Source organism: Apteryx rowi, unplaced genomic scaffold (assembly GCF_003343035.1).
Source record: "Apteryx rowi isolate R43461 unplaced genomic scaffold, aptRow1 scaffold_139, whole genome shotgun sequence".
Taxonomy (NCBI): Eukaryota; Metazoa; Chordata; class Aves; order Apterygiformes; family Apterygidae; genus Apteryx; species Apteryx rowi.
Genome location: NW_020447630.1, coordinates 1367443 through 1511621, shown reverse-complemented (window position 1 = coordinate 1511621; position 144179 = coordinate 1367443). Strand labels below are relative to the sequence as shown.

General features: G+C 36.2%; 2 protein-coding genes across 12 annotated transcripts in view; both read left to right on the top strand.

The window, feature by feature from the left end:
• TNPO1 (transportin 1) overlaps positions 1 to 32658 on the top strand; it is a 67037-nt gene extending 34379 nt beyond the window's left edge. For 2 of the 3 annotated variants that reach the window (XM_026057354.1, XM_026057353.1), the window contains 16 exons: positions 918 to 978; positions 1643 to 1811; positions 4546 to 4698; positions 7076 to 7301; positions 9865 to 10036; positions 11892 to 11978; positions 12734 to 12841; positions 13050 to 13208; positions 13293 to 13380; positions 14416 to 14514; positions 14742 to 14837; positions 17810 to 17885; positions 18693 to 18792; positions 20276 to 20350; positions 25519 to 25661; positions 27253 to 32658. In XM_026057354.1, the coding sequence (XP_025913139.1) occupies positions 918 to 978; positions 1643 to 1811; positions 4546 to 4698; positions 7076 to 7301; positions 9865 to 10036; positions 11892 to 11978; positions 12734 to 12841; positions 13050 to 13208; positions 13293 to 13380; positions 14416 to 14514; positions 14742 to 14837; positions 17810 to 17885; positions 18693 to 18792; positions 20276 to 20350; positions 25519 to 25626 (1777 nt within the window). In that variant the 3' untranslated portion in view covers positions 25627 to 25661; positions 27253 to 32658. Of the gene's footprint in view, positions 1 to 917; positions 979 to 1642; positions 1812 to 4545; positions 4699 to 7075; positions 7302 to 9864; positions 10037 to 11891; positions 11979 to 12733; positions 12842 to 13049; positions 13209 to 13292; positions 13381 to 14415; positions 14515 to 14741; positions 14838 to 17000; positions 17272 to 17809; positions 17886 to 18692; positions 18793 to 20275; positions 20351 to 25518; positions 25662 to 27252 lie in introns of those variants that run through there. The other variant, XR_003252123.1, reaches the window with a different exon arrangement.
• A 10067-nt stretch (positions 32659 to 42725) lies between these two features.
• On the top strand, positions 42726 to 128805 carry FCHO2 (FCH domain only 2). Of its 9 annotated transcripts, none has more exons than XM_026057337.1 (27): positions 42736 to 42880; positions 53960 to 54051; positions 55874 to 55948; positions 57312 to 57453; positions 57542 to 57694; positions 61207 to 61311; positions 67560 to 67658; positions 69130 to 69226; positions 87023 to 87067; positions 88920 to 88992; positions 92638 to 92662; positions 99727 to 99781; positions 102415 to 102593; positions 103172 to 103183; positions 104246 to 104270; positions 105100 to 105142; positions 105837 to 105931; positions 109466 to 109975; positions 111596 to 111699; positions 112845 to 112974; positions 117699 to 117810; positions 118442 to 118597; positions 120850 to 120982; positions 122252 to 122451; positions 123502 to 123566; positions 126094 to 126258; positions 126496 to 128805. In XM_026057337.1, exons 1-27 carry the CDS (start codon positions 42848 to 42850, stop codon positions 126516 to 126518), a joined length of 2946 nt encoding a protein of 981 aa, XP_025913122.1. In that variant the 5' UTR covers positions 42736 to 42847; the 3' UTR covers positions 126519 to 128805. The 9 variants fall into 9 exon arrangements, 8 of the variants coding, with proteins under 8 accessions (XP_025913125.1, XP_025913126.1, XP_025913122.1 ...); XM_026057336.1 differs by having other exon boundaries at positions 103169 to 103183; XM_026057338.1 differs by lacking the exon at positions 109466 to 109975 and having other exon boundaries at positions 42742 to 42880; positions 103169 to 103183.
• Positions 128806 to 144179: the final 15374 nt, after the last annotated feature.

Sequence of the window (144179 nt, the reverse complement as noted above, 5' to 3'; positions counted from 1 at the left end):
AAGTCCRTCAATACTTGATGATGCTCTTAATTTTTATAATAAATTAAAGATGGGACAAGATTTTCTAAAAACCTATTTGTAGGGTGTATAACATCTTGTTCTTGTTTATTTTACAAGAAAGCCTGTAGGCCTTCTTGTAAAATAAATAGCTCCTGCATACTTTATGCTGGAGAAATGCTAATTAACTGGTGTTAATTTGAGTACTACTTTTTCCTTTATTAGAAGTTATGCTGGTAACATGCCATTGGGATGCGTGAATATTGTTGCTGACTTGAGTGCTTTCAGAAAGTCTTCTCTTCAGTTGCAGAACATGCAGGGATTGACACCAGTTTAATAACTAGATGAAGTTCTAGGATAGATTAGTCAAGATCTTTTCCATGTTGGGGACTTAACTAGTAACCACAAAAGATGAAGGGGGCTTAATGTAGTGAGACTTTCATCTTTAAGAGTAGTGAGGTAGGGTTCTCGGCCACAAGTAAATAAAGTGACAAGTGCTACCGGTGAGAGCCAACTAAGGATGGCTGGGACAGGTTTACTCCTCAGTACTTATTTATCAAGTATATTGTGGGAGTTTGAATTCTTATTCAAAAGCTTTAGACTTAATTTTCAAAAGGTGCTTCTGGATAAACTTTATCATATTGAAGAATATTCCTTTTTTTAAAGTGTAAAACTTGGTTCTGCCATCTGGCTAGCTCTAGTTAGAAAGTTTGTAATTTGAAATTAATGCTTTTTTAGATTACAAAATATTGATACACCTCATAAATGGAGTTTGGTTTAGGTACTAGTTTTTGTGAGCAAGCTAAAGTTTTCTTGGTTTGGGGTTTTTGTGTGGCAACCAAAATTATGGCCCAGGTAACTGAAAATTGGCTTGCTTTATTTATGTGTTATTTTTGACATGTATCATTATTTCTTTGTAGGCTGATACCTGTGCTGGTAAATGGTATGAAATACTCAGAGATAGATATTATTCTGTTGAAGGTGAGCACCAATTTCTTCTACCCTGTAAGAATATCTGGGCAGCTTGTGACCTGTAACTCGGAATGGTTCAGCTGGTAGTACAGATCTGGTCCACCACCTGTTCCATGGAGAATTAGCTTTTGGGGGCACCCTATGTTGTTCCAAAATCTAAATGCTACTGTTACCATGTCTGTTGTAAAATAGTTGGATCTGTGGACTTTCTTGGTTCTCACCCCCACCCAACTCAAACTTACCCATGAACTACTGCAACAGTGCAGCCTAAAAAGAATGTTCAGAATTAGTCCTAATGACTTTCTGGACTGAATGACCTGGCTTTTTTTATAACAACATTTTGGAATATAGCCTCCTACCAGAATTTCTCTAAAACTTTTTTCTCCTAACTTTCTCCTAATTCATTCTCATCAAGAATTATTTCTTAACAAGAAAGATACTTTGTACTTTTGTGTGAACTTACTTCTCTTCCTTCTATTTCCCCTTAATTTTTCTGGGAAATACTATAGCAAAATGCAGGAAAAATGGCATTTTTAGTTAGCTGGGCAGCACAAGTGGCATGTGAATCTTTAATACTCTTATAAAGTTTTGAACTAAATTTTACACTGTATTCTTAATTTCTTTGAGCAATATAGTTGCACTAGTTTATCTGATTAAAACATTTTGATGACAGGGGGATGTTGAAGAAGATGAAGCAATTCCAGATAGTGAACAGGACATAAGACCTCGTTTTCATCGTTCACGAACGGTGGCACAGCAGCATGAAGAAGATGGTATTGAAGATGATGAAGATGATGATGATGAACTTGATGATGATGATACTATTTCTGACTGGAATTTAAGTATGTCAGAATAATGTATTAAATGTTTAAAAATATAGGTGCTTGTGTAATATGATGACCACAGTAAAAAGAGAACTTTTTTGTGTAGCAGTACTGAGGCTTTGGTTTTGAACAGAAACAGAACTATCTCCTGATATAATTGGTGTTTTTTCCGGAACTCTTTCAGATGTGTAACACATTTTGCCTATGTAACTGGACTGACAAAAACTAGCCAGCTGTAAGCTTATTTCTTATGTTGAATATGGCAGATGGAGCTGCAAATATTCACTGGATGCAATTTAACAGAGGCTTTGGGCTTAGAATTTTAATTCTATAAGCTAATATAAACCATGCTTACTTCAAAAAAAAAAAMCACAAAACTTTGTTCTTAGCTTGAGGAAGCTTACTAATGCTTTCTTGTACTTTGGTCTTCCCTGTAAAACTGTTCTGTGGGTGTGTGGTTTTTGTTTTTTGTTTTTTTTCCCCATTTGAACATACTCCTACTACTACCAGCAGTTATCAGTAGTTCTTTTTATATGCAAGAAATTTGCTTTTGAGCAGAATGTAGAACTTCAGCTATGAAGAGAGGAGATAACTGAGGTAAAAGCACAGTTCTGATGATCTGTATGTATCATAGGATCTTTAGGTCAATAGGTCATGTGGCAAGGAAAGAAAATGCCACTAATTGATTTTTAAGCTTGGTGATAAAAGATTGTGAGTGGAATTCTGATAAATCTGACATAAATATACTTTGCAGTCAAGCAGCCTCATTCTAGAGCAGTCAAGGATTTATGTTTTGACTGTCTGTTTCTATGTGAGATAGACCTGCAACTGCCACTTTGTCTTTTTGTTGAGTCTGCTGCTAACCATCTGAAAAGGTAGAGCAAGTTCTCAAGTAGGTTATTGTCAATCCAAGAGCTGACTTCTCAGTTATGATTTGCAAAACTTTGATAACAAAGTGAGAAAGTCTGGCATCTTGGGAGTGTTGGAAACTTATGTGTTGATGTGGATTAATTTGATAAAATATATATTCTTTTTGAACCTAGAGAGTCTACAGTTAGGTTTTTTCATATAAGTAGGAAATCACAATTTATAGATTTTGTGTCAACAACTTCATACATTATTTTGAACTACTTCATTGAGCTCTTAAGATGTAGAAATGAAACACCTAATCTTGGTGACTGTCTCAACTTTCATTCAAAAGCTTCTCAACCCATTTGCTTTGTTTTGTTCTTGTACTGTTTGTCCTTTTCACTGTATGGTGGAAAGGTCTTACAGAAAAGTTTGTTCCTGAAAGACCTTCTTTTCAGTTTGGAAGTTCAAACACGTCCACATAAAATTGTCTTTTCCAGAGTCCTGAGATTTTTGTGACAGATGAACATAGCTTGAAACTTATGCATCAGTCAATTTTGAATTGTTTCTGGATTTTTTATTATTGTTGTTTTAGAAGAAAATATGAGCAAAAATTTGTTCCTTTTTGTAAAATCTCTTATTTAGAAAGCAGTATAGTTATAGATCCACAATGCTGTTCTTGTCACTGTTGTTTGTAGACATAGCAGAACTAAATATAATTTTTTTTGAAAAAGATAGTTGAAATTGGGAAAGAGTGCCCTCTTGTCCAGAGTTTTGGTGAGGAAGCTAAAGTTGACCAGGAATGATGGCCTGAAGGGGAAAGAGCAGGAGGAAGGTAGGGGAAAGTCTGTATTGACATATGTCATCTGGGCTTGAGAGAATTTAGGTTATCTGAGACTGGGAACTGAATGTGCCCTATTTCTGGGAGCAGAGTAGAAAAGTTTTGTATTTATTATTTGTTCTAGTAGTTGCTACCTTCTAGGTGAAACTTTCCTGTGCCTTTATTTGGGCTTACTAGCAGTTTGAGTAGAGTTAGGATTTTTGTGTATTATCTCTGATGCCTGTCTTGTATATACTTTTGTTCCAGTTGGATCCTTTTTGACAGATTAAGAAGGAAGTGAGATCCTAAGCACATAAGCACAGTTTAAATTCTCTAATATAGGCAATCTTTGTAAAACAAGCTTAGTATTACTTTTCTAAACGTGACAATGCCACAGCAGAGAACCAGAGTTAAGGATTTTTGAATCATGTTTTGAAGTTGTTGCTGATGATTTTTTTTCTTTTATGAACTTTTATTTGCTAAAAGTAGAGGATTAAAGACTTGTAAAGAAATTTTCATGTGTGATCTCTTCCTCCTTATATTGGTGTATCAGGAAATAGGAGTAAGATATAAGAACTTAGTGCAGAGGCCGGTAAATTCCTTGCAGTCTCTAGAGCTTTATGATTTTGCTTCTTTTGCTTTGAGACATGGATTGCTCTTGAACTTTTCTTTTTTAATCCAGTGCTAATGTTTTTATGCTATATCCCTTTCCCCTTAGTTTCTTTAGTTAGTATATTACGTTCACGTCACAGACCTTCCTTCTTCCTTAGTGTTACTCCATCCTGAAATTATGTAATGTATGTAATGTTGCAGTGTAATGTTGGGGCTCCTGTCTTTGTGTTTTAATATCCCTAGTGTATAAATCTTTTTAGTGGCTATGTAAGTGCTGCAAAACTGACTTTAAGAGTCATAGCTTTGTATCAGAGCACAGTGGATCACTGCGTCTTGTATTAACTTAGAAGTATTCTTCCTCCTCATGCCCAGAGACTCCATGGGCAGCTGAAGGTTAAAATGAGGATTATATTGTCTGACTACAACTGGTTGCATACTATGCAGAGATTAACACTCCATTATTCCCCTCAGGGAAGTGTTCTGCTGCTGCTCTAGATGTCCTGGCCAATGTATTTCGTGATGAACTTCTGCCACACATCTTGCCCCTTTTGAAGGAATTGCTCTTCCATCCAGAATGGGTAGTCAAAGAATCTGGTATMCTTGTTCTTGGAGCAATTGCTGAAGGTAAGGTAACATTGCGTATCAGGCTGCTGAATTTCTTGGTTGGTTCTAAAGCAGCTTCATAATTCCTTCTAGGTGAATTTACTCATGCAAACAAGTGGAAGTGCTTAGCTGATATGGTTTCAGTGTGTTGATTAATCTCTACATCTGCTACTTGGTGACTGCAGTTATTGCTTTAATTTTTCATTTTCAAAGCTATGTATGTTTGGGAGGCTAAATAGCTTAGATCRTTTCCTTTATTCCTTCGCTGTCGTAGCTCTGCAGTATATATTTATCGGTCAGTCCTAAAGTACTATTTTGGCTTGACATAAAATGGACACTAAATAAATTTAAGTCTTAATTTCATTTAATGCTTTCAGAAGTGGAAAAGACAGTAGTCACAGAATCACAGAATGGTTGAGGTTGGAAGCGACCTCTGGAGATCATCTAGTCCAACCCCCCTGCTCAAGCAGGGTCACGCAGGGTCACCTAGAGCACGTTGCACAGGATCATGTCCCGGCGGGTTTTGAATATCTCCAGAGAAGGAGACTCCACAACCTCTCTGGACAACCTGTTCCAGTGCTCTGTCACCCTCACAGTGAAAAAGTTTTTCCTCATGTTCAGATGGAAGTGTCTGTGTTTCAGTTTGTGCCTGTTGCCTCGCGTCCTGTAACTGGGCACCACTGAAAAGAGTCTGGTCTCATCCTCTCGACACCCTCCCTTCAGATACTTGTACACGTTGATAAGATCTCCTCTCAGCCTTCTCTTCTCTAGGCTAAACAGGTCCAGCTCTCTCAGCCTTTCCTCCTAAGAGAGATGCTCCAGTTCCCTAATCATCTTTGTAGCCCTTCGCTGGACTTGCTCCAGTAGTGCCACATCCCTCTTGTACTGGGGAGCCCAGAACTGGACGCAGTACTCCAGATGTGGCCTCCCCAGGGCTGAGTAGAGGGGGAGGATCACCTCCCTTGACCTGCTGGCAACACTCTTCCTGATGCACCCCAGCATCCTTCGTCACCAGGGCACCCACCCCATTCAGCAAAGGGCCCACATTTTCCCTAGTCTTCCTCTTGCTGCTGATGTATTTGAAGAAGCCCTTCTTGCTGTCCTTGACATGCCTTGCCAGATTTAATTCCAAACGGGCCTTAGCCTTCCTCGTCACATCCCTGCATACTCTGACAACGTTCCTATATTCCTCCAAGTGGCCTGTCCCCCTTTCCACTTTCTGTAGACTTCCTTCTTCTGGTTGAGTTTTGCCAGGAGCTCCTTGCTCATCCATGCAGGTCTCCTGCCCCCTTGGCTTGACTTCCTACTCATAGGGATGCATTGATCTTGAGCCTGGAGGAAGTGATGTTTGAATATTAACCAGCACTCTTGGACCCCCCTTCCTTCTAAAGCCCTAACCCATGGGATTCCTCCAAGTAGGTCCCTGAAGAGGCCAAAGTTTGCTCTCCTGAAGTCCAGGGTTGCGATCCTACTTRGTGCCCTGCYKYCTCCTCGCAGGATCCTGAACTCCACGATCTCATGGTCACTGCAGCCAAGGCAGCCCCCAACCTTCGCATCTTCCACCAGTCCTTCTTTGTTTGTTAGTACGAGGTCCAGCAGCACACCTAGTCTTATGACTTGAGTGTACTGAACTGCTCTTTGTGGATGGTTCTCTTGTTTAAATGTGGTGACTTCCATTTCTTTGTACTTACTAAAACGCTTGGGGGGGGAGGGGTTGCCAGTATTTCCAGCATATCTCTGCATTTTGGAAACCAAAGGAGTATGTTGGGGGCTATGCCGGGATTATCTTGGTTTTTCCACAGTGCCTACTGAACATACATTTTCTTTTTGCTAGAGAGCTTTTTTGTTGGTTTTGACTTCCAGTCAAGCAAAGTAAAAGTTAGCACTTTTGGCAAATCTTAGTTTTTTATTGCTGCCCTTGCTGATCATAAAGGTGTAGGTTTTTTTTGCTGGTCAATGTTTGCATGAAATTAGGAGAAAAGAAGAAGAAAATTAAATTTCCTAAAGAATCCTTTTTAATGAAGTGACTGTTTGCTTTCAAGGCTGAATCTTTTCCGTATGTTTTTTTTGGCCACTCTGAGTGTACTGATGTTTTTGGTAGGATTTCCAGGCTGTAGAAATGTATTTAGTTGGATGTACTTGCTGTACTCCAGATAATAAAGCAGAACTTTTGGAGTTTGGAGAAGCACTGAAGTAGAAATATAATTGAGATGTATATAAAATTGATTGTGGATTTTAAGTATTGCTTATGGTAAGGAGCTAACATAAATTAGGTAGATTATGTGTAAAGGTATTACTGCATGATAGAGAATGAGAGTACGTCCCTTCTAGAAAACAGAGAACTTAATAGAGGACTTCTTTTGTGGCTCTGCAATAGCTGTGGTGTTTTTCCTTACAGGCTGCATGCAGGGTATGATTCCATATCTTCCTGAGCTGATCCCTCACCTTATTCAGTGCCTCTCTGACAAAAAGGCTCTTGTGCGCTCCATTACATGCTGGACTCTTAGTCGCTATGCACACTGGGTAGTTAGTCAACCCCCAGACACATACTTGAAGCCATTAATGACTGAGTTGCTAAAGCGTATCCTGGATAGCAACAAGAGAGTACAAGAAGCTGCCTGCAGGTGAGTCAAAGCTTGAACAAAAAGCACTAATTGCGGCACTGCATTTTCATGGGACACTGTTTTAATGCCTTTTTTGATGAAGGCATGACTCCATTTTTAGCATTGATTTTTTTTTTTTCTTTTAAATAGGGGTAAGTTCAACTTCTTGTGGAGTTGTCACCAATTCTTCTGAGTTCTGATAAAGTGAAAAAGTTAATTTGCATTTCTCTTGTCCATTTTGATTTCATAGTATGTTAATCACTGAACTAAAATAATATATTGCAGTAAAAGAAAGTTACCTGTATGTGACACCCATTTTTTCAATATTTGAAGTTACTTGTTTCATTGACATCACTGACACCATTCATCTGGCTTTTATATGTGTATGTACAGAGTCAATACCAGTCACAGTGGAAACCTATCCTATCATTGAGTAACTGATGTTGCTTATATCTGGCTCAGGATCACCAAAACATTTGTGTTATAATTCTTTGCAAGGGAGACTCCTCTTCTCTTGAAAGGAATATCCTGGGAGATAAGATTCACTCTCCCACTTGTCTACTGATACTTCAAAAAACAAATATTAAATGGCCTCACTGTGATGCTGAGCTTTTTGCACAAGAGGTGCATACAAGTTTTGCATGCTAATTTGTGTGGGGCAGGACTCTACACAGCAGATTTGCCAAGAAGGTTTCTTCATAAAGCAGTATTAGATCTGCACCTGACTGTGTACTTAAAATACTCTTTTTTAGTTTCAGTAGTGCATAAGGAGGAAGCTGAGATCAGAGTTCTTGTACTAGGCACAAACTGGTAGATGTATCCTTGCCTGAGAATGGGTACAATGAGTTTAATGAAATTTATTAAGCAAGATTTGTGTATTAAACAGTTTTTCCCTTTTTATCTCTAAACCTTGTCAAACATTTGGCTAGCAAATTTGTTCTGGTTTAACTCCAGCCCCTTCCTACCTGTCTTCTCAAAGTGATAATCTCCTGTTCCTTCCAGAATGAACAGGAACATGGTGATACAAGAATATTCGCTTCACACTTTTTAATCCAAGGAGTCAGAGTTCAGTATAACTTTTACTTATTAAAAAAAAAAAAAAGCTTTGGTCCACACTTCTCTCTTACAGAACATGGTTAAAATGTACGTGTAGTTAAAAACAGCTATGTTGCAATTGTTGAATACCCTCATGCAGCGCTTACAAAGGATACGCAATAGGCAGTGGAAATTGCTAAAGTAAGAGGAAGGAGAAACAAGGGAAATACTAAAATAATAATCCAACTGATTTTTATTTTTTTTTAATTCAGCCAGTACTAGATTTATAGCATACATTAAAGTGCTTTCTTCAGAGTAGAGTTTCATTAAAATTACTGCTGCAGCAAGAAAATAAACAGTCTGGGGAATTCCGCTTTGAGGAAAATGTGGAGCTGTTATAAGTCAAGACATACTTGCTAGCTTTATAAATTGTAAGGACATGTTATGATCATTCTTGGATAGGAGCAAAAAAAAAATGCATCCCTACAGTGAATAGCTACACAGATCTTTAATTTCTGCTATATTGAAAATTGAGTATAGAGTATTACGTATTTACATCACTGACTTCTGTATCATCTCAGATATCTAACTGTAATTTCCTTGCTATTGAGAAACTACTCCTTTAATTGGGGATACCCTAAAAGCTCTTTGACTTATGTATGTTCTCCTGCTCACATTCTATGTCTTTCTGAAAAAGCAAAATAAGAGATGACACTGATATTAGCCATTTAAAGCATTCACAGTTGTATTGTGCTAAGAAAAAGGCATTTCTGTATTTAGTAGCACACTAACAAGGGGTTGTTCACCTCATAGGGTGATGCATAAATTTTTAGCGCTAGGATAGGCTAATAATAGTCTTGTTGACACAAGCCAGGTGAATAAATCTTTAATAGCTCATGGTTTTTTCATTTTAATATTTCTCTGAAGTGGTATATGTGTTATTTGGGTGTGGGGGGGGTTGTTTTGGTTTTGGTTGGGTTTTTTTTTTTTTTTGGTGCCATCGTTCATAAACATTTAACAGACAATCTGATAAGGTTCTGTGATGTGTGCTTTGACCAAGGCTGGACGTAATTGTTCATGCACTGCCTTTGCTTTCTGTTTTCTGTATCTTTATCTGTTTTTCTGTGCAGTGAAGTCCAAAGGGTACAGGCTATCTGATGTTGACATGGTATCTGGCACAGTGGTACTGGGGCTTCTAGGTGCGGCTAGAGCACACGTTAAATGTAACAGCTTGTGTTATGGTTCCTAATGTTTCAGTTAATGTATTGTAACTTCCTATACAGTAACTCTTCTAGGGATTTTTCCTGTGTATGCATGGCTTTACAAAAATATTTTTGAATTTTATTTGTCGCAGTATAAGTGAGTCCTTAATGTGTTCCATCAAAATCTGCATTATCCCAGTAATACCATTTTGAAAATGTATCTCAGATGAGTCTGAGGACTGAGTACAATTAGTATTGAATGGAAACGTGTTGTGTTGGGATGTTGTTGAGTTTTTTTGTTTTGTATTGTTTTCAAGGTACTGACTGACCTGTTTTTTGTCCCTCAGTGCCTTTGCTACTCTAGAAGAGGAGGCTTGTACAGAGCTTGTTCCTTATCTTGCTTATATACTTGACACTTTGGTCTTCGCATTTAGTAAATACCAGCATAAAAACCTGCTCATTCTTTATGATGCTATAGGAACTCTGGCAGATTCTGTAGGACATCATCTAAACAAACCAGTGAGTATCCCTTATATTCTGTAGAAGTGCTCATTATATGTTGAGAAATGGATTCAGTGTGCTTTATATGTTAGAAAATGGAAATCCTGATCTTTCTATGTAGTTTTTGATCATATTAAATATTTACATGTAAAACACTTACATAGACTGCTTGTAACTTGTCCACTACACAAACAATCCCTGTTTTGAATAAACCACTGTGTTTGTAGTGGCTTTTGAATTGTGCTTTGAATTTGATTATTTTTTTCCAGTCTCAACATTTTTCAGGTCAAAGGAGATACCTGTATCAGTATAGATACTAAAAAGAACTTAAGAGAAGTAGGTGGAATGTGTTTGCRAATTTCTAATGACCAATCTCTTTTGAGGAACGTCTTTCAGTACAACTAAGCTGCTCTCTGTGTGTCTCTTTCTAATGTATTGGAGCACATTGTTGCCTGAAACTACTTTATCAGAGGATGGGACAGACATACATTTTATATATAAAAACGCAAAATCCTTTGGATAAAGCACAGATAACACACAGGCACATAATGTGTTTTTTGTAGCATGTGTGCTTATTAATAGAATATATGTACATGTCATATGTTACATGCATCTTATGCTGGCTGTTAGAATTTGTTTTGTCTCTCTGTAATGTTTCGCATGACAGACACACTAAAATAAAACTACTTGGTTTGTTGCCATGGCATTTCACTTCCCATCCGAGGCCCCATGCAATCAGAAGACCTCTTCTTCAGTCTCCCTCTGGCGTTGGTCAACTTGACGGTTGACAGCACCATAAAGGAAGATAAATGGGAGCTCCTGCTGGCAGTGGGAATTTCTTCAGACCTTTAGAACGCTATCTTTGGGCACAGCATTAGTTGGCAGCATTTGCTGGATCTTTGGGTACCTTCTGGGAGCAACAGGCACTATAGGGATGCCCTGCTCAGTGTTCTTGTGACTGAGCAGTGGCAGARAAGATACCCATTCTCTATCAAGCTGTTGCATCCTGGTGGAAATGGGTCCTTCTGGAAGGATGGGAAATGACTGCCTTCATGGATGGTTAGTTGCTCAAGGAAGAATTTTCATGAACATGGATGGGATTGTAGCATGAGGGCAATAGGGCATTGCTGAGAAAAGCAGGTGACAGATGCACAGCCAGAGTGCATTGCTAGTAAAAAGACTTTTCTGTATACCCTGAGGTGATCGTGTGGATTTACAAATCAGGGAGCAGTTGAAAGTTGCTAGACTGAAACCGAACCTGGAGGAAAAGGTTCACTCTGCAAAAGGTTGTGTGCCTCTACCAAGAAAACAAAAACAAAAAAACTTGTTGAACTGAATGGAATATTGTCTTTCCCTCTTTACTGTGTTTAGAAATTATTACATGAGTATTGCTTCACAAAAATAATTCCCACATRCAGAACAGACGTGATGTATTTCTGGATACAATTAAATAAACACTTGTGGTGGCAGAACCAATCTTCAAATTTTTTTTATACGGTACAGCTCACCAATAGCGTGAGGAAATTAAGACTTACAAAGTTACCTTTATGTGAAAGTTTTTAGCTGAATTATGTCAGTCACTGCTTCTTACTACCTCAACTATAATACTAGAAACACAAATTTGATTGATATTGGTGTTTTGTTGAAAATCTTAAGACCTAATTGTAAACACTAAGATTAAACTTTTATCAATAGACAGAAGAGCCATCAATTTTTAAACATTTTACAATGGTTGAATTATGGTACATCAGTTTTGTCTTTTGTCAAAAGAAAAGTATAAGTGGTTTTTCATTCCACACTTAGTTTATTTTGAGGCTAGAAAACCAATATATTGAAATTGTTTCAGCAGCTGATGCATTTTCATCCTAAACAGGAATATATTCAGATGCTAATGCCTCCATTAATCCAGAAATGGAACATGCTGAAGGATGAAGATAAAGATCTCTTCCCTTTATTAGAGGTAAATGTTAAAAATTGAATATCCTTAATCAATTTCTTTTAGGAATTACACTTGCATTACTGAAGAAACTCCTACTAGGAAGCGTGACTATAAAAGTTGACAGTGTTAGGCATTTTTCATAAAGGAGAAAATCTGATTCTAGTGAGAAAATCTTGTGCCTAAAGAAGTATCATTAGGTTTAGTGGAAAGTTTAGATTTTTTTCTGCTGTTTTTGAGTATTTTCTTTGGGATTCTTTTTAAAGAAAAAAATAGTGTTCCTTTTCCCCTTTTTTTACCTCTTTTTCCCCCTCTCCTTTCACTCCTCTATTAAAGCTTCTGTCAAACAAGCCAAAGATGTGAACTAGACCATGTAAACTGTTTTGCTATACTTTCCAAATCTGAAGCAAGAAAACTCTTGTAGAAAAAGTAGTTTCATAACCTAACTTTAATGCTAAGTCTTTTATGTGAGCTTGTATATAAGTGTTGGCTGAATATTGTAGTAGCTGTATTCATATGCGCTTTGTCAGCCGCATCTAAGAAGATACTGCTTCTGAGAAGTTTTCTTAACTGGCGTATTTAGGAGAGAGTCACAGTTAGCTGACAGTTGGCTTGGCTCAGCTAGTAAGTACTGATTTTCTAGGTTGTGTTTATTTAATCAGGTATATATGACTGTACTTACAATGCTGACACTGCCCACCCCTCCCCTCATCCCTCCAGTAAAAGACACTGGGGGCACAAAGAAAATTTGTGACTTTTTCATTACTTATTTATTCCAGTGCCTGTCGTCAGTTGCTACTGCCTTGCAATCTGGCTTCCTTCCATACTGTGAACCTGTGTACCAGCGTTGTGTAAATCTGGTGCAGAAGACCCTTGCACAAGCCATGGTATTTTTCTATTGCTATTCCTAGGATTTCAGAATATCTCCTTCAATCAATGTATTAAGTATGTAATATTATGGCTATGTAAAGGGATTTATAGTATAACTATTGAACGTCTAAATGAAGCTGCAGTTGTGAAACTGTTTTTTTTCTTTCATGCATGCTTCTGAGACAATCTAATACTCGTTTTGAAAATGTGTGCTTGTTGTTGCAGTTGCACAATGCTCAGCCAGACCAATATGAAGCTCCAGATAAAGACTTCATGATTGTGGCTCTTGATTTACTTAGTGGTTTAGCTGAAGGACTTGGAGGCAACATTGAACAGCTAGTGGCTCGCAGCAATATCCTGACACTAATGTACCAATGCATGCAGGTGAGATGAACCTGTTTAATCCCAGAATTTTCTTTCTTATGAGAATCAAAACCACTACTAGAATTATCTTTTTTTTTTCTTTAGGATAAAATGCCCGAGGTACGGCAGAGTTCTTTTGCATTGTTAGGTGATCTGACAAAGGCGTGTTTCCAGCATGTTAAGCCTTGCATCGGTATGTTTCTTTTTATATATTAAACAATTGGCTTGTTTTACAAATTGGTAAGAAGCTGGCTTAAATATTATTAAGCCAGCTTCTGTGGCTGGCCTTGTTATGGTGGTGTTAGTTTTCATTACCCTTTATCAGCAGGAGTTATAGTCTTGTCTACTTCAAACTGTGTGTTTAAAAATACGCATTTTTCCTTTTATAGACAGTGAAGAAGTTCATTTTGTCACTTGATTTTTATAATGCAATGAGCTGCCTGTTTTGCTGGAATAAAGCAATACAGATAGACTTTAATTAGAACAGTTGCTTTCTTTGATTAAATTCTTCAGTTTGTAACTTCTACTGTTCTACTATAATTTAGTGTTATACAATTACATATATATTAAAATTAGGAAACTTAGAGAGAAATTTTCCTTTTCAGTAGGGAAGTAGCATCAGTTACAGACTTCCAAAATATTTGTTGTCTCATCCCTCAAATACCCTAGAGGTGCCTTCAGCTTGCCAAATGAGTGTTTGGATAGGCTGGGAATTGAAAATTTATTTTGGCAAATGTCATAATCTTATCTTTGTGATTCATAATATTTTCTTAAACTACATTTAATCAAGGAGGTGATTGACTTCTAGGCTTTATTTTCAAGCATAGCTGAATACGTAGCTCTCCGCATGCTTTGAGGGTTGTTCAACTATCTTATAAAAACTAGAAGTATTTGTATTTGATTTTTCCCCCCCCCTACACCCCCCACCCCTCTCCCCCTCACTTCCCATCCCCAAGAAACAGGCAGAAAAATTTGTAGGTTTACATAAAGGTAAAGTCTTATTAGAAACCTTTCAAAATCATAGTTTGAAAAGACTTGTATTGATCTGTTTAGATTCTAAAATCCAGGTTAATCCACTATGTAGCAGAAATATAGCTCTTGTTAATTCATGCATAACACGTTCCGCTTATGTGGTTTAAAAAAAAAAAAAACTTTTGTTGTGAGCTTACAGTATTAGGGCAAGATGGTTGTATTGTGTGATGAGACTTTAAAATGTTGTTCTTTCTAGCTGATTTCATGCCCATTTTGGGAACCAACTTAAACCCTGAATTCATTTCTGTGTGCAACAATGCCACCTGGGCAATCGGAGAAATCTCCATCCAGATGGGTAAGACTTTTTTTTCTTTTGAGAGACTTTCTTGAATGTTTTCGCTTTTGGCATGTTTTCTTTGTTTTTTGTTGTTGTTTTTTTTTTCTCAGAGTGATACTTTCACATTAAAATTTAAATTAATTTTGAGATTCTTGTCCTGATATGAAGTTCAGTGTACTGGATCTATAGAGATTATGTATATTAATGGTCATTTTCTTCTGAATCTTTGTTTTTGGCTATTTTAGGTATAGAGATGCAGCCTTATATTCCAATGGTGTTGCACCAGCTTGTAGAAATAATTAACAGACCCAACACGCCAAAGACGTTGTTAGAGAACACAGGTACCCAAAAACTGAACCATTCATGGTGAAGGGAATTAGGTTTTTTTGTTTGTTTGTTTTGGCTTTAAAAAATACGTAGGCAAAACACACCAGAACTGGTATCTGGCTTTTCTAAACAAAAGTAATCTGTTTTGCAGAAGTTCTTACAAGTCTCAGTCTTGCAGCAAAGCATCTATCATATATCTAGATTCTTTAAAATGTTGCTTTCTCACCTTGTAACATTTATTATATTTATTTATCATTATCTGAAGTTCAAGTATTTTCTTACAATTTTATTTGTTTATTTGACATGACAAATGTATGCAGTAACACTTTTAAGACTTAGTGGCCTTACTTTACACTGATTTTAATATATGCATGTACTTACATATAATGTGTACTGTATATATATGTCTAATGTTTGAAGCAAATGTAATTGGCATATAAAAACAAAAAATGAACTCCTTTAACTTACAAAAAAGACTAGATTTTTTTAAAAGAAATTTATAATATCATGCATAAAATCTAGATCTGTGATGGCAATATTACCATGATGTARCTAAAATTATGTGCAATATCTATTACCTGATCACTTGATTACAAATTTCTGAAAAGAAGGCTAACRATGGCACGCGTGTTTGTGTCCAGCCAACAACTTTGACTTTCAAATTGGGAGCAGTCCATAAATACCTTATTAAATCCAAATTTCTGAGGCTTGTTTCTTTTGCATTTTTAGAGGGAATGTTCTGGTATGAAGAGCACCTTCCATACTACAGGAAAACTCTATTAATGATTTGACAGGTTTTTGTTTTATTATTTTATTAATAGAGAATCTTTCCAATTTTTTTTTTGTTTGATAACTAATTATCATGTGAGAAAACGGTAGTTTAGTCATTATAACCTGACATGATTGAAAATGATGCAAGTTCAATGCTACAGTTGCATTTTTATGAGATAAGCGTGAGTTAAATTGGAGAGAGATTTTCAGTGCATATTTTCCTCCAGTATTTTGTGAACTTAAAAGCTCCAGTGTCCCTACCCCCTTCTCTTCTTTCCTCTACTTCCCTAATCTAGTATGGAAGGTGAACTTGAAGAAAAATTAGCTAGTTGTTTGGCATATTATAGGTATTGCTTTTTAAAAGGATAATTTTGGAGTAAATACCTATTCATTATGAAGTAAACTATAGAGTAGTATAGCAATATAAAAAWATATATATWTTTTTTTATTATTATTTACACCCTTCCTCGTTTTTCCCCCCACTGATGGRTGTGTAGTACCTATAACTGACAGGCATCCAGTACTTAAATGCTTGCTTCCATCACTATTAGAGAATTTTTGGAAGCATCCAAATACTGACGTTTTGTTTATTCTCTTAATAGTTACTTTAAATGTGGATGCATAACTGCAAATAAATGTTGTGTGGTGTACTTATTATAAGTTTGTTGTGGGATATTGTGCTGCATGCTACTGGTATGTGCTAGAATATTGTTGTTTTCTACTTTAGCCTACTATGTAATAAGCTATTAAGCCACTTCTCTTTATGGAAACATGAGACAACATTAGCAAAAATTGCATAGAAAATGTGTACATGCCAAAAATTTCACCTCCTTTTACAGACTGTAGCTGTGAGGACTTAGTGATGAAACCTACAAGTGTATCTTCTTTTAGAAGTAGTACTTCAATTGCAAATAACTTGTTTATTATTAACATAATGCTTGAATTGCATACTTAAAACCAATCTCACAGAAAAGACAGTTTCACAAGTTAGATCTGCTGAAAACTTTAGATGCTGAATACTGAAATTGAGTAGTATCAGAGAAAAAATAGTACAATACCAGTGTGCTGCGGCTTTCACGGAATGAGCACGCTTCAAGCTGCTAGTATATCCTACACCAAACTTTTTTTGGAGAAAGCATCATCTGCTTTACTGCATGTTTCATGAAACTGTTCACAAATGCCTGTTTAATTAGAGTGTTGCATAGTATGTCCCTTGAACATAGGTTTCCTTTCTCTGCTTCATATAAATCTGCTGGATTTTAGTATTATTCATGTATTTTGCTTCAAGTAATCCTGATACATTATTCCCCACCCTCTCCTTTTTCTAAAGATTAATCTTTTGTGAGTTGAGCAAACACCATTAAAACACATTTGTATGATGGTATTTCCTTCTGTCTGTCCCTCAGAACAAAGGCCCAAACTATCTAACCATCCAGAGAAGCAGTTCTGCTATTCAGGTGTCCTGCTGCCTTTGTATCAGAAGTCAGATTCTTCTGTGACTTCTATGAAGAAGCCTTTTGTGAACAATAGAAATATTGGGATTAACAAACAAATTTATGATATGCAATTAGTTGCTGTGAGATAGCAACCGCTTTAAAATAAAAACTCTGCAAGATCGTGAAGCAAATAAGTATTTAGTGCTTACTGAGAAGGGCATCATTTACTTAGTATTTTTAGGTAGGCCACAGTATATTCAGTGTAAACATGTTTCTAAATGTAGTTGTTTTGATAGTTAGTAAACCAATTAAAATCTTGAAATCCAAATTTTTTTTTAAAAAAATTTATAATACTTAATATTATGACTGAAAATGCTTAATTCCTTTTTATCAAGAGTATCCAGAATAGCACGTTTGAATAAAAACTTAGAAGTGTATGGTAGATACATTTAATGTAAGAGCTGACTGTAAAGAGGGCAGAATGACTACTTGTATCAAAAAGCCTTTGGATTTTAAATTGTGTTTTTGGTGTTCTCTCATTTACTTCTTCAATTTTTCTTTTTACCCTGGAGAGTATACCATATATGTTGCTGCCTCTTATTTAGGGGGTGGTAATAAACAGCACTGGTGAAATCTTATGTTTATTATCATACACAGATTCTGTTGGTTTCTGTTTCTGAGTTATTTGTTGTTTTTTCTTTATTTTTTCTCCTTCCCCCTCATTTGCTCATGTCTTGGTTGGCGTTTGGTGGTGTATAACCGTGATTGCGTTACCTTAGCAATAACAATTGGTCGTCTTGGTTACGTTTGTCCTCAAGAGGTGGCCCCCATGCTACAGCAGTTTATAAGACCCTGGTGTGTATTATTCAATCTTTTTTTTTTTAATTCATTTTTCTTCACTCTCTTTCTTTCTTCTCTCTATCTCACTTTTAGATATATTTTCAGTTGGTTACAAAATCTCAATCCTTAATCATTGCCAACCATGTGACTAATCTTGTCCTATCAGGTTTGTGAGTTTTTAGTAGCACCGTCATGTATTCTTTATGTTGTGGCTAACGACTAATTTATGCATGGGATAAGATTGTCACATGCTTGCTGTGTTAAAAAGCTTGACTATGAAAGAGCATTTTAAAATCCACCAGAATGATAATACAATGCATGCAAATACCGTAAAAGTTAAACGGTGCATTACTTTACTTAAAATTCAGTCTGAGGCTTGAATTGCTGTTAGGAATTTATGTTTATAGACTTGTTATGTATAAAATAGTTTGCTTGCTGCTGTAAGAGTTAAATAACTGTTCCATAAGTGGTATCTGACATAATTCATACTGTGGTAGTAGTATATGTTCTGCTTCTAATAATGATAATTTCTATAAATATTTCAGATACATGTTTCTTTTGTATTTAATGGAATGCAGGTCACACTTTGTAACTGTATTTAGTACAACAGGAGAGCAAGATTCTGCAGATCATGCCTAATGTAAATATTATTAGTAAATACAGTACGCGACAAGTATTTTTCTATCTTCTAAGCGTTCAGAATAGTGTTTCATATCATCTTATCAGTGTGACTTATTCCATCAAATACTGTTATCTAGTTCTGACTTAGCTGATTCTATTACTTTGTCATTCAATTAACAGCTTTGCTCTCCAACTTATTAGGTGCACTTCTCTGCGAAACATAAGGGACAATGAGGAAAAGGATTCAGCCTTCCGGGGGATATGTACCATGATATCAGTCAACCCCAGTGGAGTAGTCCAAGTAAGATACTTGAATAGATCTTTCTTTTTCTCTCTTTATTCATGTGAAATTTAGTGAAAGCTGTAAACAGAGTATTTAAAAAATTCACCTTGATGTTGATGCCCTTCAATACATGATGTAGCTTTATTTTTGAGGTTAAGGAGACCAGAGTGTTTATATTGCTAGTGATACATATAGCAATACCTCAGGATTTCTATTTCAGTAATTATCATCTATGGAAGGGAAAAGAGTAGAAGAGAAGTAGTCTTCCATTCAAATTATGTGTCTTTTAACTGAAAGAAAAGTGTAAATAATGAGCTTTGATTAAAATAACTTTTTTGGGATTTCTGTTAGTTTCTTTATTTTTTGTGTTGAGGATCTGTAAGGAAAACATAAGGCAAAATTTTATGTATGAAATTCTACTTTTCAGATACAATATTGACTTTTTTAAAAAAGAAACAGAACAAAAAAATAACCATTTAATTCTTAAAGTTTGGATAGGGACCTTGGACATACTGCTTAAAGAATCAATGGGACAAGGAAGATGCATCTCTTGAAAATAAATACTACATGTCTGGAATAGACTATGGCTTGCTCTTTAGTCTCCACAACTCCAAAGTAAAGCTATACCAATGTAGTATGTTGTAAGAGAAAAAAGAAGGTGGATTCCTCTTAGAAATCTTGAGGATTTCATAAAGAGACTATGATGCAAGTTGCTGATTGTCTTAAACACACAGGTCTTCCCTCCTTCCCCTGCTTGGAATCTTTCTCCCTGAAATGCATGAGTTGAGCCTTTACCTTGTTTTGATATTTTTCAGTTCATTTTACTAATGCCTAATTCTGTACTTAACATTGCCTTCTTCTGCTGTCCACTTGTTCTTTCACACAACTTAAGGGGGAGGAGGAGGAGGAACTTAAGGGCTTTTTCATTATCCCATCTCTCCTTCCTTGTAGTTATCCTCAGTTCCTATCCAAAAATATATATTATCAACTTAATGATTAAAGACTTGTTTTAACAGTGTACTAGGAGGTAATGCATGACAGCCAATGAACTTAGTGAAGGATTTGGGGGTGCCTTTGTTTGTGAATTTGAATGTTAAAGATTGTGTGTCCCAGAAACTTCTGGCTCTCCTTGAAGAAATACAGTTTTTTCCAACTGGAAATATGTGAGAAAGAGTTGCTAATGTAGTTTTGAGTTTGCTGCTTGTTATAAGATGTTTAGTTCTTGAACTTGGTTGTTGTACTAAGAATTAGACAAGTGTGTTCTGGAAGAGGAGAGGTTTTTTGTAACTTCTTGTTTTATTTAATCAAAAACTTAAAACACTATTTCTTACACCTATGCATACAGTAATTTGCCATCATTACCTGAACTGACTGGAAAGTAAATAAAAGCAGTTGTGAATTGAGATCAAAGACCCTGTGTAGTTCATAGAAAGAACATCAAGCATTGCATTCAGAACTATAAATTGAGTTTTCTAACCTGTATGATTGTTTAATCTTATAGGACTTTATTTTTTTTTGTGATGCTGTTGCATCGTGGATTAGCCCAAAAGATGATCTTCGAGACATGTTCTGTAAGGTAATGTTTCTAGTATAACAGTGTATCATAACTGTGGCTCTGCTGGATCTTCTGTTTCTTTCTTGCTTTCCACTGTTACCACTTAATGTATTTGTGTTTGTAGAGGCTTCTTTGCAAAGTCTTGAACTTTCAGATAAAACAACATAAAAATCTAAAGTTGTTTTTACCTTTATATTTTGTTATATGCACTGAGGTTATTCCAAACTTCTTTTTACCAATACTGGAAAGCGTGGGATCTTATTCGAAAGGGTAATTGCCCTCTCAAGGAACTTCTCGTAATGTCCAGCCTACTATTTTTTGACTGCATTTGAAAGAACTGGGTTTTTTTATACTACATATAAGACACTTTTAAATGATTTTTTTAAAATTAATTAATTATTTATTTAATAGAAAATGAGGTCTCTCTGGTTATAGGTGGGTTTTGTTGGTTTGTTTGTTGCCACAAAAATAACTATTTTGGGAAAATAATTACAGGCATACCTCATTTTATTGCTCTTCGCTTTATTGCGCTTTGCAGATACTGCGTTTTTTTTACAAATTGAAGGTTTGTGGCAACCCTGTGTCAAGCAAGCCTATCGACACCATTTTTCCAACAGCATGTTCTCACTTCGTGTCTCTGTGTCACATTTTGGTAATTCTCGCAATATTTCAGACTTTTTCATTATTATTATATCTGTTATGGTGATCTGTGTTCAGTGGTCTTTGATGTTAATATTGTAATTGTTTTGGGGTGCCACGAGCCGTGCCCATACAAGATAGTAAAATTAATCGATAAATGTTGTGTTCTGACTGCTCCACCGACCGGCCATTCCCCCGTCTCTCTCCCTCTCCTTGGGCCTCCCTATTCCCTGAGACACAGCAATATTGAAATTAGGGCAGTTAATAACCCTACAATGGTCTCTAAGTGYTCAAGTGAAAGGAAGAGTYGCACGTCTCTCACTTGAAATTGCAAGCAAGAAATGATGAAGCCTAGTGAGGAAGGCATGTCGAGAGCCGAGACAGGCTGAAGGCGAGGCCTCTTGCGCCAAACAGTTAGCCAAGTTGTGAATGCAAAGGAAAAAGTCTTGAAGGAAATTCAAAGTGCTACTCCAGTGAATACACGAATGATAAGAAAGCGAAACAGCCTTCTGGCTGATATGGAGAAAGTTTTAGTGGTCTGGATAGAAGATCAAACCAGCCACAACATTCCCTTAAGTCAAAGCCTAATCCAGAGCAAGGCCCGAACTCTCTTCAATTCTGTGAAGGCTGAGAGAGGTGAGGAAGCTGCAGAAGAAAAGTTGGAAGCTAGCAGAGGTTGGTTCATGAGGTTTAAGGCAAGAAGCCATCTCCATACCATCAAAGTGCAAGGTGAAGCAGCAAGTGCTGATGTAGAAGCTACAGCAAGTTATCCAGAAGATCTAGCTAACAGAATTGATGAAGGTAGCTACACTAAACAACAGATTTTCAATGTAGACGAAATAGCCTTATATTGGAAGAAGATGCCATCTAGGACTTTTGTAGCTAGAGAGGAGAATTCAATGCCTGACTTCAAAGGACAGGCTGACTCTCTTGGTGACTTTAAGTTGAAGTCAGTGCTCATTTACCATTCCGAAAATCCTGGGGCCCTTAAGAATTATGCTCAATCTACTCTGCCTGTGCTCTATAAATGGAACAACCAAGCCTGGATGACAGCACATCTGTTTACAACATGGTTTACTGAGTATTTTAAGCCCACTGTTGAGACCTACTGCTCAGAAAAATTCCTTTCAAAGTATTACTGCTCATTGACAATGCACCTGGTCACCCAAGAGCTCTGATGGAGATGTACAACAAGATTAATGTTGTTTTCATGCCTGCTAAYRCAACAKCCVTTCTGCAGCCCATGGATCAAGGAGTAATTTCGACTTTCAAGTCTTATTATTTAAGAAATACATTTCATAAGGCTATAGCTGTCATAGATAGTGATTCCTCTGATGGATCTGGGCAGAGTAAATCGAAAACCTGCTGGAAAGGATTCACCATTCACGAATGTTCTTAATGACATCTAGATTCTTGGGAGGAGGTCAAAATATCAACATTAACAGGAGTTTGGAAAAAGTTGATTCCAACCCTCATGGATAACTTTGAGGGATTCAAGACTTCAGTGGAGAAGGTACCTGCAAGTGTGGTAGAAATAGCAGGAGAACTAGAATTAGAAGTGGAACCTGAAGATATGACTGAATTGCTGCAATCTCATGATAAAACTTTAATGGATGAGGATTTGCTTCTTATGGATGAATATAGAAAGTGATTTCTTGAGATGGACTCTACCACTGGTGAAGATGCTGTGAACATTGTTGAAATGACAGCAAAGGATTTAGAATATGACATAAACTTAGTTGATAAAGCAACAGCAGGGTTTGAGAGGATTGACTCCAATTTTGAAAGAAGTTCTGTTGTGGGTAAAATGCTATCAAATGGCATYGCATGCTGCAGAGAAATCCTTTGTGAAAGGAAGAGTCAGTCGATGCRGCAAACTTCATTGAAGAAATTGCCACAGCCACCCCAGCCTGCAGCAGCCGCCACCCTGACCTGATCAGTCAGCAGACATCGAGGCAAGACCCTCCATCAGCAAAAAGATTACGACTCGCTGAAGGCTCAGATGATAAACAGTAAATAAATAAGCAATAAAGTATTTTTTAATTAGGGTATGTACATTGTTTTTTTAGACATAATGCTCTTGTACACTTAATAGACTGCAGTATAGTGTAAACATAACTTTATCTGCACTGGGAAATCAAAAAAATGCGTGTGACTCCCTTTATTGTGATATTTGCTTTATTACGGTGGTCTGGAACCAAACCCACAGTATCTCCGAGGTATGCCTGTAGAGTTGCGACTGGAAAGTATTTAGTGCTGTCCTGATCTATTTATCTTGCTTCTGCTGAAAAATAAGCTTTTGGAATTGCTTAATCCTCTGCAGAATCCTTCTCAGATGAGTATTGAATATAACAAGGCTTAAAGAAAAATGACACCAAGACCAAGAATACGTTTCTAGACAAACCGTCAATAGAGTTTAGGCAAAAGATCAATTTGCCTTGTGTGAAAACAAACAAACAAAAGCAATCCACCCAGAAACTGATATATTGTGTCTTTGTGTTAGTCTTGGAGGGGGAAAAAAAAAAGGCCAATTTTCATAGAGAGATGCTGCTACTGTTCAGTAGTGTGGCTCCCCTTGTGTGTAAAGTGGAATGTTTTTGAGGTATGTATCTCAGCATTTAATGATAGTCCCCTTAGCTAAAACAGAGCATGTTTCTAATCACTGGGATCATGGGTCAGTATTACATTTTCAAATGATTCAAATGACGCTGAGTGTGAAGATCAGAATAGAAACTAGAAATTTTGAATGCCATGCTGAGGAGCAAAGACAGAAATCTCACTGTCTTAGGAGACAGTTATCTGAGATGCTTCTAAGAAACACCAACATGGGAAGTGCACAACTCTGAGTATCAGTAGAAGAAAACAACAAATACTTAMAGTCTTAAAGTCCAAGGCATTCTCTATGTTGATTGCTCCAAACAGTTTCAGTGCATGTTTCTGCACTGATTCTTCAATGTGGAAGAAAAGGAGCTTAACTTACTGAAGCAAGTAGTCATTCACATTCTTTTCAGGATAGCCATGTGGGATCTAATGCTTTCAAGCTAAACACAGAGGGCTTTGGTCTCCTGGCATGAAAGGATGTATTTGCTTTTGACGGTATATTTCTTTTTGCTTGATTTTGTTTTACTATGCAAGAAAGGAGCTGGACCTTTCTTCAGGTGATGGCATGTGACTTAATCACCTGAGTGGGTGTTGATGCTGTCTGAATACATGATTACTGTATTCCAGTTACAAGTTTTTTCAAGCCCTTCCAACAGTAGTATGCATTTTAGGAACAATGGGGAAAAAAAAACTTTTTTGGAGTCCTTGAAATCTTTCTCTTGCTAGCGAATGGCCCAATGTTTTATTTGGGAGTACTAAAGCTGAGAGAGAGAAAAGCCTTCTGCTGCCGATGTTAAGATCTGATACACACTATAATTTTATTATCACCCTTTATAAAAGCAAAGGATCTTAAGACCGTAGCTGAAGCTCATCTGTTAAAACTGTACCAAAAGATTATTAAAATAGTCTGTTGCTTTTTGTGGTACCTGAGTGTTCTTGGCTTTTGTTAATTGCTAAGTAGCTGGCTAATGCGACTCTTCCGGCTGGGGGAGAGAGGTGGGTCCGCCTCTGGCAAGCAGGTGACCCTGTCGTGGCATTATTTCTTCTTGAAAAGCAGTTGTGCTCAAGAACATTGTGTTGAGGGTGAACTGGATACCATAAGCTTTAACTTTGACATTACCTCATCCTCTTTGAGGATGTTTTCGTGACAGGCTGTTCCTCAATTCAGTATCCTTGAGCTTAAAAAAGAAAAAACACAACTTAGGCCTCTGTGCATTATTTTCTATGAAGAGGAGCCATTTAATCTGCTCTTGTTCTTTCTTATATTTACCTTCTAAACAGCTTTTTCAGAGCAAAAAATAATACCTTTTTGATAGTATCCTTTAACTTTGGTGGTTTAGGTAATTTGTTACATTGGAGGGTTCAGACTGAAACTTGTAGGATGTGGGGTGTGGGTTTTTTTGTTTTGTTTTGTTTTTTTGTTACACTGGCTTTTGACTGCTGTGGATCCCCATTCTTTCAGTGTATAGAAGACTTTTGACTTCCTTTTTGGTGACAGTTTGAGTACATGCTCCATGGAAAAAAACACAGCTACCCATAGGATGCTTTTGTATTTGTGACAGTATGAATGCCTGCCAAATTCCAGCAAATACTGGCTATGGTTCTGCCTTACTTTCCTTCCTGACCTTTAGAAAGACATGTGGATACAATAATCTTAACATATAAACTGTGTCAGTTGACAAAATGTTTAGCATTCTTAAATAGCCTAACTCTAGACTGTAAGTGACTGGATGCAATAAAAATATTTGTTTTTCTGTTAATTTTTTTGGGTAGCTATATTCTAGATGCTGTCATGCTTAACACAAGTGAATTTTTCTTTTAAGTAAGACTTTACTAAATTTATTTTGTTTCTTAGTACTGTTTAAATATTAAATTTGAGAACTTAAATGGACAGATGTACAATCCAGCAATTAGTGATTGTCTTAACTTTCCTCCCCCCTCATTTGTAGATTCTTCATGGATTTAAAAATCAAGTTGGGGATGAAAACTGGAGGCGTTTCTCTGACCAGTTTCCTCTTCCCTTAAAAGAGCGCCTTGCAGCTTACTATGGAGTTTAACCTCATGCACTGTAGCTGCAGTCCCATAATTAGAGGTAAGCACTCAAAACACCTTTACTAAACAGAGTTGTAAAACAGGCTTCCTCTCTATTTGCATTATATGAAACATGATTAATTATTGACTAGGTTAAATTTTTTTCAGATACACTGGATCAGATATCTTTTCTTCCTATAAGAAGAAAAAAGGATGATAGCGTACCTGATTGGTGGTAGCTGTAGCAATAGCAGTTGTCAGGCTGTGGGTGTTTTTTTGGGAGCGTGGGAGAGAGAACTATATGCACAGTAATATATCAAGATACAGTTAGAAGTATAGCTGTAACAAAGTGCCTGTTTGGGCTTAATAAGCAAAATGATGAATGTGATCCTCAAACCATCATATTGAAGACACGGGACTTTGAAAGACATGCTCACGCTGTGTCTTATGAATGGTAGATGATAGATGTGGTCTATGCCAGAATGCTTCTCTGGGATAGGGAAAGCAAGTTTGTTAAGACACTGGCTATGAGAAGTCCTCGGCACGTACTAGGTGATCTTTGCACTGAATAAAGGATACTTTGCTAACCCTTAATTTTACTGACTCTAGAGCCTGATGTTTTGGGGAGGTTGATGAGTTTATTATTGCAATGTCCCACTTTATACACCAATTTGGAACTTTTACAGTTGTGTCATGGAGAATGACAGCTTCAGCCTCAGCAAAGAATGGTAGATATGCATTCTGAAATAATACATTATACCTTCTTGCTTTTTATGCTGTCCCTACACACTGTATAAAGAAGTTTCCGCATATGAAGTAGTGTAATGCTGTGAAAGATTATTACACTAATAATCTTTAGTAGTAATAATACTAAAAATAAGGGTGGATTAAGTTTATTCATTTGTCKTTATTAATTTGATATTTGCTCTAGAATTTTTATACTGAAATCATGGAATTGAATCGTGCAATTCTGTTTTATTGTTGAATGGACAACTATTTACAAGTCAGCCTAAGATTATTTACAGTCAGTGATATAAAATACCCTGTTTGAATTATATGTTTGATCTGAACATCGGATATAAAAATAAACTTACTTCAAACATTTACGTATTTATGAATGAGGGTATTTAGTTCTGATATAAGGGKTTTTTTGGGGTGTTTCTTTTTCCTCCTAATGAGGAGGAACCTCATCACTGTCCAGTTTGTATTGAGGGGTTACTATCACTATCTTGTTTAATCGGTCTGAAAGTAAAATTGTTAGGTCAGAAAAGCATACATATAATAATCTGTTCTTGATATCTTAACCATCTCTCAATTTTGGACAAAAAGGGTTAGAATATACAGAACTTGTTAAAATACATAGAACTGCTTTTGTCTTAAATCTAAGCCTAGCCACAACAGTGGAACTGTTAGTGTAGCTTTGAAGCATGCATCATTGTTTCATGAATAATAATTTTACTTTGTATAAATGTGATCTTTTTTAAACAAATTTAAAAGGACAAATCTGGGCACAAATTTATTTTTAACTTGAAGATTGGCCCCTATTACTTAAGCAAAGAACGCTTTTGTGGTGGTGGTGTTTTTTATGCACAGCTCTGTCAGTTAAGTTTCAAAGTAAGGTTTAACTATACCTTTATCTCTTCATTTTACAGGTCCTTCAGTCTGGGAGACTATGAGGGAGCCTCTGCACCCAGGGAAAATGTTACCCTTTACTGGGGGGAAGGGTAAACCAGTAGGGAATACAGTACAATCCCAACCCTACTGGGAGGGGCGGGAGGGAGGTGTTGCCGTCACTGTATTAAGTCGATGTTGGGAAATGTTTTAACATCTGGAGCCTTTGTGGGTGGAAATCTGTCTCCTATTACAACTCTGCACTGGATGTGAAGAAGCAAAAAAAAAAAAAAAAAAAAATCTATTCACAAAACAGCACATTCTGGAATACTGTGGGGAATTGTACCAAAATAAGAACCATATAATTGAACCATAGGGATACGTAAAGAGGAAAACTATTTTGCGCACAATAAAGGAAACCTAAGAATGGGGGTCACAAACAGTAAAAGGCTTTCTTTTTTTCTTTTTTTTTTTTTAAGTAAGGGTTTTCTACATTATTTCATCCTGCTTGATGGGATTCCTAGGTATTTGCATGTTAATGAAGAACTACACAAATGAAGTTAGTACAGTTAAAATGCAGCTTGTGTCTGTATTAGGAGCAGGCACTTGCAGTGTACGATACAGAAACCCCATCATAAATTAATAAAGGCTACCTTTAACAAAATGAAGAAACCTGCAAGCTGCCAAATGAGTCACTCCTTTCATTTTGGGGGTAAGGGGAGGGACACTTCAAAGGAAAGATTGACATCTTAATTTTTACATTTAAAAAATTTAAAGTAGTGGGTATGATTTGATTATTGTACTTCATTAGATTTAATTTCTAGAGTAAGGCATTATTCTTAACGTGCAGTTTAAGGTTCAGGCATGCATTCTGGCTCATAGTGTTCAGAAGTAATTTAAATTAGTGGGAAAGTAGCATGCTTGCATCACATAGAGTGAAATTGGTATACATTTACCTATGTTGCGCCAGTTTTGTGTTGCAGTTTACCAATTCAATATAGCCCTGCATTTAAATTTCCTTTTCTAAGATTCTGTGGATTTTATTTTTATTAAGGATATAGATATAAAGTACTGTAGTTTACAATTAGGCCTTGAAATACCTTTTTAGGATCTGTTAAGAATAAGATTGATATTGTATTGTGTGTAACCTGCACAATGTGGAAAGCTGATATAGCTGTGCAAAATATTTGCCTCTGTGCTGTCAGTGTGATGTGCTTTCTGCATGGTTATATACTAGTGATTTTATCAGAACCTCTAAAAATGAGTTACATGGTAAGACCCGTTAAAGGCTGCATAAATGTTAGTTGGCACGTAAGACAATTGTAGAAGTTGATGACATGATTGCTATATTTGTGTTTATTCCCACTCAACATATTACCTTCTATGCTTTCTTTTTGTTCAAAGCATGATCTTAAAGAGATGTTTAAGTTAATGGATGTAATGCAGGGTATCTACACTGTATCGGCGCATGTTGGTGGCCCTTTGTGATGTAGTTAAATGCACAAGGGTGCAAGTTTAAAGCTACGGAGTGAAAGTTGGTTTGGATCCTCTTCATTTCATTTGTTTAGCTTTCTGTTGTGTTTTTTTTCTCTACTTACATGTATTCCTGTGAATAAATCCTTGTTAAGTTAACCCTTTACTTTTCCTTCCATGTGTATTTTCTTATGTACTGTGAATGTGAAATCCTAACTGGTACACTTGATCTTGTGTCCATCTAAAAGTGGCAAGTCTTTATTAATTTAGATTGCCTAGAGAGTATCCCATGATGATAAAGGAAAATGGAGAGATTTTTAACTCTGCTGGTCAGAGGTGAAGCCACACCTTTCCATTTTTCAAGTGCTGCATAATTAATCTGCAAAACAAAATTAAGCCATAACCGCCTTTTTATAGTTTTAGTTTCTCACCTTTGCATTGCAGAATGGATACTGGATAACAGTTTTTTGTTTGTTTTTATTTTTTTGTTTTGTTTTAAGAACTTACTCTTCTTTGCATGGTTCTCTTCTTTGAGTGTTGAATGATTTAGCCATTGCACTGAAGTTTGAGCTGTGTGAGTGTGAATTTATAAATGCTGTGTTAGGAGTTTGGGGTTTTTTTTAYGCATGATAGCATGCACATGTTTTACATGTTTCTCCCACCACCACCACCTTTTTTTTGGCTTTGCAAATTTGAATGACTATGCCTGAAAATAGTTTGGATGTGTACTATATGAAGTACATTCAGTAATGCTAGTACATAATATTAATTCAATTTGGTCAAAATTGCATGTGATAACTTACTCTCAAATTATATTGCTTCAGTATCAAATATAAAATTCCTTCTTAACTAATGATTCTGAAGTAAATAATAGTTTTAGTCACTAAAACCACTTTAAACCCAAATTCTGAAAGAAAAAAAAAACTTTAAAATTTAGCGAGGTAGGATATTATCTTAGACCTGAACTTATTTTAATTTTGAGTTTGTTTAAGCATTAGGGAAGAGTTTCAGAAGGAAGTGACATTAAAGTTTCATAAAATAGAAAACCTACCTAAATAATACTGTAGCATTACAGATAGAATCTGAGTTTAGTTAAACTCTTTAAAGTTTCAGAAAGTCCCTTTAACCAAAAAGAATAAAAACCACTCCACCTCATCTTAGATTAGCTTACGATGCCACTTTTGTACATACATATTTTTAATAGGTGTTTGTGAACTGATCTGGTATAACAGCAAGGAAAGTGATTAAGGCAGAAATAAACAGTACTGACAGAATAATCTTTTATATCAATAAGTTCTTTCATGGTATATTTTAAAGCTAATAAACCATATTCTTAATGCATAAAATAGTGCAGAGATTTGCAGAAGCCATTTAGGATATAACATGAGGTAAGAAAAGTTCTGAATCAGCATTAACAGTTATGATTCAAATTGTTGCATCATGGGATATATAAAAAGCATCCTAGTTCTTGTGGTGTAGTCTTGACAGTTCTTGAATGTTGACTGAATGTTTATACTGGTAGAATTGTGAGTTTGTCTTTGTTACATTCCAGTGTTTCTGCCTCTTGGCATGCTAAAAGCACGGCTTACTTCATTTGCTTACACACTGAATAAAGTGCTGTTAGTGTGCTAAACTACAGAAATAGCCGCTGCTAAGTAATGGTGTAGATTTTCTACTTGAATATTTTTGTTGTAGGAACCTCAGGAGGTCAGTGTTTACTGTTTTTTATATATGCCTTTTTTCCTGTTTTGAGTTTCCCTTTTTGAAGGATTCTGAGAGTGAACAAAAGCTGCTGATCAACCTAAGTTGGTAACAGAAAGTGTATTTAAAATCCTAATAAATGCATCTTTTCGGCAGTTCTAAATTGCAGTTAAATTAGTCTTAAGTGACGTTCAGTTCTACAGTTTCTTTCATTACACATTCAGGAAACAGCTCTTTTCATTTAGGGAAAAAAAAGTTAGAATAGTTCATTATTTTAACCAGTGCAAGTAAAAATAATAAATTTTGTAAGTTTTTTCCAAAGCTTGATTATTTTCTAAATCAGTGAATGTGTATATATTAAAATTGTAATAAGCTAATTCTTATGCTTTAGTTTATTGCTACTTAAAGGTTGTACTCGAGATCACTTTTAGAAGAATGGGTTTAAAATTTATAACCATTATGATTTTTAGAAGTTATGAAGTAGCATAAATTTTGTAACTAACAATATTGATACTCACTGTGATTTTTCTTTTTTTTTCTTTTTGGTTAGGACTTTTATGTTAGCATCAATCTTAACTACTTAAACTGCATATATTGTATAATAGTAAAATGTATATTTTAGAACTTCAAGTGGCTTTCCTCAAACGAAACTCATTGCTACTTAGATAAAAAAAAAATATTCAAATACTAGCTTTATCTCAGGTGAATACTCTTGTACCCTTTTTGTTCAGAATACATGCTTATGAAAATGTGTCTTAATTATATCAGTTTATGTATTTCATATTAGGCAGCTCCTCTGTCTTAAACTTACTCTAAATTACCTTCTACTGTGGGACAATAATGACTTTTGCTTCACCTATTTTATTCATATTGAATGTATTAATAGATACAGGTGCAAAATCATTCTTCCCTTGAGGAGAATGCATCCATAGTCAAAAACAACTGAAATACTTTAAAAAAAAAATGCTTTAAATGCAATGTTGTTTTGAAAATCTTTTGTTTCAGATTTTATCAAGGAAAGAAGTTGCAACTTAACACTAATTGCTTCAATACTGTTTCTTTCATGAGGGTGATAGATGCATAAAACTTCTATGCAGGGTCTAAAGAGTAACTTTTTATCTTAGATAAAGGTTAGGCTCTACAGTGAAATGACTGCTGTAAATTACAAAACATCTTGCAGTTATCTCAGATAGACACTGATAGAGTTTGCATACGTATTTGTTACATATTGCGTATTTCCAGTAACCTCATTTTGAGTAAATAAAGCTTGATCAGTAGCTATTTCACTCACCTATGCATTCTCCAGGGTGACTTGCATCCATCAGTCTCCTAGGTATTCTTCTCCAATAGAAACCTTTTTTTCTGCCACTGATGCTTGCTCTTTGCACTTAATTGTTGGAGCAAGCCAGTTTTAGGTTATTTTAAATGGGAAACTCTGAGGTGGGTACTCTCTTTGCTTGCCTTACAGAGTATATTCTGCTAAAATAATAAGGATACTTACTCACTTGAATGTATTTATGTGAGGGAAATTAATATGACTCTATGAAAGATGAATCCCTGTGTGATGTTACAGTATACTTCTTCAATAAGCCAAATTCACATCTCAATTCAGCGCTTATAGTATAGTATCATTTTCCTGTAGGCTGGTTCTATTCTGCTACTTTGCTTTGGGTGAGCAACAAAACTGAGAAGGCCTGGGTGATTTACGTGGGGACAGTGATTGGGGAAAAAAGATTGGTGTAACCAGGTTTTTTTGGCTGTTGAATTCTCCAATGTAATACTATCTTTTTTTCATGGGAAGAAATAGGTAGATTCATTGTACATTTGTCTGACTTACTGAACACTTCTAAAATTTTAAATTGGATGCGGTGTAAAAAAATTTAAAATGAGAAATGACTGGATCTTTCTGCTGACAACTTAGGTTGTATGAGTTTTGCTTGAAAGCTTTAAATCTGATGTTTCTGTATCTGCCACAATGTTGGAATGTTTCCTTCAAACATATCCTCCTGCAACCTCTCAAACTGTWCTAAATTGAGTGATATTTCTTGAAGTCTGCCTATGTGCTAACAGAACTTCATTTTAAATAGAATATGGTTTTAATTTTTGATAAGCTGCTGAATTTTAAAGAGTTTTTGGGGCCACCAAATATTTTGGATCATGCAGAGAATATATATTGTACTGTAGTAATTTTGTATTTACATTTGTATGATGTGACATAATAGATGTGAATGTTAATCACTGCTTGACTATGTTAATAAAGTTGTTTAAATATAGATGTTGCACTCCAGTTTTTAATGAAAGGTGGGAGCTTCGTGTTTAGTTTATCTGTTTTGACTGACTCAGTAGTGCACTCTTCTGGTTCATATATGTAAGTTCTGGAGCCTGCTTAGAATTTTTAAGCAAGGACTTTCATTTTACCTGAAAGAAAATGATCTTTGGATAAGTTAATGTTAACTCATGCTGCTTGGGAACATTTACAGATCTGTGTAGACATAAGAGGTTTACCTGAATTGAAACTAAGTCTGTGGGTGATGCTGGTACCTTTTTTGCTTTATTACCAAGAAAAAATAGTGTGTTGACTGTAATTTTGTTTGAAACAGCTGATGCTTGCTGTGTGACCAAATGGTGGGGGAAAAAAATCCTTCTCAGTACTTGTATTACCAATACTCTGAATAAAAATAGGAGTAAATTAAAAATAAAGGAAAACTAATCAAGGCTTGGAACCAAATCTTGCGGTGTTCTTAATCTAATTTATATAGCTTTTATAGAACTGTGCTAATACAAGCTATTTAAAGATTTATTTTTCCACTTACTTAACTTGCTGCTATAGGGTTCTGTGATGTGAAATCATAAAACTAGCAGTGGCAGCTCTCTGGACAAAATACACATAGCTGATTTGAACATTTTGTGTTCACTTTCAATATTTAACAGTTGGTCAATTACATTTAGACAATTGCGTATGTGTAGTAGAGATTGCTTGTTTAGTGTAGCGATTAAATGTAGCAACATGCATCATCATGCTTTTGTATGATTGCTAACTAAATAAAATTTATAGTAGAAATTAATAGCTGCATATTCAGCTGAAAGTCTGCTTAAATAACTTAGGTTTCTGGCTCTAAAAAGAGGAGAAAGCCATGGAATAGCTGTTAATAGCAGGGGGGATCTGTAGGGACCAGGTTGATTATAGAGATGGGTTCCTGTTGGCTGTAAGACACGAGTGCCTGGGTGCCTGGGTGGGGGTGCGTGGTGGTGGTTTTGTTTTTGTTCAGATAGCCCTGCCCACACCGCCCTGTTGTGGGAACAAGATTGGTGATGGAGCATCCTGCTGTCCGTAGGAGACTTGTAGAGAATATCTAACCCTATAGACGCAGAGCCTCAGCTTTAGCTGTGGCCTCTAATGTTGAGTCTGGGGTCAATTACTGCATGTATGCACAAACAAGAGATGAGTAGAGTGAGGACTATCATCTTGAATAAGTGGAGTGAATTTTATTACTAGGTTTGAGGTCAGATTGCAGCAGTGGAAAGGATTGTCCTTACTTTCAACATATGTCATGCTGTTCCTTTAGAAAAGTCTCTTTCACATCCAATTTAAAGATATGCACTCAATTGAGAATTAAAGGATTTCAACAGGAATATTGTGTGCATGAAAAACAGTTAAGTATGTTAAAATCTCAGAATTGATGTTGATAGGTTTTGTTATCACAGAATGACTCATAATGAAATGTACTTATGTAAAGTGCATTTGTTTCAGAGGTATTTTCTCATGTTTTATATAAAATGAGCAATATATACCAATGGAAACATCCCAAAAGACAGCCAAATAATAATTGAGTACTAGCAGACTTAAAATCAAGTTTTTCCTCACATCAGTCTACTTCTAAGAAATGCAAAGATGCAATTACGCTGCACATTTACTAAGACATRTATGTATAAATGATATCATATAAGGAGTTCTTTCTTAAATAATACAGATTTTTCATTTCCTTTTTTCTTTGCAATATCAAATGTTTTTGGCCAGACTTTCATTTGAATCACAGAAGTGAAAACTGAGGTATCATTCTATTTCGTACCTTCAGGTATAAATCACTTTTGTCAAATCTTAATTTTTATTTAAAATATGGAAATAAAAAGGGGCAAAGTGTTTTGCTGATAGTTGTCTTACTCATTCTTTTTTTCTGTTGCCCTTTAGCAAAATGGGTGGTCATAGATTTTTCACAACTGAACATACAGGGGAACTTAATGTCTTCCCCTGTGTTTACAATATCCAGATTAATTTGGATGCTTAACTATTGCAGTATTACTATCACTGGAGCAATTTATTTTTTTCGTTACTTCTTCCCCCTCTCCCCCAGCATTTAATGCAAATGCCAAACAGAACTTCCTTTCTCTGATTGATAAAAGTACTGTACGCAATGAGGAATAATGTAATCTGCCAGTTGCCTTGCCTTGAAATGAGTGTCAAGGAATGCCCTAAATGTACAAACTACTTAATCAGCAGTTTTCTCAAACTGTTTCTTCGATTTACATTCGTGCTGACTTGTTTGGCGGATTCTAGAGCTTGCAGATTCAGGAGAGCTCTTTTGATTGTGGTGTGGAAAGTACTGCTTTAAAACTGGAGTGTTCCAGAGTTTAAAAACTCAAAACGTAGTGAAATGACACAGTAAAGAACTGAAAAAGAAACTTACTTAAAAAGAAAAAAAAMCAGAAATGTTAAAACTGAATTTGGAGGTGGTATTTTTCTTCTCAGAATTGCATCTTGGCACAAGCCATGTTTTGTTTCCTCTCTTTAAATGGATTAAGAAAATTTCAATCATCTTGCCTATTTTTCTTGAAAGCACACTGGTCATTTTGTTGCATATTCATCTTTTTATTCTGAAAGGTATTCATTCAAATAAACATTTTGGAGCCATGTGCAAATAATCCCAGGCCTGCAAAAGCATGCATCTTTTCCTTCTAGTGTTGGAAATAATTTTGGAAGAACCGATGAATCTCATGACAGAGTAAGAATTCAAGTGGCCATTTTCTCTTAATTCTTTACATACCTTAGCATAAGAAAGAGCAAGATAAGTGAGATCACTCATTTCCTCCAGTAATCTTCCATAGGGAGATGTAGCTAATTTAGTTTTGCTTATCCCCCTCCTCCTTATCGAAGGCTTTGCACACCCAAACTGTCGTCTGTCTTGGACCAAAACCAGATGGAGGGTAGCTGGAAGCTTGGACCACAGGTCTGAGTTGTGGCAAACGCTCAGCTGCGCAACTTTCTCGGTTCATAGAATGACAGTGTTTAAAAGGAGGGTTGTGGAGAACTGCAGGAGAGAGAAGCAAATAACTGCTTACTGGAACAGCTAAGGGCTTTATTTGCTTAATTAGGAACTGCTTTTATTCCTAAAAAAATGGGAACAATGATTATCTTCAAGATGGCAGAAATAACAGCATGTTACTCTGTGTGTGTGTGGGGGGGGGGGGGGGGKGTGGAGAGGAGAGGAGGCCCTCTAAATCATTACCAGTACAAGTGTCTGCTCATCTTCATCAGCACTTAGTCTAAGATTTTTATCAAAGTGATAAGGGCACTATCAAGTTCACATCTTTCTTCTAACTCTTCAGGTTAGAAATTGGTTTTCAGCTGCTCTCGGTGCTGACACAGCAAGCCAGGGTATGTGTATCTATGGATGTTGTGATGAATCAAAGGTCAGAATTATTTTTACACAGCATGACTTCCACCCAAATGCAGCCCACTCACTGCTTATGCTGTCCATCCTATTGCTCAGATTTCTAACTTTTACTTCAATATCTGTATAGCCATGCTGTGTCCAAATCTTACATCTCTTACAGCATTTCCAGTGTGTTTTTGTTTATGTATTTTTATTTTTTAACCTAGACAGCTAAAAACTTTGTCCAGGCTAATCTCTTTCATTTTTGGTTACTTCATTACCATCTGCTTGTAAAACTCATTTCTGAACCTTCATACCTGCTCTCTGTTGACACAGTAATAAAATAAACTGTATTTGGTTTTATTAAAAACACAAGCACTACTCATTCCACTATACTGAATTAAGAATACTTGCCTGAGATGCCGTGTAATCTTACTAGTGTAGCTCCAGACTTTTCTACCATTAGCTACCATTTCTGTTATGTATTATGTCCAGGCTGGATTAGAAGATCTATGGGATTGAGTCATCACATCTTACTTGTGTGCTGGGTATTATGGAGTACTTGAATACTAAGTGAAGTTATACAATCAGAGCTTGATCCTCTAAACACTTGAGGTCTGTTTCTTACTCTTCATTTAATTGAAATCCTTTAAACACTTAAATCTTTTTTTCATTTGAGTTTTTTTTTTATTGAGTGCAAATAGCAGACTGGTTCGGGCTCATGGATGTATTTTCAGATAAGTATCTAAAATGTTACATACTCAATATCAAACATTTTAATATGTCAGTAATGTAAACTTAGCTAACCACTGAATCTATACTTGACAGCATTGCAGCATAATAGTTCATCATGTTATTGCCCCACCTTACATAGCATATGAGAAATTGAGCACATCTGTAGTGATGTATTTCCTAAATATATTAGAAATCATCCAGGATTCTTCATGCAGGGCTAAAGTGTGACTGGAAAGATTCAAAATTAAATTTACACCTGTTAAACTACTGCAGTTTTTAGTTACTAAATGTTAACTGACACTTTCTAATGCTTCCATGTGGTTTGGTTTTAAAGTTGATTTAATGAAATATGCTTTTGGCAGCAACAGAGCAGAAGAGTAATGAAGGTGGAGTATCAGCACCAAGTGACTCACTCCAAAACAATGCTGTTGGGTTCATAATTTAAGTAATTCAAGTAATGAGCAGGTTGTGATTAAGTTTGGTGACTAGATCAACAGAAGTGTGCATTTAGGTATACAGTGAATGAGCTGATGCAACCTAATGGAATACATCAGTCCAGGGACATTGAAAACAATGCAGTTAAAACTCACAAGTAAATGCTTCAACAGATTGTACTGAATTATTGGCAGTTTCAAAAGAACTTAGGTAAGGTATTACACAAGGTTAAAAAAAAATTCAGCTGTTATCTTACTGTGATAAATGTGGCTATGTATAACTGTGTGCACATACACAAATATTTCTGCTTGCTTGGTTGCTTTTCCTTTTTTCTTTTTTCTCCCTTAACACATTTCTTTTCATCTTAAATTCAGACTGTTAGAAATATCCATCCTACCCATGTAGGTCATAGTCTTGTCAGTGATCTCTCATCAGTCCATAATTCCAACTTGAATGTATCTTTAAGAAAAGGCCTAGCCTGTCCTAAAAGAACCTGAAAAGGGCCCAGTATGCTTTGAATATATTACTTCAAGTTAGCTGTATTCACTAACTTTTTAATCTCTTACTCCTGGACTGATCTTCCCTGCCCCACCACCCCCTTCTTCTATCTGTAATTTTTGTCCATGGGATTTCATTACACTTTTTCTAGAAAGAACAGTCTGCAATAAATCTCTAGTCATGAAAGCATGTTGGTCATCTGCARGTGAATTATTAAACTTCTGGGGTCTGCAGGTACAATTGCTTGCCTAGAACATCCTGATGTTTTTGAAATCATTCTATAACATAATTGGATAGTACTTACCAAAGTTAAAAGCTCTTGAAAGAGACGTACCTGGTAATCCACTGCCCCTTTTCCACTTCCCCACGTTTTGTCCTTGCCACAGCAGTAAGCACAAGCTCTGGCTTTTTATATCTCACTCTGGTGCTTGTCATCTTATGGAATACCTGAATTAGCAGTATAAGTTCCTGTTTACCTATCAAGACTTTTTGTGTAGTATTTTATTTATTTATTTTAAGCAAGGACAGTAAAGAAAATGCAATTTGAAGGGCATATCCTCAACCTGATATATATTTGAGAAGGATAAAATAGCTCCAACTTCATCTGTTTCTTCAGGCTCCCTTAAAAAATAAACTATAGTGTTAGATTGTGCATTTTATCTTAATCAGGTTTTTTTAGCCATTCTTAATGTATAAAGAGCTTTAACTGTCTACTGGCTAGTTGACAGTTCTTTATGATACTAAATACAGTAATTACCAAATATAATTCAGATTATTTGGATTCTTTTTTATCTTTATTCTTTTTCATTATCTTAAAATGTTAGTATGTTCAATTGTAGATTCATGTGTCAAGCTGTAGATTCATGTGTTGCAATTTTATGCAATTATTTTACCTAAAGGCCATAATCCATTTTTAAATGGAATGGCTTTAGGCATAGGGCAAATTAACTTAGTTTCCATAGGTAAAGGACAATCTATGATCTTTATTTTTTTCAATCATATTAATGTCTGTAGTCTATATACACTGTACCTTTAGTTTCCTGTTCAACAAGTTCTCTTAACTAACAGTTCAGGGTATATAACTCCATATCTCAGATAATCTGCACCCTTTAAAAGGACTGATTGTTGAAAATAAGTTAGTGTTAACTAATCTGTACAAAATTAGAAGCTGGAAATGGTGGGGGGTGGAGGAGAGTAACCTGAGATGGGGAGAGCAAACTGCAGAATCAGGGATGCTTTTCAGAGAGGGGAACTCTGAGCTAAACACCCCCTTTCACGTGCATATGACCTACATTAATGCCAGATAGCATTTTTCAAAAATGTGAATTGCATTCATGAAATGTAACTATTCTTGACTAGAAGTCTCTTCAGTTTTCATACACTTACTATGAGGTGTATCGTCTTGGTTCTTTAATCTTATACTCATGTAGATGGCAAAAATGGGAGAGGAATTGTCTTTTAATTCTCTACTAGAAGGGTTAGTAATCCAGAAAATTACTTGGTTCTTGCATGAAAGTTGCTATTAATATGCAATGGGAATGTTTGTTGATTATACAGGACTCACTGTGTAGTTGTGGCTGTCAAAATAACATTCCTCTCTGTCCACCCCATTACACTATAAGGAAAAAAAGAACAATAGTGCTGAGACAAACCAAGAGTCTACCTAACCCGGGAGCCTGTCCTTGGCAACTGTCAAAGGAAGAGGACAAGAACAGATGAAAGTACTGTCAATTATATGTTTGCAGAGTATTCTCACACATTTCACTAATTTGCAGATTAGGGTCTTCCAGAATAAGTGATGTTGCCTTTGTATTTAATAACACATTATGGATTTCTCTATCTATAGAAACCTAGAAAATATGTCTCGTTTTCCCCTCCAGCTTGACTGAATTCCCTGCTTGTGCTTTTATTAAGATTTATGTATAATTTACCTTCTCTATTCCTACTCATGAGATCTCTTTATAGAGTATTGTATTCTTTTACAGTCATCTCTTTTATAGCCTGAAGAATTATAGTCTATTTGGTGATTCTTTGTATGGGAGCTGTCCCATATCTTGGATTATTTTTCTTCCTTTTTATCTGAATCTTTTTTATTTTTTTTTGGAAGAGGAAGATAAGGGGATACCAATAATGTGCACAGTATTCACAGTACAGGTGCACACAGGTTTTACATGCTGGATTAATTAGTTTCTTTGTTCCTTTCCTAATATTTCTAACAATTTGTGTATGAAATGTTACTGAACATCAATCACTGCCTTTATTGTATTTAGCTGGTCACTATTATAAACTCAAGATCTCATGTGGGTGTCAGCTCACATGAGCTGTGTCTGCTATCTTATAGAAGGACCTTCATAAACTTACTGCATGTTACCATGGCACATAGAATCCCTCCTCAGTATGTGCTTCTTTATGTTGAATTTTAACTTCAAATGCAAGATAGTGAGCTCTGATACCTGCTAGTATCTGCTATTAAGTAAGGAGCATAACTAAAAAAACTGTAGGAGAACCTTTACTAAACTGACTGGATATTGACATGGCACTGCCATAGCATGTGGACTAATTTTTCAGTCATACTCATTACATAATATCCAGCAGCATATAAAGCAAGGTAATGAGTAAACCAGGGTTTTGTTACCTAGTCCAGTCTCCAAAGGAGAAGTGTGTATAATGGGACTGTCCTCAGTTGGGATTTTTTCATATGTACTCTTTTAAGTTGAGATAAATGACAAGATCTGACTTGAATGTCTTGCTGTATGCCTTACATAATATCTTAATGCTGATGTCCTTTGGCCTTCATGCTCTCAGGCAGGAGGTGCGGGGGGGGGGGGAGATTTTCACATCAGAATTGGTAGGGTTTCTCTGAGGGCAAAGGGAGAACCTTGACCACCAGGCATCAATTATCAGCTGCTTACTCTGTACCTTGGATAAAGCTTTATGCTGACAAGATCATAGGTATAGAAGTTTGGATAAAGCATTTACCACTTGTTTGCATAGAACTGCCAGAGCTGTAGCCCCTCACATCATTGCTGAGATCTGGTTTTCTGTCTGTAGTCAATACTGAAAACCTAACTCCTGTTTTGGACAATGAATCTTCTCATTAAGGTAGAATCAAACTCTTCTGAGTCCCAGATACCGGTGGTGCTGAGTCTGGCCTGAAGAATCTTAAAATACTCTTACTGAAAAGCAGCACTCCAGGCATAGACTGAGAGCTGAAGATTTGGTGAATTGCTACTGTACTCTGGTTCAAAAATCAACAGTCTCTCTACTGGCTAATAATGTCGAGGAAGGAGAAGAAGGGGCTGGAAACTCAGCTATTATTGAATAAAATGAAGGCTTGAAATAGTTTCTCTAGACTCTTGGTAAGAACATATTATGGATGAAACAAAACTTTTTAGGAGCCTGTCACTGAAACGGTCAAATCCTGTGAAAGTAAGTACTTGGGATGGTGATCTACACTGAGATGCCTAGTGGTTTAGAACAAACCTAGGCATCAAATGCACTAATGGATCTTCTGCTGCTTTGCTGGAAAGACGCTTGCTACTGTTGCGGTTACTTCAAAAGAGCATAAATCTGTTCTATGTGACAAACAAAAATTGTATGTATTCTAGAATTCAGTATATTCAGTCTTCAGTGATTTACTGAATTCTTTAGAGGAGATTTTACTCAAGATTTTTGAGTCTGCCTGTTCCTATCCTAATAGTGAAATAGTGATGAACTATTGATGCCAACCATATTTAAGGTAGTCATTTTTATTAAATAGAAGTTATTTATTTTTCTGCAAATGTGCAATAGTCCAATGTTGCGGGGAGAAGCCTATTCCAGATATGTTGGCTCTTGAGCAAGCTTTCTGTTTGACTGCAGATAGTCTGGCTAGTTATATCTGTGACAAAGGAGTGTAAGGATATAGGCTCTGCTACAGGACTCTGAATAGTTTCAGTAGAAATGCCTAATGAACATTGGTAGGTAGTAAGCATGTGGACATTCTCATTGCTTTAGGCCTTTCTGCCAGATTTGAGTTGCTGGACTAGGAGGCAAGATAGGTAGGCAAGGTGAATTGCCTGAAGACCTTTAGGTCCATGTGGATCTAGAGGACTTAAGTAGCCCAACAATATTAAATTTTAGCATTCCTAAGCTGTTAGGTGTTTGGGGTTTCTTTTCCCTTCCCCTTTGCAACAACTGTGTGAGGCAGTGAAATGSTATTTCCTATTTTACTGACAGGACTGGAGAACTGGGAGAACAGTTCAACAGAAAAACATTCCTCTTTTGTACAGGTTAATTGTTTTCTCCTAAAGCTGTCTTCTGTAAGTATATTTCTGTTTTTATAGATTAGGGTTTATTCACTTCTGAGAAGTGAAGTCATTGTGGACTGCAATTACCAGCTTGTGTGTGCGCTTTTGGAGAAGTGTTTTACCCCCACCCCCCCGCACACACACACCATACGCTGGCTGCTCCTTTCACAACTCGGAGCCCTTTGGCAAAAGGGAGAACAGAGGACATTCGGAAGAGGAGGTTTCTCTAGATATGATGAAGCCACAGTAGTTATTCTTTTAATACCTAGAAACTACACATAGGCCTTATGTATTGAGTGTACAGAAACTATAGGATCCAGTTGTCTCACAAGCRTCCTTGTGCTGTGGAGTTGCAACCTTGGGCAAATATCCAAGCTGCGCTTCAGTCTTCTGTTCGTGTCTGTTCTCGAGCTCGGGATGCCGGCACGGCGGACCTGAATTCGTGTCTCCCCGTTGCACCTAACAAACCGCAGTGGTTTCGGCGCTGCGGAGCGGCACCAACGGCTCCGGCGCGGGGCCCGCAACCGCCCCCCCCCCCCGCCAGGTGAGCGGCCCAACGGCCGCGCCACGGCCGCGCGCCAGGTGTGGCGCCGGCACCGCGCGCTGCGGGCATGCGCGCGCTGCGGGCATGCGCGCGCCGCTCCTCCGCCCGGGCGGGGGAGGAATGCGAGGCGCCTGCGCAGGAGCGGCGGCGCATGCGCGCTGGCGCGGGGGCCGGGGGCGGCGAAGCCGTGTGGAAGGGGGCGGCCGCAGCGTAACGGGAAGGGCGGTACGGCGCGGCGGCGCCTGTTTCCTCCGGCGGCTGAGGCGGTCGGGGCCGGGCCGCGCTCAGCGGGGGCCGGGGCGGCGGCGGGATGATGATGGCGTACTTCGTGGAGAGCTTCTGGGTAGGGACGGGGTGGCACGGGGCGGGGGCGGGACGGGGCAGAGCAGGACACGGGGCAGCCGGGGTCTCTCCGGAGAAACCGCCTCGGCCCTTCCGCCACCCCGGCGACTGGTCTGGGGCCTTGCGGCGGCGCGGCTGGCGGCGGCGGCGGCGGGCCGGGGAGACGCGGGGTGCCTGCGCGCGCCGCCGCTGCGCGCTCCCGGGGGGCGGCGGCGGCGCCAGCGGAGCGGCCGCTCGGCCGGCAGCGGCGCAGCCTGCGGCGGGGCGCGGGGACTGTCGCGCCGTGCCCCCGCCTCGCCCGGCGCCGCTGTGCGGGGGTCCGCGGGGGGTGGCTGGACGCCGGTGTCGAGGGACGTGCCGGCCACGAACCGGCGACCCTTGGCTGGGGGGTCTTGTTCAGCGTGGCTTCGGCTGAAGTCTGGCCTCTTTCCCTTAAGCTTCCCAAACAATGCAGCTTTTTGGGGGAAGCAGCACTGCCTGTGCTGTTCTGCGTTCGCAGCATGCACGCGCAAAACTGCGCTTCCGAGCTTGATCCCTCTGTACCGAAAACTCATTGCTGTCTGCGTGTCAGAAGGTACAGCCTGAGCAGCAGCCAGCYAGAGAAACAACAGATCTTCCAGCCTGCTTTAGAAACATAGTTTGTCAGTCGTCTTTGTAGATAGGCATTTTTTAAATGAGTAGATACATTTCTATGGAGAAAAGCTTAAAATACGAATTTGAATTCTTATTCAGCCTCACATGAATTAAAACTTGTGTTCATTGCAGATGCCTCTGGACTGAAACATTAAAATAAGTGTTCTTGTAATCATCAGGCAGTTTACAGCTCTGCTGCTTTACTGTATGGTTAGTTTTTAATATGCGTCTCTACCAACTAGCAAGGAAAATGTAAATGTAAATATTTGACAATACAGAAATAGGAAGAGGAGAAAATACTTTAGATCTGTCTGCTTTTTCTACATAAACAGCACATTTTCAGTGTTTAGAGGAAACTAATTTCACAAATACAATATATTATTCTTAAAAATAAAGCGTAGCACAAGCCTGGTTTTGTCCTTTGTTGGAAGCCTTACATTTAACTTTGACTTTTTATTCTAACTCTTCTTTTAGACAGAATATTAAAATTCAATGAAACAAAATATTAGATTTGCTATCTCATATGAATCTGTTTAGTTTGAAGCTTCTCTGTTGGAGAGGGTTATTAAACTAGCATGAATATTTTCTTTATCTGTTATAAGACAATAAATTATTTTAATATAAAAATTCACACTTTCATTCTAAAAATTAATATTTTCTACTAGGAATAAAGTAGTAGTTTTTATTCAGCTATCTCAAGTGAAATCAAACATTTTTCAATTTAAATGTGTTGTTTAACAAAATTTTGGTATGTTCTTTTAGCTGTTTGTGGGGTCAACTGTGTTTTATGCTGGTAGTAAGTCAGTAATACTGTTAGATCAGTAAAGGTAGTGGGCCATTCCCACACATTCTGTTGCCCTGTCTGTGTCTTCATAAATGCTACCAGCAAATATGAGATAGTAGACATGTACTCAACCCCCCCTCCCATTCTCCCTTACTGGTCTACAAACCTGCCTTATAGCTAGGTTGGCAAGACTCCTAGTGTGGGTTCAGCAATGAGTGCCAAGAGAAGGAGGTTTTCTTCTGTTAGCACAGTTCATCTACCTCCAAAAATGTCTTAAAGTAGGAAGACAAGCATACTCTTCTTGCTTGCCTTGCAGTTATGACAAAGACACTAGACAAGCTCTGAAACTTGAAAATTTGACAAAGAAGCATCTGCAATACCATGGACAGGGTTTTCTTTTGTTTAGAAGTAAAATAAAAAGTAAAGGATTGCTGCTTCCCTGTTGATGTGGGTAAATATCTTCTAAGAATAACTGTGGTGTCTAAATATGATGGGTTTTATGTCTGAAAGTAATGAGTTTTTACAGGTCCTGGGAACCAGACATAAATACAGATTTGTGCATTTTGAGTCATTAGGTTTGTCCATTTTGGTCAACTTTTCAGAATGGTTTATTGTTCAGAACTGTTACTGTAGTACTTTGTAAGATACGGAATACAAGCCCTTTATATGCTTTGAAATATGGTGACAGAATTAAGGTGAAACTTAGAAGTTTGCTGTGGAAATACACTGAATGTGTAATGACTAGAAAATAAAAGAAATCAATATTTCATTGCAGTATTGCATAGAACTTCAGAAGAATTGTGTCCTGTTTCTCGCTTTTGCCTTGGCCTTCTGGGTAGCACTGGGCAAAACCTTCTGCTTTCTTATATCAGTTCCCTCATCTATGAAATGGGGTACTTATGCTCTATGAAGTATTGACATGAAAATGAATCTACACAGTATAATTAATGTTTAATTATACATGTACATGCTGTCATTAATTTTCCCCTGAAATTGTGCATTGGAAATTGAACTCTGGACCTTCTGCTTTAGAAGGTCCTTTACTGATTCGATAACTTTCTGTAATTGGTAGGAAAAGAGATCAGAAACTTGAGGGGCTTATCTGACTTCTTGAGAAGAGCAGAGTGACATATACATGAATGTATATCTGTTTCTTACGCACTGTTCTCTTTTAAGAACTTCCTGAAAAATACTCTCATGTAAACAAAACAAATCTTAGTTTCTTTATAGTAATAGTCTTGTAGTTTATCATTACAGATTTTCACATTGTATTGCTTTTACAGGTTATTTGAGTAGTTGCAGTTATTTTTGTAGGGATTGTAAGAAAAACGTGCTTTTTCCAAGATGGTTTTGGACCTGTCAACTGCTTCTAAGAGGTCATTGAAAGATAAACAAAGCTATTTTCAGGACATGTAAAGCTGAAGTACACAGGCTTTTCTGCAACTTGAAAAATATAGGGGTCTGCAAATACACAATATAGTTCAGTACTTTAGAGCAGCGGTTTTCAAAGTCAGTAGGACTTTTTTTGTGGTATCAAAAATTATGAACAAATAGTACAGACTATAAATGGCTTTGATTCTTTGGCTTTGATTCTTATGACTGAGTTTCAGGCATTCAAGTCACATGACCAAACATTCCCAACTCCTAAWTAGGTTGTTGTCATAAAACATTGGGTGCTTGCTGCTATGTATGTGCTATATCAAAGCAATGATGTAATTTAAAGGGATGACTTTCATAAGTTATTTCCATTATACATAATTAGGTTTTGTCACTTTGAGTACACTGATACCAGTACAGTAGAATAAAAAGCATTTATTATCATTGGCTTACTGCTTTCTTAGCACTACTTGGGAAGTATTGCACAAGCTTTGACGTAAGTTTGATTTTGAATTGATTGGTTGAACGGTGCAGGTGATACTCTTGTTATTGAAAATCTATTAAACTGTATTAAGTTAACCAAAATAAGTCACTTCTAAGCCAATATATATTTCCTATTTTTTTAAATTAATTTGATAAAATTGTTAGAAGTTCTATGTGTAGCTGAAAACTGGTCTCTTCCTAATGCTGTGTATGTCAGCTCTGGAAATTTTGTGATCTAAAAATGTGTGTTTAAATTAGCTTTGACTTATTCCCCTTATTTGTTAATTACTTAATGTTACCTGTAGCTTTTGAGAATATGGTTGTGAGGAAGATTCCTTTCTTTCCAGGAGCTTTTGTAACATGTAAGAACTGGCCATATCCAGAGTTAATTGTCCAACAACTTTGTGAAGAGACTTATTCTAATAAATATAAGACACATTCTCTTATGCGCTTATGTAATATGCTTGACATGGAGACTTGTCATGCTTCCATTTGGATTTTCATTCATATGTTTATGAATGGCTACTCATCTGTTTGGCATTTAGTTGGATGCTCAATTTCAGGAGAGCTGTTGTACAATATTTGTTGAGTTTTCTCCCTCTGTGTTTGTGCATTTCACATGGCTGGAAACTTTCCCTCTTTTTCATGTAAATATTTTTAATTATCTACATATTCAGAAAAAATATATATGTCCTCCTCCAAATGCATAGAGCTTCTCTGGAACTGACCTTTAATTTATTGAAACTGGAAGAAAGAAATTGAAATTGTCAGATCCCTTTTGTTTTTAGACTTGCTCAAAACTTTTCAAACTGAAGATGATGTTTGTGTTGCCTGGGTCATCAGGCAACTACTTTTTTATACTTTTAGATGCTGATGAGCATCTATCAAACTATCAAACCTTCATAGCGTGACAGATGCTCTCAATTTTTATAGGTCTTTCAGAGACAGTGTAATTGAAAATTAACTACTGATAGCTAACTTTGAAAAACATAACACTGTAATATTTATCAGAAGAATATTTTCACGTATACAGTGTCCATGGTAAATTAAATAAACTCATTTCAAACAGTAGGAAGCAGTAATAGTTTAAACAACATGACAGCAGTGTTTATCAGAGCATCTAAAATGAGTTTATTTTAAGTTTACTTGGGGTTAGGTGAAGTTCCATTGCTTTATTTCATTAAAGTCTTACTCCTTTAGGAGTGAATGAAAACAAGTCAACAGTATGAATGAATAAACCATAATGAATAGTATATGTCTTCCAAAGCGTGTAGGTAAAGAGGATTTTTATTGTTATTATTTGTAACTTTCATTTTAGAGGTACAGGAATGAACTCCCAATCTATCATTCTGTTACACTAATATTTGTAAATTAATAGTTAAACAGGGTATGAACATACAGTCTATTGTTCTGTTACATTAATATTTGTAAATTAATAGTCAAATAAGGTATTTTGTAAGCTGTGTTAATCAAATCTTACAGTTGTTGAAAAGCTGCATATAGTTTCAGAAAATACCTAATTTGAACTTTTTTAGTTTTGAATGCAATTCTTGTGGTCGTTTTTTTCTCAGGAAGGTTATTTAGTCACAGATATCCTCTATTCCTCTCATATTTTATGTCACGAAGAATACAATGCTGTTAAATGTTGTTTTGCAATACAACCGGGTATTGCATGGCTGTTTTAACTTTCAGAATCTCCTGATTTTGTTGTGGAGTGTTTAATCTTGTGCCTTGCTAATAAAAGGGGGTTGTGCTCCTCCCCCCCCCCCCCCCCCCAACGGATTGGTTGTCTGCAGTTATTAGTTGGCATATTGGTTCAGCTCTGGAACTTTCTTGAAACAGACAACGTTTTGCGATTGAAAGGACTTTTATGCTAGAAGAATTATCTTTATTTGGATTCTTGCATGCATAGTATGTTGATTAGGGGTGTGGGTTTTTTCATACCCCAACTGACATTGTAGTGTGGGTGGTACTTTTAAGTGTAAAACTAGCTGTAGGACAGCCTCTCAGGAACTGAGCAAAACAAGAGGCAAAAGATAGACATTTTTCTTGAAGCAAGTAACTTTATTGCCCATATTCATTCTCTTCTAGGCTTTTCCTTTTTGTATACATGTAAAGTTTAGCATTCATCAAACGAGGGGCTCTTTTTTGGTCATATTTCACTAATATATCATGTTTGCCATATGCAGTTGTAAGGTTGAAAACATGAATAACAGAGGCTAAATATGATTTGTTTAACTCAAGTGACAGCATTTAATATTTTGGGTTCAGCAATTTTACTCAGCTTGAAAAGATTTTCAAAATTACCTGTGGGTTTTTAGTATGACCAATAGCTATCTGTGGCCTAAAACCTAGCAAGAAGTTTAAGAATTAGTTTGTGCTTAACAAACCATTAGATGCTGTGTATTCATTCATTCTGGTGGAATATAGGGAAATATGGATGAGTAATTTGGGTGCTAGGCTCCTTTTTGGATAAAAAGGTTACTTTATAGTTGTGCTTTCAACACAAGTGTAGAAAGCCATTTTAGGACAGCCTGGCTGGGGTTCTCCTGATCTGTATGGGATTGTTGTTTTTAATAAATGGAGTAATGACCAAAACCGTAAGAACAAGAATTCATTAAAGTATGCATACCTCCTAGAAGATTATTTTTGTTTTGCTTACTACTTCAATTTTTTTTATTARCCTCCTGTTCAGTAAGGCTATAATGGTACATCAAAACTAGGATTTGAATATTAAATTTTGGAGATTAATTTACTTCAAATGCTCATAAAATGAGATCTAGATAGATCAACACTTTTTATGGTTGAAAAAAAATCTTTGTAATTAAGTTGAAACAACATTTCTGAATGTTGCAGCTCAAGTGCTTGCTTGCCCATTCCTAGAGAATAATTTGTGGGCTTGAGAGGCTATTTTAAAAAAGGATTAAAGGCTATGACTTAAGTGATTTATAATAAAAAGTATAGTTTTCTCATTCTGTTCTGTTCCTTCAATGCAATGTGGTAATGTGATCATGTTTGGAAGGCTGAATAGTGGTGAAGGATGATCATGCATACTGAGCCACTACTAACATAGGTTATAAAAGCATGGGTTAAAATGATGGCAATTCACCTATTGTTGAATGTTTCTTACTTTGCTGAACTTGGTTAGGAAAAAACTATCTTTATCTGAACTTCTCTGGTCAGTCTTCTGAAGTTTGACCAAAATCAAAAGGTGTTTAAGTACACGTGCCTTTTAATGTCTCACCTGCTAAGTTTTGCTGTCAAAACAGTGTTTGCAGCTGTCCTCTTCTTTCTTCTCCCACTGACTAAATGAGTAATAAATATCTGACCGGTCATGGAGACTTTAGAATAACCTTAATAATTGAGAAACATTTGTTTACATTAGGTAAAAAGAGCATGCTAGATAGAGAATATTAGCTTTTTGCACTAATATGCATTACTGTTGAAAGGTTTTAGTCCAAAGCAGAGAGAGCCTGTACATATACAACTTGATCAGAAACAGGAAATAAATACTGCTACAGATTCACCCAAACTTCTGTTTACTATACCAAATGTAGGTTTTAAATTCAGAATTATCTTTATATGTAGAAACAAAAATGTATTCTTAAAAAATTTTAAAGTCTAATAAAAATAGTTTAGCAAAACAGGGAGTTCCTGTAATCTGTTTCCTGTTATGCACAAGTCATGGAAATACTGAATTCTGACTTGACAGTTGCTGACAGGGTTACTTTCATTTCCATGAGAAAATCATAGCAGTTAGTTTTTGATGAAGGGAAATGGAAGGACTCTCTGCCCTCTCYTTCTGTGATTCTAATTTATTTTGTATATAAAGTGGTCAGTAGTGTCTTATTGTAGGCTTATTTAAATGAGGTGTTTACTTATATTAGAAGTCTTTCCTCCTATGGCTTGCTGTCAGGAGGCATATATGTTACATCTACTCTTTTACGGCATTGCCAAATGGTAAACCTCAAAAAGAACACCAGCTTCTGAAAGGAATTTTGTTAGTTCTAGGGAAAAAGGAGAAAACTGCTAATAAAATTCTAAATAATTAAACAGAGACTACATGGAGAGAGGACCACTTAAATTGTACATTCTCATACACAGTTTTACAGTTGTTTTTGCAAAGTTATGACAGCGTCATCCTCAACAGATGACATTTTACCCCCCAAATGATATTCACAGAGTGGTCTGTCAAACTGATCTGGAAGTACGTTGCATATAACCGCATAGGGTATTATCCATGATGAAAGAGGCTCTCCTTTCTCCAAGATCTAGGCAACTGCTAGAGAAATCTGCATCTGACTTCACTGGCTTTCTGTCATAGCAGTCAATGGTAATTGCTTCTGAATGGGAGTGGAAGGTCTCCGTTCCCTCAGTGGTCTGCTGCATTTATTTATTTTTAAGTAGGCTAGTACTGGACTTTCAGTGACCCCAGCTATTGCTGTTGGTGTCAGGAGTTAGGGGATAAAAACACTTAATGAAGAAAAATTAGCTTGACATACAGCTTCCATCTACAGAATTTTGCACAACATATTGGGGGCATGCTGAGGAAAAACAACCAAAAAAAGGCTTGTTGCCATATGTATGCATACACAGTATATGTATTTGTTTTTCTTAAATTCAGCCACCTTTTTTCTGCTTAGTCACAGCATATATCTCTGTCTTTATCCTAAATACAAAATCTTAATTCTGATCAGTATATGAATATTTGAGTCAGTCTTCATAAAAATAACTACTAAATAAAGTAGTTGTGGATGGACTGTATAGCTTTTCCTATGCAAAAAAAGTCTGCTCTCTGCAGTGAGATATCATACCATATTTGACATAGTTAGGTATATGTCTCCAGAGATGAGTGGAAAATGCATAATTTATAGAATTGTTATCAGGTTAATTATCAGAACTCTTGATCATGTAATCTGTAAATAATTGAACAGTTAATGTGCAGTTTTGAAGTCTAGACGTGTGTGTTTGTAGGCAGAGCCTGATATTGGTAAGGTAGTCTGACACTTGGCATTGTATTAGTAAGTGAAAACAGGTTTTAGAGCTGTGCCAAATTTAAACCACATAGTCTCTCAGTTCTGGGAGTCTTGCTGCTTTGTTTAAACCTTAATGTATCTTTCACGTAATTTCTTGGATTAATAACTATTGATAACATAGAAAAGATGTGGCTTTCAGGGGATTTTTTTAATTTGGAAAATATCTGTTCTGTTTCTCTGCTGTGCTTTCTGTTGTTGACATCAGGTCAAGAACAAGTAGGACTGACAAGAAAACTTCACTTAAGTGGAAAAGTTAGTTTCTTTGCAGTAAATTTCACTTACAGTTAGGGAACAAGAAGATGATGGGATTTGGTTGTTCTGAATCGTGCCATTTTGTAAAGCTATGCAAAGTTACTTTTGTGATAGATTATCAGTCCTCAGGAAGACTGCAGCCAGATGCTGGGTCATGGCTACGCTACCCTTCCTGTATTTCTAAACAGGCAGGAAATTTATGGAGCTCCAGTATAGAGGAGATTAAAAGCTACCTCATTATGAAAAGACACTTTAAAAGTTTATAAGCAGTCTGTGTTCAGCACATTGTGTGCAATGTATTGGCTTATGTAGAAGAAACGCATTAAAGCCAGGGAAAGAGAGAACAGTTCGTAAGGGAGCATTTTATTAATTTTTCTGGAAGAAGTGCTTAACTTACGGGTAAATGTTTTTCTCTGGATTTGGATGCAATAATAACTTCAGAGTGGTTAAAGAAGAATTTAGTTGTATATCATAATTGAAAATATCAGTGAGGTCTTATAGAGTCATTCTGGCATTTCAGTAATGTGATAGCGTTCATCAGGCTTTATATAGAGTAAATACAGAAAGTTAATAAGGTACCTATAGCTGCACCAGTAATGAAAATTATTCTGTGCCTCAAACTGTGAGGAAAGGTGGTTAGATATCACAGAAAGGGTGTTGAAACTGTTTTATTTTTGCAGAGATCTTACTTGTAATAAAATTAGATCTGGCTTCCTCAAACATAATTTGTTAGTTATTAGTTCTTAGTTGTATTCCCCACATGCGGAGTATTTAAAAACTTGTTTGTAGAGCACTGTATTTGGTATCATTAATTGCTCCAAACAGCTTATTGAACTTTTACAGTTAGACTAGTACTTGAAATAGTAAGACATCACAAAAATAAAAGCACAATTTACATATTTCCTACTAAGTTGTGTTCTTATCCTTTTTTGTCAAACTTGTAAAATCCATATTCTGTAGATAGTTCTCTTTGCTATATTTTAGTATATTCAGTTTAGCTCTGCTAGTAGTTTTCACAGACCTTTCTGTAATTGCAGTTATGCTGAACTGATCTGCATTTTGATTAACTTTTTCAGGTTACAACTTACTGCAACCTTAGGAACATTCATTTTATATTTTTTAAATGCTTGAAACAAAGCTAATAATTCTGGATAGCAGTCTGAATCCAATTGCCTTCATTCATCTGTTACTTGTGAATTTATTTGTGTATATGTGTGGTATCCTCTAAGTGAGCTTCTTATGTTAATGATAAGACTGCTGTATTACCTAATATTCTTCACATTTAACATGTGGGGCTACTCCTGTGGCTGCTGCAAAGTTCTTCATTCACCTGTAGCTGCTTCCACTTACTTAGGTTGGCAAATCGCTGCCTGCCCCAAGCTTTCTGCTCCCACTTCTTCTGCTGTAGCAGTGCAGCTGTTTGTGTCCTCATAGTGATCTGGATCACTGAACTTTATTTGCCAGCTTTATTTTTCAGCTGTATAAGTTCCCTGATCCTATGTACCTTGTGGGTGCCCAAACAAGTTGTTTCAGAACAAAAGAGACAGAAATGATTGGCGGGATGTATGACCATATCCTCAGGCTCCTCTCGCTGGAAATGTAGAGCTGCCATTGTGAGAAGTCCACGATCCTACTTCCCATCTTTCCTTCCGTTCCACTCTGAACATACGTGCAGCTTTCCTGAGGGCAGTACTACTGTGTCATTTGTAACAGTGGCATTACGGATCTGAAGATCCTTTTGTAAGGGAGGAGGGGAATGGATAGATGGACAGCAGCAGTGCTGTTATGCCATGCCTTGCCTTGCCTTCCTTTAATCCCCATTGTTGCTTTCTCCTTTCTGGGGGAAGTTCAACATGGTGCCAAAGTGATAAGCTGGCTGAGCTTATTAACTAGTGTTTAGGACAGTGTTCCAGTTTTAATGGTGAGATTTGCCTAACTGGTTGGAAAGTATTTTAAGTTTTAAAACCAAATTTAAGAACAAGCAAAGTTACCTGTAGAAAGGAAGAGATTAGTGGTTTTACCAATTTTATAAAAAATAGAAGAAGGTCTGTGAAGTGTGAAGACTTGGGGAGGTAGGATATCAGATGATTCTGAAATTTGAATTTCACTTTATTGGGAATAATGAAAGATATGAGCGAATGGAAGGGGAAGGCAATATTAAATGTTTTCAGTAAGATAGGGAGTAAAAGAATACGAGAGCTGAAGAAGTCCGGAAAAGAAATGGCTTTGAATATAGCCTAGAAATATATAACAGAAGAGTTGCCATTAGGTTTGGCAAAGAGGGTAGTACTGGCTACTGAGGTAATTTTTGGTTCCAGTGTTTTTATGTAAGGGATTGTAGGGACTAATGGAGCTATTGGGGGTGCAGGAAAGGTTGAGGAATTAGAAATAACCATTCTGTTCATGAAGCATGAAACTTGATCAGTTGTTAAAAGGCATACATTTTATACTTTGTTCTGTAATTGCTTTAACATGTTGCGTTTGATGGTTCTACTTTCTTTTTATTAATCTTTAGGGGGAAAGGAACAATGGCTTTGACGTCCTGTATCACAACATGAAACATGGACATTTGTCAACAAAAGAATTAGCAGACTTTATTAGAGAAAGGTAAGTATTTATCTTTGTTAATCCTGGCTCTAACATACTATTTGTGGTTTCTATTTAAAAGTTTATTGTTATGTGTTGTAGTAACATGCAATATATATATATTAAAAAGAGCAGTATAAAGTATCTCATATCCTACAAGAATATCTAGGCTTGTTCCATTCACTTATAACTGAATAGTGACTGTTAACCATCAATTAATAACCAACTTCTAATTTGAAGGTTGATTTAAACAATAAAAGTAGAAAGCTAGAAATGTCAGATTAAGTGTTGAGCTGTTTATTTAAATTGATCCCAGTTTTTCTTCATGTTTGGAAGAAAAGGAATAATTTCTTAAGTAGTAAAAATTATATCAGTCTTTCAATGTTTTTGACCAGAGATATAGAATTAGAGTATTAACAACTGCTAGTAAAATCTTTAAAAATGATACCTTTGGGTTAAGAAGGGAGAAAGTTATTTGCACATGGTGAAGAATTTTATAAATTGTTTGTGAGATTTAAAATGTAATTAAGTTATTGTATTATACAGCTTTCTTTGGTAAACATTTAAAAGTAACATGCTTAATCCCCTTCTCCAAAAGCTGACTGTCCTGTTATGTTGGAAGTTCAGTAGATTTAGATATGTGCTCCTCTGTCAAAGTTTCAGGTGACAACTGCGACTTTGTTTCCTGTTTCGAAAGGAAATTCTTTGTGCTTGAGAAGTGTTACTGTGAAAAGGAGAAATAATGACATATACCTCAACAATAAGTGATTATAGGCATGGTAAATTGAGAGAAAAGTAAATTCTTAATCTTCCTTTTTTTTTTTTTTCTCCCCTACTATCCACAAATAAAGGTATTACAGGTAGGAAAATTACTTCAAGCTTTTGCAATTTCAAGAAGAGGCAATTACAGTATTTCCTGAAATCCAGGATGATTCCAAATCTAGGCTGACACTACATATTGAGTATTGATTTAGGGCAGAAAGTTAAAATAGCATCTATCGTTAGCTTAGTAAAAGGAGGGGAAGAAGATGCATCTCATTTATGGTGGAGGAAGGACTTGCAGGGAGTCACTGGTCTGATACATTGTGTTTGTTATTCCATGGCAGTTGCCCCAGCACAGGCTCTAATAAGGAAATCTATGGTGACCCTTGGATTTTGACTCTCCAAAAGACAAGTAAACATGTGGTTTTGAATTCAGGAAAGTGTAATTAAACTTTATTTAGGGAAAAGGACATCCAAGAGAAATTGGTATGTGCAGAGAGAACCTTCTTTAGAAATAAATACAAACAACAGAACACTGTACTGTAGTGTTTTCCAAACTCAAACAGCAGAGTTAAAAAAATACAATACTAACCCCCCCAACCTAGATCTACAAAAAGTGAAGACAAAATCCCATTTTATTTGATGTGGACAAATGTGCTTGCTTAGTAAGTGTTCAGCTTTTTGTTTCAATGTTTTTGCTACAAATATATTTGATGATGTTGCTTTCTAAATCTGTAGTATTTAGACAATGTTATGCAGGTGATCGTTATGTCACTTTGTCCTGATTGTTGCTAAGGACTGTTAAAGATAGAGGGAAAACAACAGGGAAGAGAGGAATCATCTTATGCAAATCTTGAGCTCTTGGATTTTATTTATTTATATTTCCAAGCAATATTCTGCCGTAGTGTTCTCAGTCAGATTTTTAACATACTTATGTGCTTTTGCATATACCTTTTGAGGATTCATTAATATGTAGCTGTTTTCAGCTAAAGTAAAAGTCCTGTGCTCTGCACTTTTAGAATGCATATTCATCCGTCTTCAAAACTCCATTGATTATGCTTTTGATTGCTTTTGTTGACAGAGCTACAATAGAGGAGGCGTATTCAAGGTCAATGACAAAACTAGCCAAATCAGCAAGCAATTACACACAACTTGGGTAAGTAAGTGTGTATAAAAGTGAAATAATTAATTACATAAGTGTTAGGAATCAAGTTTGATTCTGACTGTTTTATTCATGATGTTGAAGGATCAGTGGCTGCTGTAACTTTGCCACTTTAAAAGCATTGGTTCTTAAGCTACCATGCAACTATGACCAGAAAAAAAAAAAAGAAGGGACAGTACAGCTCTAACAGTACTCCTGGTTAAAAAAAACACGGACGAACTGTACGTTCCACCGTGGTTAAAGTTGAGTTCATTTCAGACGTGATAAAGAACATGATTTGCTATTCTGTGTGCCCAAGCCTGTGAGGAGAGAACATATGGTCTGCAAATGTGACAGTAAATTTATTTCCATTATTTCTATTTTTTCAAGTGTTAATGCAATCCTCAGAGGTGTTAAGAATGAGACTTTTCAATAATAGGCCTATTCCATAGTTTAATTAAAATTTTATACACAGGGTATGAATTTAAAAGTTAGAATGATTAATGGATGTTTTTTCATTAGAAAGATAATGCCAGCAGCTCAAACTTCTTAGATGATGCTAAAGATTTTTTTTTAAAATTTGTGATAATCCCAGCTGGAAATTTGGAGAGCTTTCATCAGTGGATAGTTTGATACCAGTTGTTGCTTCTCTTCAGAAGTTCATTATCCGCATGTAACCTTGAACATCAGTGATCTAAAGGCTGTCTATGGTATTGATTTTTCAGCAGCACTGATCAAGAAACTGTGGTAGGAGCATATCTGTAGAATAGCTGAAGTAGTCCATTCAGTATAGAAATTCGGATTTGAGGCATGACCTGACCCCACTGTCCTTTACCATATGGTTAATCTCTGTTGATAAGTAAATCACTTCTAGACACAGACCATCTTTGCCAATATATTTTTCTGCATCTTACTGCTGTGATGATTTAAAACAACTGGAAAATCAACTAGCCAAATAATTTTTTTTTCTTTGTGCTATTCAAGTATATACATAGAAATATTTTTCCATGTTAAAAGTTTTTTAGATTTTTCTTTTTGAGCTGATCTTGCATCATCTTTAGGAATAGCACTTATCATTCATGTGTATTGAAGACAGGGAAGATTGAGTGAACTTCCACGTTTCACTTGTATTGACCCTGCATGACTAATGAGTGAAAAACAGCACACTGAAAATTTAGTAGATACTATTCCAAGTACAGTTGGAACGTATTTAATAATGTAATTTATAGCAGTTTGGAGCTATTTTGTTTGTTTCAGTTTTAGGAACAGAGCTGAACTTTTGTAAATGTATTGCTGATACTGTAGCACTATAAAAAATTGTAGCTGATCAAAGGGAGAAAATCCAGATCAGCATTAAATATATATTTTTTTCCTCTAGGACATTTGCACCTGTTTGGGATGTTTTCAAAACCTCAACAGAAAAACTAGCAAGCTGTCACTTGGATCTTGTACGAAGATTACAAGAGCTAATAAAAGAAGTTCACAAGTATGGAGATGAACAAATCAAAGCTTATAAAAAGGTTATTAATTCTTCATATGCATGTTCAGTCACTTGTTAACATTAAAATTAAAATGGTTTGTTTTTGACAACTGTGTGATATTTGACAGACTAAAGAAGAAGTTTCAGGAACATTGGAAGCAGTGCAAAATATTCAAAGTATCACTCAGGCCTTACAGAAGTCAAAGGAAAACTACAACACGAAGTGTGTCGAACAAGAACGACTGAAAAAGGAAGGCGCAACACAGAGAGAAGTTGATAAGGTAGTTTTGTTTGTTTTGTTTAGATTACAAGGAAGTTTTTGTTTTGTTTTTGTTTAAGATAGGAGTTTTTTTGTGATCATCTGCTCATGCAGTAATTCCGTTTGATGGCTTTTACAGATATTGTCTATAATTGTTTCAGCATCTATTATGTTTTTGGAAAAAAATTTTGTAGGTAAATATGCAAACATTCAATGCCCTTGTTTTTGAATTAAGGAGTAGAAAGTTCTGTCCCTTCAGCTGAAACAAAGTAGCTAATTAGAGTATTTGAAGTCTGTTCCATTGAGAAGAAAAACGAGTTAATGTTACTTTCTGTGCTAATTTAAGAGGTTCCAAGTATATGCACCAAAATCCCAAAGGATGAGTATCCTGATGTTGTATTTAGTATTGTTCTTGGTTCATTGGGCAAGTTTGATCCGTTCAAGAAACATAGGTAGTAGAGGAAAGTGGCCATGTTTCCTTGTCTCTGACTATGACTTATCGTTTTAAAACTTGATGCCTCTGCCTATTTTTGTTTGATTTGTCTGATCTGTCTGGGACTCTGCCCTTGTTAGAATGGTTTAGTGCCTTTTTTACTGCCATGTTGGATAAGTGGATGGGAGAGTTGATTATCATCTTTTCACTCATACCAAAGTGACCCTTCTGAGCTTGTTCTAATTGTTTTGTCTTTAATGTAAACCTAGCTTTTTTCCTACCTTCTGTCTCAACTGACAGGCAGTGTTGGGTTCTAGGAATGAATCAGAAATGTGTAGGATGACAGGTTATTTCCCGGTAGACTATTCAAAATGTAATTTTTCAGAATTCTTGTAAAAAGATTAAAACTTTTCAGTAGGAAAGGTTGAATTTATGGAAGGCTTGCTTTTAAGAAACAATATTGTAATCCCTTGTCCAGCAGAAAACAAAAACTGTTCAATCTAGACTGTCTACCTACTGAAGGAAGAAAGAGGAAGCACCATAGGATGACATACATGAAGGCTTTCATCTACTATTTTGTGCATAYTCCCTCAATACTTTTGTCAGAACAATTAGGCCATAGTTGAATGCTCAGCTAATACTTCAAAAATAATGTTTCCAACGAAGGCTGTTGACTGTGGCCATCACATTCTTTCCAGTTATGTCTTTATTCAAATTCACGCTTATCATTTCAGAAAGCCGGTAGCAAAGGTTGTTTGGCAGAGAATAGGTTTATTACTTTCAGCAGAACATGAAAAATGTTTGTATCAAAATCACAAGACAGCTACTTTATCACAAAGCATGAAATAACATGATAAAGAAGCAAATGTCTGCTAAGAGCTTATTGTAAGGCCAAATATTTGGAGAAATGCTTTATTGAAGAATCTGAGGAGGAATCTTATGGTGAGATATGTAATTTCATTAAACTGACTGAAGCCGAAAGTTAGTGTTAACTTGCGTAATAATTTCCTGTTGTTCCCTGGCATGTCAACTTCTCTATTTATAATGACTTGCCAAAAAAGTGTTGACTGATCCTCATGCTTTCAGTTACTGTAAGTCTGCTAAATAGAGTTCTAGCAATCGCTACACCTGAGAATACACACATCCTGTTTTCAGAAGAGATTATTGGTTAATCCTGTAGCGTTCACATTTAACCATTTTGTCTATCTTGCTGAATAATCACTTTCCATAAATGCTCTTCAACACATACACTGCTGATTCTGCTCATACTTAGACATGGTTACAAGAGGCAGAGAATGTTTCAGTTTTGTGTCAAAATCCCATGCATACATGGTTTCAGTTACATAATGCTTCACAAAAAAATATGATTTTAAAAGTCTTGTAACTTTGCATTTCCTTTCTTTTCAATGATTAAATTTGGAATCATCTGCAAATCAACCTTAACTGTTTTTGAAACTGAGTGTTTATAAAGCACTTTGTACTTTTGGTATAGTAAGTGGCATTTGGGAAACACTGTTTTCTTCCTGGGAATTCCCCTATGTGGAGCTGCAAGAGTGAGAATAATGAAGTAAAGTTCGGGGGAAGTAATTGATGTTTGATACATCCTGTCATGCCATCCTTAATGCCTAAAGGATCCATATACACATTCTTTATATAGTATAGTATTTTCAAGTTGCCTCTGTTGTGCTGCATTTAGAGGACTATGTGAGCAAAATCTGCTTAAGTTGTCTCTGTAACTGGAAAAATGCTTGTGGAACTGCAGCTTCAAATTTTCTTCCTTTGAAATACTGGTTGCTGTTTTCCTAGCCAAATGTGTGTTAACACTGTACTATTATTCATGATTTTCAGTTATTTTTCTCTTTAAAACCCAAAATAAAACTTCCTCTTTCCAGAGGGCATCTTTATTTTCATTTCTTTGAAAGTCATAGATAGTGTTCAGCTTTCCAAGTAATAATTTACTCATTGCAAATGAGAAGTAGTTGCCATTTTTACTGTGGGACTGATGGCATTCATTTGAAAGAAGGGAGGAGAGCTATTTAGAAGCAGAACAAATAGAAAATATATATTATACAACTATCTTTAGTGATGTCTTTAACAATTCAGAAATATTTTTCAATTTTAACTGATGGGAAATTTGAAGGAGATAAACTTGGCATGTTGAGCAAAGAAGCCATAAAACGTTGATGTTCAAGAGAAATAAAATATATTTTAATTGATTTTTAAATTTGAAGATGAGATAGCAATATTATCAGAGATTCCAAAAACTTCATGTCCTATGTGTCATGCTATAAACTTTGAAAATAATTTTCTCTACTAAAAATAATCACTTAAATCAGTTTTGCTTTTGATGTAATTTTGGGATTCTCCTGTATTTCTTTTTGTCTTTTAAGAATGTTAAGCCCACAAAAAGATAATTTTGGTTAATGGGAACAAATAATGAAACAGATTAATAAATTATAAAGCCAAAAAGGACCATTGTAAACAAATCTGAGCTGCATAAATCTGCCCATCAGTGTGGTCTTCATAACTCTTTGTTTCAAATATCTCCTCTTAGTTTCCATTGATGTACGGCCTGTGCTTTTCCCTTGAATGTCTTTTTCCTTATTTTTCTTCTTTCTGTTCTAAAGAAAAAAAAAAGTGCCTCTTTTTTTACTGTTGACTCTTTCCAAATTGTACTAATTCTCTGTTTGCACTGTATCCCAGCCCTGCTTTCTTCCTGTTTTTTCTGCATCTTTGACAAAAGAGCTATTTGGTTAACTTCAGCGCTAAAAATGTTAAAATGTTGATATCAAAAGTAGTACTTTATAAATTAGTCATTGCTGAAAAACAACAGGGATTTAAATGGGATAACTACTTATTATGCATCACTTTGTTATCTTTTGAAATGGTTATATGGTTTATGTACAACTTCGAATAGACATCTCTAAAGGCTTGAATCTGAATTATTTGGTTGTGAAATTTTGTTATGACATTTCACTGTTTTGATATGCACCTGAATTTTTTTTATATAAGTCATCATAGGCTTATTACTACTAATGACTTTAAAAGCATTGGAACAGACTGGGTGTGTAACATTTGACAGCTTTTTTTAATTTCTATAGGCAGCAGTTAAATTGAAAAAAGCTACAGATACCTATAAACTCTATGTGGAGAAATATGCTGCGGTTAAATCTGATTTTGAACAGAAAATGACAGAAACTGCACAGGTAAGTGTTACATTAATTCAGTTAGCTTTTAAAATAGATCAGTAGATTTCATTGTCTCTCATTCAGATTTGATCTGAAATCAAAGCTTTTGGAAAATCAGTTCAAGATAGAATGTCCTTTGAAAACTGACGTGAACTACAGTGTCAAAAGTAGTAGGGGCCTGAAAGGCAAACATTGACTGACCATGTATATTGTAATGATGGTGTCACTATATAATCCATTTAAGTATTAGCACTCTGGAAAGTCTTCTTGAAAAAATTTTTAGGAAGAAAGCAAAATGAACTTCTGGAAGTATTGTAGATGTGTTGTGATAATGTGGGAAATCCTGTGGATTGCCGGTGGGGCAGAATTCAGATAGGAGTTTTAGTATTGGGATCCGTTGTGCTTTTTCATTATTATTCCAGCAAAACACTTCAGTAACAGCTTGTTAAAGTGCCTTCCCAAGGTTTATTTGAGGTGGTCAAAAGCCCTTATATCTGTTCAGATTTCTGTGTATTTTTTTCCTTACTTTAAAAAGATGTTTTAATCTGTATTCCAGAGGATATCARGTTCTCTGTATGATTTTTATATGCTGCTTCATTGTATATTTTAAAGCTTTTTTTTTTTTCCAAATCTGTTAATAGCAAGCTTTTTTTCACTTTCAAGATTTAAAAAAGTAAAACACACCTTTTTTTTTAGCGGTAATGGTTTAGTTGAGGACTGCTTGGCATATTTCTTTGTATCTATTTCTTTGTAATAAAGCTTTTACAAGGTGAGAATTTTCTTTTGGTTGAAAGTTCTTTGTGCTTTTCCTTAGTTTCAAAGGATTATTTTTAGGTATGGAAAAATTATTAGGGAGATTTAGTCATATTTGTATTACTAAAGTAGAAGTGGAAAAGTGTTACAGTTTTTCATAACTCTGTGGGAATGAAGATTTTACAGCATGGGGATTGTGTAGACTGACATGTGAAAAGCCACCCTGTTGTAAACTGTAAACTGCTTTCCTACTTCCAAAATCTCACTAGAACTAAATCTAGTTCATCTCTGAATAGACTTTGAACACAGCTGTTACAGAAAGGATACCAAATGTATTACATACCAACCCCCCACCCCAGGCATTTGTGCTGAAAAAGAGTTCAAGCATACTGCTGCAAAATTCTTCCTTTACATGACTTATATTAGGAGTCTTGTAAACCCTTTAATGTAAAGGTGTCAATAGGCATCTTTTTTCCAGTATTCTCACTAGGTTCTGTTTGGAAGAGTTATACCCCCTATGCTTCCATTTTCCATTTGAGTTAAATTCGGTTAAGTACATTATTTTTCTCTCATTTTAAAAATATTTGTCATTTTAAATGCTCTGTGTGTGTGTGTGTGTGTGTAGTATGTAGCTGTGCCTTCTTTGGGTAAGACAGTGTTGATTGCAGTTCTTCACTGGTATAGAAAGGCTTTATAGAGAAAAATTCACCAAGAAAAATTCATAGTTACCATGGTGGGCTAGGTTATATGGTTTGTTGTACTTCTCTCTCTCATCTCTAATGTGTGAGACTGTTTTTTTTCCAATATATATTTTAAGTTAGTATTACTGTCAAAAGCAGCAGTTGACCTCCTGCCATGCCTCTGTCTTTGTCAAGTATGAGGAGCTGCACTGGAGAACTAATCCAGATAAACCTAATGTAGTAAGAAGAGTTGGTTTTAACCCAGAACAGTTCCCAGATCCAGTTTATTAAGAGGTCACACAAGCATTTATGGTGACACAAAGGAGGCAGCAATGTGGAGCCAAGGGTGGGGACTTGCATCTTTAAGCATTAGTGCTGGCTTAAAGTGTGTGACGTTGTGTCCTGTACTCACCTGAATAGGTGTCAACACTATATATTTACATCTGTTGCTTTAGGATTGTGTGTGTAAGGTGAAATATTTGTGGATCAGTTGTGCTAGCCAATTTGATAGGGGTTGGCGTTGGCATGTGTGGTTGTGATCATTTGAGAATTTTGAGACTAGACTGCATTTTTAAATAACTAAAAATACTTGAATGTATTTTAAAATCTTAATTGTTGGAAACAAGCATAATATTATGTTGACAAAAGAATCTCTACCGCTGAAGTGTAACATTCCTCCTGGAAAGTTTCCTCAATAAGAATAGGTGGAAGCGCGCTGACATGTGAACACATACTGCTGTTATCCAGAATGGGAACTTTTTTGTAGTGTTCCTGATAGCGTAACTATTGTAATTGCTCAATAAACATTCCAGTACCTCACCACTGTGTAGTATGTATAAATTACAGTGCAGCCTGACTTTTGCTGTAGGCCCCCCTTTTAATACTAAGAAATAAAGTAGAACCAGAAAAATACTGAACTGTTTTGATGTTTTTTTCAGATCATATGCAGCTGTGCTCTTATGGATTGAGCTAGAATAATTTAAGTTCTTGCCCTGTTTGTTATTTTGCTTGTTCTGGAAGTTACCAAATCCCCATTGAAATAGATCCTGTAAAGGCTTCTGATCCATTTCAGTGCAAGTTCAGTCAGGTTGCTCTAATCTTTTAGTCTCACAAAAGCTGTCTGCTGTCCGCTGCCTGCATTGCAAGAAAGAGACTCTCTTTGTAGCAGTTAATTTATTGCTCTCTGAAACAATAAGAAAATGTTTAACTAATACAACTTTAATAAACTGGCCTTGCTAAACTGCACTGTAAACTTGTCTCCAGTGAGGGAGAAAGCTGTGAGTAATGTGTAAAGGAGTTCTTGTTTAGAACGGGTGTAAGATAAACATGAAGAGTGTTTGAAATGGGTTTCATTGTCAATGAATTACTGAAGGAAAATACAGGGGCTTTCAGCAAGCAAACTAGCTGGGCTTTTCATTGCATGCTAAAAAAAATCCATTTGAACAATCCACTACCACAAAAGAATGAGAAGTGATTCAGCTTGTTTTGTACTTAGAGACCGAATATGAAGATACTTTTTGCTCAGTTTTCTTATTTGTGTTATTAGGTAGGTATTAGATATTAGGTATATAAACCTGACTGAGATGTAGAGAGAAAGATGGTATCTTTTTACTATACCAAATGTGTTAAGGCTGGGAAAACCTGACCATGCTTTTAGGCTTTTTTTTTTTTTTTTTTTTTACAGAAACAGTACAAAATTACCTCTCATTGCAAACCACATTTGTCTTATGTGCTTAGTTCCTTATCTGCAACAACCTTTTTACTCTAAATTTAAAATATCCACTTAAGTTAATGGACAACTGGAGACTTTATCTTCCACAGCTACTCATATTGGAAAATAAAATTAGAATTATGCCAGTGAAAGTCCTACCTATGGGACTTGTTTGCAGTATCAGGGTGTAGCTGCATTTACAGTTTGCTGGAAGGATTGCCACTTTATGTCATAGGAAAAATAGCAAAACTCCTGAAAATGTGGAAGTCCCCTCTCCCCTCCCCTTTTAAAATCAAACATACTGTAGATTGTCTTAATTTAGGGTATATTTCACTTGAAATTAGTAGCTCTGAAAACAAAATAAATGAATGTGAGCATTCTTAGGTGTTTCAGTGCAAACTCAGTTGGCTGAACTTAAATCTCTCTTAGCTGTTCGGATAAAATTGTTCTGAGGACACTAACATCTTGAGCTGCTGTGGCTATATTCTGAGTAAACATGTAGTAATGTCCTCGCTTAGCTGTCCTCTTTTCTTAGTTTAACTCTTCAGCTCCTCTGCATTACTTTTGCTTATTTTTTTTTCTTTTTTTGTCATTAACTATCTTGCTTGCAGTTATCAAAAGGGAAATGACTTGTGATACGTGAACTTGAGAAGTTGAATTGTGAAGCATGATCTTGCTAATCTTGAGTTGCAAAAATCATAGGTTATGCTGCAATAAACATGAGATGTTTCAGTTTGATAAAGTGTAAAAGCATAGTTCATTTTCTGTTGTTCAGAAATTGATGTGACATTCTTCATGTTGAAAAATTTTGTGAGAAAAGCTATAGTTCTTCTATGCAGTGGTTATATAATTGTTAAGAAAATATAACATCTCATTATGCCAGTTATCCCACCTGGCTAGAAGCTTTTTTTTTTTTTTTTTTAATCACATACAGTCAGTCACTGGAAAGGATCAAATAGTTGAAAGTGTTAAAATATCCTTTGAAAGTCTTCTGTGTTAACTGGAACTGAGGAGAGTTGACTGGAATTCTTTGCTGTTGAGCAGTCTGCATATAAATAAAGGTTCAAGAAAGTAAGAACTCTTTACAGTATGCATTTTAAAACTTACAGGAAAATGTGTTTAAAAAAATAGCATGCTTGCTTTAATTGTGTGTGCTGAGTTGGACAGCTAAGGATACTGTTGATGACAATTTTTTCATTTTTATTGTAGCTTAAAATGCTAAGAAGTGACTTGCATTTGTGTTGGGTCATTAATACCAAGATTCATTTCAGTACATCTTTTCAACATGGACTGATCTTTCAAAAATTTAATCTCAAATATGTTGTTCATATGTTCAAATAAACAATTCATTTAATGGATTATATCTATGGTATGAATAATGTTAGTATTATAGTTCCTAGATAGCCTTAGTCTTTGATCAGAACCCTTTTGTGTTATGCACTGTACGAGGCCAGATGGCTTCTATTTCAAAGACTTTGAATATTAAGCATAAAACAAGAAATAAGAAAATAATGGGGTAGCGGGGGTGGTAATATCCACTGACATATTAGACAAAATCTCTGAATGGACAGCCACTTAGCCGTTTTGATATGCATTATAGAGAAGAGCTTGAAGGAGGATGGTGCATCAGTTTTGCAGGCTTTTACAGGGAGCTTGAACCAAACATAAAGGAAGCAGCATTGGCATAATCTCAAAAGTTCACTCTGAGTTTAAAAATTAGGTAATGCAAACAATCTGGAAGGTCACTTGCATACAGGTGTTGACACATTGATAGTGAATGAGAGAAGATTTTATAGAGATGGCCCATAGATAGCTTTGAAAGCAAAATAATGTAGTTTATATAATCAGGCAGCTAGTAAAAGCAGGAAGGTCAAAGAAGAGGCTACAAAATTATGAGGATGATCATAAGCTCTGTAATCAAGAAAAGGCTTCTGGAGAAGAATTTTGATCTACTTGATTGATGACTAGAGAGGCATATAAGTAGGGCAAGGAAAAAGAAACTGAGTTTAGGAGATAGGCATGAGATAGAGGCATTTGACTTGTTTGTCTGGAGTTGTTCTTGTGTTTGTGGATCAGAGTACCAGGAGGTGAGAAATGTAGAGAGAAGATCCTCAGAGAACCCTATAAAAATGGAAGAGAGGATTAAGCGGTGTTCTGAAGGACACACTTGAAGGGCATTTACTCAAGTAGGAAGAAAACTAGGAGAGGGCAGGAATAAATATAGAGCAAGATTTCAAGAAGATTATGGTTGACTGTTAAGGAGGGTGAGGAGAGTATGATCTTTGTCTAGGAAGGGATCATCAGAGACTGGAATCGATTTTTACAACAGGTGTCAAATGGAAGCCTGGGAAAGATGGAGCTGGAGGACAAATTCCAGACAGTAACTGCAAAGACAGTTTACAGCAAGTTTAAAGATCAAACAGATGAATCATATTTAAAGATGCAAATGATGTAGATTACTAGAAAAAGAGAGAGCATGTGTGCATTGTGAGTGGGAGGAGGAAGTGTTAAGGAGGAGGTGCAAAGGAGATCTAGAAATAGGATTTGGGGGATTAGATGAGAAAAGGAGATGAAAATCTTCAGTAATGGGGAAAGGAGTTTTTTAAACACCCTTCATCCCTATTTTCTCTTGGAAGAAACAGGTGAGATTATGTATAAGGAGAAAAAACAAGATAGGTAAAAGTTTAAAGAATAAGTCAAGTGGTAAAAATACAGCTATGATTGTTTACAGTATCCTCTGCTACATGCAAGCAGAAACACTTTTCCTTGGAAATAAAATGTTCTATAACACAATGTTGTATATGTGAGGCATTAGAAATCCTTGTTTTTAATAGTGTTGAATTAGCTATTTGCTGATATTTATGATTTTTAAGCACAACAGAATTTGAATTATTCTTTAAAACCCCAATAGTTGAATAGTTCTAAATGGATGTTATGTTTCTAAGTACCTTATTTAGTAACTTTGTGAATCCAAACCTTCCTTTCTTAAACACTACTTACCATGACCAAGATCTGAAAAAGTAATTGCCTTTTTTGCTTAGTATATTTCATAATTAAAATTTAAGAGTTAGTATTTCAAGGATTGTTTTCATTATGAATAATTACTTGTATCTGGTTTACAGAAATTTCAAGACATTGAAGAAACACACCTTCTTCATATGAAAGAGATTATAGAATCATTGTCAAATACCATAAAAGAAATTCATTTACACATAGGAGAGGTAATTTTTATATGAATATTTATTTGGATTATAATATGCATTTTTCTGAACTATTTAATGGAACATTTCTTACTGTCTTGGTGATAATTACAAGATCACATCTTTCAAATGGTAGTAACTTTTTAAACCAGAGGGAGTAGGAGGAGATAAAGAGAAATGGTTCAGGGATTCAAGCAAGATTTTCAAGCTGGTTTGGGTCTTTTCACCACAAATATCAAACATTATATGAGTACTGAACTTGTTTATAAGATATTTGAAGGAGCTTTCAATATCTGCTAAACTTCCATTTTAATCTTTTATTTAAATAGCATATTAACAATGATGCTTGTATGTGTATTAATTCTCTTTCACTATTCAAACCAGTTTCTGAAAATTCTTATTAAATGGATCATCATCTTATATTGTTCATTGTAGTGGAAATTTTTTTCAATATCTAAATTCAACGTGAGCTGAAATTTTTACTGCTTCCTGTTACATTTATAAGTTTAATATCACAAATTTTACTGAATAAGTAAGGTTGAGTAATTATTAAACTTAGTGTTAAACAGAAAATAATATTTTGACAGTTTAAAGAATTTTTAGTTTATTTGAAAATCTGTTCTCTAGGTATTAAATTAGCACTCATTTCGCACACAACTGGGATGCTTGTGCTTTTCTTTAACCAAAACTTAAAATCACATCAATCTGAAAAGTTTCAGAACTTCAGATACATTTTGTTTTTTGTGAGGAAAAGGTCTTCAGTAACAGTATTAAAAAAAGCTTTGTATTGTTTCTTTTGATGCAGCGGTTTGGGTTTTTTTAAGTAATGATCCTTATAAATAGTCCTTAATTTTTTGATGTGTTAAAATGTAGTTTTATTTGTGAACACTTCGAATTTGAGTCACTCTGCTCCTCACTTAGTTTTGAGGTTTTCTGCTAGTGTGTGATGATCACAAGAGTCCTGCTGTTTATTTCTAAAGCATATCTATACCACACTGTTGGAAAGACTTTTTAGTAATAGCATGTGTTTTCTTCTTTGCCAGATCAAAACATTACAACAGTAATGCTTTTACTCAAGCAGGTGGGACCTGTGATAATGCAGTGGTAAATGTTCACACCCTTACTGGTGCTTGCTTAAGAGACTGCCTGTCTTTCTAACATTGTAGTGGGACATGCTACTATCAGAAATTCAGAAAACTATATATACAAAAGTGGTTTAGACAGAAGAAATGGAAGTAAATCCTAGACCAGCCATCAAGATATATTGTTTCATTCCTCATTTGTATATGTTCTGGTACACACACTTATTAACGTTAAAGTAATGAAGGGATTTTCTTGATAAAATGCCTGTTGATTTCTGTAAGCCCTTTAATATGTTTTAGAGGGCAATACTTTGAAGATTAACCCTAGAGAAAACCACTTTTTAAAGCTAATCACATTCTTTCAAATGCTGGGTTTTACCTTCCTTTGTTTTTTGGGTTTTTTTTTGAAGGTGCATGAAGAGTTTATTAATAACATGACAAATACTACAGTTGAGAGTTTAATACAGAAATTTGTTGAGTCAAAAGGAACTGGCAAGGAACGACCTGGTAAGAGATTAACATAAAAGAACAGGAAATGTTAATTTTAAAACTGTGTCAGTTTCCACTCCTAATACAAGGTCAAACCCCATTTGTTCGTGTGTGTTACGTTTGCAATGTATTTGCTAGCTGGAGTTCCCATAATTTGTTAGCTTTGATATTAAATGATTCATAAAAATTTAACACATAATTTACTGTATATGTGTAGTWTGTGTGTTTGTTAAGCATAGTAGTTTATAGAGCTGAGTCCCTGTATATAGACCTTCAGAGAAACTCTTAAACTGTAGTGTTGCTTAGTTCATCAGTGAAATTTGTCAGTGAACTTAAGTTCCTTTCACAGGCTTACTCTGCTATGTGCTTATGCATAAAACTTATCTCCAAATTTTATTTAAGAAGTTTATGGATATATTCAGAACCAGATGACTATAAAGCTGCTTACAGAACTGTTGTAACAGTTGCATCAGTTTATTTGGTTAATATACAAAATCATGCATTTTAATAGATTATTTGTAGGTTATTTGTTTTCTCTTTACTAAGAAGTAAACTTATAGTACTTTCTGAAAGCACTGCTTGTTGGTATGCTGTATAAGACTTCCCTGGATTGGCATAAGAAGAGAATCTAATAGTATGTGTATCTATCATTACAGAAAAATTACATGATTTGCTTTAATATTTGGACATGACTATATGGTCACTTAGATATGCGATTACAGGAATTAGGGAGTACCGCTTTTCTTTTAAAGCTGGGAGTCCTGGCTAGCATCTCTGCTGTTTAAATACAGAAGCTCATAGTTTTTTCAGAGCAAGGTTAACATAATAAGATGGATCTTGAGCATTAATACTGAATTGTTAAATAAGGTTAGTGGGTATCTTATTATGCCTCTGTTAGGTTCTTTAATCTGGCATTGCTTTTATTCTCTGATCTGATAATGCCAATGCACGAGTAGGCTGAGGTAAGATTGTATATGGAACTATTTTTTAATGTTTCCTGTAAATTTTGCAATTTTTCAGTGAAGAGTAAGAAGGAAACAGCATGAGGTTCAGGGATTCAAGCTCAGTTGGACCAAAGACAGGACAGATGTGAAAATTCAATATTCACACCTTTTTGACTAGCTGTTACCAAGATGTCATGGCTGTGTACTTGTTTGCTTCTTCACAGAGTTTATCAAATCCCATTTGTATTCTCTGGGGTCAGATTAAGCTTTGCTCATACCAAATTTAATTTCTTCAATCCTGCAACTATTTTGACTGCAAAGAATTTTAAGGAAAGATTGCATTTTTAGTGTGGAAATGTATACACTTTGAATTTTTTTCTGTAAAGTGTCATTATTGTATTTATATAAACATTGTCAAGTAGCCATGGTACAGAGGGAAAATATGGGCAAATTCTGCAGCAAAAGAATATGAATTAACAAGAAGTTGTGAAGGTTCAGAGATAGGAGGTAGAAACACTGTGATGTTAATTTTGGTTACCACTTCTATTGTGTTCACTTTATTAACTTAAAATCAGATCTACAGCTTTGACAATTACAAAGAATTAGAAGGCAAAGTGAGATACTGGTTCTCTAAGAATGAAACAGAAACATGCAGTGTTGGAGAGACTGCCTTTTTTTGATTCAAAAAATACTATTTTGCAATCAACAACTGTTCTTAATAGCAAGTTATTCTAACTCATGAAGCAAACACACTAGAATACTTTCTGGGATGTGAATTAACTCACTAGGGTGGAGAAGGAAGAGGCTTCTCAGTTAAATCTTAAAGTATTCAGTGTAAAAATGAAAAGTATAGCTGATTTGCTATAGGGGAAAAAAAAGTAGAAAAAATATCTCATGGCTGTCACAGTTACTTAAAATTCCAGTCTTGAATCTTTTGGAAGGAAATACTTTAAAAATCCCCAGGACTATACAGGCTTTCTTCCTTCAGTTCCTAGACCCTTTTTTTCCTACCATATTATTTGTGAGCTAAAATACTAAATCAGTTGGTGAGTGGTATTCTGAAATACTGAATTTGGAGAACAAATTAATAAACTAAAAGAATAATGCACAACAAAGTATATTTTAGTTTGTTTGAATACATTTTAGCTGTATTTATAATATTTTAAACCAGAGTTCATTTACTTTTATTTACATCTGTAAAAATAAGAATGAATCTGAGAGAAAGCACTGTAGGAGGGCTGTTTTACTGTGTGGATTATGAACAATTAACAGCAAAGCTTTCTGAATATAGGCAGCTCTCATCTCTTAAGCTCTCATCTGCATATTTGAAACTTCCCTGTCTATCTCTATGCTTTCTATTCTTTGCTCTTTATACAATATTATATGGGCTCCCTCTGGTGGCTAATTTGTTACCTTAAGACTCCTAACAAACAGGGACTTTCAGAGTTTAGTACACTATTTTTCTAGTACAAATAAAGTTCTTTCAACTACTAATGCTTTGCAGGTTTTAAAAATTCATTTATGGACTTCTTTCCAATGGCTCTTTTCTAACTGCTACCTAAATTACTTATCTAGTTAGCTTTACCAGCTAATTCCTACTAAATTTACTTTATACATTCTTTAAATTTTTTCATATTAATACAGTATTTGAAGAAGTTGTATTCACTTATTTTCTCAATTATATTCAGCGTAAAGAATAGCAACATAAATGCAGTTGCAAATCTTTTAACTATAAAAAAATCACTTACAAGTGTGAAACAGTGTATTTGAAAAATGGAAAGAGAAGTGGCAAGGCCTGAATAATTATTGGAAGAGTAATACCTTTACCTTTAATCTATTAGTGTGTTACACCTTCAAGTCAGGCATTGGATCAGAATTTAATATGTTCTCTGGATGGTTTGTAAAGATCAAATGTTCCTGCTTTTTGGTCTACTAGCAGGTTTGATGCCATCAGTTGGAAGATGTTTTTATCACTGATAGGGTGCTACCAAGTTGCCAGCAAACAATTAGCCGTGTATATATATTGACCTATTACAGATTAATCAGTTTTCTGTTTGTGTTGAGTTACTGCTCCATGCTCCTCAGAACATTCACCAATAGTTTGGTGCAAAATGTCTATTTCTTGCACCCAGCGTGTATGTTATATCAATGGCAGAGATGCTGAATGTTCCAGATTAGTGACATACTGATGTCTTCTAGCCTTATTTACTTAATCTTCTAATCATCCATGAAGAATTTGGTTTCCCCTTTGTTCCAGTATGAAAAGTTGATTCTGCATTAAACAGAAACTGCTAGGAAGTGTAATCTCATGTTCTTCCAAGGTCTTCTGTCTGAAGTAGGCAGGATATTATATCATGCATTTAGCGGTATTCTCAAATACACGTATAGCTGTGGTATAGTCATGAATGATTTTCCATTTTTAGCTACTGGGTTACTGTGCTCTATTCTCTCATGTGTGAATCAGCTGTGCTTGTTTGTCCCTATCTTAGTTTTTGCCCACCACAGTTTACCCAGAAGCTAGCTTTGAAGGCCAAATGAGATGCCTCAGCTGTGCTGCATTATTTCTGTTGTCTAACCAAAAAAAAAAAAAAGAACAAAAGCCAAATCTACAGGATTTGTTTTCATGAATTTGTTCTGATGTCATTGTTAGTGGTTGTTGGTAATTTATTAAATTGTTGATATTATTTTTGCTTTTTTTCTTGAAAAATTAATGAAGACGGGGAAAACAAAAACTTTATTGTAATACAGACAACAATGGAAAGCCAGATTCCTTGGTGGCTCCTTAAGTTTCCAATAAAACAATTATCTGCAGATGTCAATTATTACATGTGCTGTGCCATTATTCAGTGTAAGAGAGGCACTGGGTCATCTTTTCACTATACATATATATATATATATAATTCTTTTTCATTGGTTTTGTGCTGTCTGGATCCATCTTTCACAGTCAGAATCATCCAGAGCATGTTTTGCTCTGCAACTCTGCCTTTTTCATCATATAAGTAGGCAGTGAAAATCTGGCAAAGAAGAATGAGTTGCATGCAAGTTCTCTTCTAGCTGTGCCAGTACATGCATTTAGAATTGGGACTGTGGCTAGAATCCAGAGAGTCCTGAAGGAGAAAACAAAGACATTATTCAAGATGGGAGAGTAAGATGCAAGCCTGTGAAAGTACTACTTGTCTCTTTTTGCTCTTCATCCAATAAACTTGAACTTTATGAAGGAGCAAGAAGTTGTTTGGGTTTGTTAAAGCATTGTAAAATTAATGCCTGCAAACCCATCAGCTCTTTGGATTAAACGATAATAGAAGTAGTTGAYAGTGTTTGTCATTTATGATTGCTGTTGATCAGCCAGCACTGGCTCTTGCATGTAGTAAAACATTTTGTCCCCCTTGTCCTTTCAGATGCTAGAAATAACAGTATAAGTCCTTTCAATCAAATGGTGCCAGGATGCTTGTATCCTTCCACAGATAATAGGCAGGATTCAGAACAGGACAGATTTATTGTCTCTACTCCTTTTCCACCCTCTGCCAAAGCCAGTAATTGGTAATTTGAGCAGTAATTGACCATCAGTGCTGGTAAATAAATGTTTTGTCTGTGGCTTTTTGGAACTGCTGAAACCTCTTTGCGTCATTTGCCCATGCAGAAAAATTGGCTCAAAGCTCCTGTAACTCCAGTCATGGGAAAGTTTAAGGTCATGGGTGTCAAATGGAGATACTGACTCAAAAAAAAATTTTTTTTTTTAATCATTCTGAAATTCTTCTCTTGGGAAGACTATTTAGTATTCTAGGGTTGAGAAATTAATCTGTGACTTAGGACAGCTAATGTCAAGATCTTCAGTGCCTCACAAGAGAGGTCATATCAGAAAAATACATCCTGGCATCTTTGTCACTGTGCTAGAGATCCTTGTTTGTTCTGAGGGAACACATTTGGGAGCTCTGTTTCTGGAGTCTTAGCCCAATTCATATTTTTAGGTCTTACCAAATAGTGGTTAATTTAGTCATGGCATTCATGCTGAAAGCAATGTCCAGTTTTCACAAGCCTCAAAACTGTTGATAAACCATTATGTTTACCATTTGGATGGCAATCAAAACGATCTAATCTAGATTAATTTACAAGTTTGTTAATGCTGCCAGCATTGCCTGTAGCCAAAGTCATAAAGTAGTAAGCGTTTAAAAAACAAATTCTATCTAGGCTTTAATGCAACTGATTTCTTCATTCATTTAATTCAACTGAATTATTGTTTATTTCATTAGGATAATGTTTTATGTGCTCGTCTGTTGTAGGGGGTGTTAGTGCAAAGTTCAGGTGTGAACTTATGGCATGCTATCAGGCATTCTCAAGCTGTTTACATGAGCATTTTAGTCTGTCCTGAATGCCTGTGGAGGACTGCTTATGTATTTTTCCAGAGTGAATGCAAGAGCACTGAAGTGAGCTGCACCACTGTTGGGAAGCTAGAGCAAAGTACCTGGCATGCAGTAAATTCACAGTTGTGCTTACTCCGGGTTCCTGTCCCTATTTAAATTAGTATATTGGGTTAAACAGTGCATCTTCTGTCTGATGAAGAAACTTACAAGGTGASTTGAACAGGATAAAAGAAACAAAAAGGGTTAAGAACCATTGTGTTACTCATAAGGAATTTTAGAAGCAAGTTTGTCCTTTTCCCAGGGCTTGAGAAACAAAATAAGGGCCATAGAATATTGCAACTTGCTTTGATTAAAGCTGCTAGCTTTTTATGTACTTGAATAATAAACTGTGCTTTGAGAGAAAGACTTGAAACAGAGCTGGGCGGGGCATTTTTTTCCATGGGTTAGTTTGATAACATGCTAGTTTATAGGGTTTATGAAAATGCTTTTCTAAGAAGCTAAACAGCAACAAAGTAGTTGGAAATAAACACTGAAAACAGTTAGTACTAATTTTTGAACAGCTCTGCATGACATCTTTGAGCTTCTTTTCCTCAAGGAAGTATAACAAAGCAAGTATTTTATGTTCTTATAAATAATTTTCTTTATATTTTCTATAAATATTTTGAATATTTTAATGCTGCCATCATTTATGAATAGGTGCTTAAATAGCCAGAAGTGTCTCAGTTTCTCAAGGCCCATTTCCACACTTAATGAACAGTCTATGTGGAAGGCCAGCCGAGGAAGGATGTTTAGTTCATCAACACTGGCAGTGCCCAAGGGATTCAGAGAAATTGTCTCTATAGTAGTCCATCCGTAAAGATGTGGAAACTTATTTTTTAAGCATGTGTACTGTAGTTCTTTGTTAGTAGACTTACATTGTTGGAGTCAGAGTAGAGCAGCAGGTTGAATCTTTTAACATGAAAGCTTTTTAAGAAAAATGTTGTTTTAAACTAGAGAACTTAAACTCCAAACCCTATATCTTGTTGTATGTTCTCCCTTTCTAATAAAATTGAAATAAATTCTAAACTGTGCATATAGTATTCTTACACTTGTCAATAAGTTGTACTGCACTGAGTTGCACTTCTAATTAACTCATAATTTCGTTGACTGTAACACTGCAATATGGTAGTACTTTATACCAGGACAAACTACCATTAGACAATTTCTGCAGTGAATTGAGCACTGGGTAAAACCAGATCTGCATGTCATTCTCTTTGTTGTTATTGTTTGGTTTTCTCCCCTTCTCTTGAACAAGAATATCTACTCTGGCATTTGAAAATGAATTCTCACTGGACTTAATTTGTCTTTGTGCATCCGTGGTGGTTCTCAAAGTGCAGACTCTCATCAGCTTTCTCTTCAGTATCTTTTTGTTGTCTTCGTAATTGTCACAGATCAGCTGGGTGGCCTTCTGCATACAGTGGCCTTCTGCATCAGTAATTCCATTTTAAATGATGGATATTGATTTTTCAGCCTTTTGGCAAGTGAAGGTGCAGTGGGGTACCCCTTGACCTAATGCCTGAGTTGTATGAGGGCAGGAAAAGAAGGAAATGTCTAAGCARTAGCATAATGAGCTAGCTGCATGGACATTTTCCCTCTTCTTTTGCTATCAAGCTAATTTATGTGAGAAATTAAGTGTTAAATATTACAGAAATGCCTGGAATGAAAATTTCTTGATGCTTTCTTACAGGTCTATGTGTTTAACACGAGTACTCTCCCATCTGGAGTTTGACTTAAATGATTTTTAGACTTACATTCTTTGTCCCTAAGCCCATGTTCAAACATAATAATGAAATTTCAAATTATTATCTTTTATTAATAGATTTGTCATTTAAATTTTTTATTTAGTGTTAAAATGGGATTTGTTTTGAAGAATTTTTTTCTATTTTTTTTGCCTTTGGGAGAGAGAGGTTTTTAGCATAAGAGTATAATAAATTTTTGAATATTGAAAGACTTTACATCCTCCTGCATTTCAAGAATTCCTTTGGTTTTAAACTGTAAATACTCTTTGGGAAAACTTGTTACATTTTAAACCAAAATTTTTCCAAGTTTAATCTGAAGTTTTATTGAATTTAGGTGCATTGAACATAGTGAGTTCAAGTGCCTTGTGTATGAGAACACAGTGATGGTGGCTCTACATGTTCTTGAAATAGTTGTTACTAGCATTAAACTTCTTCCTAAGCCTTGGGAGTTTAGTTTCAGGATGCCTCTCTGTTTTCGTGTCCTAGCTGGTACAATCCTTCAGAGGACTGTGTAGTTAAACTCTGTATCATTTTTGATAGCCTTTGTTTGGTTCAGGAAGATTAGACAAAATGGAAAATCTGGATCTTGTCCCATATACTTATCCCTTTTACAGCTACTGACACATTTCCCTGGTACTGTTTAGACATTTCAAAGTCCAATGCAAGGTTCAAAAAAACTAATATTATGTGTGTTTTGTGTAAGTCTTTAAATGGCAGGACTTATTTCAAGATCAAATCTATATTGCCTTGGATTCTAAGTAGCTCTTTGGTCATAAATGGAGGAGGAGAGGGAGGCTTTGTAGAACTCCAGAATACACATTTTACTCATTGTTATTCCTGTGCATTCAGCTTTTTTGTCAAAGAAGCTTCCCATGTACTCCATGCTGCAGAAAAAAAGTACAGCAAAAAGCTGCAGTAGTGGTACACCAGGAAGAATTTCCCTTTGACTTTTTTTTGCTTATTGGTGATGCATGTTTGAAAACTGTCATATGCTAAGCAATACTTGCTGTTTTGTAGTTGGGGTGAAGAGGTAGTTAACCATGTATTCTTCTCTTCCTTTCCCCACATGTGAACTCTTCTGTACAGGTAAATAGGAAAGCACTTTTAAATTTTCCTGCTTTGTAGCATTTTAAAATTCCCCTAAAGAGGACTTTGTGTCTATCAGAAAAAAAGTATTAAGCCTTCTTTTTTTTGGGGGGGGGGGGTGAGGGCAGGAGGGAGGGATCCCATCATGGTTTTAACCTCCTAAGATTTCCTGGGTTTTATTCAAGACTTCAGTAAGAGGGTTCAGAAAGAAAGACTTCTTTCTCGGTTTACAGTGGCAATGTGTGATTGTTGCAAGGATGTGTTTCCAAACAGGGATATAATTTAATGTATTTATAATGTAGTTTTCCAAAAACTTAACTGAGTATTCTTTGAGAAGAAAAGTACCTGAATGTCTCTGTGTATTTCTTTCCTCACTACATTTCTTGCATGTTCTGCCTTCAGCAGGTGAGTCACACGTCATGCAGTCAGGCAGAACTGTTACAGATACTTTTATTTATAGACTAGGTTTACGCTGTCCTGCCATTTCTCAGTGTTTCCCTTCCCCCACCTTCCCAGACAGATTTCACATGAATTGTCCAYTTGCAACCCAATTTGATGCAGAAGTAAAGGTTGCAAAGATTTTTATAAAAAATGAGAAAGGTAGAGATGAGGGACACAAATTACTCCTGCCATTTAAGGGAAAGGCAGCTGCGAGTTTTCAGAGTCAGCAGACAGCTGAGTCTGTGTATGTGCGTGTGTATTTGGCCAGCCCCTCAGCCTGTGGATGGTTTAAAATCAGCAATGTCTCCCATGCTGTTGTGTATCCAGCCACAAAGGAAACAGAGGATGAAGTTTAAGTGTAAGGCAGGAGAAGAAGAGACAGGAATGAGGAACACTGAAAGAGAGTGGGAGTGCTGTGGAGAGAGGGACTTGGGAGCATAGTGTTCTGCAGACTGCCCTAGTTTACATTAATTTTGTTGTTCACAGACCTTGTGCTTTCATAAATTACTGCTGAAGCTTCCACCGTTTGCTGTATAATCTTGTGTTGCAGGATAGTTGGATCTCTGTCTTTTAAACTTTGCCTTGTGTATGTGTTAAAGGTTTTGTTGAAGATTTTCTTATCTGAGCGATAAAAATGATTTTCATTGTAACTGAAGATGCTTGTCACCTTTTCCTTTTAGTTTAGAGAAATGAATCTGCTGCCTCCTTGCTGCTGATAAGCATCCTAATAGATCATAATTAATTAAATCTTCAGATTCAAACTATTCAGGTTATGATTCTTTCCTGCTTTGTTGGGGCTCTGCAAGCCGTAGGGAAGTGCTGCCCCTAGAGAGCAGTGTGCTTACTGCATTCATGGCACTTGGATCTACAGTGTGTTTCCCTTTACCTGCTCAGCTAAGTGCAGGACTGGAAGCTTAGTAAGAAAAACAGAGTTAGATTTTATGACTTCTTTAGTGAATGCAGGCAAAGTACAATCTCCATGTATGTTAATTTTTTCATCCAAAAAAGACTTCTCTCTGAAGTGCTGCATGTTGCTACTGATGATTGTCATTATTTATGCTGCCATTATCACCTCTATCTTTTCTTTTTGACAGAAAAGGCAATACTGTAGTTATTATTTTTCAACATGAATTGAAAAAAGGATTCAATTAAGTCTTCAGTATCTCTGGTAGGCTGCATATATAAGCATGAGGATGTAACAAAGAGTGGTCAAATTCACTGATTGTTATAGCAGAACCATGTAAAAGTTCTTTTTATAGAATTAGATGTAAGGATGTAATTTTATCAGTATTATTTCAATATTTTCCCTCAAATTGGCCTGTTATCAGGCTAATTTTTTATTATTTCCTCTCCCTCATCCTCTTTGTGGCGAAGTAGAGCTGACTGAATCCACAAATTAACATTTGCTTGAGGCAGTCTGGTACTAACATGATAAATAGATTGCAAATACGTGTTATTTATCTCTAAGGTGGTAATAGCCATTCATCTTTATACTACATTCCTACAAAAAAGCAGTGCTTGGATTTGAAGTTATACTTTTTTTTTAATCTATTCTAGAATAAAAATTGTTCTGGAAGAAAAATTTTTTTCTATATCTTTTGAAAAAAGTACTCTTCTTTATTGGAGAGGTAGTGAAAATGAGAAGTTGCTGTTAGAAGAACTACTGTTGAAAAAATGCATTTTGGTTTCCTGGTTTCTGAATCTGAAAATTCAAAAATTTTTGATAAACATGAAACAGGATCATATGATAGCAAGAAAAAGATTGCTTTTATGTTTGTGTAAACACAAAATTGACCTTTGTGATGCAGCTTAACATCTAAACACTAAGAGCAGTCATTTGTTCTGACAGCAGAATTAATTGAGGCTAAACCATTCGAAATTCCATTTGTATCAAGCTGTTCATTAGGAATTGCTCTCTGGCTTTAGCGCTGTCAGAAAAATAACCTGTTCTGCTATGATTAAATAGCAGAATGATGGTCGGTCCACTGCATTTGAGAGAGAGGTTGAATAAACTTTCTACTGCGGAAACAATTGAGAAGTGACACGCTGCAAGGGGGGTCAGCATGTGCATTGATATCCGGCTSAGCTGTCAACTGGCACTGAGCCAGGCATGCAAAGCTTTGCCATTTGAAGCAGCATGTGAAGCATGTGCAGCTTAAAAAAATTTGTCCTCCTTTCATGCATGATTTGCTATAAAAGAGAAAAACTTTTGTTTTATTAAAAACAAGAATATTGTTTGTTATCTTATTTGTAACTCCAAGTACATATTTGCTTTTTTTTTCTTCTTTTTTAAGCTTTTGGTTGAAACAGATATGTTAATGTTTATATGCGTGCATGTGTGTGTGTAAACTGATTCCTTGCAATGTAGAGGGGAGGGCAGACTTTTTTTTTTTTTTTTTTTGAGTGCCTGAGTATTTCCAGTTCCTGAAAGTGAAACATAGTTAATAAAAAGATATGCTTGGAAAGGATAACATTTCTTTTTCTGTCATACATACTCCCCTTAAGCTAGAAAGGAGACAGTTTATAAAAGCAGATAGAAATGTAAAACAGATTGTAGTATGAAGTTAATTTGTTGAATTCTTGATTTGTTTACCTTTTTAGCTAGGCAGGATTTTCCAGTTCATTGATACACTTACTGGGGGCTGCTTTTCAGAGTATGACATAATATTATGTTTTCCTTCCTAGTAATAGTAACTGTCTTTTGCGTTTGCCTTCCTTCTTTGTTTTAAAATCCAAACAATAAACCTTTTTTTCCCCCCCTCTATTAAGAGAAGTGCAAATGATTTTATTCTTCTGATCTTAGCTAAAATTGTTTTCAGAGTCTCTTCCTCACAGTAAACTCTAAAAGTTGGTTTTGTAACTGTTTTTCAACAAAGGTTATCAACAAAGCACTCGACTGTTTTCAAGACAATTGCTGTCACTTTGTAGATAAATTAAGTAGCATGCGTAAGGTTGTTATTTATAAACCGTCTTTTTTTCATTCTCTGTGTGTCTTCTAAAAATACTCTTCCATAGACAGGGGCTAATAATCTACTGGATACTGTTTTATATTTAACACCGCCATTGCATCAGTATAATTACATTGTTTTTTTCACTAATCTTTGAATAAGATCAATATCTCCTTATTGTTAGTCACCCACTTTGCCTTTCAGTGTTGTAAAAGTCTGCATGTTCACGTACCTCCTACAACCAAAAGACGGTGTGTATATCATCTGAACGTTCTAGGAGATAGCTCATGAGCTGCAGACTCCCTCTTGTTTAACTTATGTCAGTGCCATTCATTGGAAATGGTTAGATTAATTATAGTCAGACTTTCCATTTATTCAAATTATTTTCCCCCTTTTCTATTCTAGCAAATTAAAGTTTCCTCAGTTTCAAAATCTTCAGAAATGACCCACTCCTGAATTGTTTGCTTTGGTCTGTAGTCAGATAGCAGCTGTCTGTTTCCATGTGTCCGTAGCATCAGCCCTTTGCCTTTTCTGCCATAATCTGTATCTGTCGCTGCTGGTGGAATGCTGTAAGCTAGAGCAACTTGTCTTGGAAAATGTTTTAGGATGTTGCTTGGTGGAAATGTTTATATACAATTAGAGGGGTTTACTGATTTTGAGACCCTTTCCCTTTGTAGAATACTTAACCAAATTGTCATTAACATCCTAGTAGGTAGGATATGTATCCTTCAGTGATAGAAATCTAGATCTTCTTATTGCCTTCTGTTGTAAAGGCTAACCTTCACTTATGCACTACATTATATTTTTGCTATTCTGTGTCTGTAGAGTATTATATACTATTTTCAAGTTTACATGCAGGTATTTGAGATGCTTAAGCCAATGTATTGCCATTTTATAGTTCAATATAAAAACAGGCAAGCAGATTATAAAAACATTATCTGGAACCTGAAACTGTCCATGTTTAGTCTGACAGAATATTAATTCAGAGACTTTTGCAAGAATTGGACTCTCAGTTATTACTTTTTACTTACTCAAGTAAAGGTTTTAAAATATATTTTTTTTGATGTTCACAATCCTGCTTTAGTTTTAATGCATTTTTAAAATTTATTTTATGTTCATATGAATGCTTGTTTCCTTTTCAATTCACATTTTCTTGTCTTTTTATGGGAGGAAGAACAAAGGAAATCTCAATGCTTTGACTGTAGTACTGCAAATTATTACTATTATAATTATTATTATTGCAATGTCACAATATCTAGATGGCCCTTTTCAGTGCTTGGGGCTATCATGTTGCACGGGCTTTGGCAACTTCTGCAAGAATGTCTGCTTCAGGAAATGACTTCAGTCCCTGTCGTCAGCAATACATCTTAAACATGAAACAACTCTTCTTCTTTGGATGTTGCAATGGATAGTAAATCTATGGTGGTCAGTACTCGCCTCAGAAATTTCAGAGGTCAGCCTGTGCAGCATTAGGTTCTATAAACAAAATTATCAGTGCAGTTGAGATATAATAATCTTCTAGATTCTTGGACTGAAATCCTCATTGGGGTTAACCCTTTGTCTATACTTTAGTCACTGGGTGAGTTTGTGACTTGTTAAGAAAACCCATTTGCCTCATAGTGAATAGATAATACATTCACATTAAAATGTCCATGCAGCTGCTATGAAAGTTATTGTGATATTGTGATACCAGCCCATGAGTTCTAATGCTTGGACATGCATCTGTATGTTACCCATATCTGGCAATCTCCAATAATGCTGCCAGCCTTCTAGGTGTTTTTGAGTAGATCATCTAATGATTGAGGAAGCAGAAATCAAAAAGGTGGATATTGTGCTTCTTCAGAGGAGAAAGCACTTGGAGGCGTTTTTGCAGTGATAGTGCAGAGGCTTTTGTTTCCAGATGCACAAGTGCAGCGGGCAGCGCAGGGGAACGTTTCAAGAATGCTTCTGGATTGCTCACAGCTGCTGTGCTTCCGTAGCAGTAGCTGTGCTTCAGGCCTGTGGGCTGGCTAGGGGGCTGTGTTTGGTTCTGGCRGGAGATGATGTGGTCTCAGAACATGCTTCTGGCTGCACTACGGTGTTATTACCTCTTTGGGCACCAAGCCATCTGTTCGCAGGAAACTCCAGCTCTTATGTGGGCTACCAAAAACTCATCAAAGCAATCCTGTTTGCTAAATTGGTTCACTGTAGAGTGCCACATAAAACGTCTGTTTGTGAAATGTTATTTTGGTTTAAAAATGCTGCTCCGCAGGCAAAATGTGGTACCCTTCATGGCAAGCACATAGGAAACAAAGCTGTTGGGAGATCTGTTCTAAAGTTGCAGAATAAAGTACTCTGAAAAATTTAGAACTGCTACAAATTTCACCCTATTCTGCTCAAAAGGGCAAGATGTAGGAATTTGCCTTTACTTTGGTAGTGCAAGCAAATAATGCAACATGTAGTATTGAGCAGGGGCAAAGGGGTTAAATACAAATTTAGAAAAACAGTAAACTTACCTTGGGGGTTGGAAGAAAATGATAAAACTCATTTGTTTTCATGGATTCACTAGTGACAGCTGTTAGTGTCTTAAACTTCTGAGATTCCAAAGTATGAAGGTCTGTATAAAAATTTGAATTAACTAGAAAAAATAGGTTAGGATAGAAATATGCTTTAGAAAATTAACTGATTCACATAATTTTTTTTTTAAGAGATGCTGTGTTTGTGATTATTATTTATCTTTTTTACAGTAAAACGGCTAGCAGGTGAACAGGAAGGGAAGTGACTTCTATATTAACTCTGCTTGTCTTGGGGGAGCATAAAATAAACTAATAGATATCATTAGGAAGAACGTGTGTTTAAAATTTCCAAGTTAACCTGACACACATCTCTGTGAAAAATGGGGTCTCTTACTGACATCTGTGGCACAACTCCCGTCACATTACTATCTTTCACAATTCATAACTAACTACAAGTTTTTCAGCTGGTGTTTGATAGTCATCCCTATCAGAAAAGATTATGTTGTTTTAAGAGTGAGATAAATTTGGTGAGGGAGAGTAAGCAGGCTTGTCTTAAATCTAATTGGAAATGCTAACCTGATCTTCATATGAATTTATGCATTGTGCATTTTGATGTGATTCAGTGTTTAGCTTGAATGTTTGTCTCTTGAACTAAACAACTTGCTAAGCTGTAAAAACCACCTTCAGAGAAAAGCGTTAGGCCAGTGTAATGGGCAAAATGTAGAAACCTTGATATCTTAGTAAAGAAGAATCTTTTTCCGCTTGTGTTAGAAGTGAAAGTTAGATATTGATCTGAAGTAAGGAGTACTGTGAGTTTTACCTGAACCTTAAATATTTATATATTTCAGTGAGGAGTGTAAAACACTAAAAGTCTGGGGATCATTCTTAGTAGCTGCGAAGGGTGAAGAAAAAGATGGTATTCTGAGAAAACGTGCATATTGCATTTCCCTAAAAATATGTTTAAATCTGTATGTTGTTTGCAGGTTTTTTTCCTTCTGTTTTTGTTTTGGGGTGAGTGTTTGTGGTTGATTTGACTGGCCAAATGGGAATGTGTAGAGAAGCAAGAAACAGAAGTAGTTGAATCATTAGCAAAGTGATGAAAAATGTATTGTCTGAAGGGTAGTGCCGAAGAAGTAATGGGTTTGTTCTTCAGCCTCTGTTTTATGGTATTCTTCTGAATTTCTTGCTCAATATATTTTGAACAATAGAGTTTAAATACCTAAAACAAACTGTTGATAAAATCAGTGCTGGAATGTAGATATCTACAGTTCTCCAGTGTTTGGGTTTTTTTTCTGTTGTGTTTTTGTTTTGTGAGATGACCAGATTTGCTGACTTGTGGAGCACACTCACTCTGTTTTACTATGAATTTAATGGAGAGCAAAGGGGAAGAAATTGGAAGGACTGCCTAAAATGTTGATGAATTTACAATTTATAGTAGACTGAGAGAACTATTTGGAATTTGTATTTGGTCTTGCCATTTTGAATAGTTAAACTGACATTTGAAATTATCTAATATTTGAATGTTAAAGTAATAGTGATATTCTGCTCTCAAGAGCTTCATTTGGAGGCCAAACAATTACTTTATGATAAATTTTGATGAGAATCAACACTAAACTTCCCATAGGGAATTACAGAAAAATTATTCTAACGATATCAATGGTTTCTAGTCCTGGGACCTCATCCTGCTGGTGGTTTTACGAGCATCCAGGTTTTTTTCATTAAAAAAAATATTCCCTGCCTTTGCAGGGAAAATTTTGCAGACTCAGTGTCTTAATTGCAATAAATACAAATTTTGCTTTGAGCACATTTTTTTTAATTCATTAGTTGTCTGCAAAATTTTACAGGAAATACGTGTAGATTTTATGTAACGTTATGATGAAAATAATTCAGTTTGTTTAACATTAATGAGCATGGAGTTATACTGTCAGTTTCTTAGTTGTCTTTTTGACCTAAGTATAATTTTTTCACTTGCAATTTTGAAAAATCCACCAGAATGCAGTGTTTATACTAGATCAAACACAATTTCAGGCTGCAATAGCTAAATATACTTTTTAGGGATTACATTGTAAATATAACTGTTTGAGGTACTTAACTCTATGAGTTAAATATGAATTAATTCCAGGTGCATAATTCACAATGCTAATTCACAGCTAAATTATTTTTTAGCTTCATTGTGGCATCTCTAATTACAGCATAATGATTTGTTATGTTGTACTATTAAAAACAAACTGAACCTTGTAGTCTCCACATTTCTTGTAGTAAAGATCTGTTTCTATAGGTTAATTATTTTAAGACTGAGCCTATGGCATCCTCATTTTGAAAAGAATATGAGTGAAAACACTGGAAAATGCTCTCAAGTACACTTTGTTTTGTTTTATGTGAAAACATCCTGCAAATTGTACAGCTCTTGTGTTTATAGTGGATGCTCTATGATGATCATAATTTCAAAATTAAAAAAAAGAGATTACTTATGTGCAAATGTGTTTGGGGCAGGAATGAAAGTAATTTCTGTATTTGAGGTTTACACAATTGCTTTGCTTCCAGTTGATTGTAATTGAAATTTTCCAGATTCGAATCTTTCACTCAAAGTTGCTTAAGTCTAACGAAAAGAAAGTTTGGCTGCCTTAGAGTATAAAATTGAGAACTTTTTTTTTTCTTCTATCTTAACTGTAATGTGTATAAATTTGTGTTTATGCCCTCAGAATGGTTACTTGAGGATAGGTAATAACCCCGGTGTCACAGTGCTAGCAGCGACTGTTGCAAGCTCCTGTTTCAAACAGTGGCCACGTGGCCGGCTGAGAGCAGGGAGTGGGAGGAGAGGTTCCTCGCTGCACGTTCTCTCTGCTTGCTTTGCACTGGCACAAGCGCTCCTGCGAGTCTGCCATTTTAGCTCCCCAAAGGAGGTCTGACGGAAAATCACTGTTTTTTTATTTGTTTTGTTTTTTCCCCTGCAGCTTTAGCTCCCTAAAATGACTCATCGTGGGGTTAAACAAATTTGAGACCTGGCCAGATTGAGGAATGGGAATTAAGCTTTGCAATGACAACTGACTCTTACCTTGTGTTAGCAGTAGTGGGAAGCCACAGTGATGAATTTATTTAGATACTGCACTTAACACGGTGTCCTCTGCTGTTTTGTCATATTTACAGTCTTAACATTTTTTAAAGTTTTTTTTCTTGTTATTGCCATGTGTAAGATTCTGCACATCACTTTTAATTGTCCAAATAATTGGCTATGATGAGAAACAGAGGAACTAACAATACAGAGTTAGCAAAAGTGTGAACTTCCAAATAAGACCTGTAGCTATGCTCTTTTCCAACTTCAAAAGAAGACCTGTAGCTATGCTCTTTTCCTTTCTGATTTTTTCTTTACATAGTTCTTCTTTCCTTAAAAGAAGATAAATCTAAAACTTCCTACTGATACTGTAATATAAATGCAATTTTGAACGAGAAAAGGAAACAAATTAGATATGCTTCATGAAGTTGAAATAACAGAGGCAATTAAATTGTATTTAGACAGTGTGCACTGGTATTTTAATTTTTTGTTGTGAAAGCATGGAAACATTTAATAATTTGCTGTACATGTATGTTTTTGCCAGCTGACCACTTACAGGGCAATTATGGTTTTCACAGTTATCTAAATTTTTAATTAGATTATCTAGTCTTTTCAGGAAATATTGATAGTGTTTAAAACATCTTAGTGATTGACTTTCATTTGAGATTAAATTTAACCTAATGTTTACCTTCATTGTCATTTCTTTAAGGCCCTATTGAATTTGAGGAATGTAACACATCTAGTGCAGTTGAAGGTAAGTTGTTGTAGTATAGTTATTTACATAAAAATGCTGTGGATATAATCGGAAACTGAGGAATGAATGGTATTCAGCACATTAAATTGTATGAATTTGAAGTATTCTGATAGGCTGATAAGCAACTGTTTCTTTGAAATATGTACTGTTTAAACTTCTACCAAAATAAGATTTACAATACTTTATTAATCTAATGTATGGTTGTCAGAGAATTTTAATGTTTTTATAAATATACCTTGGCTTAGACCCTCTCATTGCAGAGTTTGGATCTGGTTCACTTATGACTATGTAACTTAATTTACAAGTGTCAAAATATGGCTCAGGCTCTTTCCATTGTTGCCATGTTCATTATACCAGTTCTAACGTAGAGTTATCGTTACAAAGCCTTCCTTTATTGATGTAGCTTATTTTGCTTAGGGGATTGTTTTAAGTGGTTAAGAACTGTTTTATTTCTATAAGCTATGTATTTACTTTGGGACAAAGGAATTGACAGTATAGCTATAGCCGCCGACAACTCTTAAAGTTGCCAAGATTGCAGCTGAGAGGCTTAAAATCTTTTTTGACTGAAACAGAGAAGCTCCATCTTCAGAACTACTCTCATACTCCATTTGTCACTGATTTTGGCTGGATAAAGCACAGAAAGGAAATAAATCCCAGACTATGCATTTAAAAATAATTTTGGAGCAATGATTTCTGTCTCTGTTAAAATATAAAATGTGGCTGAGTTTACAGCTACCTGATTTGAGAAGTTTTTAGTTATTTCATCCAGAAAATTTCTAAGAGACATTCCAATAATTCCTACTTATATGTGCTGTGTAATGAAATTCTGTAATGGGGAATATAATGATACTTTTTTAATGATGTGCTCAAAGTTATCAGTTGTTAAATTTTGAAATCCGAATGATTTCCACTGCTTTGCTCAAAACATGGCTTGCTGCAGGAAGTATGTTCCATCAGATCAAAATTGTAGACTATTTGGATCAGATGCTTGCGTTTGTTCCTTTTATATAAAGCTTGGCAGTGTACTTGCTTCTGCAAAAAATTCAGGAGAGAAGCGGACATGACAGTAAGCCTGATGGAGACTTTAAATATATTTTATTTTCAGTACATTAAATGGGTATGAAAGAAAACTTTTCTTCTGTATTATAGTTATATGTATCCAGAGCTAAAAATGGGGAAGAAAATTCAGAGAGAAGGCATGGTTCCAGAATCAGTAGGAGCCAGCCTTAGAGCCAGCTACAGCACTGGGATTTAATGAGTTCAGCATCAACTGGAAAGCCTAGAGACGTTCCCTTTTTCATAGGACCAAGATCCTACTTCTTATGAGAGTCTGGGGCTCACAGCTGCTGGGACCACTCAGGGAAGTACAAACAGCATGTTGAACTGCAGCAGCTGAGAGAGGCAGGGTTCAGTCCCTGAGCCGTGTGCGTTGGCTGTTCAGGCTCAGCAGGAGCAGTAGCTCCTGTTGAGTTTCTGTGAGCAGAGTTCCTTCCCTCAAAAGCGGCAATGCACCCACCTTCCATAAAATAAGTGGCAGTCCAGCATACCCTACTTGGAGAGTTGCATGTACAATGCAAATCAGCTTTATAATGACTTACATTATTAAAGTGTTACTTTAACCTTTTTTTTAAATTTAATTCTTTGATAGGTGTGTTACTTGCAACATATTGAAATAATGCTGCAGATACCTTGTATTCCCTTAGTTGGGCTCCATGTCTACCCCAATGTTAGATTTTTGTGTCACTCATTATGGCAGCATTTGAAAGGTATTGACATTGGTATGCACTAGTGTTGGACGTTGCTAAATATATGCTCATCTCTAATCTTTAAATGAAAAATGTTTGTTCCATAGGGGTAAAACCACGGAAGAGAAAACCTTTTGGTTTATCAGGAATAATGAAAAAAGAAAAAGATACTGAATCTGTGTAAGTATATTTCCGGCTTGAAGCTTTCAGTCGTGTATGGAAACTAATAAAAATGTGGAGATAAGCATTAGCTGATAATTAACAAAAATAGTGATTTTTATAATGAAAGTTTAAATGAATGCTGTCAATGTGAAAACATTATAGATATTTAAGATTTTTGTAACTAAAGATATTAAGTAAACGATATAAATGTATTCTTACTAGTTTACTCACATGTTTCATTGTTTCCTCTGCACAGGTAAGTAGTTCTCCCTTGTGCAGACATTTAAACACTGTAGATAATGTGATTCTCATATGTATTCCTACCCAAATAAGAGCTTTGGATGTGGAAAAGGTACTGTATATCTAAGTGTGTGTTTGCAGAATTGAGGTTTTAATTATTCTTTTGTTAGAAAAACTCTTATGTGCGGTAGTAAAAGGGCAGAAAAATCTTCGAATGTTTTTCCATAAATCATATGCACATTCATTTCTGAAAGAACATTATTTTAACTCATGATTGATATTCCAACTAACATCATTCCTTTATATTTCTGTTCTTTCTGTGATTTAATCTCCCCCCCACTCTACCTTCCATACTTTATTATGCTCAAGTAGATGGAGAGAGAAATGTAGACAGTGTGATCTTGGACAGCAGTAATCTGAGAATAAAGTTATGTTACAAGGACTTATTTCTTCTGGTTATAATTTAGTTAAAATATTTAAATTAGAGTGGTATAAAGATTTGAGGATTTTGGTGTCTTAAATACTTTTAGTGCACTTCTTTTAAGTAATCCCTTCTCTCTTGAAACATATTTAGTAAAGAAATTTTTTTGTGATGCACAACCGTTGCAATATCAAATAGCAGCCAAAAAGTATGTTGTTCGATTGTTAGCCTTTTGATCCTTGCATTTACTTTCTTGGAAGATAGTCTCTTTGATAGCATTGAGTACTAATATATATTTAAGAAAAGAAGCTATCTGCTTTTCTTGTCCAACAAAAAAACCTTTTTTGGCCTCCATGTTGGTTATTACTCAAACTAATTTTATGTCATGTATTAACTTGTTTGCAAACCAGGCATCTCCTTCCATCCATTTTTTGGCAGATGATGAAATTTTATCTGGCCCCAGCAAAGATTTAGGGCTGTTAATATCATTTTTCCGGAGCCAATAGAGGCCAGGAAGTTTCCAGATTGACTCTTTCCAGGTGTATCAGTTGCATATCTTGTCTCAGAGATCGATTTTCCTTGACCTGTAACAGAAGAATTTTCTTGGGCACTGAGGGCTGAAGATTGGCTTCTGTACAATGTGAAACACTTCATATCTATGTATGCCGATCCATTGGATTGGGATACTTTTCCAAAAACTGCCTTTTCACAAAGACATTTTATTTAATGTTAAAAGGTAATATGGGAGTCTCTTTCTAGGAGAAATTGTTTTGCGTGGCACAATGAGGTTGTCAGTGCAGCCACTCTGAAATGGGAAAAAAGTTGCCTTGCTTTCTATGACTTGGACTAAAACTTGATTTATATTATATTATTTGTATCTATATATACTTACAATACAGAATCAAATAGATACTAAGGTCAGAAAGAAAGCAGTATGACTGCATGATACTGACCTTCTATATAACACTGGCTATAGATTTTTACAGACTCTTGCATTAATCCTTCTCTAACTTAACATCACATTTTAACATTGAGTTTTCAAATAATGGACGATCCATTTTATGCCTAAGTAAAATATTCTAGTAGTTATTTATCATCACTTTAAAAAGTTGTACTGCTAGTCTAATTTTTTCTAATTTCTTCTTCTAGTCGATGATCTTGTTATAGGCTTTAGATCATAGAAGTCTATTATCAGAAACTTCCTCTGTGAGGAAAAAGAAAAAAAAAACTTACTTCTGTTTTAGTTGTTAGCTACAATCCTTAAATTCCTTTAGAGAGTCCCCACTTTCTGGATAAGTTACCTTATACTGGAAGTGTGAATTTGTTCTTTCACCTTGAAAGAAAGAAAGACTATGCATCTAGCTGTGTAAAAGCACACCCATCTAAAACTCAATGTCCTTATTTCCCACTTCTCCAGCCTTTGTCATTTGCAAACTTCACCAGCAATTAGTTTTCCTTTGTATCTTGAGAATGGATCCTGTGAGATCCTCTCAATGCTCCTCTGAATGCTACTATACTTACAGTTCCTTTTTGAGACCTATTAGCTAGCTAGTTTTGAAAATATTCAGTATGAGCTATATTGCTTTCATTGTAGTTGTCTTGCATCATCTYTTCACATTTCTTAAGTTTTATGGACTTTAGGCTGTCTTGTTTGTGTTGTGCAGATATTTTTTAAAGCCAGATGTCATAAAATCTGTTCCTTATATCTTTCACGAGAAGTCTAACACTTCGTCTCTTCAAGCTGTAAAATAGATTTAAAGTAGCTGTTTCTCTTGCTATGAATTTTTCTGAGCCAGCAGGGGGAGGTAAGACTTAAGTCAAGTACAGCACACACTTTCTTCTGTGCGGTGCCTTTCAGAGGAGGCAGGATCCTTCATCTCACTGCCAGTTCCTTTGCAGACTGTGCTGAGTTCCATGTTAATGTTTCCATGTTTGCAAGTTTTCATACCTGTTTTTAAAGACACGGTGGTTTGTACATTTAACCCATTTAGCCTTTCAAAGAAGATAGTTTAGTTTGTTACAAATTTTAATTTTCTTTCTTTTTTTGGTAAGTACATCTTTAGGATGTTATGCTAGACTATGTAAAAAGACTGTTGTTCAGTTACACTTGCACTCATGGTTTTATGTCAGGGTGCAGATTACAGAGGCCTGTGTTACACAAGTATTTCCATTTACTTTAAGTGTAATTGCTTCTGCTATCTGTGTACATCAGTGAGACAGAATCCATGTCATTCATTTTTGAAAATACTACTGTTTGAATCCAAAAGTTATATTGGAAACAATTTAACACTTGAGTAACTTCTTTGCAAGCATTGTTTTTCTGCCAACTACTAAAAAAAAAAATTCTAGGAACGACACTATTATTTTTCCAACACTTTCTGGTACTTATTGCTGTTCATTTCTACACTGCAACCATCCTTGACAAACATGAATGAAATTCCAAAGAGAGAAGCTCTGAATTTACCTTAAGAGTAGTCTTAATTGCTTTAAGAACTGGTTGTTGTAGAAGATGATTTGCAATTGCATGTGGACAGTTTCATTATGATTGCTGACTGTGATTTATTATACACATCATCCAGGGACTTGACTCTTAAATTATATTCATCTGCACAAAATTGTTGATTATATTTGCCTAAAAAGCAAAACATGGTGGGTGTTCACAAATGTAATTTTAAATACAGCCTGGTACTCCTGTCTTCCCTCGATTCTTCCCCCCCACCCCACTCCCACCTCCTGCCCCGATGTGAGTTAGGGACATCTTGCAACTTTGGGTTTTCAGTATTTATTGTGCATTTTTCTTCTACGGTGTTTTCAGCTTCTTTTATTTAAATTTCATGCTGTTGAATGCAGGTATATACTGTAAATTTTAAGAGTTTGAGAGGCAAATGGGTCAAATGTGATGTTTCAAATTAATTGAAATTATTAAAGGAAGTACAGAACTAAGTAAAATAATTTGTGCATTTTATAACTGTACATTTTCTTTTTCTTTTTTTTTTTAATAGGGAATGTCCAGATGCAGACTCAGTTGTAAGTAGACTTATTTCCAACAACAATACATAAGCTAAAGTTGTCAACCATTCAGTCTAATCAAACTTGGCTTATATCCAGGTCCCACAAAGTATTATTATTGTGTTAGAGGTATTAATATTTTGATGGCATAACTGAAGTGTTAATTTTGCTCAGAACATAATCTTAGGCAGCATGTATAAGTGTGTCAGTAATACATTTCTTTTTCCTAACAGTTTTAGGTTTTAAATAACATGTTTTTACTGCAATTATTTGCTACTTTATTTTGAAGGTTCATAGAGTTTAAATTAATTAATTAATAGGTTCTAAGTGCGTTAATCTTTCACACTACTTTCTTGTGGATCTAACCTCACATCCTCATTTTCCTCTCCTTATTACTGTCTCTTTGGAAAATCCTTCTAATATTAATGGAGCTCTGCTTGATTGCTGCCAATAGAGTGTAGGAATATACATACTTAAATACTGCTTTAAATGAAGAATCTCTAGATACACTTTATTCGTGGTCTATTTTTCATTGCTATTTCTAGTCTGTGATACATTTTACAATTTTATTTATTAACTTCAAAGAGGAGGCAGTCGCAAATTAAATTGATATGTTAATGCTTTTTTATTTCCTAATTGAGCCTTTTCTGTCTGCTTAAATGTAGATGTTGTCTTGAATTATATGTACAGAGAGTGTGACTCCATATGGCTACAGCAGGGAAATTTTTACAGAATGATTGAAGTGATTTTCTGTAGACTGATTTGTTTTTCAGTTGGCTTATTTAGATGTCAATTATATTAAACAGTTTAATTTTTCAAGTTCACCGGTTACATGGATTTTTTTCTTTGCATTCAATATCTGTGAGTTTTTGTACCTAATATTAAAATTTTTTTTTAGAAACTTGGTTTAAAAAGATCTAGTAGAACCATTTTTCTAAATAAGGAAGAGTAAGATTTACCAAATAATCAAGTATATGTATATGAACAGCCTTGTAAACATAATTTGAGACAGGCTTTTTATCCTGTAGAGTCACCTTAATTTCAAAGCAGATTTATTTTCTTGGTGCATTTAAAGTAAAGTACCGTAGAATTATCCCTAGAATTATCAAGCCCTTAATGGAAATAATGTCTTTTGACAGTTCAGGTAGAGTCACTGGAGTGAAACACAACTGGCTTTGATTTGCGGTGTTTGTTTTCTTACTTGCTTGTTTTGATCCTTAATTTTTTTTAAATGATTAATTCAACAGATTCAACTGTAAACATGTCTGACATTGTTTCTGGCTGCATGAGGCACACCATATGAACATATAAGTGAATTGTTCTGTCTAGATGTAATTTATACATGGTAAAAAACTAACTTTCATAGTGCCTAACAACAAAAGCGATACTTGTATTGTATTCTCTTTTGTTTTGTGGCCAACATTTTATGCGTGCAATTGGACTTCAGGATATGGTCTATCATTTCTTCTTGATTTCCACAAGCAACAGTATTATTTCAAATGGTAGAATCCTTTAATAACAGAAGCCATTAAAGTCACTCCCATGGAAAATGGTGCAGAGTACCGTAGCTGAGATTCATTCACCCCTTACGATCAACTCATCCCCAGAGCACTCTTATATTCTAAGGCTGGCAGCCTTCTCTGGAAGGTCCCATTTCAGATACTTCTCATTTTCCTTGTCTTTTACTTGAAGATTTCCTTTCTGTTTCATTTTTCAAACTTGATCGAAATAGTTATTGCTATCTGTGTTGGTATCTCTCTGATGATTTGCTTTGTATACATCTTTGTAATAATTATACATTTCAGAAATTTGAACTTGGAAAAGTGTTTGAACTTGGAAAAGCAAAACAATATAAGATAGAAAGCTATTATCATTTTTGTTTGATTGATAGAAAATACCAAGAGCCAGGCCTCAGAAAACTCAACTTCTTTAAGGTGTCCCAGTTATGGTTTTGGTTAGCTTTGGTCACTCACTGAAAATCTCAGTGTGTCTTTTATATTATTAACCTGAGTTTTTCCCAAAAGGTCGCTTTTGTTTATTTGTCAAGAATCCTATTGTTGTTCTCTTCTGTGAAAGGAATGTAAGAGATAATCACTCTACATTTATATTTATAAGGGCTGAGATGAATATATTGAAACTTTAAAAATTAAGGCTCCAGTAAGAACTGAATTCAATACTTTATCAGCCAGGCCTATATGATATTGCGGATCTTTGAATATATACTATGTAGCCAGTTCCATTAGGGCCTTCTCACTAGTTGCAAATGTATAATGCAGTGTATTCTAACTTATATTACTTCTCTGTTTTCACAAGCAAAACAGTGAGATGGTCGTAAGATGTGTTTTGTTTAACAGTGGAAGTTCTTGAATTTATCTGTGGGAAACTGTCTGCTTGTACTCATCCTGATTTATAGCTGCCAGGTTATATGTATTGGAAAACATAATTTTAATGCATATGAATAAATTGTTAATTCCTGTTCAGAAATTTTGTAACAGCTATAGGAGGTTTTTATATAATCATGAGTAGGAAGGCAGCTGTGGTATCTGTTGAAAAGGTTGACAGTTTCAATAGGCAATTTCTGTTTAAATATAGATTACAGTATGGCAGGAGATTTAAAACTCCTGCTCTGTTATATGTCAATCTACACATGCAACTGTTTCATTAAATTAAGCCTTGATAATTAAGAAAAATATGAAGCTAAGTGTGCGTACACTGGAAAGAGGTGGCGACTGAAGTTTGGCTTGGTGTACATTTATTACCTAGCAAGTAGTTCTATGAGCAGAACTAATTGTCTTGTTTCCCAAGGATTTCCTTTGTCTCTAGGGATTGGCCACCTTCTGTCTGTAGGAGGATATGAGCTCTAGTTTTTCCTCTGGTGAGGGCATTTATGTTTCTCTTGTGGTCCAGTAAGATCTGAGTGTGGATTGCAGCTTTTCCCTTGGTTAAAATACCTGCTGTCCCTCTCCTCTACTTCTGCCTATTTTCATGAAGACTGTAGTAATGTAATTATCTTTGAGTCCTCTGTTCTGTCTGTCAAATTCATTTGAAATTGTCTGGTAAGTTAAAAAGTAATTAAGGGGAGCCACTGACGCACAGAGTGTGATGCTGATACTTTTTCCCCAGAAAACTGGAATGCAAACAAATACACTGAGGCATCCAAACCTTTTCATTAACATATTTACATATGTAACATAAGTATAGTATAATTAATAATTATAAAATAATTATAGAATTAGACACCCTTTTATTGCTAGGGAATGATTGATTGAATTTGAAACTATCATACTCTTAACTTGTGGGACACAAGTGCAAACTTAGTGGAATTCATGTGTTTTTCTTTATTTGCATTTTGTAATGTTTAGTTCTGGCATATTTTGAATAGCTGCTCTTGGTACAGGGTACAAGGCTTTGCAGTCACAGTACAAGACAGGAGCACTTTGAGTACCTGTTTTTTTTTTCTTTCTGCATCCCAGGCAATGGAAGAGAGTGACTGGCTCCTCTCTTCTGCATCTTTTGGGTTTATGCAGCCTAAAGAGAGGAGGTTAAGAATACGTCACTTCTCTGTCTCAGCCTAAGAATATACTAAGCTAAATTTACATCCCAAAGATATCAAAAGTGGAGAGGCTCCTTTTCTCCTGTTCCAGGCCATGAGCTTCATCTGCGTACCTTGCGGTGGCTTTAGTCCTCCTCTGGTTGTGCAGGAAGTCTAGTCCAGTTCAGTAAAATGGTAGAAAGTTAATCTTGCGAAAAAAGAAATAGTGAGCTGTTCAGCTCAGCAGTATCTTGAAGCATTCCCTCAGGAAAACTTCGTAAAGGAAGTCTTGTAACCACTGTAGATATCCCAGGAGAAGAGAAAAGAGGCAAAAATCAAGCTGAAGTCCAGTTAAGGTTTCTTTCTTCTTGACCCTGTGACCAACCTGGGAGCTGTGCTAACATTGCTGATAAAGGGCCAAATGAAGTAGCTAGACTGTAGTATGCTCCAAATGTTCCTCTCTTGCCCTGTGTGTGTGCTTCAGAGGAATCAGTAGCGTGGTAACGGTGTGGCTTCTGTTGCCTCTGGATAAAGCAAAGAATCTGACCTAAAGTATTGACTGGAATTCTAAAAATAGGTTTGGGGAATAGAATTTAGTCCTCAGGCTTTTTGTATAGGCAATTTTATTTTGTTATCTATTTTGTCCTTAAGTTTTATTTCTTTAAAAAATTGTTCACCCCAGAAACTTTTTAGAACATATGGGTGCAAAGACAGAGATATAAAGCCCAATTTTTTAAATGTATTTTTAAAGCTATTTATTACCTTAATCCGGACTATGTTGTGTTACATCTGCAGACCTGGGGAAACTCTGTTTTTAGAGCTGTATGTTTGATTGTTCAGCAGAACTTGGGAGAATGTGAGACCTTGTCAGTAATCCAAGGAAGTCCACCTCTCCAGTGACTGCCACAGAGTTCAAGTCATGTCAATGCTGAGCTTTYCTTTTCTCTCCAAAAACTACAAATAAAGTGTTTGGCTAGGGTGGCTAGACCTTCATCCCCAAATCATACTAGTAACTTCTGCTTACAGAAAACCAAAGTTTGTGAAGATCTTCAGCCTTCTTCCTCTGTGCTAAAGTTCAGAAACAACACATSTATGTGTGGAGGTTATGTTTTTTCCTCAGTTCAGCAAGCTAGGCAAATCACCTCTTGACTGTTGTGTGCCTGGTACTTAAAAGACTCACCATGATCCACCACATTACATGTTGTTCTGTCTTTGCAGGAGTGTGGAGAAGGAAGGAAGACTTAGTCAAGTAAATATAAATGGCTTTGTTCAGATTTGTGAACTTACATCTCACCCAAATGGCTGTGTCTTCTACTGCTGTTACATAATGAATTAGTAAATAAAATTCTGATGTTTCAGGAAGTAAGGAGAACTGTTCATCAAGAAAAAATGTATTTTGAAATTACTGCTTAATTTGTAAGAAAGATTTTGAGGTACCATTTTGTTGGTACGTGACACAATTTGGCTTTGTCAATACAAAGGTACATTAAAGATCTTTTCCACCCTTTAGTTCTAATAGTGTACCTATAAATTCAGAAATTTGCCAACTACTGTCATTTTTCCTGCCTGTCCTCATTGATAGTATCCTTTACATATCTGGCCTGGCTGGAAGAAAAAGTAGATGTTGTATATTTAAAGATTTTTGTTGTTTTTTTCAATTCCTCTTAACCACGAATGATCCTTATGTATTGCAAATTGCATATTGTGACAATTAGAAGTGGTTCAGAATTCAGAAGCTGTAGTATTGTAGGAACACGTACCTACCCTATAGCTATATGTTTTTGTTCTGTTTACTTTGATGTCAAGTTTCATTAGTGTTTTTTGGTATATAAACAAGGTTAGCCTGAGGTCAAGCGTAGATAAGAACCGTGATTTGTTCAAGTGAAGCTAAGGTACTGGACCGTGTGATCCTACTCTTATTACTTTTCTGTGTGTTCGCTTTTTTTTTTTTATCACACAGAGATGAAGACTAGGTCTTCCAGGGTTTTTTTTTCATTTAATTCAGAAGTGCTACATTTAGAGAGCTGTACAGCTGAAAATCTTTCTCAGTAAAATATCAGACATCCCATTTGTGATACCTATAAAAGAAATAGAGGGACAAGCATACTATATGTTATCTTTGTCAGTAATTCAAAAGCTATTCAAGGTGAACAGTTCTTTAAATTTTGCTTCAAATTTTAGGTGAAGTCAAGGGTGTGCTTGCTAGCTAAAGTCTCCAGTATAAGTCATTTTCTGTTATCTTACTGTCTTTTGGCCGTTATGTATATTTCTCTTTCAATCAAACTGCCTCTCAGTGCTTACTTTCTAATAGAGTAAGGATATACTGATATGTTAGAATAAATCACTTTGTACATAAATCTTACCATTTTTAATGAGAAATTTATAGCTGGTAAGATCACTACATTTTGAAGAGAACTGGTTTTGTGTTTTTTGTAATTACTGTTGCATCTCAGCAGTTCTCATAGACTGACTATGGATACAGAGTCATTAGTGGGCTTTTACTCTTTTATGCTTCTGTTTTGAATGGGGGAAATTATCTGTATATTTATGTCTATCCCTTTATAAGTAGTATATGTGTGTGTGATTTTTTGGGGGGCATATTTTTAATTTTTAGATTATCAAATTAGCTTTTCATCTTAGAGACTGTTTTTCTTTCTCCCAAAACACCTTTATGAAACTAAGTGCTTAGCTAAAATCGCTAAATGATTTCTAATGTAATTATCTTCAGTCTGCCTTTAATTGCCTGCAGGAATAGAACAGCTGAACTAGATGGAAATTCCTGGATGCTTATTAGCTTTAAAAACCCAAGACAGTGCTGGTCATGTGTAAATTAAAACTTGGGAACTTGATTTTGAGCATTCCTATTGTAAGATCCTAAGTTTCAGTGCTTTTGTAACTAATTTGAATGTTCTTTGCTAAAGCAACAGTACAAGCTTTGCTGCCTTTTCAAGGGGGAGAGAGCAAGTTGTATCTTGTATAACTTGGAATATTTCTGCGCATGTATTAAAGTATTAACTAGTACTTCAGAAAGGTTATGCTCCTGCACCATCAAAGCCTTCACTGGTTTGGCTGAAAGAATTAGAAGTAGAAATTAGGAAAATATCTGGGGGCAAGAGAATGACAGGCTTAATTTACACTTAGAAGTAAGCTAAAATGTTTAAAATCTAAAATACAACATTTTAAAATATTGAACAATATTTTTTTTGATTTTTATATTTATATTTATTATATATATTCTACATATAATATAGAATAAATATATATATAATTTATATTGTGTAAATAAAAATATAAACATATAAAATATGTAATGTCCTAATTAAATACTTTATAAAATATAAAGCTTCTGTTGGCTTCTGACCTTTTTGATAAATACCAGTAAATGCAGACTCATTAGAACTTGTCAGTTCTTGGTGGGAATTTGGGGGCTGTTTTGTCACTTTCTGTTCCAGAGGAGTCTTACCCATCACTCAGCTTCTGAACTGTAGAGCATAACTTGAGATAACTGTGTAATAATTCATAGTGAATAACCATTTTTTGTTGTTTCTAGAATATTCCTGATGTAGATGATGAAGGATACAGCATTAAGCCAGAAGCAACACAGAATATCCTTTTGATTTTTATTTTGTCTAGTTATTTGATGTTTTTACAATTCTTTGGAGAGGTGAAGTACTGATTAAAGTGTTAAGTAAAGGAAGATGACATCCATGTTGATGTTGCAACTTTGTGTTTGTATGTTTGTAGCTTCCAGAAAAAGTACAAAGTTTTGTCTAGCCTAGATTTTGTGAGTTTGGGTGTGTAAATGCTGGAGGGACTTTTTGAAAAGAATATTAGGCAAAATGTCTTGAACTTTAAGAGAAATTTTTTAACAAAAAATTTAAGGTGACCATGCAGATCTTCCTCCATGAAAAGCTTTCACAGAGTTTGTAAAGTAGAATTCTCTTTTAAGCATGCTGAGGGGTTATCTGTTGTATACCTGCACCCTCCCCCTTTTTTCATAACATCCTTAAAAAGATTGGTAGCTCCAACAGTCTAGAAATAGAATTTCTGTTATTTAATGAAGTCATTCTACCACATGCTGTTTCTAATTGGTGCTTTTATTGTATTTTTAATAATAGATTTGATATGTAGAATAGGCTTTTGTTATGAGTCTTTTTTATGGAGGGTCATGGTTTTCACTGCTCTTCCTTTGAAGGAAAAGATTCTTGTCCTCTTCTCCCATCAGAAACAGAGGGAAGCTCTACTCAAGAGTTAGGAATAGTTGCTATAGATCTAAGCAAGCCTACCATGGTAGAAAGATAGCTACTTTTTGGAAATGTACTCCCTTATTTTGGGGGAACTACAGCTAAAATAAAAGGTAAACCTACACTTTGCAATTATCTTAACTTGCTAAATTTTTTAACTAGTCAAAAGTGGAGATCAGTCCATCATCATAGTTTCTCTGTTTTCATCAGCTTTAAAGAATATGCTTCTATTGCTCCCAGCAGAGATTCCTGTGCTGATTAAAAAAAAAAAAAAAAAAAAAAAAGTTATCTCTTATTTACAAAATCAGTATAAAAGTGAAAGACTTATCCAGCTTTGTGAGGGGCATTATTTCATGGTTTTGTATATATTTATGAAATGGAGGCAGGAGTGACTACGTCCCTTCATTGTAAAGGATTCATGCTGGCATCCTTATCTCCATTATCCTTTTTGCCAGGAAGAAATAGAAAAGGCCATACATCTAATGAAGAAGCTCAGTGATCTGCAATCCCTGTCAGCCAGGTAGTACTTCAGCTTCTGAAATCTTGACCAGATGCAGAAGTCATCAGTTCCCTTCCTCTCCCCAACCCCCCACCCCCCCACCAGCCTCCAAGACTGAGTTTTTATTCTGTTGATGGGAACTCTTAAGATGATTTGCTGGAGAACATTGTTTTATGAGTGCTGTAATTGCAGTCRGTCTTATGAAGGCCAGTCTTCAGTGCTGGAAAAACACTGATCCTAAAAATCACTGGTTGCCTTGCAATTCATGGCATTGGGGTCTAAACTGGTCTTTGCCAGTAGCAATTTACTGGAACTAGTATCTCAAAGATCAGCTTGTGCCACCTTAGAAGAGGTGAATGTAACAGCCTGATTTGTAAGAAATTTATCTTGAAACTGAGTGACAACATCCAAGGTGAAAGATCTTTTAGTGAAATTAAAATCACTTATCTTTATAACTGACTTTTTCACATGGGAGCTGTTTGCAAGTAGTCTGTAACCAGGAAAATGTTTAAAAAGTTTTCTTCCCCCTGTCTCAGGGATTCTTTCAGTTGCGTTGGATTTTAACTATCTTATGGCTCAGGGTTAAGCTTTGTCAGGGAATATATTGTAGAGATTGTATTCAGATAGCTAGCATATTTCCAAGTGAAAATAACAGAAGTGAGGTGTAGAATATATATGCTTCACCTGGATAACAAAAAACTTTTATGCTTTTGAGTAGAAGAAATTTTTTAACTTGTTTTTTGTCAAAACAAATACATCTTTAAAAACTGTTGGCATAGGCCTTTTGGAGCTTTGTTCAGTGCAATTCCTGTGCATATAAAGAACCAAGGCTAATTTCATCTGTAGGTTTTTGCTTATTTTGAGCACTGAGTTGTTCTAATTGTCATTCTTTTTTTAGTCAAGGATGACAGTGCTTTAAGCTGCTAATAGTGTTTACTGTGCAGCCTTCTGTGTAATTAGCATCTTTTGTTGCAAAATTTTCAGTGCCATTCTGCAAAAAGGGCAAATAATGGTGGCTGTTGCTGCTGCTTCCTCTACTGTGTGCTTGTTAACTGCCATGGTCTAACTGAAAAGGTCGGTACTTCCCCTCCCTCACTTGATTTAAAAAATTTCTACAATGCATGCCTTTTCCGTAAGTTCATTACAATACTTAGCTGAATATCACAAATCTTAAATTTAAAATACAGAATTTTTGTTACTGTAGAACCTTTCATTTGTCCTGTTACCTTCAAATATGCAGTCCTTTGGTTATGTAGTAGTGCCTTCCATAAAAGAATACCATTATGAAGATGAATGGAATATAAAGGCCAGAGTGTAACTTTGAGGTATAAATATTGACCAGAGGATGTATTTGAAGTGTCTGTATAAGTACACAAAGACCTTTGTCAGCAGTATTTGTCTGTGATGTTTTCTTAATATGTGGGTTTTATAGAGAGTATGTAAGAAGTRGATTAAGGAGATGAATTTGAATACTTCCACCTTAACTGAGAAAAACATACCAAAGAGAACCATTTCTATTCATCCAGTGATTCTGACTCTGAAGATGATGAACCCAGGAGGTTCCATGTAGAAATAAAACCTGTACAGCCAAATCATAGCTCCCAATGCACAATGGCTTCCTTGGATGAATTAAAAGTGTCTATAGGGAACATCGCTCTTTCTCCAGCAGTATCTGTAAGTAATTTTGTTTCTTGTGTTTGTTTCTAAATTAGTATAGAAGAAAAGTGGTAAGGAATCTTTAGTGTAAATGTACATTTTACTGTTCAGAATTTATTCTAGGTTCACGTTTGATGATTATTTTTATTGTGCACTAGGCTGTCTTCAATATACTTTATCACAATGTAATGTTAAGTAATTCTCCCTTTTCAGATTTTAACTTCTGAGTCTTTGCAGTGCTAAGTCCTTGTCTTTCTGCTGTTGCCGCTGCAATAGATTTGAATACATGTAGAATTAGCTGAACGTGGCTTTTAACATAGTTTACTGATTAGTATTAAGTAATATAAAAACCTCTAAAACAGATTATATGCAAATACATACGATTTTTACAGCACATTTTTATTATATGTACTCCCACTAAACCATAGAATGATTCTTTATACCAAGCAGTGATATTATAAATGAACAGTTTCAAATTATGTCAGTACAATATTCAGATCAGAATAAGGATGGCTTTGTTTTTTAAGGAAAATATATATAGTATATTAAAATATTAATGATGATTTTTCCCATTTTTCCCCACATTTTGAAAGCAGAGACACAGTCCTGTAAGTACAGAATGACTTTTTACTGTTATTTGTAAATTAAAATTGAGTAAGTGCAGTTTGTAAGGGAGTTACTGGGAAAAACTTAGGAATATTTCTGTTCCTATCTGTCAGACATACTGTGTTGTAGGAAAGCTGTTGAATTTTAATGACCTATCCTGTAAAGGGATTTAGTAATACTTACTGAAGCCTTGTTTATACAATTTTACATTAATCTTTCTAAAGAACATGAAGATTCCAGCAAGAAGGCACTGTAGAAAGGTACCTCATTGCATAGAATTGTGTCAAATTCTAAGTACATAAGGGCTTCGGTAGCATTTTTGTCTCTATTTTCTGTACTTAAGTTGCTTTGTTTTCATAGTGGTATCTCAGATATACAAGTAAAGTTAGTCAACTCCCCATTATCTGCAGAAACCTAAGATGCATATAAAAATGAGTGCAGGATATCTGTAAATTTGGCTAACCATTTTGGGTTCAACAGGGGGAAAAAAAAGTCCAAAATGCTTCTGACAGTGGAGTATAGCAGTACCTAGCCACTAGGTCTGCAGAGCCTGTTATTGTATGAAAATATAGAAGCCCAAGGCTGATGGCTGAGAAGTGACCTGCACAAACCCGCAGTTACCATGTTGCAACAGATCTGTTTATACTTAAAAGGGGTTAACTTTCTAGAAGTTACTTCTCAGCCAGTTTTCAATTCTTCTTTTTTTTTTCAGCTGTCACCTGCTAACTCACTTCCAATTTTATTTGCTGTTTTTCTATTTGCTTCCCCAAAATTTTCTTTAGTCCAGTGCCTGCCTCCAGTGACCCAGTAGTAGTTGCATTTCCTGTTCCTTTTGTCTGCTCCGGGCAGTCTTTGTTCCTGCCTTTTCTTACCCGTGGGGGGGTGCGCTGCTTGCTCTGCCCTGGCTCATGTGCTGGTCATGCTTCTGCAAGCTCCAGAGTGTTCTTCCTGGTAGTGAAAGGAAAATATCTAATGGGAAATTAAAGTGGGAACAAACTCTGGAGCTATTAAGTGTTTTAATTGATAGTTTGTAAAAAATCTTGTTCTACTTTTGTCTATTTCAGGCACAAATGAATCAAAATTCATCCAGTAAGTGAGAATCTTTAACTGTTAGTCTATTTACTCTAGTCTTTTTAACTTAGCATAAAAAATTTTTTTTTTTACTGTTAAAGAATAACATTATTAAATGTTCGTATTTTAAATAGAAAAAAACTTTCTCTTGTCAGTTCTAGGTACCTTAATAATACCTGCCTTTGAACTACCCACAGTAAATTCAAAGGAAAAAATTATTTGGTCAAAATTTCAAATTAGCTATTAGAAGCCACCCACAGATCTCTTCATTTTCTGTACACTCAGCTGTTCCCTGTTCTGAGACAGTGATGAGGAACACATTCCAGACCCAAAGAGGGGATGGCGTGGAAATGATTCTTGTGTTAGTTCTTAAATCCCTTCCATCCTCTCAAGTTTAGTATGATCCACAAACCAGCAAAGCTCACTTGCTCACTCTCTCTCTCAATTTTATGGTCAAACCCTGCTTGTAATACTGCCATGGAGATAGAGGATAGAGCATTAGTCTCTATCCTTTTTTTTTTCCAGTGGAAAACCAGGCCAGGTCAAGCAGTGGTTTGTTGAAGAGTAGAATTGGTGTAAGTTACATAAGTTAAGGAAGAACCTTCAGGTGATCAACATTTCCTCCCAAAATGCACTGCTTTGTGTAGTCCTCTCCTTTTAGAAGGTATTTCAGGAGCACCTGAATTTGTATCATCACAAATAACACATTTCCTCATTTCCATTTTAGTAATTCATGATTAATTTTGATCTGCAACTGTTAACTTCTAGTATCTTTTTATAATGAAGCTAAATGTTTTTATTAACCAAGTGTTTCAGCTTTGGTCATAATTCTGTATCTTTTGCTTAGGTGAAGAGTTAACGAAATTGAAGCTTTCTGCTCCAACTAATGAGTGAGTTCAACTTTTAAAATTATATCAAATGTACTTTGGGGGGAATTTGGTCTTATTTTAATCCAAGACTCAGAAACTTATTGCAAATATCAGCTGACTGGGTTGGGTATTTATTGGGTACTTGTGTATCTATTGCCTTGTAAGAGTTAATGAGGAATTATATAACAGTGGAGAATTCTATTCTTCAACCTTTTTTTTTTCTTCCTGTGTACTTGTTTTCCCCTTCTTATGTATTTGCTTCATTGTCATCTGTCTCAATTGATATTTATAATTACTTGATTACTAAATATTGGTTTTATTTTAAAATCTCAGCTTTTAAATAAAACAGATATAGTTTCTATCAGCAATGGTATAGTGTTTCCTGAGATAACAAGCCCAAAATTTGGACAGGACTGTGTACAAGTCACATATGTATATACTGAAACAAATCAATTTGCATACCTATGTTTTGTTGACATGAAAATGGACATTATGAAATATGTCTACACATGAACTTGCGCCCATAATAGAAGGTATCAATTCAGATAGTTTATTTATGTGTAAATCAGTTTCTTGACCTACAATCTGTGAGTAGTTTTAATTTTTAGATACAAAGACTGTAACTAACACAGGAGATGAATTACCAAAGTTGTAATTTGATTATTATGAATATATACATCTTTCATTTATATTCCAATTGCAACTCTTACTATAGAAAGGGGAACAGTGACCTACTGGCATGGGATCCACTCTTTAGCAGTTCTCTTGAATCTTCTTCTTCAGCCTCCTTGGCGTCCTCATCCTCCTCAGGTAAAATATTCGATAGCAGAAAATGTATTCTGCATATTCTTTGGAATGCTCTGTTGTTGCTTTTTTAGCCGTTGCAAGGGGATGTGCTTTGATTAGCAGGGTTGAGAGTTTAAATGGAGCTTCTCTCAGCAACAGTGAGATGAGATGAGCTTACCCTGTGGACAGGGATGGATGTGTTTCCTTTTTCCAGGAAAGCCTATTGAGCTATGAGCTGTCTAGTATGAAGCTGCCATGGAGTTTGGCTGCAAGGAATTTATTTCCTGTAGGAAAACTCGATTCTGTTGGGAAATGTGTGGGCAGAATCCAAGGGAGTGGGAGACAACCTTCCCCTGGAATTAAGGGGAAGTTCCTGGCCGGGGCAGGGGGGAGTACAGGAATTGGGTGAGGGGGCCAGGAAGATGCTGTATGGGAAGCTTGGCTGCAGGATTTTGTAGGATATTAGTGTGGGCAGAACACTGGCAGACTTTCCTGGAACCTGCTTTTTATAAAAATAAATAAATAAATAAATAAATATATATATATATATATATAAAAAATTGATGGAATAGGCAATATTGATTGTTACACTCAAAAGGCAGCAAGGGAGAGGGAGCCCAGAGAGCGTATGGGTGGGAGTATGTTTTTTGGAAGAGGCTAAGAGGAGGGGAGGTTGAAAAACTAGTTAGGAAAAAGGAAGAGGAGACCCAAGCAAAAACACATCTTACTGCTATGTTAGGACTTCTTTACTAAAAGTGTTTACTTAAATTATTTGCATTGATTATCTTGGGGGACTTAAGATAGACTGCATTATTTACTAACAGTAGCAGATATGCTGCTTCTGTAGTTCCTTTCAACCTACCTACTGCAACTCTATTTTCCAAGTCCTGCAATCTTAATGTAGAGACTTTTACTTCTCCCATATGTCTGAGAAAGGAAGTATTTGCAATTTCTTTTAGCTAGATATTCCTGTCGCAAAAAATTATAATCAGCCTCACTTCTTTGTTAGTGATCATGGCTTTCCAACTCTTTTCCTCTGTAGTCGATCTTACAGATTGAAGAATAGTAAGAAAGAGTACATGTAAAAATAGGGGAATTCTGCACAAGAAATATTAATTCTTCTCAAGCATAGTAACATCTTTTTAGCGGCAATCAGCGTTGCTACACAGTCATCGGGTTTAAGTGAAAGTTATTCTTCCATTACAAAGTCATGTTCCTTAAAAGTTATGTTTTATAATAACAAATCTAGCTTGCTGAAATCAGTAGATCATCTCTTCCTCACTTTGGTAGCCAGCTGGATTATTGGCTAGTGGGTCTAAATTTGTAACATATTTAGATATCTATTAATGGAATATGCTGGAAAAAAAGTTGTGCATTCTCAAAATAATCTGTGTTTTGCTAGTTGTATTATTGATTTGGTCTGGTGTTGGAGTCTGAAGAGGCAGGCAGAGGGTGCTTAGAAGTTTCTTGCACTTGGTGGTTGTTGCTATATTCGGGTGTCTCTTGCTCCCCCTGAAGAGGAGGCTAAAGCAGATGAGGAAATGCTCGTGCAGTCCCTCCTTTTGGGAGAACTGTGGAGCGAGTAGCTGATGCTACTCCAGCCGATGCGCAGTGACAGGTAATTGGGATCAGTCACATGCTCTGTAGTCAGATCTAGGGGTGTCTGCTGTCTGTGGCCTGTGCCTCATAGCTGGAAGTGGCTTATGTACGTAGAACCTTTTATTTCATTGAAAGTAGTGGAATATAGTGCCCTGTGGGCATAAGTGGTTTTGGATATGAGACATCTGTGCTTTTGTAAACTGTATCTGCTAAATAATAATTTAAAGGATTGTTGTTCTAGGACTTTAACTAAGCCATCTATGTTTGTAAAATGATCTATGGACTTGAGTAGAACGTGAGTGTTCTGAGGTCTAACAAATTAATAACGTATTTTGGAAAAATATTTACTAAATCAGAAGTACTTCACAGTGTTGTTTAAATCAGGTTGGATTCTGATGCTCAATAATCTGCAGCTCAGTTCTGAAGACTTTTAAAAATATTCAAATCTGACCTGATGCTATTTTCCTTGAAATCAGTGTTTTATCTTCAGCTTGAAGGCAAATATAGGTAAACTGCTTAAAGCTTTTGAAAAAGTCAACCCAAAACTCAAGTAATTTATTATTTGCATAAACAATTTATTTATCTTGAATACAGAATATATATATCATAGTCTAGCATGTCTCATTGATACTCTCTTCCTTTTTACTATTGACTAAAGCATTTCTTCAGATACTGTTTTGTAACTCTGCATTAATCTTTGAACACACAAGCTGCAATGGTATTTGAGCAGTGGTTTTTATGCAACATAGAAAACTTTGGTCATCCATGAATAATCCTGCCTTATTAGAACTTTAAGCTAACTTTATTATCTTGAACAAACAACAGAAAATTTTTAGCTAGCTACTGATATTGTAAACATGCTTTTTTTTTTTTTTTTTTTTTTTAACTTCCTCATTTTCATCAGTGTGTCTTTAGATATTTTAGAACACTTCCGCATTGCTTTTGTTTCAGATCTGTAGCAGTGCAAGCCTTTGGAATAATATTTAAATTTTCTGTTAATAAGGGAAAGTAGTGTTAAATCTCTGGTTTTGAGGCTTGGTGAATCTACTTGTTCATCACAAAAAGGCAGCTGTAGAGAAGACACCTACACTTTTGATCTGAACTTTTAAATCAGTGTTGCTCCCTTTTTAATTCTCCGTGCCACTCCACAGCGCTGTTGCTCCTAGCTTTGCCAAACTGCAAGATGTTGAAAGTTGACTAACCTTGTGTTTGCTGCTTCTGTTATCATCTACTGCAACAAGCAAACAGACAAGCGCAGGGACTACCTGTGGGAAACTGCTGTCTTCACGGCAGCCAGCAGATTTTGGGATAAGAGAGAAAATAAACTGAGGCAGATGATGCTTCAAATATATAGTCACTCAGTAGATTCAAGTTGATACAGACAGTAGAAATATCAAACAGGATCTCAGGACTGTATTGTCCTCTGTGATTCAATGGAAAGCTGTTTATGTTGAATCTTTCTATTACTAAATATTAAGGGTAAGAGGATAAAAGTATTCGGAAGGAACAGAGAAGAGTAGGTTTGATTAAATAACTTAATTTTGAAAGAAATGAAAAGCAGAAATCTATGGAGAGGAAACAAATGCAATAGGACAGGAGAAGAAAAAGAGAAAACACTAAAGAGAGGAAGTTAAACCATAATAGGAAAGAAGTTAAAGGAATAAGCAAAGTTATACAAAGTAGGGCTTTAAGGGAAGAAATATAGTAAGTTATTTTTTGACTTAAGAAATGGAAAGTATCACGGTTGACAGTTTGAATGAAGTACATGTGATGTGTGGCTGGGTGTTTTTCTTTCAATTTTAAGTGGTGTGATTTCAGCCTAGTAGAGCAGTTATTTATCTTGATGGCTAGTGGGCATTATGCAGTGGATGTTGAATATGTTTTTGAAGTCTGGATTTGTATTGGAATTTTTATCATTTCAGTGCTGCTCCTAGTTTCAATTTTTCCCTTTTCCTTCAGCTACACTAAAAGAGCACGATAGGACCTCCTCCTCACCTACCACTGATTTGCCTGGGTGTAGAGTGTCTCAGTCTTTGCTTGGACACCAGAAAGAGTCTGGGTCTAGAAGCCCATCATCACCAGACTTTACCACTAGTGCTTTGTGCAAATCTGGTGTTACAGCAGCACCATCAGGGAGTACCAATACTTTGTCCTCTGTTTCATGGTCTCAGAGTCAGTGGATATCTTTTGCTGATGAACTACTTACAATTAGACACACAAACGCAGACAAGAAGGAACCCCAGAGATTGCATTTAAAAACTGAAAATGCCTGCCTTGCCTCTTCTGCTTTGCTTGGGAATTCTTCCAACAGCTGTGCTTCTGAGGATCAAAGTGACCTTTTCAGTAATACTATATGCCATGAAAAATTATTCATTGAAGAAACTGGCACTGCTGCTGAAATTTCTTCCACGTCATCTTCAACTCTACTGGACTCTAGTTTAGTGTCTTCTTGTGTTCATACAAATAAGGGTATGGCAAGCATGCATTGTGTACTGCTCTTTGCTAATAACTGACTCTAAAAAGCAAGCTTTGGTGATTTTTCTCTTCCTTATTATTGCTCACCTGATGTTAAAATTAACTCATCTTTTCATTTATACTGTACTAAACTGCTTATTAGTGCTGGCTTTCTTGAAAGTTAGGACATTGAAATAAATATTCAGCTTGAAAGAAGAAGGAAAATTCAAATTTTTCAGCTAAAGGCATTGCTTTTTCTTAACGATATGGAGCTTTGCTTTTCTAGAAATAGAATATATTTTTATGGGATGTCAGAGCAGTGAGAGATCTCAAGGATTAAATGATTGGATATGCAAAAATAATTGCATTCTTAAATGGCTTTGTATAGATATTTTCAGATTAAATACAATGACATAATTTGGATTAAAAACTGTACCTTTTGACATCCAGTATTTTGAAATGTAGATGATACTATAGTAATGCCACATACTATTAAACCAAAGGAAAAGTACATTTGGGCAAGTGTGCCATGATTCTTGCTATATACCTGTGATATTGCAGCATACTCCACCCAGTGTTTAGCATGCACTGTCTACCTTGGGCATAACAAGATGAATTTTAAAGGAATGGCTGATATCTCAGAACTGAATTTATTTTTGGCGTTAGTGTTTGCAACTCTAAGGTGGGATGTGGTCAGTACTGGCCAAATTTATTTCTTCCCAAGTCAGCGATGAAACTCCCTTACTTCAGTGAGAGCAGAGTTATGTTGAATGGCTGGGAAAATTCTGTACTTAATAGTTGCATTTAAAATAACTTTAACTGATTTAATTTAAAAAAATCCCAAATAATTTGAGGGAGATATGCTGTAACTATATAGTCATATATTAGGGTTTAGGTCTATTTTGAAGTTAATTTTAGATCTGGCATACTCATTGGATGGCATCTAACATTTATTTTGAAGTACAGTTCTGTTCAGAAAAGTGACTATGTAAAAGTGGCATCTTTGTACTGCTGCTCACCTCGCCATCTATTCGTTGTTTCTATTAGGTTTAGAAGGACATGGGGGCAGTAATTTCTTTGTTTTTAAACACTTTTACCCTCATAGCCTGGCTAAGAGATAATGAGTTACTGTGTTCTTGCAATCAACAGAATCATTTCTTAAATTCTCTGTTACATTGGTGCATACCTATTGAAGGCAACAGGATTTCAGAGAGCATAATTTGATGTAAACAGAGTTATGCCGTTGTCAACCAGGACCAAATATAGTCCACTGAATTTTCCATTTATGGTGAGACGTGAAAGACTGTCCTACATTCTGAATCCGTATAGATTACACAGAAAAGGCAGCTGAGGTAAAACCATCTTTTTACGTACAAACCTCTGAGGATAGTTCATACAGAATCATTTGAGAGCAACAAGAAAGCCCATGATGCCACTTTTAGAGTCACTTTTCAGGGTATCATAGGGCCCCATTTTAAAAACTATTTTGATTTAGTGGTGAATCTTACAAAATGGGGCTTGTAAAATTGGAGCTTTAAAGAAGCACAGCTTCCAGTGATTCTGTTCAAGTAAGTATATATTTATGTTCAGTGTGACTTTTCTAATGTTGATTTCCTTAAATTTGCTTTCTTTCAGCAAGGCCCACAACTCCTCTTTCTGTAGGCACAATTGTACCCCCTCCAAGGCCTGCTTCGAGACCAAAGTTGGCTACAGCGAAACTTAGTGGAATTAATGAAATAGTATGTATTAATTCTCCATTGTAACTCAATTTCAGATACACCATTCACTTACACTGTTACAGTGGAGTCACTTTCCAGCCATATTCAAGGAATGGCATACCTAGATTTTCAACGTGGCAGAATAGGCAGGGAAGTTGTTCAAGAAGGCTGCGAGTTGTCTTTGTTGTATGTCACCTCACTGTCCAGTTCCCACAATCTCTATAAAAGGCAGATACTCAGTGATAAGTGTGATAGAAACAAAATTTAAAAAGTTACCTAACCAAAATAGATGCTTCAGGAATTCCAGTACCTTTTAGTTAGATGAATCTAGAAAAGTTTAAATTAATACCCTAACAGTTAAGTGAATCATAAAATCGTCAAAAGATTTAGGGTAGAAGGGACTTAGACTTGGTCTCTAGTCCAACTTTCTGCTCAAAGAAGGGCTGACTTCCAAATTGGATCAGATTGCTTGGGGACATGCTGAGTTTTGAAAATCTACAGAGAGGAAAATCTCACAACCTCTTTGGGTAACCTGCCGCAGTGCTTAACCACTCATATGATGAGGATTTTTTTCATTATGTTCAATTGAGATTTCCTTTGCTATAGCTCTTGCACCTCTGAGAAAAGCCTGACTCCATCTTCTCTGTAGCTCCCTTTTAGGTAGTGGAAGACTGCTGGTAGATCCCTTCTGAGGCTTCTCATCTGCAGGCTGAACAAACCCAGGTCTCTCCACCTCTGCCCATCTCATCTCTTCCAGCCACCAGCTCTCTTAGTTGTCCTCTGCGGGCCTCACTTGCAGTTTGTTAGCAGCTCTCCTTTACCTGGGTCAAACCACATTTGCTGCTCACACACGCAGGGCTGTAGGCTTAGGTTCTGCTACTGTCATGTAGCTCAATCGTTTACAGGCTGTTACGGAATCAAACATACTAGACTTGAAAAAATAATAATAATCTATGAAATCATGGAATTGATTTCCAGGGAAAATGTACATTCCCTGGTTTACACTGAAAACTAGGATAGATAAAGCACTGGAAGAAATACACTACAAAAATACTGTGGTATTGATTGGGGAATTAAATGAAGTCTTTTATATATTTCCAGTCTTTTTTCATCCTTTTAAAATCAGTTTCTGCCTGCCTAATGCTCTTGTGATCTGTTGTGTTAAGCCTAGGCCATTCAGCCCCCCACTGACCTCTAACTCAAGTCCACCACCTGCAGCTCCCTTGGCACGTGCAGAGAGCATTTCCTCAATATCCTCTTCTGCTTCCCTAAGTGCAGCAAACACACCTACAGTTGGTAAGTTATGTTAACCATTTTAACTTATTTCTGAAAGGGCATCATAAATCCACTACTAGTTTCTACCTGTTAAGAAAAACATTCTCTTGTAGTAAGTTGTTCCATTTGTGAGTCCAGTCTAGGTACTTCAAGCATCCCTTGAAATACCTGCTTCTAAATGACCCTGAGAGACGGAGCAGCGGATTTGATTACATTAATCTGTTGATTTAATTATAGCATGTTCTTTGGTGAAATATTTTGCAAATTAAAATACTGTATGAATTCATATTTGGTGTGCCGTATATCCATTCATCAAGCACAACATGTTATCATGTATTTTTCTGGAAGATGCTATTGTATAGGTTTAGAAATGTTTTTGGATACTAATAAGTTTGAGTGAATATACTTGTTACAAAAATGAGTTATTTTTATGCTTTTTTTGTTATTTTGTTATTGCTGTTTCCAAAAAATGAAACTGATAAATCTTTTTCTTCAATAGTGATGTATGTGAGCTAAACAGAGGTTAGTAAAAGCAAAAACATGGAAGAGATGAAGATGAAAAGCAAGTCAGTCTTCATGTGCTGCCACTGATTTCAGAATGTTTGCTCATGTATTCACAGGATCGGAACTTTAATTTAAGTCTTTCAGTTTGATAACCAGTGTTGGCTGTATCAAATCTCAAGGAGACTTTTTAACTTGTTTCTTTAGCAGAACTGAAGGAAGTACAGTGTTTTATTCTTGAACACTAGTAGCACTTCAGTGCTAAGTTAAATCAGACTAAGTTAACAGTCAGTTATCTGCAAATACATTATTGATGCCATGCCCTGGCTCAGCACCTCAGGAAAGCGGGGGCACGGCTCCCACAGGGAGTTGTGCATTGGCAGCCGCGCAGCTGCTTCTGCACTGTGCCAGGCCTGAGCGGGTGAGCTCTGCCCGGCCTGAGCAGCCTCAGCGCTGCCACTGTTCTGTATCAACCGGTTTCCCAAAGAGACCTGAGAAGCAGCAGGTAGATGCATCAAGATAACTGATTTTTGGATGCAGTCAGCTTCAGTCCATCCAGGCTCATTTCCTCAGGTCTCAGCACTGGTGGCCAGAAGTCGGTGGCCAGCAGCATTAGTAGCTCTAGATCCGTCTGTCTGCCTGTGTGGGTGTGCGTGTGCGTGCACAAGACCCTAAGAGGAGCCTGGCAGCTGTGCTAGCAGCCGTCCGGAGATGGGATGGGAGGAGAGGCTAGGAGGGGAACAGTGATAGGGGGAAATGATGAGGGGAGGAAGGAGGTAAGACAGAGGTGTGTGCTGCCACGGAGGTGTGAAAAGGTTAGTGACGTGGCCTAGCACAAATATGCAGGGCCAATTCTGTCTGCAGTGATTGTATGAGTTAATCCTGGAAAGCTGGGAAGGGCAGTGCAGATGGCTGAATGACGTGGGGGTGTGAGGACATACTCTGCACTATTGTCTGTATTATATGGGGGTTTTTGCACAATCCAATGTTTCCCTTACCCCATTAGTTCTGAATAATGGAGAGTTCACTATAATTATCTTGTTCCAAGGGAGCTTTTAGGCTTGTATAAATAGAACATCTATTTCTTTATGCTTTACTCTTATTTTCATTTGCGTAATATTTTTATATATATTAAATTGTTTAACATCTATTATTGCTTGAAATATTTCGTTTTCTTGCAATGTTTTGTTTCATTTAAATATAATAGAGGATGATCTTTTGATTGGAACACTTCCTACAATTGAAAAGCTTTGTGAGATATCACCAGGTATTGTACTAGAAGCAGACTTACACGTTAACTAATCATCCTAATGCACTACACCTAATAAATTTGTATTTATTTTGACACAGTTATTCCAGCTATTTCTGGTGTCTGACAGATATAAGTAGCTTTAAAGCTCAACTACTTAACAAGTTATATGTTGCTGTAATCATCAAAAGTTGGTATAAGCACTCTTACACATGTAATCTTCCATCCCCCCAAAACAAGGTGAAACTTGGTCTTGTGTCCTTAGTTTTGTATCACTTCTTTCATTCAAGAAAAGGGGAGTATATTGAGGTTACTGTGACAGTCCTTATTCTCACAAGACAAGTAGGTAAAAACTTTTTTGTATTTACATCTAATGCAAAGCTGAATTGAAGATGCAGACAATATTTTTTATATTTTTTTATTTTCAGCACAGCAGTTTTGCTATTATTAAAACTGCCTGAATCTTTGCTCCTAAACTGAACTAAAACCATTTGATCAGATTTATTCAGTTAATCTTGCTGCCTTATTTGCCTTTGATATGACCAATAATAGGGTTTTATTCTGCAGTTTTGCTACCTCTTCAAATGTGTCAATGCAACTGTTTCATGTGCTTATGCCATCAACTCTTGTGCCAGCACAGCTGACGGGCTGCTACCTGAGGTCAGGGCTGGGGCGGGAGGGAATCGAAGGCAGCTTTGCTGGTGCTGACGACACATCCTAGGTTTGGACCCTGCAGCTGGGCTGTAGCCTGAGGTGGAGCAAATCCGTCTCCCCGCGGTCCGGTGACGTCCCATCCGCCAAGAACTCGCAGCAGGAATGGGGTGCCCTGAAGCAGTATATTGCTGCGCTGCGTTGTTAGGCTTGTATTTTCAGCAGCAGGACAACAAAATGATGACTTCCAGAGTTGATTTCAACATAGTTATGTTTGTTACAAGTTGTTGGTTTTTAGAAACCTTAGATCTTTATGAAACATAAAGGGCAAGGAAGAGTGCGGGCAGGGCAAATAAGAGAAGCCGTCTCATTTGTAGTGCCTTGGATGCATCTCAGAGGAATGCTTATACATGCATATTTGTTTTGGTGTTCCCAGAGGAATGTGAAAATAGCCTTATTCCTGGTAAACTGCACTCTTCAGGCAGCCAAGAAATTGGTATTTGTCTCTAGCAATGTAATTATATATTTGTGTTACTCTGCACGGTTTTCAAATATCAATATAAATTTAGCTACAAGAATATAAGAAGAAAAAAGATTTTAAAATAATTTATAACTCTGTAAAAGATCGCCTACCATCTGCTCTGCAGTTGTCTGTTGCCCCTTAGTAAACTAGGGGGAAAAGACAATGAAATACTAAGGCAGCTGTGGTGCCACCAGCTTGTTTGCCTGCATGCTTTGACTTTGGTGCAGAATACGTCTGCAGTTCAGTACTTCACTAAACAGAATTTAATGAATAGATCTGATTGTTATTAACTCATGATTTTATCACATCTTTGGTTTTTGAAATCCTGATTTCTGGATTTCTAAGACTACTGAGAATCACAGCTTTTACTGCTAGTTTTCAGGGTAAGAGGGAAGACTTTGGAAACATGACCCATGTGTACTTTGAAAGAACACACAAAAATGACATACTGTTCATACTTAAAGTCAGTGTTTTGTAGCCAGTGTTACAATATTTCTTTCATCTAAGATTTTCTGGTTTTGAACATTGGAGACTAGAGCAGTCCTGTGGATCTAAGAAGGCCGAAATGTTATACTAAGGGATTTTTTTCATGGTGCTGAGAAGGGTTCAGAACATTTTACTACCTTAGGCAAGAAATGAGGTGGGAGACTAAGGTATGATAGTAGCAGAATGAGACCAGCTCCCTTCTTTTACCCTCCTTTTGTTACTTCTTCCACTTATCCCTGATTTTAAGCATAAAGTCTCCTATTAGACACTGAAGAACGAAGTCTCAGCTTCCTCTGTGCTTCTGAAAGAGCTTAGAAGAGGGCACAGCCGCTATTTTAAAGTAAACAGGAGTAGTTTGGCATTGGCAATATCTTATGGAAGCATTTTGTTTCTCCTTTATGGCACAAAAGAATAATTTCTCTCATTTTGCTTATGGAAAGATTCTGCCTCCTTTGGGATAAATATACTACATGACACAGGCCTGTTCAGCAGCAGTACAAGAAGTTAGTGTAATGCTCTCCACTATGCTGCTCTGCTAATAAAAAGATGAAAAAAGTCCCATGACTTGCCAGTTTTGTCAACTGTACACACAAACTTCAAAAAGCCTTAACGTGAGGTCAGAATTGATTTTAAGCTTTGAACTGCAACTCTGCTGTGTATGCACAGGCACCTGTGAAGGCTGACGCAGGCCTGGCAACTGTTTGCCTTGTAAACTGCTGCATATTTCCCAGGTGCCTCTGAGCTATACCCAGAGTCTTTACTAGGTAAACATTAAAAACCTTTGTAAAATATTTTTCCAACAATTTCTGCTTGGAGATTTTAATCGCTGTTGTTTGCTGAAATAGTTAAAGAATGCTCCATAGTTCACTTAGGTGGAGTAATATTAATGTATTTATATTTAAGTTCATACAATAATTGAATTCTTGGTATTTCCCTGACCATTTTATCATACATTTGTCCATACAATAAGCATACAGTAGGGATTTTATTTTTTTAAAGTAATACAGTTAATGTCTAATTTCCTTTGGGTCTGTTGACTTCAGTTTCGCCAGTGGCCATTTTAATGCAGTGTTCCTCTATCGCATATGTATTTCCTTGTGTCTGTCCATTTACAAAATGTCGTACTGATAGTCCTGTTCTCTTAGGCTGCTGAGCAGTGTTTTCATGGTGTGATTGTACTGTACTATGTTTATATTTTTCTACACACTTTTCAAGTAATGCTTCAGACTCTATTTGATTGTAGTAACCTTGTGAAAATGACAGATAGAGTGAACCATTTTGAAATCTATTGATAAGCGTTTTTAAAATTAAACCTATAAACTGTATGTATTCTAGGTGTTTCGCGTGGTCCCAGCCCTGTCAGCCTTGGAAACCAGGACACCTTGCCTGTTGCAGTAGCCCTTACTGAATCTGTTAACGCCTACTTTAAAGGAGCAGATCCCACAAAGTTAGTTAAATAGTGAATTGTTTTGAATGTAACAAGTTACAATAAGAAAATACACTGTTTATACTTAAAACATTTGGGGGGAAAATATACATACATTAGAAGGGGGATTCACAGTTTTTTCCCCCCTTGTGTAAGTGACAGCAATAGCTCATAGCTCTTTATTGGCCTCCGTACCACTAGGAGTTAGTATATCCCTGCTGTACAAGAATATAGTCAATTTGTAGAAATAAACTGCTGATGAAAATGAGAAGGGATTTTATTATTGTTCAGGTAGGTGCTATATGTAAATTCAGGCATCTGAAAGCACCTCATTCACTCTCTCACATCCCTTGCTATGCAAATTAGGCCTTGACTAAGCATAGCTGTGCCATGTTTTCAAAGCCTGAAAAATATCCACCAAAACTACTGTATGCTTAACCAACTCAACTTTTTTCTTTACGTATAATTTCATCTGATTACCAAGTTGAAAGCGATAGTACATTGTCACAGTGCCAATTACCCTCATTTAAAGTTAATTTTGTGTTTTAAATTCAGCTCAGATTCTGAAAGTACAGTGATTTGCTTTAAAATTAGTATTAAAAATAGGCAGTTAATGCCTTGCAGTAAAACTGATGTCCTCATTCTCTTCTAGATGTATTGTGAAGATCACTGGTGATATGACAGTATCATTCCCAAGTGGAATTATTAAAGTCTTCACCAGCAACCCATCTCCAGCTGTACTGTGCTTCAGGGTAAAAAACACAAGCAAACTAGAGCAGATTCTTCCAAATGCACAACTTGTATACAGGTTTTGTATTTTTTTTTAATATAATTGTAAACCACATGAGTTTAAAATGTGAATTGTTGTATACTTAAATCAGAATTCTCTACAGTCTTGTCAAATTGCTTATATATAACTATTAACTTGATTCCATGAACTAATCTTTTTTAGCTCAGTTTCTCTCCACTGCCACTTTTAAAAATCTCAGTGATGACTGGACTTGAAACTAGTACTTGAATATAACAGGAGACATAAAAATAGTTTGCAAATACAGTGGTGTTTTTTACATGCATTTCATTTTTTTTTAATCAAACAAACTATAGGAACAAACAACATAATTACAGATACAGAGAAAAACTAGATGTCAAAACTAGGACACTCTTACATTGTCATATGGATTTCTTTATACAGGAGTAATGATAGTAAGATTAAATGATGAAATAGCAGCCTTAAATGGAAGACAAGTAATAAGAGCTAGGCCTAATCTTATTTGTCACTTACTAGTGTATTTTTTAAGCCATATCATTTTTACAGTAGATGAGATCCATTGTGTAACTATATATCTCAAGTGTATAGCAGCATGCTTTGGAGAATTCTTAAGAAACAAAGACATGGGTTTGGTAGAGTAATTGTTTAAATTGCAACATTTGGACACCTTTTCAAAAAAATAAAAACAATAAAATCAAGTTGTAATTATTAGCAGAAATCTATTTCAGCTGAGCAGGTTCTATTGCATTTAGTGGAGAAATCATTTGGAAACCAGTTAAACTTCTGGGTGCTGCATTTCTAAAATGCTGAAATAGCTGAGCCATATGCATCTRTTCTTGTTTAATTTCATTTTGATCATTCATACTTAATGTTTCAGCATGCAAAATTATTTATCACTTTTTATCATAACAGAGTTTATAACTGAAATGTTAGCAGAGCCTTATCTGTGTGAATTATATTGAAAAAGTGTATTGTGGAAGAATGTGAAAATGTCTAGTATTCTTGTCCAAGTGTTTGTAATGTTTCACCTTTAATTAGAAAGGATGCATGTAACGGGTATTTAAGTAGTTAAACACATATGGTAATAATTTGACTTTTCATCAAATACTGCAAAGGCTATCATTTGCTTAGCATTCATAGAGATGAAAGGTTTTAATGGGAGTGATACGTGTGGAGATGACAATTTCTGTTTTGGATTGAACTTGGATGTGGAGCAGCAGGAGGATTTTACTGCTGGTTTCATTTATTTAAGTTGTGGAAACACCCCTTAGGGATAAGTAAGTGTTCATCTATGTATTTTACTACAAATGGAGACAGCATGAATCACAACACAGTATTGAGAACCAACTCTTAAGTAATTGCACAGGCTACTGGTATGCAAGTCCCTGTTCTGGGGCATTCATACCACTGAGATTGGATCCACTGTGTGCCAGGTGCTGGTCGTCAGCTTCCCTCTGCACGCACGCTCTGCAGGCCTCCTTAGGGATGTAGGTCTTCACTGTATCCGCAGATGTTCAGCGGAGCTTTGTGGTTCTTAAGTGATTTGAACTTTGTTTCTGAATCACTTTTCTTAAAAGCTTCACCCTTACAATAAGCCTGATGCAACCAGTGCTGAAAATATTCTCAATCTGCAAAACATCCTTTCATGCTCCAATAGCTCAAAACCAGGATTCTTCATGTGCACTCTTAAATACATACAGAAATGATATGATAAATGTAACTAAGATTGAATGTATCTATCACTAGTTTGAGATAGTTATTGAAAATAATTTGAAAATTGCTTTCAGTTGATAAAATGTAGAAAGCTTTGACTTTACAAGTATGCGAAGGTATGGAAATGCACATACAGCACAAATCTTAATTCAGTGCATTAATGATGTTATGCCATAACCAAAACTGATTATGATTTTACAACTTATTCCAAATTGGATAATACTCCTTTTCAAAGACTCCTTTCATCCTCTCCTCCCACACATCCTCACAGCACCTGTTTGTATTAAAAATTTGTTTTATTGAATGTAAAATCCAAATGCAGCATTAACTGCATCTGGTGATGCAGATCATCACTGGAGGAAGCTGACTGTTCCATGACCTGGAAGGAAATTTCTACCAGATACAATAAGCAGTTAATTTGCCTTAATATTTAGGCAGGTACAGTTATGTGTTATAGAGCATTAGAACAAATTCTTGTTTGAAATAGTGAAGAACTGGAAAAGATCTAGGATTAATTTTAGACATCCAAAATAATGAAACTCAATGTTGCAATCTGATTCCTGTCTTTTTCTATGTAGTGATCAATCACAAAGTGACTCCAGTACTAAGGATTTCTGGATGAACATGCAAGCTATAACTGTCTACCTCAAGAAATTATCAGAGCAGAATCCATCTGCATCCTATTATAATGTGGATGTTTTAAAGTATCAGGTAAATACTTTTTTCCCCTTTGGAGTTATATAAGAACTCTGATATAATTCGTGTATAGAAATGAAATATAAAAATTGTTCTTTACTTGCTAGCGTGAAGATGAACTGTCATCCTGCAGCTGGGTGATTCTGAGTATGTCACTGTTTCCAGCCCGCAGGGTCTGCCCAGGCTTTGTGTATTTTCTTGTTGTGCCTTCTCATCACTCCCTGGGAGTCATGACTTGTTTCAGCTTGCTCACACTTCACTCCAGTTCATGTGTGCAAGCTTCTAATATTGCTTCTTTAGGTATCTGTTAGCAAAGTGAAGCTTTACACTGAATTTAAAGGCATTTATTTGAGGAAAAGACAGACTCACCCCAAAGGGAGGACAGGGATTTGCTAGGCCTGCTTTGAGATGGTTCTACTGCTGAATCCACTATCTCTAAATCAAAAAACAAAAGAAGCTAGCCAGTGGAGCTGTTAATGCCATCATAGTTTTCCACATCCTCCCAACAGAGCATAAAATCTTGGCATACTGAATATATAAAGAGAGCATTAGGTACATGGAGAATTCCTGAGGAAGGTGGAAGGAACAAAGAACATTTCCTTGGATTGCAGAAATGAGTATTGTGAGAGAATGAGGTTTATTTGAGAACTTTAATGGTGGGGGAGAATGAGGCATTGGCATGCAGAGAGGCCCTGGCAGATGGAAGCAGTTCTGGCCTGGCAAGGAAGGGGGCCCTGGGCTGCAGCAGATTCCTCAGGCAGATTAGCAGGATTGTAGAGGTGCAGGAGGCAGTAGCATGAGCTCAGCTACAGAAGCAGCAGCATCCAACCCTCCTGCAGCAGGAAAATACTGCTTTTAATGGGCAAGAAGTGTTTTGCTAGCTTCCTAGCAAATGACAGGTATTGCCCTCTGCTGGTTGGGCAGTTGAATTGCTGTGGCACACAACGGTTAAGGATAAGGTCGTTTTGCCCCAGCAATGTTTCTTGTGTGAAGCAGAACATAAGACAAAAACACAGTTACTTTGATTTACAAAAGCCAGGACAGGAAAGAGCTTCATGGGCCAGAGGAAGGTTAATTTTTTAATTTAAAACTAAAAAGAAAAAAGCAGGAATTACTTTAGCCTACAGCAATTTTTAGAATTCTGAGATTAGAAGCTCAGAAGCCAATTGTTCTCTTGATCTTGTGTCAGTATTTGGGATTGTGCTTGTCACCATCATTCCATAATTCTGCCCAAAAGTAGAGAGATTTTAATTAAGCTGCTTTCAATGGTTTGCTCTTTTACAGGTATCTTCAAATGGCATCCAGTCCACTCCGTTGAATCTTGCAACTTACTGGAAATGTAATGCTAGCACTACAGATGTGAGAGTGGATTATAAATACAACCCCGAGTCTATGACTGTGCCTAGTATGCTGTCTAATGTACAGGTTGTGGTACCAGTAGATGGAGGAGTAACAAACATGCAATCACTTCCACCTGCAAAATGGTATTATCAATACTTTTATTTTTATTACTTCAAACTCACGTTAGTGTATTTATTAGGATTGTAGACAGCCTGAAAAATCTTGCTAGAAGAAAGAGCTAATATTTTTTTCTCCTGATAAAATACATAGTATCAGATGTTTAGGACATTGTTTTGGTCCAAAACAGATCACATACAGTCAGTTCATATAAACTAAGTCTATATGCACCTATTCCAACCTGTATAATAATACAAGCCCTTAGGAAGTTTTCAAGGTTTGTTTTCTTTGGGCCAATAGACAGGGCAGGTATTTTTAATAACATGATTTGAAATCAAAAATCTCTTAACAGTTAGGGGTGTGTGTGTGTATGGATTGTCAGAAAAAGCAGAAGAAATGCAGTTCTTAAAAACATTTCTTGATCATTTTAACTTAAATACTAGCTGCTAATTGAACTTGTGTTATAAGAAAACTGAGTAACGGAAGAGCTCCTCATAAACCAGGTAGCACTGGCACATGATTCAGGAGTCATGCTGGCTGGCTGACTCCCAGCTCCCTGCCACCACTTTCTAAGCCTGCAGGCCACTTAAAGCAGCGCTTGAAAGTGAGACGCAGGTCTGGGAGGTACAGCCAGGAGTCTCACATGGATGAGAGCAATCAATCACCATTGCTTCCCCTCATGCCACCTTCATGAAGATGCGACCTTCAGCCTGGTTCCAGGGTGTTGGCGCATCCTTACCCTGTGAGACCACAGAGGTTTTTGAGTTGTGGAGCACTAACTTAGGCTTAGGACAGTGTTAGCTGTATAAAGAGGCAGTGAGTACATCTGAGCTCTGCTCTAAGCTCAGATGCAATGCAGAAGACACACCCTTATGTTCTCCTGTTTGCTTTGTTTAGTTTTCCACACACTAGTTAAAATTGTTTAAAAAATTGTTAAGTTAAAATGATAAAGTATTTTTATAAACCTCCATTTAGAGATGTAACTTACACATACATGGTCTGTAAGGTACTGGTGTAAGTCTAGGGAATTAATATTCTGAAAATTGATATTTATAACTAACCTAGCTTTCTTACAGGAATGCAGACCAGATGAAAGCTTATTGGAAAATATCTAGCATTTCAGAGAAGTCCGAGAATGGGGGCAAGTTTCATTCTTTGTTTTGTTTTCTTATACAGAAAAATGGTAACAGTAAAAATGTAATCATTTTAGCCTCCACTGTCTCATGCCTGCTGACACTTCTTCCCGTGCTCTATCCTGTTTGGCAGTTCACCGTCTTCTCAATGAAATTCCTCCTGAGAGATTCCATTCACAGTGAGACATCAAAAAAATACAATTAGTTTATTAATTATAAAAGAAGAAATAGCGAAACTACTTGAAAGCTGTTTAGTAGCTGTAAAATAGGACCTAGACCAGTTAAGGAAATTATTGCATCAATGCCATTTGGAAATAAGCAGTTATTCAGAGAAAAATACATTTAATACCTGTTTTCCACACAGTCTGACAATTGAGATAGATAAAGCAGAAAGGGGTGAGCAGAACTGTAAAAACAAAACAAAACAAACAAACAAAAAAAACTGTGCTGAGACAGGCTTAGATGTAGGTGATGCTTGACCAAAATTTTGAGGGTCTTTGTTTTGACCATACACTACTCCCAAAGAATGGATCTGTGTAAATCTGCTCAGAGTGGTAATTCCTAGCATTTTCTAAGGTACCAATAGTTATCCTCTGCACAGTTGCCCTTCCCTGACATCCAGCTGATGTCATAGCCCCTCTAGCCTTAGCAGATGCAATGTTTTTCTAAAGTAGAAAAGCAGGGCTAAAAAGGAGGCACCTTATCCACAAATCTTCTGTGGAGAAAAGGGCTTGTGGTGTAAGGGAAAGGCCTTTAGCCCTGTTATGACTGTAATGAAAGACATTATGAAAGCACAGGTTTGCTTGTAAATATGATGGGTTTCATATAGGAACCACAAGCCTGGAAAGGAAAAAACCTCTTCCAATGTGCAAAGCCCACCCACCCTGTGGCAAAGCCTAGAGAACTCTATTGGCAAGTAAGGAAAAGGGGCAGAGAGTCGCTTAGTCATTCCAACAAAACCATGGGGAATTCGATCTGGCAGGTTACTGCTGTAGTCTGGTACATTTTATCAGTCACTGACCTCACAGATCTTTGCCCTCCATCTTCCATTATTACTGTGTGGGGACATCCTTTTCTTTTTTCCTTTTCCAACCTGGAACTTCTCTTAAAAATATATATATACACACACATATATACACTAAAACATGAATGCAGCCAGATGAAGAGCTGCTGCACACCAATAGAGCTGTATAAACTAGGCTGCCAGTGATGCAGATCACATCTCCCATGCAAGCAGATATGTGCAAGCAGACTTGCATATATTGCACTGCTTCTGCTGTATTCCCTTCTCTTCTCGCCATCTTTCACCTCATTTTATTTGAGCATAAATATTTAGTAATCAAGACCCAGTGTTTAGAGGAAGTAATACTATGCCAGTCTTAACATTTGTGGAAGCGAAGGGACAAGTTATAGAAACACTGTTAATATAGAGATATATCTCTTTAAGTCCTCTTTATTCTAGTCTACAGGGTGGTAAAATATGTTTTTCTTACAGTCAAATACAGTATGTGAGCTGTCATTGCAGTCTAAGATAAAATATAAAACCAACATACTTACAGTGCAAAAAAAGTTCCGATTTACCCAAACTGATTGACCTATTGGAAGAAATGAAACTGATCTTAAGCCAGATTTATCAAGAGCAAGCTACTGCACAAAACATTTTAATCCATTAATTCCTGCATTTTCCTCAGTAACATTTCAGTTACTAAATTTCCTCCTCATTTAATAGTTCCTATCAACTGGTAATAGCAAGTTGTTTTAAGGAAGTACAAATGCTTGACTTTCACTATTCCATTACTAATTATTTAAATCTCATATTTTTTTCACACCTTATAGTGCAAGAACAAAACAATTGTTTAGAACTAGAAAAAGGGAAGAATTTAGATTCACCTTCTTTTAACTAGAGAAGTGTATTTAAAGTAATTTTGAACTGTTGCTACTTTATGATGTTGCTGAAGTGAACTTTGCCAGTTTATAAAAGATCAACTGAAGGTTTTGAAAAAATGTGTTTAATCAGGCTTGTCTTTATCAGAAAAATAAATAAGAATTTCTTTCTACTGGGTGCGTTACTGTTTAGATGCATTTCTTCCAATGGAGCTGGTTTTGTTCATGTAGATTCATCCAGACAGATCATACTCTGATGGGCTTTCAGATCCACTAACAAAAGTACAACCTAAGAGATAAGTGGTGTTAAACACTTGCAGACCAGCAAGCATAAACAGTAATTATAGGGACCAATTTCATGTATTTCATGTAATAAATTAAGAGACTACCAGGCTGTCTGGTATACATATTCTTCTATGAGTATAATCTTGTAGAAAAGTGTACTACTTCTCGCTAAATCTTTCATAAGTCCTTGTCTTAGGCAGACTATCGGGGGAAAAAAATTGTGCTCTCATCTCTTACAGAAATTTATGTAGGCCTGCCTGTAGCAGCAGATATTAAAGATATCATGTTAGTTTTACTTCTTACTACTTAAGCTTTGGGAGACTGTCTTGCAAAACAACCAGCCTTTCAGTTTTGTTGTTTTTATAGGTTCTGGATCCCTCAGGGCAAAATTTGAACTTTCAGAAGGACCCAGTAAACCAGCAACACTCGCAGTGCAATTCATTAGTGAAGGAAGCACCCTTTCAGGAGCAGATGTAGAGCTAGTAGGCACCGGCTATCGGCTTTCCCTACTCAAGAAGAGATTTGCCACTGGTRAGACACTGACATGCTTATATATTCAAATTAATATGATTTATTCTATAGCACTAGATTATAAAATATGAAAATGTGAAGTAAGTGATACATAAATAGCTACTCTTCCTGAAAATATGCCTGAAAACTGTTTCACAGTTTTTTGTTTTTCCATAGTTAATGAAACTGTTCCCAGGAAAATACTGACAAAATCTGGTTTATCTACTGACTGTAAAAAAAACTACCTTTATTTTTCAGGACGGTATATGGCAGACTGCTGATGAACCTGTGAAAGTCAYTGGATCAAAGGAGTGCAAGTAGCTCACTGCCCTCTCTACTTTTCAAACACTATTTTAACATGCATTAATTTTTTAAAATTTTTAACTTACCTTGAGGCTGACTACAGAACAGAAAATGCACTTTTAAAAGTCATTTTGCAAACTTTTTATTACTTTATAATAGCACTGAAGTGAACTTCAACACTGTCTGTAAATGATCAACTGCAATATTTGGGAAAATCTGTTAAAATTTTAGTAAATTTATATAGATGAAATCAAAATAGTAATCATTAGTTCTAATGAAAGTATGAAATTGTATGTCATACTGTAAACATTAAACCTAAAAATGTAGAAGAGCAAGCAAGAAATATTTGAGCTTTCCATAAGTAATACTCAGTCATTTTTCAGATTCTTTAATTGCCAATGTTTAAAGAAAACAAAGGCAAAGTCTCACAAAATTCTTCCATCTACTTAATGTGCCATAAAACTGGTTGAGTTAGAGATGTGTAAAAAAAAAAAAAGTAACTTGATGCCCATGTATCATATATTAATAACATGTAAGTTGTTTTACATAGTTTTTTTTTTTTCCCCTAAGTGCAATGTGTTACAAAATTGCAAAAGACAGAAGAGATTTACTTCTGCAGTTAGTAAACTTTATGGGCGTTGTGATTGTTTGAATTAATGCTGTAGATTTAATTTATTTTTATATGAATTGCATAACATTTGTGCCTTTAAAAAAAAAAAAAAGTGCCTATCCAGTTTGTTATTCATGTGCCTCACTTCCTTTTTCAAAGTTTGGCTCTTCCATAAAGAAAGCATGGCGTTTGTATAATACATACAACTTTTATAAAAATTCCTTTGACTGGGATTTAGAAGGGAAATAACTGGAGATTGTTTCATAAGAGGTTTGAAAAACTGAATTACTTCCTCATGGGGTAATTGCAATAAATGCAGCCATATTAAAGGTAGACGCATCATACAAGACTTTGAAACTTCAGTATAGTAACTTTAATGTCACCAAAGATGAGAATCCTGAAAAATCACAGAAAAATAGTAATATGAAACTTTTAAAGGCAAACAGCATTTCCCTTCACTTTGACTAAGTTTTTGGAGCTTAAGTGCTTTTGGGGTTGTGATGTGAATGTAAATGTAGTACTTTGGGAGGAATAGCATTTTAGAAAAGTATTTTTTGGCAGCAGGATGACAAGTACTGCCGTTTGTATTAATTTAAATTTTATCTATAACCATCAATTTTATTATTTGTATTGTCATCTATCTGCTTTCCACAGCCTAAGCACAAGGAATTGACACATTGGTAACATTTTTTAAAGCAAGTCACTAATTTAGAAAATCTTTTATGTATTTGTACTATTATTGTTTTCTCAATGCAGAAATCAAAAGTATTGAGGCAAAACAATTTTATAACCTGTAAATGGGAATTTTATACTACCATTTTGAGTACCAGTATCTATTTCAAATTCTCTATTAAAACAACAAAACTTGCTTGAACTAATTCATACAAAACCAGTAATGAATCGGGCTGTTGAAGCTTTACAAAAAATAAGCTTTGTAGAGGCTATGTAAATCCTAACGTATACTATACACTTTGGCAGACGAGATTTCCATTGTTAGCATTAAGCACATGCTGTACTGTAGATCTGACTGGAAGAGTACGTACAGCTCTTAATTTGCTAATCTTTTTGAACGGTGAAAATAACGTTTCTAACTCATATAAAATGGTACAGTCTTTACTGGAATCTTAATTGTAATCTGCTTTGCAATCAAACTGAGTTTAACACGACAACATTTTTTTACTGAAAACCCAAAACTATATTATTGTTTCTAATCAAGTATTACTTTCATTTCTAAGTTAAATGAAGTAGTTATGTTTCAGCACTTTTGAACTAGCCTTCATTCAGGTGATTAAACATACATTTGCATTGGGTGCAGGTTACAATTTTGAAGCCATACAAGTTTATATAAACTTTTTGTAAAGAAATTCAAAAACAATGTAAAAAGTACATGTAGCTATCTGATGAAAAAACGTATGTAGCAAGCTGGCTCTTGCTTGTGTATACAGCAATATCCTTTGTAGCTGCCTCCTCTTAAGAAAATTAATTTGTAAACACAACTCTAAAGGATCTGAATTTTTATGGATTGTTACTACGTCAGACTGTAAATTAGAACATACAAGTTTATCTTACAAAATTGTAAATACTTCTGATTTTTCATAAAATGTAAATTTTAAAGAATTTTGCACCCACAATAAACATGTAATATATAATTTAAATACTGATTATATTGCTTATACTTTTGAAATCAGTGCCATAGAGTTTGCAGGCAATAAGATAATAGAATAAAAATATCCCTGTATTGACTATTTTTAAAGTGCTAATTGATTTGCAAGTGATAAGTGGTGGCAGAGATGACAAGAACTGTTTTATATATTTTAAAATTACCACAGATGATTTCTGCAAAGACTTGCAACTTTACTAAACTGGTATGCCTAACTAATAAGTTAAATTAGGCAAAACTGCAGATTTGTTTATCTGAAATATCCTGACTTTGTAGACATTAGCTAGCTTCTAGCTGCTTTCTCTAAATTTCATAATGCTGTGAAATGCTATATATTCCCTAATTTTATAAACATATCTGTTTTACACACAGGAAAAAATCATTAGCAATATTAAAGTAATTCTTTCTTATTCCTTATGTTTCATCAGTCCAAAAAGAACAGATTACTTAAGTACTACTTAGACTAACAGTCTATGCCGAAAGTGTCAGCCTAGAATACTCCTTAAAAGCCGCAAGCAGAGAAACAAAAGTTGAAATTCGACAAATATATATTTGAACCAGTTTGCTTCCCACTAATCCCAGACTCTCCAGTTTAATAAGCCAAACTTATTAAACTGACTTTCTCAGCTGGCTGAGTATCATTTCAGTAAGCACCATTCTCGTCATGCTGGGAAGTAGTAGTCCAAGGCTTTGATTCTCGTCTTCTACTGTAAGGCAGGAATGCAGAACAGGGGAGGTGCCCAGCTGTGTCAGACGAAGGGGTCCCCCTAGCCCAGGGCTCTGTCTCACCAATGGCAGAAGACAAGACCCTGCAAGGAGAGCTCACCACCCGCCGCAATCCGTTTTTTCCCTCCTCTCACCCAGCATCCTTGGTTACTGGTTGGGGATATAAGAGGGTAGGGCTGTGCTCAGGCCTTCTAGTATTCATTTAACTTAGCGCCTGCAGTGCATATATTGGCCATACTCACTCAGAGATCACAGCTCGGGCACCCAAGTAACACTTGACCTTTGTTATTGTAAGCCAGTGCCCGCACACTACTTGCAGCTACTGTAAACTGGATTCATACTGCTCCAGCAGGTCTGTCATTATCTGACTAGATTATCAGTTACCTTTTCAGGGATAATCAACTGCCTCTACCACTGCCAAATAATACTTATGTAAGGTATTTGAAGGAGCTAAAATATTTGATTATCAACTCCAACAGCGTGGGAGTAACAAATGTGGTGGGTTTTGTCATCTGACTAGAAAGTCTTGCATCATGCCAAAAAGCATTACACTTCAAGTCTTGCATGTTTGAGAGGCTTAAGATAGGCATCTTAATATCTGTGTACTTTTTGTTTTCTTGGAATTGCTTAGGTAATTGGTTTGCATTTCAGTTGTCATGAAAGGGCAATTTTACTTTAGAGCATGCAAGGAAAAAGGTAACTCAGGAATCCTCCAAGGATAGACTAAGCCAAAAACAATTCAAGATACTAAAGCAGCAAATAAGTATATTAAACTGTGTGGTGCTCTTGACTGCACTGATTACCAGGTCTCTTAACTGAAAACTTACTTACTTAATGTTTATCCTCAACTCTTTGCATGTTATTACACTATTATTTCTTCTCAAACTCAATTTGACCTCCACATTTACTGACATATTGATTAAGTTCTCCCTTAGTTAATTCAATACCAATAGAAACCACACACTCTTCAAAGAATAAAACAATCTTAGAAACACAAGGGGCCTCTTCTGGGTTAATACACACTTAATACACAAATTCTGCATTTTCCCTCTCTAGTTTCACTTCATTTTGAATCCATGCATATTTGTTTCTTTCCATTTTTAAATCTGGGATGGCTATTTTAATTATAATAACCTAAAACATGATTTTTATTTGCCATTGTCCCAGTTTGTGTTTCTTGTTAAAAGCTTTGTGTTCTATGACTCGAACTTTTTTTTCCTTCCTAAAATATGTTTATTTAAAAAAACAGGATAACATGCTCCCTCCCACACCCGTAAGTCATGACAACCTCACCATCCTGATTACCATTCAACTTTTTCCTGTTAGCATCCCCCAATCTCCCTTTGAATCCACCTTCTAGAAAACATGACTCAGGAAGTGAGCACTTCTGTTGCAGAAAGTTAGCAGTGGCAACGTGTTTGGTGATGACTCTTGTAGTCTTCTGCTCGGTTCTTTCTTCACCATGGTTAAATGAAGCAGCACATTTCTACAACAGTTGCTGATTTGCCCCTCTAGCTGTCCCCTCCTGCCTTTCAATTAGATACAGTCCCTATATAGTATATACAGCTTCCACAACCTCCCATTCTCCGCTGCTGTCCTTGCTAGCATGCATGAATAGTCATCACTAATACAGAGTTATTGAACATCCAGTTGTTAGTGCTGTTACGCATTGCATTCAGGCAAGATGCATGAACACAACTTTAAAGAAAGCTGTTAGTTACCTTGTTTGTGCTGCACTCTGTTCCTTTAGAGCCTTAAAGGGCTCTGGATTTTGACAGAGACCTTAAGTCCAAACAGGTACAACTGCCAGACCCTGACTAAGCACCAGACCTTGTTCCTGAATGTATGTTTCTCCTCTGCATGTCAGAATCCCTCAGCCTCTGTGAACCAGTCCCCTCATGCTTCTGAGCAGTTCCTGCACTCAGCCCCCACACTAAGTACTTGCATTTCTCCTTCACAGGACAGTCATGTTCTGTGATCTGTCATCTTCACAGCTAGCCCTTGAAAGTCTCATTAGCCTATTCCCATCTATGGGCCAACTGCTGCTGCAGCTTTTCTCCTGCTGAAATCACATTTCAGTGGTCTGAGTCACTCAACAGGCTGGATATCCACTTCTAGTGGAGAAAACAATATGTGATAACCCAGGTGACAGAATGAATTTAGTTTTATTTAAGATTCTACATGCAGAACATTGCTCTACTCAGAATCCTATCTTGTATACCTAGGACAAGAAACAACCTCAGAAGAACACAATATTACTCTTGACATATCTTCTGTAAGTAACAGAGAGCAAACATTACACTCCCAGGAGACAGAACTGGGAAATTATGTGAAAAAACGAATGTGGGCTCCAGTGTTCCCTGCAGTTTTTACCCTTTAGCTTGGGGGGGGGGGGGATAAGTATCTAACACTCAACTCTCCCATAAATGACTTGGAAATTCAAAAAAAGCAAGATGATGAGGCAGTAAAGCTATTCTTTTGTCTTGCTTAGGAGATCCTCAACCTTCCCAATAGATAAAAGCTGGTATCTTTAATAAACTGGGAGAAGCAGGGTATCTTCCCTCACAGGAATTGCTGCTCTGTCCATGTAACTGTGAGCTGGGCCTTAACATTACTGCACGAGCTGTGCTGATCAAGTGTGGGGAGCACAGTTCACCTAAGCATCCTTCTTTGCTTCCAAGCAACAATGAGTTTCCTTGAGGGAAAAGCAGGGAACCTGTATCCCCATTTCCCTGACCAGTTAACATTTCTGGATTGCTCAAGGTTGCAGCTCCTTCTCCAGCTGATCCCCAACAGATGCCACAGAGATGTACTAAAATTCAGATCAAGAGTTTGGCAAACAGCACCTTCAGCCTTTCCTCCAAGGGATCATCCAACTTAAAACAGGTTTGCAATGACACTGGAGGACCAGATGATCTCTAGAGGTCCTTTCCAACCCCAACCATTCTATGACATGTTTTTATCAAAAAGTGTCAGGAAGCAGTTCATTTACACAATGTTTAGGCAGCAACAGTTCAATCTCCTAGTTGTCAAAAAAACAACAGTTGTCACAAGTTACAAACAAGCTTTCCAAAAATGTCACATCTTTCTTAATTTGGTGACTCTAACCTTGGCACCAATTTTGAGCAAAAATCATGCAGAGTTTTACCCTTAAGGGATCAGTCCCAACCCAAGGGAACACAAACTCAAGCTATACCTCCTATTCAAGTCATCAGTAAAGGTAAATATGCAATTGTACCAACAGATAGCAGTAGTATCCAGAAGATGTGTTCACTACTTCAACTATGCACCATAGTCTATCAGCCATTATTTCAGGGTCTGGATCTAATCTTAAGGCCTTGTCCCTATGTCTAGTAGTACCAATAGCTGGCCAATTACATCCTCTTAACAGAAGCTGAGCCAATGCAGTATATGTTTTGCATGTTTGAACACAAGACAGACTTCTGTATCAGTCTTGTAAAAGCTAACTGGAAACAATTTGTAGTCTCCTGTTGCAACAGTCAAACCCCAGTGACTGCTTCTATTTCTTTTTTCTGGAACTAAGAAAACAGAATATTTTAGAAAACTTGGTTAGTGTTCATAGTGTACAGCAGTATCTGCCCATTGCCAGTCTGTTCAGTTCAAAGACAGATTATCCATCTGCATTAAAATTCTTGGTAAGTCTCTTCTGAATATTTTCCCTGAGTTAAAGGGTCTTCTATTCTCTAAGACTTGCTAAAGGATTCTATACTTGCCTTTGGATCTCCACTGTGAATCTTCAGCAATGCTTTCTTCATCACTCTCCCAGCAAGGCAGGATTTTTGTTGTTACTGCTGCTATTACCTATATTTAAAGACTAAGCATGAGTCATACATTTACAATAGATACACAACCAGATCTAACCAGAAGTTCTCCAGTAATGATTCAGATGAATGTTAGAGCACTTCAGGTACATCTTTCAGTGTTCTTCCCAAACTTCACTGGTTCTGCAGAGAAGACTCTCAACATCTTGCGAGCACTCCACTGGCACCTCTGGAACCCAAGTGTGATAACTGTAGCAGTAAGGGCAAGGCAAAGAATATGTTAAAAACAGATGTGGTAATGTTTCTGAGCTGAATAAACTGGTATTTAAACTGAATAAACTACCATCTTTCCAGAACTTGGGCAGTCAGGTTTTGTGTTTGTATCAGAAATGCACAGGGCTGCTGGTAAGGACCACATTCCAACTGCTTGCAGTCTGCTTAAATCTTTACTTAGATACCATTAACATTTGAGCCCTCTGTTCTCAGCCATACCTCATCTTGGAGACTCCCTTCCATCTGTCAGGTTCCTGAGTTCAGAAATCGTGCTCTGATAAACCTGAATAGCAGCTGCTTTCCTCTAGGAGGGTCCTAAACTTTGCCAAAGCCCCCAGACTTGCTGGCTGTGATCAGATCATCATTTACAGTGCCTAAAATTCAGCTCAAAACTCACAGCACAGAGGCTGTAGTAAATAATATATATAAATGAAACACTTTCTGATGTAGTCATCGAACACTCATAAACTAGACTGCATCTTAAGATGGCTGGCTGTGCTGCAGAACCAAGTATCAGTGATAATGAAGTCACCATTAGTTGATTACATTTGTTGTTCATAACCAGGTTCAAGCAAATAGTATGGGCAGGTGGTTCTTCAAAAGGTCAACTCTTAGATTTTCTGGATGCTTTTAAAGCAACAATCTCATGATTGAGAGGACTACACTAATTAAAAGCAATTACACTGGCTTCGGCTATAGCTTCATGATGGACCAGTTGAACAGCTCAATATTGCCAAAAGGCAGAGGTCACGCTCTTCCTCTTCACCCCACCACCCTGCCTTACCTTGTACCAGCACAGCCATGCATTTTATCTTTCTATGAGTCAACTTAACTCACCAACCTGACATAAACCTAACCCCCCAAAAAAATTAAAAAAGATTTTTGCTGGGTTAGCCGACTGAACCAGCTTGCAGCAAGGTCTGGCAAACACCAAGCACAGGAATTCCCTAAGAGCAGAGAAGGGGTAGGGAATGAGATGTCCCCCTTTTGGTAGCAACACATTGTAAGCCTGGCTCAGCCTTTCATAAAAAAATACAGCCAGAGAGGGAAGGTGAAAGCAGCCAGCTCACATTATAGTCATTTTCAATAGTCTTTCGTTATATAAACTCATGAGTTATAAACTGTAAAAGATTGATAAGAGAAGCAAATAAACACAGGGGGTAAGGAAGTCCATGGTAGATATAATTGCAGGCGATAAAAAGGAGTTCGTTAGGAGCAAAACAAAACAAAAAACTAACTTCCACTCTGTTATTGAACCCTTACAAGTTGGAAATGCCAGAATCAATAATCATACAACAAAAAAGAAGAAAGGAAGAAATGTTCAATAAATATTTTCTTGCATTTGTTAAAGAACTTTTAGATTATGTGGTCGCACAGTAAAAATACTTCGCATTCCAACACTATCTAAGAGAGATGTTAAAGCATCATCTACTAAAGCTAAATATTTTTAAACCAGCAGATCAGATAAACAACATCCAAGAGTTAAAGTTGGATAAACCATACTATAAGACTATTAATTTTTATTTCAGTGAGTCTTAAAATGCTGGCAAGTATTAGAAGATTGGAAGAAAGCTAAGACCACATCATTACAAACAAAAAAAATAATGGTGACAGTCCAAACTGTAATATAAAACTTGGTAAGAAAATTATTTACAGTTAAGGTAACTAATGTCAATCATGGATGTACTGAATATAGGTCTTAAACTAATTTGAACTTATGATGAGGTTAACAATTTGGATCATAAGAGTAATAGGGTCAAAGGAAAGACGACTTCTGTAAGATACTTGATTTAGTAGTACACAACATTTTGGTTTATAACTAGAAGAATAGAAGAATGTGACAGATTAAAAACTGAGTCTTAAGATGTAACTAAACAGGGAGTCTACCTCACGTGCATTTCTGGTTGATTCCTGCAGGCTTCACTGTTTAATATTTTACCAATTACCTGGAAGTTAAAAAAAAAAAAAAATTAAAGGTCTGCAGGTGACAAAAAACTGGAGGAGAAGAAATAAACAAACTAGATGCCCGTACAAACAGTTTGGAGCATTTGCTCATCACACAAAGTAGTCTGGAAGAAACTTCAGGATCAAACTAAGGACAAAATGACCTCTTGCCTTGGGATAACTATATCATTACTAGCAGAAAACTTTTTATTCTTCAGTCCGCTCAAAGTGGGGTCTGTCTCAAAGTCAAGTCACACTGCTTCTTGTCCAGTCAAGACAAATACACTCAAGGATGGAGATTCCACAACCTCCCCAGGCAACTCTGCCCAGTGTTTACCTACCCTTACCATGATCTCTTTTTTCTTTTTTTTTCTTCATGTCCAATTACTTCCATTTAATTAAAAAAAATGTTCATTACTTAGGAAATAGTTTATTTGCCTCTTTGCTGGTTTTACCTATTTAAAAACACAGTCGTCTTGCTCTCTTTTCCCCTCCAGAAGAACACACAATCAATCAAACACATAACGAGCCTTATTTTTTAAGATGAAAAAATCCATCCTAACATATTACAACTGAAAAGGACTTAAAATTGTGGTCGGTCATCTGCTAAGCATAAGCTCTCAGCATAACACTGCAGTTATCTCATGGCAAGGACTGTTCATGGCTCCCAGGGCTGCAACACACTTGCTCCTCCTTGGTATGGAGGGTCCTCATTTACAACAGGAAAAGCTCTACCAGAAGYTCATATATGCCTAGTGTAGTTTCCAGACGGACACCTAGCCCAAAAAAGTGCTCTCCCACACGAGCTCCTGAAGAATATATTGGCATTCCAGACTTTCCATTAGTTCACTGAATGTACATTTAACTACAATTTTTATCTTACTCCTTCCCCCACTTTCTTCACACCCACCTGACTGAAGCTCCATTCCTCAGCATCTTCCTTTGATTTCTTCCTCTAATGAAGGAACCAATTCCCTGGAGAAACCTTAACTTTACTCTCTTGACTTCAGTGGAATACCAATTTAAGCCTTTTGTTTTCATTTACCCCTTTCCACCCCCATGAAATTGAATTTCTGGCATTTGTTACTTCAGCTAGAATGACTGGGGAAAATTTAGGCCACTGTGACTGACTTGCCCATACAAAAGAGTTTTGGGGGCAAGGTTTACTTCAAATAGACCAGAAGTTCCTACCAAAAGGTAATTTCTGAGTTTCACTTAGTCCAAACTAACCCTCCTACGTCCTTTCCTAAGTCTTGTTCATCTGCAGCAGAAGCAACACTGTCTACCCTATATATTAACCTGCTTAGACTTTTTTATTTGGACAGAATATGTTTCTATTTATCTCTGTTGCTTTAGCGAAGGATCTTCCTGCGATTGCTGCTCAGCTTTTCCCACTGTGTTAGTGGCTCTGTCAGACGCTGCCAGACCCTTAGGGATGAGGAAGCCATTTGATATGATTCAAACGCAGGTAACGTGGGCCCAGGTCAAACATTCTTAACCCTTAGAGCTATGCCCACAAAGTAGACCTAAATACTATACACTGTAGTAAAGCTAAGTACTGCGCAGACAAGACACAACCCTTGGCAGAGCAGTCTTCTAGTCACGTTTTTCTTATGTTTCTGCAATCTGTATCCAGATAATCCAAGGCCCTGCTTGGAGTCACCCACAGTACAAAGAGGCCTACAGGATGTATCTCAGAAGAAAAACATCACGAATATGCAGAGATTCTTCCTCACAGCACATACCCCAGCCCTCTCCCCTTCTCTCCATCTCAGAAATTACCTCTGACTAAAAGTTTTCTGAATAAACAAGGGAAGACTGAGTTTGAGAGAATACAATAGCCTGTGGTGCAGCACAGCAGTTTAAATCACATGTGACATGGGGAGACAAGTGGCTTACCTGTGTAGTAACAGCATCCCATTGGTACCATTAGAGTTAGAAAACATTTCAGCTTTAGTGCCTGAATACATACATGCACAAGCATGCACACAYGATACTCACAAGAATCAGTAATTTTCTGTTTCTTCCGTGATGATAAATTCCCCAATACATGAGAACAAATTTTTAGATTGCACAGAAGCAAATTCTCGTTGCCTATAAGCAAGCAACCCCTCCCTGTCACCCGCCCCCAAAGAAAAAAAAAAAATCAGCTTAGGATCTTTTTCAAGGACCATCACTAAAAAAAAAACCAACCCCCCCCCATGCATTTATGATCACATGTGACAGTATTGGTCATGATTAAACTGACACTCCCTGTTTTGTTTTTTTCCTAAAAAAAAATGCACTAAAATGCAAAATACACAGGTGCAGACATTAAAGATGGTCTTAACATTATCCCATTTAACTAACTTCAAAGCCAATATGGAGAGTATTAACAAAAGCCACTGGACTTCCAAAATTACTAGAACAGGACACCAATGACGCAAGTCTATTTTAGACTGTCAGAGTCTAAGGAATGACTTCATCACAGTTGATAAGAACATATGTAAAAAACAGATGTGGCAACAAGACTCTTACTTTAAGAGAAAGGTGAAATGAATCTGGGTATGACCAACAGGGGTTATGGTGGCTTCTCCAGCTACCTGACCTTTAAACAGACTGCCTGAATTTCTAAGATATATATTATAATTTAAGGAGGAATCAATACAGAAAAGTCCTATGGCCTGCATTTTACAGGTTGTACTAGAAAACTGCAGTGGTTTATGATCTGTAAGTCTGAATAAACTTCTTGAGAACTACCTTAAATGCAATTCAGGTAAGTAATCCTTTCTAGTCTATAACTTCCTTGTCAAAGGACCAGAAAAATAATGCCTGTAGGTCTAGTTTTTTTGTTTGGTTGGTTTTTTAAACTTACAGATCCATCATAATGCAATCCACCCTTATTTTGAAACTCAAGACCCCTGTCCTTTAAATATTACCCCAAAAACAGAACTCATAAATCAACATAAACAGTATTGGCAAGCATCCCATCATCATCATAGGCTGGATCAACTATCTACGCAATAGAAACACCTTAATGGAAAAAATGGTCAGATGCTCTACACACATCTGTCTCCTTCAGATCAAAATTAATTAGAAAAAATTGTTGAAGAGGACACAGTATGTCAAGATCATTATTAGATGAAAGTAAACAGCACTTTACTTACAGAATTCTTACTTTTCCCTCAGCTGTATGTATCCAATTAATGGCACCGTTAAACAATGCCAGGATTAAGATAATTTGTTAATACTCTACATGAAAGCGTGCCCACTGTGATGAACAGTTTACAGCATAGTGACAGCAGCAGGTAAACTGAACTTTGTATAGCTTATTTAACTGATTTTTACAGATAAATAAATCTTGTTCAAATAAAATATAATGAAAACTGAATTTCACTACAAAAATTCTCCTCTTTAAATACGAAGTAGCCTTGTTAAAAAGAAAATTGTGTTTGAGGACAGTGCACCCATATGTAATCATGATCAACTTAACCATTTTGTTAGTTAATAAAGCAGTAAATTGCATTCAAAAGTCTGTGCTCTTAAGAACTTCATAAGTACTAACAGCTGGAAGCATGAAGACCTCTATAATCATTAACTGCAGAGACTTGCAACCAAAGATTCAATTTTCTGTTTAACCATACTTAAAAGTGTCTCTCTAAAATGCTCAGGATTAGATTAAAAAAAAGGAGTAGTCATGAAAACAACTCAAGAAAAACTTGTTCAAAAGATAAGTCAAAAGACAGTGTCTCCTTCAAATAAGCTCACATGCTACATTTCTGGCAGCAGTTCAACCTTTTCTCTGAACTACCCCTACAGCTGTGATAGGTGGGCTCCTAAGAGAAACTTCACTTCACTTCACCTGGGGGAGGGGGGGAGGCTTCAAAAGCAATAACAACCTGACTGCCTCATCCATCCAGATTCAGTGTTGGCCAGTTTAATCTTTTCAAATAAATATAAGGCCCAGTCTTCAAAAGAAGTTAAACCAAATTCAAATAAACTTTTTTTCTGTAGGAACAAGAGTACCAAAACAAAGCTAGATATCCTCTAGAATGCTTGAACACAAAACTTGCTTAGAAAGTAAAAGAATTCCTTAGATGCTAAAACAGTGAGAATCTAGATGGAAAATGTACAGGCAATTATGGTAGAAGTAATAAAAGCTGATGAACTAGTAATCTGGTAACTTAGGTCTAAGAAGAAATGAGATTTCTTTACAAGAACTAAGGAAAAAGACTGCTGGACTAATACACAATCCATAAAGACAAAAATACTTGTGATTCCTCCAGGAAAATTTTCACAGTCCAGGAAGTTTGTCTTTTCTGAAGTTGCAGTATCATGACATCAAATAAAGTCTTCTAATGTTTGTGCCCAGAAAATGATTTAGTCTTAGCTAAGGAAATGCATCAAATGTGCAGAAAGCCTCCAATACATTGCAAACAGCAAGTCCAGCAGTTTTCATATCACCCCACAAAATCTTACCTTTTCAAATGGTTTTCTAGACAGAAAACTGTACAGGCATATGTTACAGAAGTGAATTTATCTAGTCCAAAGTTCTAACCACAAAGCTCTACTGACAGAATAAAAAAAACAAAGTGGAATAGCACCAATTATGCACACAACTTTTGAATGTAAAAAGTATTTTCTAAAACTGTACTCAGAAGGTCACTTTGGTTAATACTAACCAAGCAAGATTTATTAAAGGAGTGCTCAGAATATTCATCAAGCCAATAATATTTGGCACACAACCTGGTAAGGTATGGCTCTATAACATCTCTTAATATTTAAGGTTATTTCCTATTCAACGTGTGTCAAACCAAGAGGACCAAGTATAACATCCTTAGCTCCAATAGCACACTTTGCCATATCTCCTCTATAAATACAGAACTTTTAAAGAGAGATACTAGATACCACACTGACCACTGAACTCAAGCAGACTTTAGGCAGTTCAAGTCTCAAAACAGCCTATCCCATCATATACTTCCAAATGCAATCTCACCTACAAGCACCTGCACACAACTTCCCAGCTGGAAACTGCCCTCAGTCTGAGAAGTTCAAGGTTTCTCTTCTACACAAACTCTACTGTAACTCTGAGAGGCAATACACAACCTGTACCTTCAGCCCTAGAGAATGTAACAGAATGGGAGGACAAAAACACATGGAGACAGACCTTTGGAAATCAAAAATACAAGATTCCAGATGACAGAAAGCAAGCAGTCTGACCCTGTAGCCTAGAAAGGAAGATACAACCCTCAGAGTCCTTTCTTCTGGACGGGGGCCACTTATTCATTTACATTTAAAAGTTAACTGAACACACTCAAAGACACATCGACAACTTGCATTCCCTCCTGGATAAGTATACATCCAACCTGCAGACCTTGTATTGCCTTTAAATAAGAGTATTGATCACGAGCTCTTGAACAGAAAACTACAGGTCTTTTAAGACTGCCTTAGGAGTGTACAACTTACACTGGGAAAGTTTTCCTCAAGACCAGACTGGGTGTCTGCGTGCACTGGGGGCCAGAATAAATGGAAGATGCAGAGAGCGACAGAATGAAAGTCTCTTGCTCCTCAGTGATTTGGAAGCACAGGCATCCAAATCCAGCGTATGCACTGGCGAGCGCGCTCACCACCCAGCTACTGGCTGTTCCAATGCATCTCACCACCTCTAAGTGAAGTTAGTCCACTTTTTATGAACGTTCAACTGAAAAGCTGAACAGAAACAACCCTGTACTACAGTGGCAGGGAACTTGCACAGGATGTGAAATGCCTGCATTTTAGACTCTGAATCACACAAACTAGAGAATCCAGGTCTCTCACATCTATTCTGAACGTTCCAGGCACACAGCAATCAACCCAAATGATTAAGAATACAGCTTCATTTGTGCATCCCACAGTTTTCTACACTTAGCATAGCCTCTCCAGCTGCCATTCTCCAGGCTTCAATTTCTGACTGAGAGGCACCACAACCTTCGGTTGGGCAGCTGCAGAGTTTAGGAGTACTCATAGGAGGCTGACCTTCATTTCTTGATCCTAACGCCATGACATTTTAGGGTTAGAGGTAAAGGGTTACCAAAGTCACGAGGCAGAGTATCTGTCACATCACTTTCTTAAAATCAAATGCAAGTGTGATAAGCAAACCCAACAAATTATTAAGATTCAGACGTGAGATAAGAGATTGCCTCTACTGGCCTAAAAGAGTCACTTGACTTTTATTAGGGATAATATTTAACCTCTTTGAATTTTAGTAATTTTTAACCACATGACCACTTCTCTCTGAACATCTTCATTTACTGATAGAAATACTGAATTAGAATACCACTTTTGCACACTAGAGGAGCAGTGGGAACGTTGGGGAAGAAGATTTATGAAGGTGGAAGTGACAGTCAGCTAAGTCATGAACGCTTCTAGCATGCCCAGGTCCTGAAGAAACCAGTCATCTTGGTTTTATTGGGTCTTTTTCAGTTCCTCCTGGAGGAGGGTTCTTCAGGGGTCACTAGGGTATACTGCATGAGTGCAACGGTAATGCGACAAACTCATTTGGCTGCTGAGGGGAGGGGGCTGTTTGGGGGTTGTTTTTATGTCTAGTTTATTCTCCTTTCCACTACAGTCAGTGTGACATTCTTTTCTGTGTTTTTTTTGTAACTATCTGCCAAAAATTGTAAAAGAAGAACTATTTCAGAGTTAATTAACTTTGGTTCAAAAGCTTTCTGACTGTTGGCACCAATGCTTTTGTCATTCCTGAGCTTCTGAATTGACAAGTCCAATAAAACAAACATTTTTATATACTCATATTTCTAAGTATAGCTCTTTTGAATCTACGAGGACTTAAATAAACCAAAACACACAGTTCTTTGCTATTTAACTAAGCTTTTCAGTTACTATGCACACAAAGTGCTTGCTGTGTACTGGTTGTACTGATCTCAGTGGGAGCTGAGGAACTGAATCACTCTTGAGTTTTATGCCGTCACCTCACTTGGTCCACAACTTCACAGTAAGCAAGTTACAATTTTTACAAATTACAATTTATTATGCATTACCTCCACATGTTTTTCAACAGCTGTTGCTTCAAAGCATATCAACAAAAGGGCAACTCTTTCACTAAAAAAAGCAAGTATTACCAGCCTTGATTCAAGGATCTTATATGGTTTCTGAAAAAACAGAACTGAAAAGCTTCCAGGTGTGCTGTGAATTATAAACGCTAGATATTTCTTTAGTGGTTACGTTCTTGTTAAGGCAGATTAGGACAAACTGGATTCTCTGTGTTTTCAAACACGTGAACAGGTTCTGCAGATTATAGGTAGTGTTTTGAACTGAAGCAGAACCTGGTACATTCAGTATTTTGCATGTCTAATTTCAAAAAAGAGAAAAAAAAATACTCCAGCAGCTGTAATTTTATTGACCAGTCTCATACTGCTCATAACAGATTAACTTATTTCTCTTCTACATTGTGGAATTTTATTCTAGAAGTAACCAGCATTTCATCTACTGGAGATCAAATATTCTTAATCTTACCTACTGCACTCGTGCCTTAGTTTGTAGATACTATCACCATTGAACAAATAATCCAAACCATATAAATGGCTTTGCCATTTATAAATGCTTGCTATAAAAAAAAAATCATTAAATAAGGAACACAAACTTAGTTAAGTAATTTTAGTTTATATTTAATCATATTGTTGCTTTAAGCTATGGCTTCCATCAGAACAGTCTTAACTAATTCCCACTCAATAAAATATCAACAACTACATTTCCCTGTTTACCATCCCAGATGGGAATCTGTCTTGTCACAGTCTTTGCAAGTGTCACTGACAGCAACACCAAAAATTATTTCAAGAACAATGACTTTCTGGTAATTCTGGGTTCCCTTTCATGATCTAGCTGAGAGTGCACTGTAGCTTTCCACACCTCCAGGAATGCTTTCTGTGCCAGTCTGAAATACCTTACTTTCTCCACTAGCATCAACATCCAAAATATGACCTTCTTAAAACTATGTCCAGACCTTCCACAGACAACACCCTCAGTACTTTCCTGTATAGAGGAAATCACTTCAGCTCCTTTTTTGCCACTTAGGGTCTAGAATTAAGATATGCATAACTCACAGTAATGTCCAGTTAAAAAATAAAATTCTTATCTTAAATCACAAGATATGGCTCAAGATCACAAGTTTTATGACTGCAGTCACATGACACTAATCAGCATCCACTTAAACCACTGAAAACTCAAACCAGGTTGAGTCTGAATCTCATGAACTGAAGAATGAGCCATAAAACATTCTTGAAATCACTCCTACCTTCACTGGGGTCAAATCCTGAAGCCCAACACCACAAAACACTCAAGTTGTGGATGAAGAGAAAAAGCCAATGACAAACTTTAGAGAGAAATCATTTGCAAGCAGATACTATACAACAACTTGTTACTTTTTGACAAGAATAATTACTTTCTGTTCCCCCCCTTTTTAAGAATTTTATACACTCTTTTTTGAGAAATGTTAGGTTAATGTGGTACTGAAATATTTTACATAAAAAGTAAAGACAGACAACACACAGTGTAACGTAACACAACACAGCAATTGTCCTCTCACTTAAGGATCGTAACAGACAGCTGAAGATGGTTGTCTCACAAGATACTTACTACAGAAGTGTTTTATTATTAAAGCTGTATGCTG

Bases quoted from the DNA above. Each gene is read 5' to 3' on its own strand.
- FCHO2 (XM_026057336.1), top strand. From the start codon at position 42,848: ATGATGATGGCGTACTTCGTGGAGAGCTTCTGG. The intron at 54,052-55,873 runs GTAAGTATTTAT...TTTTGTTGACAG, and splicing joins GCAGACTTTATTAGAGAAAG to AGCTACAATAGAGGAGGCGT. The intron at 109,976-111,595 runs GTATGGCAAGCA...GCTTTCTTTCAG, and splicing joins TTGTGTTCATACAAATAAGG to CAAGGCCCACAACTCCTCTT.